Genomic DNA, 144,179 nt, shown 5'->3' with positions numbered 1-144,179 from the left:
GAGATTACACCCCACCGTTTTCGAACCACTGTTGTTATTTATCGATTCACAGACATGCAATTCACGTTCACTTGTTATTAGGCGTGTGCGTTCGGGAAGGGGTGTGTGCATCTTTTATACACCATTACACAAGGAGCAGGACCCTAAGGTTAACCCGGGTTGAAAATACGTTTACTCTATGATACTATTAACCAACAAGTTGATTATATACCTTTCATTTGTCATAGGGAATTTCCTATTAAGTTCGTTAAATCTACGTTTTGTAATTAGAGACATTTATGTAGTTTCTACCTCTTATCTGTTTAAGTTTATACTGTTATAAGCTAAATTGCATTTATACTTATGAAGCCAATGGCAGTGGATATACAACAAGATCATCTTCCTCACTATCATCACTGTCACTGCTGTCATCAAAGAAGACTGATAAAAAAGCCACTTGTGCTATATATTTTCTGTTTTCCATTTCTCAACCGGAAGTGATTTTATTTCGTTCTCATTTCATTCGCCCGGTACTTTAACGTAATTTTTACGCATTTCTCATATAATACATTCGACTGGCACTAGACTGATGAGAAAATTCTGATCGCTGCGCATGTGGGCGGAGCCTATTTTTACTCATCAAAAAGTTACCAGTCGAATACGCCAAATATTACAACAGGAAAGTAATCAAAAAAGTTAATTTTAAAAGCATATTTAATCACAATGTGTTTACATTTCATTTCTCCGTTTCGTACTTTATTAAGCAATGATTTAGTTGATAGACATTCGTAGAAATGTTATCAAATAATTACGCAACCTTTTGAAAATAATCATTTATAAAATATGAATAAATGTTATACTGTAAAAGTTTTTGTCCAATCTATACAATATTTAGGCGATAAATGTCATAATATTTTTCCGTTTTTCGTTCCGTTCCGTTCGGCGTTTTAGCAACACCCTTAATTTTCCTGACATAAAAACTAAAATACATGTATTTAGCGGGGTCAAGTTTACTATATTGCTATTTAAACAGAAACATATTTTGTGTTGTGACTTTCATGATAAGATAGATGATTTAATTAATCTTATTTTTATTGAATGAATCAATTTCTCTTTGTCTTTTAAAGAAATGAAGACCTGAAAATAACTTCAGCCTGTTATAAATCAATAATTATGATGACAAAGTAATAAATAATTGCTGTAAGCATGAAGAACTCCATCCATAGATTGATTATAAAGTGCTTAATGTATCGCATATCTTGAGCAGTTCATTTATGAGAAAATTAAATGCACGACCATAAAAGAAATATTAAACAGTAAGATTTGATGACTTATATGAAACGTTTTTCAACAACACAGTCAGCAAGTACTGTAAACGGGAATCAATTGTTGTTCTTCGACCTCAGTGCCTGGCGTAGACTGTCTCTCTTGTTTACTGGTCCTTCCACCAAGGTTGTTGCGGGGAACTCTTTGCAGTGGCCAACCCCTACAAAAATACACAAATTTGATGTATGTACTCTAACAGTGAGTGGCAGTCTATCTTAATTTTCTATCAAACAGTTGCTGCGTATAATGATTCACCTTAAAAGACACCATCATGGACTCCTTAACTTTGCAACGTACAACGACTCGCACTGCATGTGGTATAGTTCGGAGTTCTTCAGATGATGATTTCCAGCTCCCGCGTCAGCTAATATAAATTGTCAGTATCATAAGGCCTCTCTGTTGTTCTTCAACCAAGCGTCAAACTTTTCCACAAAACTTGAATTCTATGTTTTGCAAGACAGTTTTTTCAACAACGCTGAAGTCATTCGCAGGTACCAGGTCCTTTTCTGCAGATTGGCCACAATGAATCCGAAGATATATAAGAACATTTGCAGGCTAGGTTCGATATCTGGTCAGCATGTGTCTTGGATGTTGTCCTATTTATTTGTAAAGGATAAGAAGATGTCCAAGATTTTAAGTCGGTTACTTAAGGTTATACTCCTGCAGGAAGTGGATTTTGTCTTCTCTCTTCTCCAATCCATTCAAAAAACAATAATACACACTCTGTCTCTACACATTCGGATAATCTCAAGGAATGAGACTTGGTTTAAATCAGTTTCCTTGCATGAGCATCAAACAAATAAAAGCTGAAGATGTCTTTTAGCTGTCTCACCAAAGGTTGCCTCAAGAACTGGGTTTTGCTACAAAACCTGGGCAACCTTACAATCACACTTTCCGCGAATAAGTTCCGCATTGGACTTTCTTCTACTCTTTACAGTGTTTGGGAACCTGCATTGTTGAGAACGAAGGAAATCTGTTGTTTTCTGCCCTGGTACATAGAGTTGCTTGCTCTCTGACTCTGTGGTCACTCGCAACGAAACAATGAATTAAATGTGTAATAAATGTAATAAATAATCATATCCCGCTAAAATATTACAAATTAAACAAACGTTGTCGAATCTCGGGGTCATATAAAAATCGTTTTTTTAAGTTTGGTGATAATACCTTTTATTTCACTTTTCGTATGCCGCTTGGTCTTCGAAAACCAGAAATTTATTTAAGGATCTTCTTGCAGTCGGGGAAATGGTGCTTTTCTTTGGATAGCTAAACACCAGATATTTCGTCATGGTCTGTGTACTCCCATAAATGTTCATTCAAATCAATACCATTATCCCAACACAAGAATTCTTTCTTACACATTGCACCAATAAATCTTAACCAGGGGTTGTCAGGTTTAGTGGTGATTGTAAAATGGTGTATTATACTGTATTTCATTAGGGATGGCCTATAACACCTCATTTTCCCCCTTTTTTAATAAAAATAAGGACGTCTCATTATACCAGTACCCTCATTTTTTTCGGGGTGTATCATTGTATACCCCAATTCCTTCGCATCTCTATGTGCTCATCCTTAACTGCTATTAAAACAAAGGAAAGGCTTGAAACGATGTACAGTATCTGGATTCCTTGCTACATTGTAACAAACATCAGTAGTAGGTTTGATATGATGTTCATTAATTTTGTCTTTGTATAAGCACAATAAAAACTTGAAGTATGCTATCATGAGTGGATTGGGTATTTTATTTAATTATCAATTTAAATGGTTCGTAAGATTTTATGCGACTATGTTTAGTTTCCTGATTAATTTTACAGCGTCGAGCGATATGCAGAAAGTCACTTGTCTGTTCTTCATGAGATGGTGTCGTAAACAACTTTGACGTCACTAACTGCATTCCATTAGCAAGTTTTCGGGGAATGCATCGTACATTTAAAAGTGATTTATAGTGAAACAGTATTAAGACAGCTTGTTTTCTATACAAAAATGCTTCTGGTAATGCTAGACATACAGAATATTTGCGTGGACCCTGAGGTCCACGCAGAAAATATATAAGCGAGGTTAAACCGGATGCTATGGGGAAAATTCAGCCTGCGCATGAGCTAGTCTGGTTCCCGTGGGTAATGGGTAGCTCAGGGAACCAGGCTAGCACACGTTTATCTGAATCGGGATCGGGATTCCGTGCCATATGCACACAAAAGTTCAGAGGCGCTGAAATTGTAAAGTTGTCGGTAAACAAAATATTCCTTTTAAAGAAATGATTGGCATGTGATATGAACAATCAGTATTATGAAATAAGTTAATGTTATGCCGAAACTACAACATGCATCAAATAGCATAATTTGCAATGTTTTGTTGTTTTCCGAATACACATGTAACTTTACTTTACATTTATAGTAGGCGAGGCTAGAGAACTTCCCGATTAATTTTTTTAAGCATTTAAGTATGATTGAATAATTATGTCACTATAAAAGTTTAAATCTCAAGAAAAATGCATCAAAATATGAAATTTTTAATTTACACAAAGCTGTCACTGCATAGTTAACAAAGTAGTGCGAATCGTAATGTGTGCGCAAATAGTAGAATTCACCAAATGCCTGATACTACACATGCAAACTTCATTCATAGATAGATCATAATTATTTCAGAAGTATGAATCCTTGAGATAAAAAGGCAGGGCTATACATACATGTATACGTAATTATTTTATACAACGTACAAATTTAGTGGTTAAAAGCAGAGGGCTAGAGTCAGTGGAATCTCTGATAATCTTAAGGCTTTCACGTTTTCGTTGGAAACACATGCAAATGGTCCACGTATTGTAGTCCTTTTTTAAAGGACAGCAACTTGTTATTCATATTAATCAGAATAAAAAAGTTAACGGATTAAAAGCTTCGTTTAAAGTAGGTGATATTTATAAATCATTTGTTTGGAGACTCTCCCTGCTACGCATAAACAACTGAGTTAGTTATTTTCAATTCATGTAAAACAACAGCTTGGCCAAGGTGAAAGATCAAATCAATTTTAGAATAATTTACGTAAAAATTGGTAAAGAATATAATTACCGATTTTAATTATGCATGGAAAACTTACGGATTTACCCCAATGTTATGTAAATTGTTTTTAATTTTTAAAATGCCTGTGTTGTCCGACCATGAAACTGTTGCTCAACGTGTGTCATGGAATCTTGCAACTTTTAACTATCATTAGAAACTTTTAACTATCATTAGCAACGTTTAACTATCATTAGCAACGTTTAACTATCATTGCAAGATTTATCGGTTTCAGTTTCCATGCTTGCCACTATTACATGTACATAGGCTACTAAATACAGGGTTATTTTCGATATTTCGCTTCTAAATACGGTTTTGCCTCGTCTTGAATTCGCACGAGCAATGTGGTGGTAAAAGAGAGATAATGTTAGACATTGGAATTCGCCAAGTCAAATTAGCGAAAATAAAACGGGGTGAATAGTTCCCTTATACAGTAAATTGATATCAGCATGGAGAGCCTCCAAACGAGTTATAACACCTTAGGGTAATTAGAAATTTGATGAGACACTTAACTATGATTGCTTGATCTAGATGTTTTGCAGCTTTTAATTATGTGGTAACAGTAAATTGATGTTAACATGGAGAGCCTCCAAATAAGTTTTAACACCATTGGCTAATTAAATTAGTCTAATATATAATTATTTATACATATATATATTTTAACATCGGATTATATATATAGTTATAAATTTTTATATGATGAATTACGATACATCACATCACACGAATCCCTCAAACATCGAACACACCAGCGTAGATAGATCCGCAGACATTGAGGAAATGGGACGCTGTGATGTTGTCCTCCATGTACCTGGCTGCAGCTTCTTCAATCTTCCTCTGCGTGGTGGTCACTTGCTGTCTCACGTTCCTCTTCAGGTCACATGCGGCGATCCTCGTTTTCACTAATTCTACTTCCCTCAGCAGCAGAGGGTTGATCTGGTATAAAGGAAGAGAGAGTCCAACATGTACTACAAAGATTGAAACAAGGAGGTATAATAATTTAACGGGAGATTTGTAACTTAAATGGGATTGAAAATGAATTCCATTTTTTAATAATTTGTCCATCACCTCGTAGTTTAAGAGAAAAGTATATTAAAAAATACTACTCCCGAAAACCAATTGTCTATTAGTTATACATTTACTATCTTCGACGAATACAAATAACAATAATTTTTGAATAAAAATATTAATTCACTAACACTGAAATATCTACAAGAATTGTTACTCTCAATATTTTAAGCTTTGTTTTAAAGATTGGAAATAAAGGAGACTTTAGAACATTTTCATTTAGATTATTTCAAAGTAAAAAACTTGAAGGGAAAATTATAAGTCACAATTTTTTGAATCATGATTGATTTACGTGTACATTGCAAACAAAATTGCAAAACAAAATGCAAACAAACAGAACGCAAAACCATAACTTTCCGCAAACTCCGTAAGATCGATATATCAAAATTTAGAAATGACTTAACATCATTGGACAAAATGTCGAGCAGAGAGACTCAAGCGAGAAACTGGACTTGTTTTTTCAAAAGAAATCTTCAAGAGCAAATCTTTAGAATCGTGCAGATTGCTACTGTCGGCCAAAGAGAAATACTTCTCTGAAAAGATCGCAGAGATCGGTACTGACCAGAAACAACTTTATAAAATAACAAACAATCTCTAAGACAAAGACTGTGGTCCAATTTTCCCCACACGTGACAACAAGGAGGAAATGGCAAACGAATTTGGAAGATTTTTCATCGGGAAAATATCAACCATCCGTGACACAATAACACGTAGACTTCAGGCATGCCTTTCAGATATCAGTGATTGGGTGAAGACCAATATGCTTAAATTAAATCAAGACAAAACAGAACTTATTATTTTTTCTCCTAAAAACAGACTTGGTGCATTTGAAAACTGCAAAATAAACTCTGACGGTCAGATTATTGATGCAACTTCCTGCGTTAGAAACCTTGGGGTGCTCTTTGACCGGACGCTGACTTTAGATGACCAAATAAGTTCTATTTCTAAACAGTGTTTCTACCAACTTCGAAATATTGGTCGAATTCGTAAACTCATTTCGGAAAATGTTTGCAAAACGTTGGTGTGCTCCCTTGCCACATCAAGGCTTGATTATGGAAATGCATTGCTGTATGGGTTGAGCTCCAGCGCCTTGTCAAAGCTACAGAGAATTCAAAATACAGCTGTCAGAATAATAGCAAGAACAAAGAAGCATAATCATATTTCAATAAATTTTAAAGTTAATTCAATAAAGTCAAATTTAATTAAATTATAATAAATAATAAAGGTGCGAAACGTCTCAGCGCGAAAGGTATTTAGGAGCGAAACGTCCATAGGAGCGAAACGTCCAGTTACCCCTTATACAGTGAACTAATAAGAATATTTGTTTCAGATTTCAAAATTGGCCTTGCTTTTGGCTGTTGCTTTTGTCATCTTCTTGGATGATATCTTCTCTTGCATTCTGCTACGGATACCGTCGCGGAAACGGGCGGTATTAATACTCCCTCTGATTTGTACGATTAAACGCACAAGCGCCCTTGTCCCATCGCATAGGCACACATTCAATCGTCCGACCATTTTGTCTTTCGTGCGATCCTATCACATATCTTACAACACTCGCTTTCATTGTACAAAAGTCGCATATAGACGCAAGGTATATCGCATATTCAATGCATTTACATCGCACATGTACAACGGTCGCTCTGAATCTTGCGAGTTTCGTATGAGTACCAGTACTTTACATAGTTGATTTTTTTGACAACAGAGCCTTATCTAAAACAAAATTAGTCGTTTATTCAGTGTTTTCCTATAATGAAGACATGCGCCTGCGTCTTGCATTCGGTGATTTTATTATTATTATTTTGAATAAATACTGGTTTATATTTTGTTTAAAACGCTGTTTGTTTGTTTTATTTAATTGTTATTCTTTAATATGGATGATACTGGATAAGATAGGATATAACTTTTTTGCAGGATAGATGATTAAAAATCGTCTTCCTTGTGTTTCGGGGAACATAGAACATATTTTTTCATGTTGTAAATCTTTATAAGTCGTGTATTCATTTGAAATATTCATGCATGAATTACTATTTGAAATGTAGTTTCGTAACATTGCATATAGCGAATTAGACAGTTTGTAATGTACCTATTTGCAGTACAACAAACAAAATCACAGTGTTGTTAAAGTTATGTAACTTCAGTCAAATTGCCATATTTGGCGCATACATTCTTAAAGCAGTCGCCTGGCTTATAGAGTAATAATGTCTGGTATCGAAACATTAAAGTTATATTGTATTTCATATAATTGGTTTTTCTTTCAGTGATACATAAACACGTTAACAGGGTCTGTGGCCAACTGCTTTTCGTGACTGTCTATGATGTTGGAATGAACGGGATGAGAAGTATTCACAGTTACACCTGTAGGCATGCTTATGAAAATTTCTATTCGTACGTCCTAAGATATATGTTAGGGTATATCTTACGACATTCTAAGGACATTCTTATAACATCTTATAGGATGTTAAACGAAAACGTCTTAGAAATATCTTAGATTTAGATGTCCTAAGATTCATCTTAATTTTTTTCATGTACAAAACAAACGAGTTTGCCGCCGTGTTACGTGTACAATTTTAATTGATAATGGAGAAACAAGACCTTAATGATTAAGCGGTCAATACCAATAGCTAAAGACTTGTTTTCTTATAATCTGAAAAAGAATAAAAAAAAAAAACAATTGATGACATAACTAATTTTCAGCAAAACTTCATCGTTTCAGAACATATCTCTCCTTGCTCTCTCTCTCTCTCTCTCTCTCAAATAAAACAAAATTTTGATCCACTCCTTGTAATAAAAAGTACTCAGTAGACCTAACATCAAGGAACCCGTGCACCAATTCCATTGTTTAGAAACCTGTTCAGTCGGTGGTAAAGTAAATGTAGTATGGGCGGAACACGAAACCAAAACTTCTCAGAGACCGAAATTCAAATATCATTAGACGAAGTTGAGAAAAATAGGACCGGGATTTTTTTAGAAATTGTCTAATATCGTCGTCAACAACCAGAAAAAAGAGTGTGATAAAGTAAACTCTGTGAACACTAGGCGTAATGTCAGGACCGTGGAAGAGGTTCGAAAGAAATTCTCAATATATACAAGAGAGACAAAAAAGAAAATCGCGGACAGCAGAAGAGAAGCTGCAAGGACAGGGGGAGGGATGGCACCCCCATCAGAGCTGACACCCCTCCAGGGAAAAGTTTCGGGGATTTTGGGGAACACTCCAATTGACAGGATAGAAGGTAGTCAGAAACTTACGGGGATAATCTTCATCCTCTAAGTCGTCTTCATTGTCCTCGTGCAGATATACAGACAATACAGAGCACCCCCGTATTTTAATTTATCAAAATAATGCGTTGTTTTAAAGTGTTCAATTTTAGTTATAGCATTTTTAAGTGTTGTATTCGAATTTAAGTGTACTTCTCTCTCTCTCTCTCTAAAACTTTGTTCTTAGGTCAATTTTCAATATAATTTCTAATACTGTCCCAAATAGGAATTTCAGATAAGAAAAATTGTTTTGGAAAACAATCTGGAGGGAAGGGGGCATTCCTCTTTAAACTTCTCCGTTTTATACATACATCATTTATCCATATAGACGTAGAATACAATAATCTGTTCATTAATCATTAATGTTTACAAATTAATGTCTAAGGTTTACAACCTATTTTAAAACAAAGGTCACAGATTGAATGTATCTTCCCGATGATTCATTCGCCCTACACTTTCCGCCATGATGTCAAAATGTCAATCCGTGTCTGGGTACCCCGTTCTGGATTGTTCTTTCCATTAATACTAAATTAGCATTAATTGTTTCAATTTATTTATTAACTTTTTGTATTAATCAAATTCCGATTCACGGTATTTGCCCCCCATAAACGGTGAACTCGGCCTATACTCTTCTATTGGATAAAAACAGTCGGGCGTGGGTTTGTTTATATATTTGTATGATGAAATTTAAAAAATATACTGTGTAAAATAATTCGTTAAGTATGTAAATAAAAATCGTTCGAGAAACCCGCAATATCCTCGAAAAATATGATTGTGAATTTAATAATTCAAGAGTATTCCCGTTTATTTAAATTAAAGTCAGATTAACATCAAAATTGAGCGCGTTTAATTTTGCTGTCAATGTCATGAGCAGGACTTGCTTTTGCATGACTATTAACATGTATAGCTATTCTGGCAAAATACTTGCAGTAAACACACGGATTTATGATCAATATAATCATTTTCTCCTTCTAAAAACATTGCTTTAATACAGGCCCGAGTCTCTGGTGGGAATAAGATTAAACGACATTTTTATCTGTAGTATGTTATCATGCATGCGTGTTATTCATTTCATCTTGAAAAGGGTTCGTTTTCCTTTATCTAAGACATATACATCTTTTAACTACATGCATCAAAGACCTTATATCAAAACAAATTATTTATGAGTACTTTCTATTCAAATTTATCTTCGATTTCAAGACCTATTTGATCTTAGGTGATAATTAATTGACATTTGAACAAACAATAAGGATTTGTTTTTATCTCGAACTATCCTGTTCCTAATTTTCTTTAAGACATAGTTCTAATTTTGGCTTAGTTTTAATCGTTTCAAAATTATACAGTACCCATAATCTTATATTTTACAGCCCTTTATCCTATAAGGTTTATCGCTAATTTCACAGTTTTTTTCGCTTATCCTGTTGTGTTAATCGTATCGTGCATTTTTTTTAAAAACACGCAATTTTATTTTGAAGTTACACGTCGCTCATTGCGCCGTATACGATTATTTGTCAACTGAAAAATGAACAAATCTATACAGCAGCCTATAATACCAAATTCTTTGGTCATAGAAAATCAATAAATTATATAAGCATCATATCTGAAAGTGATGTTTTATATGAACAATCGATATTCTTAGGAACGTCATGCTTTAGGTAACATATTTACATGTAACTGTACATCTAATATACTTAATCGTAGCGGAGTGATTCCTTTGTAAACATTAATGTGTATATAATTCGACATATGCGTTATTTTTTCCCCAAAACATATGCATGTATATTTATGGTAGATGTGTTTTGTGTTTACAACGTTAATTGACCATGCTATGTTGATGTCAGACTGAGAAGTTTGTGGCAATGGACAGGAGTGTTCATTAATGAATACAATGTTTACAATACTGATAACTTATAAATGATATAAGCTCATAGTTTTAGTTAAAAAAATATTAACTGGTAATTTTTGGATATTTCATAAAAGACCTAGCTAAGAAGCCTAAGATTAATTATATACCTCTGTATTTGTAAATAAAACAGACGGGCATATATCTTGATTCATACTTGTTCTGCAATGATCAGTTTAATTGTGAATATCGTTTAACGTGATTGTAAGTTTATCATGAACATCCTTTCCTTTGCTATTGTGAATCAATCCTATCGTGTATGCATTACTCCTACCATATTGTGTATTTTAAAAAAAAGTCGCAAGTAATGTAAGTACATGATCATTCATAAAAAATTTACATAAGAGTATCTAAATCAATTTAAATCTAAAATATTATTTGCATAGAAGTCAACTCAAATAATTTAATTCCTTAATACTATGACATGTAAATATTGAAATAAAAATTCTTTAGTTTAGCTGAGAAACATTTGAAAAAAAATTCTGAATCTTGCTCTTCTATTCAACTCTCTTACGGTCATTTTTAGTTGAACAGATTCGACGATACCTTTTTAAAGTTTTGGAAAAAAAAATTAAAAGCCCAATTTCATAACGGCCGACCGAACTCTTCTTTAATTATTATACTCCTATTTAATACATGTAAATGCCTAGCGCACTTACGTTCTAGGAATATTTTATTTATGCATTTTATGGACTAGGATTAAACTAGGACAACGCAACGCAGAGCATCCCCTTGCGACATGGAACATTGTGGCGGGGAGGGGAGGGGTGCATCACGTAATTGAAAAAAAACAAATATGTATCTTTTTTAACCCACTTTGCATTAAATTTCGTTTATTCCTTTCCCCACGCTTTAGGGTGCATACATTGCTAAGGGAATCGGAATGGGGGCGATGCATTTACGTGGTTGTACAATTCCCCGTACTCCTACTGGAAACACACCACATATGTTTTTAAGTTTATATATATAGTTATTTAGTTTTATTTGTTTAATTCAATGACATTCGGACTGTAAGTGTATGCAAATACCGGTATATCTTTCATAAAGAACAAGAGGCCAGTTGGCCACATCGGTTACCGGAACAACAGTTCCGTGTAATATTATATAAATAGTGCCTGTTTGGGAGGGTAACAGTTGAAATTGACACCCCGAGAAAAGAGCTGCAAACATACATAAAATACAGTTCGACCTGTTAATTCATTCAGAAATGCAGCTGACCTCGATGAACTGACCTCAATCATAAGAAGCTGCTACAAGAACTGACCTCGATATATTGATGTTGCATAATAGTAGCTAAGAAGATGGTTTGATTTATAAACAAGGTTACGTTATAATGCGACCTCAATAGCAAGTTATGATGACATTCAGTGTTTTTCAGTCGCATTAAATTATTTTAATACAACTCTTTCTTTGTATACGTGTTAATGCTCTTTGAAGATCCCTACTCAGTATTCTGAAGAAGAAGAAGAAGAAGAAGAAGATACATTAACATTTTAATAATTAAAAATATAAAACTAGACAATTAAGGAGTTTTCGAACGGCTTTCCCCAAATTTATTTCAAAATTAAATTTGTTGACGGTTTATAATGATGAAATTATGGTGTTCATATTCAAAATATTCTATATTCTGTTAAAATACAGTACTTTTTTAATTATTTTACATCAAACTGATCATGTTGATTGCTTCTAGCTATCAATATATCATTATTGCCGATCATTCCTTTAAAAGGAATACTTGTTTTCCTCTCCATCTGTTCAATTGTGCATATCAAACCAATTATCTATTAAACTGTGTAAGATAAAAAAAAAACCAAGTATTTGTTGTCATTGTTTAATTTTGTCTGTCCAAGAAATTACATTATTTACTTTCACCCTGAATCTTAACTAAAGTTTGTCCCAAGATATTTATGCAGCAAATTTGGACTATTTTTGATATTTAAAAATACACATAAATCTCAAACTTTTGGCTCCTATAGAAGAGATCGTACCAATCAAGTCGCCGACTGATAGCATTCCATCAACTTCGAATTCCTCAAAGTGAACAGAACCCTAATTCGGTACCTTTACTACAGGAATGATTTCCGTGGATGTCATCATATATTTGACTTAATGAAAGCCCAGAGGAAAATTTTTCCCGGCTGGTGGGAACATTTCTCGAGCTCAACTGGTACGACATGTGCTGCCATTTGTAAATAACAAACATCTACACAACACTGATAACATCTAAATAAGTTCTATTAGCGTTTTTACGGCTAAAATTTTGAGGACACAATAAATTTTTTAATCGGATAAAAACGAAATTTTAACAAAAAACGGATAAAAACGGAAATTTACGAAAAAACTCGGAATTTTTTTTTTTGGGATCGGCAGGTTTAAGTTAGAGTCGGTCTGGGAAGCGGAAACAAACCTATTTTTTGTTAGGCCTTATTAGTTGTTAGAAAACAAAGAAAAGATGTAAAAACATCGGAACCAAATTACATGAGTTTAATCTATATCCTTTGATAGGTCCTAAAATATTAGAAAATGCCACTTTTTACATAGTCATCCATATCCAGTTTGATAATTACTACATCGCTTGCTACTGTACAACAGCCATTGTTCGAGTTTTCGTGGTCTTGATGACAACGCACTATAGAGACGCCGTGGGAGCGCGATACAAACGCTAATAAACGCAGAAGAAACGTAAAGAGAGCGCGATAAACGCAGTAACAGCTTTTTGGGGTCGCTGTGTGAACGCAATCAAATGAAAAACAATTTGTTAAAACGTTGTTGACGCGCAATGAGAACATAATATGCCTTGGTGACTAGCAGTTGTACCAGTGTAGGAGCCACAGTGTCCCATATCCATGAACGAATGGCCACACAACCAAGCAATGATTTCAGTGGGTGCCACCTTGTCGGCACTTATTCATGATTTAAATGATTGCGATGCGATTCTTTGAGTGCTCGTACAAAGATATTCCAGAAACAGGAATTCCAGAAAGTGCTGATTACAGTATTTACTATGGAAAAGTACACGGGATAGTAACAGATAGTTTTACAAGCTTCTATTGAAATTAGACATTGTGCAGAGAATGAAAGCATTCTCAGAGAAGTAATTAAGTCCTCTAGACCTCTTCTTTTTTTATTCCCAGACGAAGGCCCAGGCCATAGATCTGCCAATTGAACTGTCATCATAGATGTATCTTGCCATGGTAGGATTTGTTAGTAGCAGCGGGAACATCCTCAAGTTAGAATTACAATAACCCAGCAGAATGATGCATGAGTTTGTTAAACATACATGTACCGTTACAGAATACAGCTTATCAAAGAGAGCGAACGGAGTGTCAGTTTGATATAATGTATCCGATCTATATTTTTGTGATAATTGAAGTCCTAAATGGCGATAAGTCGAAACAAACTCCAGACTATCACTAATAAAAATTAATAGGAAAACAGAGTTACTTGGTAAAGAAAACAACCTTTGTTCAACTAATTGAACAGTAGCTAACTTATGAAGATTGCGTAAACAAATATAAAGACAAATTCTTGGAAATGAGAAAGTAAATAGTAAAAAATATCAATAAATGTTTTGGTGGAAAGATATATTTAATTATCAGGAGTATTAAAAGTATTGAATTTTATACTAAATATATTCGTTTTAAAAGCGATCTTTATATATTAAAAGCAAAGTGCCCCACAAGTTAAGGGCATATTTTAGGACAATTCCGCTCTTACATACTAATACTGGGTGAATTCTTCATAAAGATTCGAGATGCTGCTAAAAAAAACTGCATTAGTTAAATCCATTGAACCTGTTCATGTGATGTTTAAATTGAAATTCTCAAAACTCAAGTTACATGGTAAACCAGTTGCCATGTTTTGAACATATTTTATTGATTAAACAAAAAGATTAGAAACAAGTTCTAACAACTTACAAGTTCCTCTTCTTAAATATAACAATAATTGTCATTCATGAATTTAGAACAAAAGAAAATATAATATTGATATACACAAAGAAATATTATTTAAATCTCAAGGATTCGTCTATAAACGTTTGTACAGAGGCAAAAATGCTTTTCTTGCTATGTAAAGGTAGGTTGTTTTTGCCATATAAAAGTAAATTAGTATCAATATTGACAAAATCTAACATAAACAATTGATCAAACATGTTGATTCTCGCTCTATAGTATTTTTTACAAGAAAAAAAGAAATGATACACATCTTCTGTTTGACCCTAAAACACAATGGATTATCTATAATATAACGTTTACATATATCACAGTTTAATACGCAGCTAGTGTCCTTGACGCTTCAAAGATGAAGGTGATAGTCCTCCCATTTTTTGCATCCAAGAAAATGAATCAATTCAAAGATATGCCAATCAGTAGTAAATTGCATATAAAATTTTATGGTGCTATTTTTCGTATTTTTTTTATTATGGGACGCACTGTTGCTCCGAATTTTACACACAAGGAGCTACATACCTGCTGCTAATGATATTTAAAAGACTTGTCATAACTTGTTTAGCTGTTTTCGATTATCATTCTCTTAACTAACGTTCGGGAACTAGCACTTATAATTGTCTTTCAGTATCGGAATCATTAACAAGACCAAACATTTTGCAGCCACGTTAGTCGAAGAGGAAACCATGGCTAAATTTTCAATCGGTCCAGGTATTATTCCGCTGTTCTGTTTTTTCATCTTATTTGGTGGTCTAAATTCAGCGTGCAAGGATCTAATATTTGTAAAGGATTTGGAATTCAGTAACCATTTGCCAACCAATGGCGGTTTATACTACATAAACACAAAAGGCACAGCAAGCAGATCACATTGTGCTGTGTTATGCACTCTTGCAACCCGGTGCTGTGCTGGAGTGCTATTTCACATAAATACAGGAACGTGCCATATTCTTAGATCTCGACTGTACGAAAGTTCTGTAGACTTTAGTCGCATTGATGCCGGATGGGAATATTTAGCTGTCAGCCCTAGTTGTAAGTCCAATTGTAGTCGATAGTTTGAAAACATTTTCATGACTTCCTCTGATTGAATATGTTGAGCAATCTGTCTCTCTGTCCCAACCTTAAATCTTCCTAATAACCTTTAAAGGAAAGAACGATGTAATTTAATTTTTAGTGAAATTTAAAAGGTTTAAGTTATAAAAAAGCTTTATTTATGGTGTATTAAAAGAAAATAATTCCCACTGCAATTAAACGTAATAATTATCTTTTGTGTCAACTAGCAATTTCTATTACATCTTAGCATTCGAACATAAAGTTTGCTATTTTACTCAATATTTATCATTTGATCACAAAATACATTGCAATTAATCGCAAACGCATGACTGGGGACAACGTGATGTGCGTAAAAATGCGTGATTGTTGGTCATAATAAATGAAACGTAAGGATATAAATGTCACCGATGTGAAATTGAAGCAGGTAAGAAGAAAGATGTGATCAACTAGAGACGAGCTCTGATAAGGTGTTCCGTCGTAGCTGCGTCATACTTGTGACGTAATACAAAAATTGATACATGACTATGGTACAATATTAGATTTATAAACACTGAGTAAAAGAAACAAAGTACTACACTACATATATATAAGCAAATACAGATCTTAAAAAGTTGTCTATAGTTTGATTCGCCGCATGTTGTTTTTGCATGTGCATTTTATTTTATTTTGAGAAACTTGTTTATTCATCATAATTGACTCAATATAGACAGAATATGGACGACGATTATATTCACACAGTGGGTATGCCCAGTATGAAGATAAAAAGACCAAACATTTTACACGCATTTTTTATCGAACGCAAGCGCCAATGAATCTTTTAGTATAAATGCGAAGAACCTGGAAATTTTACAGAAGGTTTTGAAGAATTAATTTGTTTTTTGAGGAGGGGGTGCATGCGCAGATCAGAAATATTTTCCGGGGGTGGGGCCGGGTTGAGTGTCTGACGGTTATTTGAGTTTGCCAGCTGATGTCCGGGGCAATTTTGTTGTAATTTTATAATGTACATGTAACTGAAAGAAATTTTGCAGGAGTGGGAAAGGGGTGGGGTCTGGAACCCTCCCCCTTCTCTTCTAGATGCGCGCATGGGTAAGACCGATGCCGACAAAATTTACGGTAATTTTAACCATTTTAATTAATTAATCATTTTCAAAATTATCGGACTTCCAATATTACCTTTAAACGCAGTTAAAACTTAAAATACGAACCATTTTTTCTCAGTTATTATTCGGCCAACATGCGTCCGCGTACAAAAGAAATGGCAATATTCAAGAATTTTGGATGGACGATCTGGGTCCTAGGTCGTCCATCCGATTCTTTTCCAGACTAAGTGCTACAGACCTGCAGTTAGAAATTGTCAAACTCTTACTGATTTAGGTCTTTCCACCTTTCAGGTGAAAGACCTTTGTATTTCTTATGTTTTTTATTTTTTTTTTCTTCTTTTTTTTTCAGGGACAGCTTTTTTGTATCAAGAGATATTGAAATATTTTTTTCTTTATGTTATTGAGCAATAAAAGTTATGGTACCAAATGACCCTTTGCTTGATACCTCCCAGGACTTACAAAGTTATTGCCCTTGTGTAAAAAAAAAAAAGCTTGTTATCGCTACTCCTCTGAAACCATAAGAGATAGACCTGATACTTTTACCAATGTCTTCATTACAGTTAGAGGGTTCTTCAATCTATTCATACCAAAAGGATCTGAGGGCCCTTCTGGTAGTTATTGGCCCTGAAAGTATTTACATATCTATAAAATCACTTCAAACTTTTTTATTATTTGTCATAGAGACTTCGGACTACTTGGGATGGAAGCGTCTACCTTGGCCAAACAAAATGACATAAAGGTCAAAGGTCAAGGTCATCTGAAAATCTGTTAATTTATGAGTGTTTAGATCTCTTTTGTTTAGTGTAGTAAAGAAAAAAACTTTTTCATGGATGTAATAGGACATCTTAAAACATTTTAGAATACATCCCCTTGGCTCCTTCCTTTAAATAGTTGCCTTTAAGGAAAATTTTAAAAAATCAGTTTCTGAAAATATGTATGGTAAACTATGAATAATTGTTAGCATATTTGAAGAAAGGGAAAGTTTTTGCAACTTTTTACCAAGAGAAATGTTAGAAAATAACTTGTACTAAAGAAATGTATTTAAAAATGCATTTTCCCCAGAGACTCTAATGTTAACTTCAACATATGATTAATTTATTAATATTGAATTTTTTGAAAGATTTCAAAGGTGAATCTTTATTATCTAATAAACTCCTGAAAATCACACTAAAATTTTAGTGATCAGACCTCCTATCTGTTAGATATGAAATATGATAGTTATGGTACTATGACTACCTTGCTCTAAGAGTCTTAATTATCTTACACGACATCATTAAAATATTCAGTTTTTGTTAGGAATATATAGGAAAGTAGTTAGTATTAGATAAAAAAATATGGATATTTGACTATTTGAACCACTCAAAACCAAAGACATTTGATTAATATTATGTTCTACAGGTATTGTAGTACAAGTTTACATTGAATTAGTTTTGTTTTAACGTGGTCTTCGTACTGAAAATTAGACAAATATTTCAGTTAGTGTCTTTTCTTATACAATCATGTATATAGCCATATTGAAAATGCATCTGCTAAAAATGTTAGATGCGTGGCCTAGTGGTAACGCCGAGGTCTTTTTGATTTTGTGGTCGTTGGATCGAATCAACTAAGAAGTAATTATTTTTTCACTTAAATTGAAATATGAACAGAATAGAGAGGTTAAGTTACATGTATCTATTCTCTTTTTTTTTTTTTTAGAATTATCTTGTTTGATTCTAAACAGATCTCTTCATTAACACTATACATGTACTCTTTTTACACTAAGATCCATTGCATTCTGCTTGAACTTCACGGTTCAGAATATCAACTACTGATATACACAGAGTTTCCCGAATTTATGACAAATCAGTTCTTACAGACACTATTATAAAAGCAGTACAGTGTATCCAGGTTTCGAAAATCATATTGCGACAGCTATAGGTACCTGAAGCTATTTTTAGTAACAGGTACTTTCCGTCCAAACAGGTTTGAGTGACTTTGATCTGGACACTCTAAATTGACACTCAGTTTATTTAAGTAATCCGGTAATTGAAGTAACTCTGTACATTCACTTTTCCATTATTCTCTATTGTTTTTGTTATCTAGATGTACTTGTTGCCATGTTTAATTATTCGGCAGTTGGAGAGCGACGGTCAAGGCGCTCGTACCACCGACTCCCGACCTCGCAGAATATTGTAATAAGTTTGTGAAGTTTAAATAAATCTTGTAAAACGAATACCGATCGACTTTTACAATTTCCGTGGGTCAGAAATGGTGTTAGAATCTGGGTTATCAATTTTTTAGCTTGATACAATATCCCATGAAGTACCTCCCACCTAAATCCCCCCTAATGGACTCGTACCAGTGCTCGTATGGACCAGCGTGGACTACGCCTGTAAGTTACCCGACGCAGTATTTCGTGCATAAAGAGAATCCTGCTTGTAGAAGGTGTGGACTTGCTCATCACGTATGGAATTGTGTTGCACGGTTTGCTGTGTGTTTTAAATGTGGTAAGAATGGACATTTTGCACAGATGTGCAAGACACAGAAAATTTACCGCCGAAGTGACGTTCACGCCATTAAAGTCGTAGAGACCCAGAGAAAAGATTGCGCGACACAAACAGAAAAAAGAAAACCTGAGAAGAAAATTCAACGCGTCAGAGAAAGGAACAAAGTTCTCAACGAAAAACGCTTACTACTGGCAGAACTTCCTTTTTCCAAGATTCAAGATTCTCAATTCTGTGAAGACACCCCTTCGAATGTTATTGTCATTTAAATTTTAGACCACGTGGTTTTATTTGACCCTTTCAGTTTCGCAGTAAAAATCGTACCTCGTGTATAAAGTCTATTTCACAGTAACTAGGTTCTTGTAGTCAAATATAAAATCTAGAGGTTTATTGATTTTAAACCTTATCTTCATTAATTGGTGAATTTAATGTGTTCTAGAAATAAATGTGACTATCCAAAATTAGTTTTTATCTGCTGTTGCAACAACTAACATGCTTAAAAGAGATCCCTCCTGAGGATTAATTTTCGATCCGCGCCTGACCTAGTAATAACATCAATAGTGAAACAGACTTTACCATTTTATGCAGAATGTTCCTTGAAAATGGCTCGATATACTAAGTTTAAATGCAAAACAGACAACCATTATTTTTGTAAAACATGGTATTTCACACCACAAGCATCAAACATGGCTATGATTTTATGAAGCAACCCAATGTTTATATTTTCAACCACTCTACACGTGGTTGAACACGAACGATAACTCTGTTCTGAATATTATCGTTTAATATAAATAACTGCTAGATGGTGAAATAAGACATACATCTTGAAAGCTTTTCCCGTTTTAACATAAATCAAAGTAGGATATGATATGAAAAACGACCAGTACTTACGTATTTTAAGAATATTATCCGAACACTTACACTTCCGCTCGAAATTTCACAGGAAATGAACAAATCCCGGTGAAGTCTCGTGAACTTTCATTCGAGCACCTCAGGATTTATTACTTTTTAAGCAACGATAAAGAAAACATTCCGAACACATTCGCAGGGGTGGAAGAGCTTATTAAGAATCAGCTGGATGAGGCGAAGCGGAAAATAAACATTTTGCGTGAAGTTTATGACCACCAAACTCCAAAAGCAAAGTTCTTCGAAAATCGCCATTTTGTAGTGCTGGTTGAGTTACAGAAAGGAGACAAAGAAATTCAGCAGCTGGAAGAACAAATACAACATCTAAGTAGAACAGCACGTGACAAAGAGGAAGAACTAACGGAAAAGGCAAAGACAAGTGATTCAAGGGAACACTTTCGTAAGGCTGCGGTGAATTAGACCCATGTTCACAGAGGGTACGATTCTACTATTAATTGGAAGCGCAATCTACCAAATTCCAGAATGGGCCGAGGAGGAACAAGTACCAGGTTCCACAGCAGTACGTTTCTTCGGAACATGGGGACATGTTTATCGGGAGGAAGTGACAAATATCACCGTATGAAATGATGATACCCTTTGCCCTGTCACTAGCTTTGAGTGACTTTGATCTGGACACTCTAAATTGACACTCAGTTAATTTAAGTAATCCGGTAATTGAAGTAACTCTGTACATTCACTTTTCCATTATTCTCTATTGTTAGAAATGTTTTGTTATCTGTAACGTGTAATTGTTTATATTGTAAATAAAGTATTCAAATTGAAATAAAATATTTTGGTGTATCAGTATCTGTAATGTAGCGCCTAAGAGAAGAGCGTGACTTAACTTTTGAATAAACCTTTTGTAATATTGATGAATTTCCAAATAATCATGCAAATGAAATACCTTTAAAAAACTTGCCAATTAACGTTTAAATAACGACGTTGTTATTATGTAATCCCTGGTGAGTATCAGCGACTTGAAAATACGTCATTTCATTTAAATTTTAATAAGCATGTGCAAGAGCAAACAAAAGGTAGTCAATCTTATTCATCCGTGAATGTAATTGAAATATGAATATCAACCATAAAAAGAAAAAATACAAAGTCTGAAACTTTATTACTTTGATTATACATTCACAAACTGGCTATATCAACCAGAAAAAGAAAAAAATACAAAGTCTGAAACTTTATTACTTTGATTATACATTCACAAACTGGCTATATATACCAGAAAAAGAAAAAAATACAAAGTCTGAAACTTTATTACTTTGATTATTCATTCACAAACTCGCTATATATACGTTAATTCTTTTAATTGTCGTCTGCTGAGTCATTTTAAAATACCTTTAAGCTCAATTCAACGATACTATTAAAAGGGCTCATTGAGTGCTTTGTTTCAACACACTTTGAGAAATTACGTACTTTGAAAAAAAAATTTAAAGTGCATTAATTTTGAGACCAAGTAAAAAATCTTTTTCAAAGTGCGTTGATATGGTCAATATTAACGCACTTTGAAAAAAAAATATGTTCAGGATTTAGTCAAAATTATGTATAATTTTATATACAATAAATGATTGTTTTAACCTTGTTTAGCTAAATGGGATATATTTAAAATCGAAACCATTGCATTCTCAGCAAACTTGATAAACAGTTTTTCGATTAGAATCGTTTTCTTATCTTATAAGCTTACGTAGTTTGACAATTTACATAAAGAACAACTTAGGTGATTTGAATTATCCAAATATGACAAACTGTATTTCTAAGCAACTGTGTTTTCCCTTTTTGTGTATGCAATAAATTCACTTCTTATCTGGTTATTAGGGTATGCCAGAGACGAAAATGATTTAATTTATTTACTGATAATGAAGATGATGAATTTTTAAATAATCATGCAAATGAAATACCTTTTAAAAAATTTGCCAATAAACGTTTAAAAAACGACTTTGTTATTGCGTAATCGCTGGTGAGTATCAGCGACTTGAAAATACGTCATTTCATTTAAATTTTAATAAGCATGTGCAAGAGCAAACAAAAGGTAGTCAATCTTATTCATCCGTGAATGAAAATCAATAAAGTATTAAAGTGAATAAAACATGAATGTCAAGAAGAAAAAAATACAAAGTCTGAAACTATCACTTTATCAGTTTTTCGATTAGAATCGTTTTCTTATCTTATAAGCTTACGTAGTTTGACAATTTACATAGAGAACAACTTAGGTGATTTGAATTATCCAAATATGACAAACTGTATTTCTAAGCAACTGTGTTTTCCCTTTTTGTGTATGCAATAAATTCGCTTCTTATCTGGTTATTAGGGTATGCCAGAGACGAAAATGATTTAATTTATTTATTGATAATGGAGATGATGAATTTTATTTATTGATAATGGAGATACAGTAATGTTTATCATATTTTAACTGGCTTCAATTGCATGTGTTTTTATAAACAATCATGATGTAATAAAAGGATACGTTGCAATGTAGTTATGGTTATCAAAAACAATATCATCTTTTAGAGGACCAATGCGAGAGAACAAAACACAACACCCAAATGCTTATTTTGAAATGTATAATAATTTAATGTTTGTCAATGTACATATATTTTTTAAATAATGAAATGATTTATTTGATTAGAATTTGAAAAGATGGTTTATGTTGAAACACTCATATATTCTTTAATGAACCATTGGAGAAATTATTGTTTGAACAGCTCGTTTTTCCAGTATTACTGTAATTATTTTACAACAAAGCGTATTTCTTTTTCCGATCTTAAACATTTACTCCATGTTGCTGATTTTCATACATGTACATGTTTTGATAGGAAAAAGAAGGAGTATGAGACACTCTTCCTATAATCAATTAAATGATACACTGGTAATTGACCGGTATCTTTGGTTAACCCCCCCCCCCCCCGATCCCCGTTCTGAAAGATGGTAAATTAAGACTCATAAGTATCAACAAATCATCCTGCTATCAACACATATTTTTTTCAAAGTGCATTAAGTGTCTCGATACTGAAAAATGGTGATATAGCTTCCTAACGCACTTTGAATTTTTTTTTTCAAAGTGGGTTAACTTGGTCCAAAATTTAACGCACTTAGAAATTTTTTTTCAAAGTGGGTTAATTTGGTCCCAAATTTAACGCACTTTGAAATTTTTTTTCAAAGTGCTTTCCCACAGTGCTTTGTATTTTTCTCCACAATATCTCAGTCGGGTGAAAAAGTTAATTACTTTTGAAATTAAAAATTCCATCGGCATAATAGCAACAATACTATTAAACAAAATGACATATTGCTTCATTTCAGTTGACTAACAGAACGATAAGATATCCAGCAACATTAAAATTTACTTGTCACTTTTCTGTAAAGCGATTAATATTTTAGACAACAAAAATATACTAGTAATCCATTCATTGTAAAAGTATAACATTACATACTGATGGATTTATATGTTCACAGTTTGTGATTATACTATTGTTTCAACAGGTTGTGACCAAAGATGGCACCTTTTTGATGGCCACTGTTATCGTTATGTGCAGACATTCGCTAATTGGAATGAGGCAAAGGTAGTAAATTTACAATTAAAGGTTTACAAATCGCTTATATTTTTTCTTAAGTTGATTTTGTTTTTAGAACTGATGCAGGTTTTTGGCTTTGCTCGATGTTTATTTATTTGAAAACCAAATAACATTTTTAAGGTGTCACCTTAGTCACTTAAGTGACGTATCGCTATTGGTCTTCGTCCGTCGTCGTGCATTGTCTGCATTGTCTGTTAACAATTTTACACTTTTGAATTTCTTGACAAATACTTAGTCAATTGCATTTTTTAATTTGAAGCATATATATGTAGGGTAAATGAAGATAAATGTAAATTGTGAAATTTATGACCTACCAACAATAAGATGCCTCATAACCGGGGCAGTATATGTTTATTTTCATAAAAAAAACCCAGACACTTTTTCTCTTCTTCCACACAAGTGAAAACAAAACTGAATGAATTGTTATGATGTACAAAAGGTCCTCTACAATAGTAGAGTCATTCATGGCCTCCGAGTCAGAGGTTCAGGCCCTAGGGTGAAATTGTATTAATTCTTAGAAAATGTTCTTCTCTATTCCCATATCTGTATATGATATTACATGCAACTAGTCCAAATGTATGAATGTGATGTTCATAATGCTTTTTTAAAATTATCAAATTCATTGCTCCTGGGTCTGGTGTTCAGCCCCTAGAGTGGGGTTTCAATATGGCCATAGACTGAAATTGATTAAATCTTGGAAAATAATTATCTCTCCTTGCATAGTTTTAAAAAAGAGAAAAACTAAATGAGTGGCTATGAATACCTCTACCATAATATTGAAGTTCAGCACCCCACTGGGTCAGGGGTTTAGGCCGTAGGGTGGGTTAATATAGCCATACTATGAAAATTTATGAAATCTAAGAAAGCTTCCTCTTTATTTCAACAGTTGTGGGAGGTAAACTGAATGCATGATTATGATTTTAAAATGTAAAATGTATGGTTCCTAGGCAAAGGTTCAGGCTCTATGGCGGGACCAATTTAGGTCAAATAAGAAAAAAGTGTTTTTATCTTTTTTACCTCCACATCAGGGATAATAAAATAAATGTATTTTTATAATATTTTAAATTCCTAATTAAACGCGAGGAATTAATATCCGCGTAAAATCGCGAGAGGCATCTTTCGCGGATTTTAAAATCTCGCCATTATTTTCTGAAAGTTGAAAACTAAAAGAAATAAGGAGAAAAGTTCAGCGTTCGCGATTTTATATTTTTGCGATTCAGTACTCGCGTAATATAAGGAATTTACAGTATCCAAAACGCCCTTTATTTAAATTAGGAAATTCATACGTAAGGATTCATATTGAAAATGTACCAAATTTTATATTGAGTTCTTTTTGACTTCTACGGTCTTTAGAGGTAAACTTAATTCATTGTGCAGTTCACTGCCCAATGGACTCACGGGTTGAGGCCCTCTGCTAAGGGAAAGCATTGGCAAAAATGGTCATGTAGTGCACTTGTATCTATATGTTACCTGGGTAACCTATTGCCGTTGCCCATGCGTCTGCCGTTAACAATTTTACTTTTTAACTTCATCTAGAAAACTAAATGGTAAATTGTCACTACAGCTGTATGCTTTATTAAATTAGGAATGTGATCTCTTTTGGAAAATCTACTTTAATTTTTTTTGCATTATATCTTTGTGTACATTTAATCAAATCTGTAAATATTTAATAAAGAAGACCATTAACGGTTTATCTGTAAGTCTATTTTACCCCTGGAGCTATTGTATAAATAACTAGAGATACCTCACATACACAACTGTTCCCCCTCCTTTCCTTTTATGAAATTCTCAACCATCAAATAATAAAAAGCGGGAGTTAGAGTTAAAGGGATCACCGAATGGAGTTAAAATGAAGCTTAAAATCCAAACACGAGACTCCCCAGCATTTCCTAACAAGAGCCAAAGTACTCAGGTGACCGTCAATGCCTCTTTTTATACTTTTTTTTTTTTTTTTAAATTAACAAACGTAGTTGTTATTTTATGACCCAAAACATACATAAGGTTACCTTTAAATATTAGTTTTAAAAAAATCGCTATAACTTAATTTGAGCTCATTTACCTTTTTTTTTTTATAATTTAAACAAAAATGAAAAAAATCTACAGGACGACTGCAAAAATCAAGGCGGATATTTAGCTATCATTGAGACAGAGATGGAAAATACTTGGGTCAAAGAAACATTTTTACCTGCATGGAATCCAGGTAAACTGCCATCATTATCAGCATCATTTATCTTATTATCACAATCATCATTAATGTTTGACAGAAAGAGAAAATCAGGTAAATGATGTAGATATTCAAATCCTTATATCAGACGTTTTATATGAATTATTCATGAATTGTTTGCACTTAATTCGGGTGTTCCTTAAAATATTTTTAGAAATAAACATTTTGATGATTTGATCACAGAGAAACAAAGAATCAACAAAAACCAATAACACTTACCTTTGATTTAGATACCCTTATGTATTAGCCAATAGATATCTTTTGAAAATTATGGTATCTACTGCACTCTATTCAACATATCACATTAGCAATGGTAATTTAATAAACGTGTGCATTATTTACATTGAGATTCAGTTGATTCTGCAACATTTGTACATGACGTATCAGTTTTCGAATATATTTTTTAGATTCACTGTTTCTTTTAAAGATGAGATATTTCTTATTCTCTAAGGCTTTGAATCATTTTAGATACATGTGTGTCGAACGGTGATCTTTGCTGTAATTTGTGGGTTGGAGCCAGTGACCTGGATAGAGAGGGCATGTTTCAATGGATAAACAACAACTCCTTGACCTTTACCCATTGGTTTCCCGGTGAGCCGAACGGTGGAGGCAACGAGGACTGTTTGCAATTGTGTAACAATGGTCAATGGAATGATGAGAGCTGCTCTAATAACGAAAATGCTCTCTGTGAAAAGGAATTATAAGCTTTGCACAAGTAATAGCTTTCAATAAAGCTTGCCTGACAACACAAAAATTATTCAATGGAAGCATGCATGTTCATGTATCAATTATACTATCTTGTAAGAAATGAATTTTAATTTTCGCTGATGATTATAAATTCAAAAACGAAACGTGCATTTTTAAGAAGAAATTCAAGTCTTATCTTCGATCTTTTGCATGTTCATGTGTATCACTTGAAATTAAATTATTTCATAAATTCAAAATATATTTGGAATGAACATATTATATCAGGATTTACTTGTAAGCTTGACAGCGGAAGATAAAACAGTTAAATGTTTAAATTGTGTTTCTTTTAAAATTTCCAACTTTAGAAAATATGAAAGGATATTCAATCATGTAGCATTGTTTTTGAAAGTGTGTGGGGGCAGCTTCATTCAAAACATCTTGACAATCAATCAAGACAAAATCAGGAGAGAAAATCCTAATTGTAACTTCATTTCAATTCAATTAGAATTCCTTATTTCCAGTTTAAATTACTACATGCTCCGACAAAAGTAGAAAGGGGGGGGGGTATATCCATGATATTTCAATTTTTTTTTAATATGTAAAGTTATAAAAAGTGTCTGCTGCAATAAAATTGGGGAGAGGCAGCCCCCTCCCCCCATGCTACGTGGCTGTAATGTGTACACACGGTGGGCTCTGGAGTATTCTCATGATCCCAATTTGGACCCGTCCACAAATCGGCGCGCAAAAACTATGAATGAGAGATATTATGGCACGAAGTCCTGCTTTACCATTCACGCAACGGCTGAGATCTTGATCCGATAGGGAGGAGGTCATATGAATTTTTTGACATTTTTTTGTAACAACTACATATAATATACTTTGGATCGAATGTTTTGGAAGAAATCTAATAACACACACACTTGTTTTAACTACATTTAGTAGAAACCGGTGAGTTATGTACCATTTTCAAGATGAATGAAATCGCCCAAGTGTTTGAAAATTACGTCACACCCCGCTTCGGCGATTTAGTTCCTCTAGTAAATATTCCAGCTATATGAATATATATTTGTTTTAATCTAAACTGATGATTCTTTGGTAATGATGATAATCCAATACCAATTATTACTCACATTACCGTTATAGACAATGAACCAACTTGTTGCGATGACCCCCCCCCCCCCCCCCCCCATCCACCGTTCAAATATGGAAATCTATTATTAAATCAGGAATACACACGTGCATAGTGTACATTCCTTTTACTTGAAAACTCGTGCTCACTGTTGCTTATTACATCCCATATAACATTTTCATCAAATTTGAATGTAAATGCTGACACATTAACCATGCATCAGTTAATCTTTTTTATGAAAAATCTTGATATTGCTTGCTCCCATTGTGTGCACTGTTTCGGAGAAGGCAACTTTTAAACCTTTTAAACGCCATGACGTCAGACAATTTATTATGCACTAATTATGATTTTAAATTTGGTTTTCAAGCCATGAACTATTATTAAGTAAAAAAAAAGGCCACATATTTTAGGTTTAAAAAGTGAATACATTTAATTTACATTTAAAGACAACTTTTCTTTATGTAATATAGAAGTTCACCTAATAATGATTCTCCAAATATGTCTGCGTTTTCGCACCCATACCTTATATCACACCGGGCACACCCAGCCAATACATAACAATTCCATCTAAATCGTGCCAGCACCTACAGTCTCATACACTTGTAACATGGGTCTTTAATCTGTGCTTTTAAAAAGGTTGCTTATATATTTTTTTTTGTGGGGGGGGGGAGGTATTTGTTGTCTTTTTAGTACATTTAGTACATGTATGCAGTTGAATATGGTGTGACTCTATAAATAAACAACACCATATGTATTTACTTTGAAAACTATAATATTTTAAATTACTGGAACGATAAATAACTCAAAAATGCTAATATATTTTCTAAGTTGTTTTATATGGTAAAAATTTTTATTATTTTCACAATTACGATAATTTAGATTATATATATCAATAAATAACATATGAATGGTCATTTGAAAACACATGAATGAAATGATATTCTCTCTATAATAATATAAGGCAATACTATGCAAGCTACACATGAACATGAGCAAAGTGAGACACGGTATGAACGTTTTGGATAACAGAGTCATGCAAAAAGTATTCGTAAAAATGGCGTCACGTTTCGAAAAACGCAGAAAAAACCAATTTGCAGCATTGGTCACGCCGTGCAAGCTGTGACAAACCATGCAATTAAAAGTAACATAAACACATCAGAAAACTTACACAAACTCACCTAATAGTTTTAGAGATGGCCTTTTTATCCGATGATCTGCATAATTCGTCTAGTAAAGAAGTATAAACTTTGTCCAAATTGGGGGTTATATCAAACCAAATGTTATGAATTTCCTGGAATGAGTTTGCAAATAAATTTGGTTTAGTTTTCTTTTAATTCAAAGCCAAAAATATTATATTATGTTGAGATCTAGTGTATTCGACCGTCGGTTTAGTGCAATGGACTGGGCCATTATCGTACTGGAAAATATAACCCCATTCAGAAAAACGCTGTTCTTTAAGGTCCGAACCAAACAATGCACCCCTGCATATCATGCCCTCGAAATTCGAACAGGGAATTTGTGAAATAAAATCTGGCCGCCAAATTTCTCCCATTTTTTCTTTCATCGTGGCCAATCATTATTATATTTTCATCAGAAAAAGGATCGTTTTCGTGTATCGGAACTGTAAAGTTCGTTTGGTAACTGTATTTTTATTATTTTGGTTAAATTTTACAGTATTATCAGACAAAATTTCTTTTCTATTGGCTAACTAACTTCTATAATTTTCTGTAATCGCAGGGCGTAAGTATACCCCCGCTCCGAAGAAAAAGGGGATATACTGCTTTACTCTTGTGTGTCTGTCTGTTCTTCGGTCTATCTGTCTGTCTGTGCGTAACGAAAATTTCTGTCGCATTTTTCTCAGTAACTACATATCACAGATATTGAACCAGCTAAATGGCCCCTCTTCATTAGACGTCTAATTTGGACACAGAATTTGAAACACTTTCAGAGGATATTGATTGCAACATTTGTCTACATCAAAGGATTATATCCTACGACTTTCATGAAGTGGGTTCAAACAATGCATATAGCTCGGGACAGCGCTGCTCAGAACCATTTTTCAGCCTTGTTCAGGTAAATTAACGATTTAAAGGCAGGCGTTAAAGTAAATTAATCTTTAATAAATTGGTACAGTATTAGCAAATTTAAATTTTCAGACTCTTCGAAAGTGGTAGGAATTACAAACTGTACGGTTGGAATGTTGCAATGGGACAGTATCAATTCCTGGATGGCAGGCCCAGGCATTATGTTTCAAAGCAAAAAAGAATTTAAAATATGTCAAACCATATATTTTCTTTGTTTTCCCCATTTCCTATCTATCTATCTATCTATCTATCTATCTATCTATCTATCTATCTATCTATCTATCTATCTATCTATCTATGGTAGTTTTGTTTTGATTATGATGCTATCAGATGATGAAGTATACCAGTGGTTCAGAATGCATGGTCCCCTGGCGACGACAAATTCATGCAACACAGAGGGGTGTCAAGGGAGAATGGTTCTGAAATCATCATCAAGAGGCGCAGGTGGATGTACGGTGAATCGCCTACACACCAGGGCTTGTAGAGACAACTCCATCTTCGAAAAAAAGCAACTTGACATTTCAAGGCATCACCCTGTTCATAAAGAATTACTTGGATGGTTCTTCTCTCAGTCAATGTGCCAGATTTTCAGGGGTTGCCTACAAATCTATAGATGTTAACAGGGGATCATTATCAGGGAACTCCAAGAAAATATTTGAACTACACATTAAGACCATGAGGCTTACTGGGACAGTAGAGATCAACGAGTCCCTATTTTGGAGACGCGTAAAACACCAAGAAGTGACCCTAATCGAGGTTAAAAGGTAACTTAAAACAAATGTTATTGTTTTAAACTCTATGTTAATATAAAAAAAACTTGTCTTAGTACACATACTTAAATGCAACTTGGAACAAAAAAATGTGTTAAAAGAATTGGTATTTAAAGTACGAAACTATGTACATGACAGTATAATAACAATAAATGACAGTAAATATGCATAGATTTAAGAATTAATACAGTAAAATTCTTTTCACACATATATGGATATTTGGAATGGTGGAGAGAGAGCAACACGCTTATATTGTATCCAGTTGGAGATCGCACAGAGGATACACTCCTTCGAATAATACGAAGACATGTGGAAGTTGGAAGCACCATATACAGCGATGGATGGTTATCTTAATTTTCTAGACATAGGGTATGAACATTTCACAGTTACACCCAAGTACACTTTCAAGAAAACATACATTAACATGAAGACACGTCAGAAGGAAGAAGTACATATACACGTAAATATCGAGGGAGCATGGAAACATGCGAAGGGCCATTTCAAGAGGATGTCTAAAACAAAGATCAACCATTTTGAGGGACACCTTGCAGAGATAATGTGGAGGTCAGCAGTGAAGTGGGACGTCTATACATCATTCTTCGACCTTGTTAAGTCTGTTTACCCCTAGACAAGCCTTCGACATACAAGTACATGACCCCACACTTCGGCCTGCCTTCCAGACTCCCAGTTATCTGACTGGGATATTACACCAGGTAAGTTATTATAATTGAAATTTGTTTTTGGAAAACAACTAAAAGGTGGAAAAACATTTAAATATCTTTACAATAACAATAGCACAAAAATTAGTGTTAAACAAATATTTAGGAAACACTGTTGGGAAATCCTAATCAGATGTAGACCGCCTGAGCGATGGAAGCCGTTTCAATTGTCTGAGCGATGGAGGCACTTCTATTGGTTGCAAAATCATTTTAGACAGTGAGGACTTTGAATTTCCCAGAAACCAAATAGCCAGTGACAACTTTTTGCGCATTGGCAAGGAACAGCACCTGCAGGCACGCAGTCTTGATAGTGTTTACAGACTGTTAATGGAGTGGGATCCAGACAAACTCTTCACTTACAGGTATATTACATATTAGGAATGGACATGAAAACATTCTTTACAACAGCATACTAAGAAATGGAATTGGATTTCAATGAAATTAAAAAGAAATGTTGCAAAAAGTTTATACATATATATAATAAAAAAAATAACAGCCGATTCAAAACTTCACCAGTTTCATTGTAATCTTTAGGAGTTTTTAGCAATCACCATAGGTACATGCATTTCAAGTGATCATTGTGAAGTCAAATGACAAATGGACAGGAAGGATAAACCACAGCTTCAGGTCAGGCCCTTCCCATCCAAAATTCGTTCTTCTTTCAAGGAAAAAAGGTACTACCTGTGAAATGTACATTATTTCATTAACTTTAGGAGACGTAATATGTTATTACCGAGTAACAAGTTCTCCTATAAATGTTAAGGTTAAATAAAGTTATTACCTACATAGTTTTATTTGATGTCTTTCTCAGGTTCCTCTAGCCAACACGATCCTCTTACAGAGAAGAAAAGGAAACCTTTCACATCATCTGATAAAGGTAAAAAAAAATTAATACTCATTTAAATTAAATTCTTACGTAATAAATTAAATAACATATATAATTGAAATTTCAACAGTTATCATTGAATACGTGTTTAAATACATGTACATTTAAATTGATATTCCTGCACTTAAGGTTCTATCCAAAGGAGGAGGATCTCCGGAATGACGGTGTGTGTTATCCTCCGTTATACGTAGAGAAGAACGTCGTTCCTGCCTCCAGAAAGAGGGTAACATCATCTACGACCAATCCATACTACAAAGATGCATTCTTCTGGTCTGACGATGACGATTTTCAATTCTGATGGATGGCGTATTGAATGGCTCCATTTGACAACGCATTTTTGTTTTTTCTTCGTTTTTTAATTACTATATATGTTAAGATTTAAAAGATATTTCATTTCTCTTCTGTTGATAGTATGTTTAATATATTTGAAATAAAAATTCATTCTTATGCATTATTTGCTTACCAATGAAGATGATGAACAGGTTTTGTCAGAGATAAAAAACAATCCTCTTACCTGCTTCCTCGTTTTCTTCAACCCGAAGAATTAGGGATCGTTAATGCTCGACAATACCCGTATCCAGATATTGTTAAGGGTTACGAAGAATTTAAGTGAATATCATCTTTAAAAGAAGGATTACGATCATACTTTGATGCTGTGATAATAACGTGTTGGCCTAAAAGTCGATTTTAAAAATTATTAATCCAACCGGAAATTGTATAAGGAGAGGATAACTCGTTCAATAACGATAACTCTAGTTTATGAAAAGGGAAGCGGATCGAGTTTTATACAATTACTATGATAATTGAGATAAAAAGGAAACCAATTACTTACACTAAATCAAAATAAGCAAAATCTTATGGAAGGTTACGGAGATCGTGTTGTATCCCCTCACCCCTAGCAAATGTGAATGTGTGATACTGGAAAGACGTGGTCAATAACGGTTGGTTTCTTATGAACTAAATTTGTGAAAATGAACTTTAAGGTTCGTTATTCATGTACTATAACAACGTTACTGTTACGAGAAAGTTGTTGTTGAGCTCTGTATTGTTGTATTTTTCTTCCCTTCTAATAGCAAATGTGAATTCAAGCAACGCAATAAAAAATAATCACCTTTCAGCTTTGATACATTTTTCTTTTACATTTACATTTATTGATATAAAAAAGTATTAATCAGATATAATACAGCAAGTAGTTATCAACTTAAAGCAATATGAGCTGTATTTTCAGGATTCTATTTTGCTGCTAAAACCTGCTAGAATGATACGACTGCCTGTAACTTAAACTTTTATGATATTTAAGATTTGAAAAAAAAATCAATAATTTTTATCAGAGGAAGGATTTATATTTGTACAGGACGACAACAATTCAATTTTGCTTCAATAAAGGCTTCTTTAATAGCTTTTCCAACAAAAATAGGTCTAACAGAAATTTTGAAAACCATTATATTTTTGTCATTTCTGCAGAAAATAGCACTTTCAAAAAAAGAATTAGCATGAAAATACAGTTCATATTGCTTTAACAAATATGCTATAAAATATGTTCGTTAGAAAAAATATTTCACAAAGCCATAAATTCTTGTCTTAATCCATCTTTTATGTTGATTAACACTATTTTTCAGCAACAATGCAGATATTAGTTTTTACATGTTATCGAAATCAACGCTTAATATCTCTGACACAGTGTTTTATTTTAACGTTCTATGTACAGATTGACAGTAAAAACGCCTATCAGTTCAATGATATTCAAAATGTTCAATACCGACCATGAATCTAAGGTTCATTTATCATCATAACATATTTACGAACAAGTGAAATACACTTCAATAAAAATATACACTAGTAAAAAACATTTTGGGTGTTTTATATATAAATATACATTTTATTTACACTTTCAACACAAAATAATTCAAGGAAAAGTTATTCAATAAGTAGAAAATCGGACAGTGTAGTCAACAAAATACATTATTCCACATTTTGTGCTAAATGTAATAATTCTTTAATAGTTGTCTTTCATGAATATTTTTCCCAAGAAGGCGCTCGTGAATTAGGAGTTACTGTATCAATTATCTTTCTTGACACTACTGGCGTTTTATTCGGAATATTGTTATGTAACATGGAATATTGCTGTGTACTTGGCTGCAGTGAATATAGGGATATCAAATTCCAAAGCAAAATATTTCAAACTTTAATAGGCGGTAGAAATAAGGCTCCAACGCCAGAAAACCAAGTCTTATTCATTGTGGACCCCATAAAAAATATTTGTCTGGTCTGTTGTCGTCACTTTCAAAATACCGGTACTTTTTTGGTACTTTTCCATCATTAAGATTTTATTAAACAATTGTTTTTATGATTTCTTATTTAAACTAGAGGTACTGTGAGCAAGCTCACAACTGATACCCCCCGCTAAGATCATTATGCGTGTATTTTTCCAATTATACAAAATATTGGATGAATCTATTTCACCGTCCATTTTCTATAAATAACAACTGCTCTATTTTTTTTTTTAAACTGTTGTTCATAAGCAATATTTGTGTAAAGTAAGAAAATACAATGCTTCTCAATAAGAAAGATAATGAACGGACACGAATTTTGCACTTTTTCTGCCAGTGACCTTGACCTTGCCAAAATGACCTTGGGTCAAGGTCATGACACACCCTTTGGTCTTAAGCAATATTTGTGCAAAGTTAGAACATTCAATACTTCTCCATAAGAAAGATAATGACCGGACACGAATTTTGCACTATTTTACCCAACGACCTTGCCCAAATGACCTTGGATCAAGGTCATGACACACCCTTAGGTTATAAGCAATCTTTGTGTGAATAAAGAACTTCCAATAATTCTCCATAAGAAAGATATGGACCGGACACGATTGCACAGTCAGACGGACAGACGGATGAACAGACGGACGGACAGACGGACAAGGTGATTCCTATATACCCCCCCCCCCCAAACTTCGTTTGCGGGGGCTGTAAGTAAAGCATTTTCACTTTAAAAACATAGCTAAATATAGTACAGGAAACAACAATGTCTGGGAGGGGAGTCTCTCACTCAAATATCAATTTACATAATAGCTGTTTCATTGGCGAGAGGAATTTAGGTTATGGTTTAATCAATCATTTGTGCCTATCAATTCTACGTTAAGGATAAATAGGTAAAGATCATTTTGAAATAATTTTAGTTGCTTATTTTCTTAACTACTGATTAATGATAAAAATATAAAAGTACTAGTATACAGTTTAATAAAGTTCTAGTTGGAAAATTGGACAAAATTGTAAAAGAAAGAATTAACATAAAAATATAAAGAAAAAAAGACCAATCATAGTTTTAAATGCTACATGATGGAAACGATATAACTGAAAAATGATAACGCACAGCTCTAAGACTCTAAAGTTCCATCTACTTTTCATTTCCGAAAATCTTAACGAAGATCCACTTCAAGATGTGAAAAAGTTCAAATGAGGTTATAAAAGAAAAAAAAAACATACTTATCATGAACATTAATTCCTTCTGATAAAACAATGTGGAGAATAATGAAATTGATAATGTTGATAATTGTGATGTATGCGTAGAGAGCAATTAAGTTCAGTGTAACTTATCATGCTCAAATAATACAGCATTGAAAATTTTCTAAAAAAAAAAAAAAAAAAAAAAGAGTTGCACTAGCGAGGTTTTGATACATATCAACACTTTATGATATTCTGTTTAAGGCCAGCTGCATTTTAACTAGAATTTTATTGTGCATCATTGCACCCAAACGTTTAATAATTCCTTTTCATGATAAAACAGCGTGAAAAAAAATTAGATCTACAGTTGAACTTCGGTATTTCGTACACCGATATTTCGAATACAATGGATATGTCAAAGTGATTTTAAGGGTCCCAAACACTTAAACTTTTAGTATTTTACCCTTGATATCTCGAATACTCGGACATCTCAAAGTTATAACGAGGTTTGACTGTATTTTTTTAAAATTAATATCAAAATAAAAAGTCCAAAGATAGCCATGTATGTTTCCAATTAACGAATTGAATATTTGGTAATGTAAATATAGAGTTCATATCTGACGCTACAAAAATTTCCGTCCAAAAAACACCCAATATTGAGAGCCAATCTGCTGTATCGGTATATTAGAAACATAAGAGTATATAGCAGACGGGATATGTTACAATTATTTCACGTTTTTTATACGGGTTTGTACGTTATCAAATCAATCATCAAAGCCTTCGGGCTTTATAGGATTTAATGACATGACCAAACCGTACTTATATCCTCCTATCCATCACCAATTATTCCTTAATTCTTATATTTACATTTGTTGCAAATTATGGAAATAGCATTGCTCCATACTTTAATTTTCACTTTTGATCTTTCGATCAGCAGAACGTAACAAAAAATATTTTAACATTGTTGCGGGTATTTGATAAAAAAAATCGAACCAAATAAAATTATTATAAAATATTAAACACATTCTCTGTTTAATATTTTATAAAATAAAATAGTCGGGAAAATTGGTCATACTTTAAAGGAAAAAAATACTACTTCCGTTGAAGTTTAAAGAGACTATACAGCTGAAAACAGATGTGTGAATAACTTCAGATTTACCTATTCTATCGTTAGGAAATAAGAAATAACGTTCATTGTAATAGTTAAAATACATAAAAATCCCTTTCACATACTTAATTAACGTAATTTAGAGCTTCCAGAACTTAAAGGGTCGTACAAACCGGAAACCGGAATAACCTTATATCGTTTATTTGTACCACGTGGACTTTGATTGACAGTTATTGACACGTGCTGAACACTACAAGATGTTCATCCGACTACGATCATCATGGTAAACGAAGTTAAAGAGGCTCTCTAAACGGAACACATCATCACTTTCTCGATAATTTATTAATGGTTTACCAATTTTGGTTCATTCTAAAATGAACACACATAAATATGTCAAATAACCCCGCAAGGGGAGTCATTTACAAATATGAATTTAGGTTGCAGCAACTCCTATGACAAACACGCAAAATACATGCTTACAAAATAATAATTGTTGTTATTTTAAAAACTTTAAACAGTAATTACCTGGGAGAAGTAGAAAAGACATATTTTTATATACAAACATGTCCAGGAGAATCTTTGCGAGCCCTGCATGTGTTTTGCTTACAGTAAATACGCATGCGTAATAGTATAGAATACTGAACCCCGTAACACGTTGCGATGTAAATATATGATAGGTTTTACGTAATTATTAATTGTAATGAAATAATTAGGTTTATTTCATGGAGAACTTTGCAATTTTCTGAACGTTTATACATTCATGATTAGTACAAAAATACCGAACCCGATCGGAAAAAAATTTCAGGTCTTTTATTTATAAGATGCGCCGTACTGTCTCTTTAAGTAACAAAGCGATTGAAAATTTGGAAACAGAGCGTTTGAGAACAGACATACAGAGAAATTTTTAGAAAAAATCGTAGTACAGGCAGAAGAATTAGAACACATTCCTTTTTCCTTAGTTCTAGAGGTCTACACGCTAATTAATTTGTTGATGGAACGAAACGGACAGAGTGGGGAAAAGTGTTGGATTTGACGTGGTAGACGTGCACTGTGACAGGGTTATACACGAAAGGTCGGTGATAATGCGATTGCAGTTTTTTTTTTATATGTGGTAAGACTTACATTGACAATGAGTTTAAGTTTTATTTTTTTTTTGTGACGCGTTATTGTGATGTCGACCTATAAATATGATCCTACGTGAATTAAAAATATCCATAATAACTAATTTTAATTGTGAAAAAAATGAATTGATGAAATTTTTACAAACAAGAGGCCAGTAGACATAAATGGTCACCTGAGAACCATAGCCCATAATAAACGCGTCGAGGAGTTTCATTCTTTCATCCTAAAATCTTTTATAAAGAACTATTAAACCTATAATTTAGCTAAAAACTTGATTATCGTAATAAAATGTAATACCTAATATTGAAAAGGTGCAACATTCATGTAGAAAATAATTTTCTAACATTTGTTAACTTTCAAGGAAGGTTTTATATTTATATGTTTTCATACATAAACTAAATAATGTGCCTAGCATACAAGTTATCACAATTACTATAAAGTCTACTTGCTTATTAAAAAAATAAAAATCTGTTTTTGTTTCAAATAATAAAAATACGTGCTTCACTCTTTTGATCATACAACTTCTCAAATTACAATATATTCAATAATTAATTACTGAATATGAACTAGCAAAAGAAGATAATTCCATTACACAGAAACAAGACAAGATAAATCCATGAAGAATTATAATCCTCGTCCCTGAATTCTTTTCAAATGCTTTCAAAATATCTTATCAATAACTTTGATAGACAGATTCATCCTTTTTATCTTCTAAATATGTGAATTAACTCATTTGAAATGCTGTCAATGAGCAGAATGAAATAAGAAGACAAATACATACACCCCCTCTTCCCAGCCATAAACCTTTCCTTGCATGCAGGTGACATAAAATATTAAAGATGACCGCTTTTCCCCCTAAATACGCTGTTAGTTTATAATGCCTGTCATAATGCGTTTTTAAAAAAGTTATATATATTAAGATTTAATGGTCATTTTGGCCACACGCTGCTCTAAGAACCTCTACCCTATTTGAGTGTTCTTGCCCCTCCCTAGATTATAATCCCAAAATTGGCAGGCATGAAATTTAGTAAATTTTTATAAATGGCTTTATTTTCTTTCATTATATGCTGTCAGTTTTCATTCAGTATCAGAAGTTAAGAAGATAATTTCTTAAAACATTTAATGCATTAATACTATATGACTTTTTTTGTCCCCGCACTAAAGTCAGAACCCCTACCTCTGGGGACATAAACTTTATAATTTTGTTAGAGGGGGTTTTTATCTACAAAATTGTGACTTCTGTTTTCTTTAGTCAGGTCAGTTGGAATAGAGAAGATCATTTTCAAATATTATATGCATTAACACTGTACATCCATTCAGACTCCACTCTATAATCAAAACCCATAGTAAAGGTGACATGAAATTTTAGTACAAAACTCCTGGTTAACATAATTATTTAGTCAGTTTTTTTAACAGGTGTGTAATAGAAGAGAAGAAGTTTTTTTAAATACAATATATGCATTAACACTATATGGCCATACCCCCCCCCCCAACCTGAACCCCTGACCCAGAGGCGTGAATTTCACAATTTAGGAAGAAGAGTTAACTCCAAGGACATCATAACCGTGCATTCATTTCTTTTCCAACATGTGTGGGAGTTAAAAGATTTCCCTAAGATTTAATACATTTTCACAACATGGCTAAATTGGCCCCGCCCTAAGGCCTAAACCCCTGTCCCAGGGTTCATGAATTTCACAATTTAGGTACTAGTAAAGTCCATGGACATCATAACAATCAATTCAGTTTTATCCAAGTATACATGAGAGCAGAGAAAAGTATTTTCTAAGATTTAATACATTTTACCATATGGCCTAACTGGCCCCACCCTTGAGCCTGAACTCCTGACCCAGTGGCCTTGGACATCATAACCATTCATTTAGGTTTTCCTCACATGTGTGGGAGTAGAGAAGAAGGTGTTTGAAAATGTGTCCTTTTTGCATATTTTGCCCCACCTGTGGTCCCTGTGGGATGGTAGAGCCATGAATTGCACAATATAGATTCCTCTTACCATAGAGATTATTCAAACAAAAATTGGTAACAATTGGCATTGTAGTTTTAAAGAAGAAGTTAAAAATATTAAATTGTTCTAAAATGCACTAGGCACGACGACGGACGAATACCATTAGCAATAGGTCACCTGAGTTATTTGCCATTGTTATGGACATACCAATCCCCCCCCCCACCCCCCGATGTGCCTGCGTTTTTTCATGCGTACACTCTTTCATCGTGGCCAATCATTATTGTATTTTTATCAGAAAAATGACTATTTTCGTGCATTGGAACCGTAGAGTTCGTTTGGCAACTGCTTTTTTATTATTTGATTTTTCACAGTATTATCGGACAAAGTGTCTCTTAAACAAACTTCTCTTATTTTCTGTAATCGCGGGGCGTATTTTTTTTTGGTCTGCCACTTCTATTCTATTTTCTATTACAGTGCGTAATATATAAATAATGTGAAATAAAGTTTCTCACAATGGGGTGTTGCTAAAACGCGGAACGGAAAACGGAACGGAAAGCGGAACGGAAGGGAAAACGGAAAATCTTATCTAATGTTATTTACCTCATAGATTTGTTAATCATGCTAAAACGATATACTTTATGTACCTTTTTATATTTTTTTTGGAAAGATTAGCAATATTAGATTATTTATTCAAGAATATTTATTACCTCAAAATTAACAGTACATGCATTGACCACTATATTCTGTCCCAAAATATCCTCGATTCACTTTTTGCTGTATATTTATATATACCTCAGGGTTTAAGCGATTCTCTTTTAGAAGCATTACACATTCTCATTATTCTTTCTTTAAAACGTCCTCTCTAGCTTATCAGCTGGTATAAATACACGGCTAAAAACAAAGAAGTCTACGGGGTTTTGCATTTCAACAGACCCGGATTATAGTGTTGAAAAATTGTGCAAGGTCTTCTGAGTGACTTCCAAATGGAGAAAAGATGTCAACATTTTCCATTATAAATCGTCCAAATGTGCTGCATGAATGTTTTGGGATGGACATACAATAGTCCCAATATATAATCTTAAAATCAAATTAGGCAACGTCTAGAGCTCTCTATTCGGATCATATGTTTATAGCTGCTGGAATAAACAACTGCTTAGTAATGCAAACGTAAACAAAATTGCATTGCTAAAAATACTAGTTTCACAAATTACTAGTTTCACAAATTACCGGGTATATTTTAATGTTTTCTGTATTTTAATTTTTAATGTCGTCAGTCCTACGGTTTTTTTTTCTTCCATCTCAATGATACTGTATCGTCTGTATGATAAAAGATCGTCTAGAACACCGACAATTCAATTTTGATGTAAGTATATACATGTACATCATCATATTTGAAATATAAAAATGTATACATTTGATTTTTCCGTTTCGTACTCAACTAAAGCCGAATGAATACAATGCTATAATTGATAGACATTCATATGAATATTAATAAGATAACAACATGTTGATAATCATTCATTAGATATAAATAAAAGATACAAAGTAAATCGTTTCTGGCCAGTCTATAACCTTTTTAAGGTCAGACGACACGTTCCTCGAGAATCTTTTTTGTATCTCCTCGTAATAAAGAGTTCCAATAAAAATATTAATTTTATAATTATTTTAAAAATGATTAAAATTTGATTGAAAGTGGTTATGTGTCTATATGGCTGAGTGGTTAGAACCGTGGCCGCTCACTGCCAGAAGCATATATAGATTCTAGAGGTCGTGAGTTCAAAGCCCCGACCCCGCCGAGATAGAGTTCCATTATAGTGAATTTTACTGTGCTGTATATGAATTTATTTTTATATCAGCAATTCAAGTGTATTTTCAAGAAGGTTATATAGGAAATTGCATACTCTAGTATTTTGCAGAAATGCCTGGTAAGGTACCCTAATTTTTTGCAAGAAAGCTTGTCAAAGTAGTAGTAAACCATTAACAAATTCCTGGAAAAAGTTATCTAAAATTGAGGAACGTGTCGTCTGACCTTAAGCGATAAACGTGATGCTATATTTTCCATTCCGATCCGCTTTCCGTTCCGCTTTTCGTTCCGCGTTTTAGCAACACCCCTCACAATGATATGGGCGGCGGATATGATAATAAGACGTTAAAACAAATCGAACAACAACTATTTTAAAAACATGTTAAAATACCAAACAGACCAGATTAAAACAAAATCAACAGTCTCATTTGCAGAATCAACAGACACCGGTGCAGAACAAACGATCGTCGATGAAAAACTAACAATTATGCGCTGAATTAACGCTAGATGGCGTGCAAAAAGGTCTCAGGAGAAATTGTACCCTGAAAAAATGCAACCTGGAAGAAGCGTACCCTTGACGAATAGTAAACGTTTCAATGCGAAGATTCAGAATAAATTTTTCTCCAGAATTAGGGGGAGGGGGGGGGGTGTATTTAGATTTGCCAAGGCCTGGTTTGTCAGGATCCACATACCCACACAGAAGGGTGCGTTTTCTGTGTTTTCTATGCATGACAGTTGGTTTGGCATCGGTATTCGTTTGATTCATAAATTATGATTGGTATGTCCATAACAATGGCAAATAACTCAGGTGACCTATTGCTAATGGTATTCGTCCGTCGTCGTGCCTAGTGCATTTAAGAACAATTTAATATTTTTAACTTCTTCTTTAAAACTACAATGCCAATTGTTACCAATTTTTGTTTGAATAATCTCTATGGTAAGAGGAATCTATATTGTGCAATTCATGGCTCTACCATCCCACAGGGACCACAGGTGGGGCAAAATATGCAAAAAGGACACATTTTCAAACACCTTCTTCTCTACTCCCACACATGTGAGGAAAACCTAAATGAATGGTTATGATGTCCAAGGCCACTGGGTCAGGAGTTCAGGCTCAAGGGTGGGGCCAGTTAGGCCATGTTGTGAAAATGTATTAAATCTTAGAAAATACTTTTCTCTACTCTCATGTATACTTGGATAAAACTGAATTGATTGTTATGATGTCCATGGACTTTACTAGTACCTAAATTGTGAAATTCATGAACCCTGGGACAGGGGTTTAGGCCTTAGGGCGGGGCCAATTTAGCCATGTTGTGAAAATGTATTAAATCTTAGGGAAATCTTTGAACTCCCACACATGTGGAAAAAGAAATAAATGCACGGTTATGATGTCCTTGGAGTTAACTCTTCTTCCTAAATTGTGAAATTCACGCTCTGGGTCAGGGGTTCAGGTTGGGGGGGGGGGGATATGGCCATATAGTGTTAATGCATATATTGTATTTAAAAAAAACTTCTTCTCTTCTATTACACACCTGTTAAAAAAACTGACTAAATAATTATGTTAACCAGGAGTTTTGTACTAAAATTTCATGTCACCTTTACTATGGGTTTTGATTATAGAGTGGAGTCTGAATGGATGTACAGTGTTAATGCATATAATATTTGAAAATGATCTTCTCTATTCCAACTGACCTGACTAAAGAAAACAGAAGTCACAATTTTGTAGACAAAAACGCCCTCTAACAAAATTATAAAGTTTATGTCCCCAGAGGTAGGGGTTCTGACTTTAGTGCGGGGACAAAAAAATCATATAGTGTTAATGCATTAAATGTTTTAAGAAATTATCTTCTTAACTTCTGATACTGAATGAAAACTGACAGCATATAATGGAAGAAAATAAAGCCATTTATAAAAATTTACTAAATTTCATGCCTGCCAATTTTGGGATTATAATCTAGGGAGGGGCAAGAACACTCAAATAGGGTAGGGGTTCTTAGAGCAGCGTGTGGCCAAAATGACCATTAAATCTTATTAAATAACTTTTTTTAAAACGCATTATGACAGGCATTATAAACTAACAGCATATTTAGGGGGAAAAGCTGTCATCTTTAATATTTTATGTCACCTGCATGCAAGGAAAGGTTTATGGCTGGGAAGAGGGGGTGTATGTATTTGTCTTCTTATTTCATTCTGCTCATTGACAGCATTTCAAATGAGTTAATTCACATATTTAGAAGATAAAAAGGATGAATCTGTCTATCAAAGTTATTGATAAGATATTTTGAAAGCATTTGAAAAGAATTCAGGGACGAGGATTATAATTCTTCATGGATTTATCTTGTCTTGTTTCTGTATAATGGAATTATCTTCTTTTGCTAGTTCATATTCAGTAATTAATTATTGAATATATTGTAATTTGAGAAGTTGTATGATCAAAAGAGTGAAGCACGTATTTTTATTATTTGAAACAAAAACAGATTTTTATTTTTTTAATAAGCAAGTAGACTTTATAGTAATTGTGATAACTTGTATGCTAGGCACTTTATTTAGTTTATGTATGAAAACATATAAATATAAAACCTTCCTTGAAAGTTAACAAATGTTAGAAAATTATTTTCTACATGAATGTTGCACCTTTTCAATATCAGGTATTACATTTTATTACGATAATCAAGTTTTTAGCTAAATTATAGGTTTAATAGTCCTTTATAAAAGATTTTAGGATGAAAAAATGAAACTCCTCGACGCGTTTATTATGGGCTATGGTTCTCAGGTGACCATTTATGTCTACTGGCCTCTTGTTTGTAAAAATTTCATCAATTCATTTTTTTCACAATTAAAATTAGTTATTATGGATATTTTTAATTCACGTAGGATCATATTTATAGGTCGACATCACAATAACGCGTCACAAAAAAAAATAAAACTTAAACTCATTGTCAATGTAAGTCTTATCACATATATTAAAAAAAAACTGCAATCGCATTATCACCGACCTTTCGTGTATAACCCTGTCACAGTGCACGTCTACCACGTCAAATCCAACACTTTTCCCCACTCTGTCCGTTTCGTTCCATCAACAAATTAATTAGCGTGTAGACCTCTAGAACTAAGGAAAAAGGAATGTGTTCTAATTCTTCTGCCTGTACTACGATTTTTTCTAAAAATTTCTCTGTATGTCTGTTCTCAAACGCTCTGTTTCCAAATTTTCAATCGCTTTGTTACTTAAAGAGACAGTACGGCGCATCTTATAAATAAAAGACTTGAAATTTTTTTCCGATCGGGTTTGGTATTTTTGTACTAATCATGAATGTATAAACGTTCAGAAAATTACAAAGTTCTCCATGAAATAAACCTGATTATTTCATTACAATTAATAATTACGTAAAACCTATCATATATTTACATCGCAACGTCACTACTGGCTCTAAAAACCCCTGTCCGTATGAAAATCCCCTGTCTTCCCCTGTCGTCCCCTGTGTTTTCACTGTCATCCCCTGTACATCCCCTGTGTGCCACTGTACAGAGCCCCTGTATACCCTGTCATCCCCTGTGCGCCCTTGTACACATCCCCCTGTGTGCCACTGTAAGCCCCTGTCACCCCCTGTACGCCCCTGTCATCCCCTGTAAGCCACTGTATACCCCTGTGCATGCCCCTGACATCCCCTGTACGGCTTTTGACTGGGTTTTTTTTTTCAATATCATTTTCTTAATTCAGCTATTGAAATCACATGTGTTATATTTTGAGCTATATTTGCACTCAACAGCGCCGAATCACAAGACACACTGTTATCGTAATTTTAGAAATCACATGTTTTAGTTGATAATTTATTGATACTTTTATAATCCTGCTAACAACTAAAGTTTTGAGATTCACTGGATGGTAAACCTCAGGTGAAGGCGGGGATTATTTTTTATATTAGGTGTGCAAGCCCTCAGGGCATGTAGTCCTTTGGAGATCAGGAACATCGATACTCCCTAATGTTTGAAAAACAGACATAAAAATACAACAAAGAGTGAATTATCATTTTTTTTAAATTGTCTACAGATATATGTACACTTTTCTTATGAATATCTTAAGTCTATAAATCAGATGATTCTTGGTAATAAACAACACACTAGAGACTAGGATCAAGCGCGGCACATGGTTTTTAATTTTGTATATATCTAAACATATAGGAGCGAACTAAAACCAATCAATCAGTCAGAATATAGAGTTTATAATCAGCTATGTAACGATAGAGTACACCTTTCTTGGTTATACCTTTATTAATTTCCCGTCAATAGCAAAAAAAAGCTTCAATAGCTTATATAAATTGGCCTAAGAAATTATTTTATTATGTTTGTTCAATACGTTTCTGACCGGCTTATTGGACTCTTGAATTGAATTCAAACTGATGTTTTAATCTCATAATCAATTTCATTAATTTCGAAAATCTAATTGGCATACCTCTTTTTACTGCAAAGTGGAAGATATCAAAGATAATTTAATTAATTGCTCATGAATAGAAATCTGTCGCCAAGGTTAAAAAATGTAAATGTGTTTTCTATACATGTAGGGGGTTTTATAGATATTGAGAAATTAAAAAAAAAACTGATAAGGAGAGAGAGAGAGAGAGAGAGAGAGAGAGAGAGAGAGAGAGAGAGAGAGAGAGAGAGAGAGTGAGTGAGTGAGTTTGCATTGATTTTGAATTAAATTAATTAGTCATGTAGTTTACTCTGGAATTGATTTCCTAATAAGTAAACACGCAATCCTAATTTTTATTACCTATTCTTTATCATTTCGCAGCCCTGGTCAGAATATACATAACATACATGTAAATGTAGAACTAGTGTTTTCTATACATGTAGCCTTAGGAGTTTAATACAGAGAGAGAGAGAGAGAGAGAGAGAGAGAGAGAGAGAGAGAGAGAGAGAGAAAGAGAGAGAGAGAGAGAGATTGCATTGATTTTTAATGAAAAGTTACTTATAGTTTAACCGGGAATTAATTTCCTAATAAGTAAACATGCAATCCTAATTAATTTTCATAACCAATTTTCTATAATTATTTAGATTAACTTAAAGTTGTCAAATTGATTTTTAATACATCAATGTTTTATACTAGACCAGATCAATTGATCAAAAAACTTGAAGACATAATATGTCTTCAAGTTTTTTGATCAATTGATCTGGTCTAGTATAAAACATTGATGTATTAAAAATCAATATGACAACTTTAAGTTAATCTAAATAATTATAGAAAATTGGTTATGAAAATTAATTAGGATTGCATGTTTACTTATTAGGAAATTAATTCCCGGTTAAACTATAAGTAACTTTTCATTAAAAATCAATGCAATCTCTCTCTCTCTCTCTCTCTTTCTCTCTCTCTCTCTCTCTCTCTCTCTCTCTGTATTAAACTCCTCAGGCTACATGTATAGAAAACACTAGTTCTACATTTACATGTATGTTATGTATATTCTGACCAGGGCTGCGAAATGATAAAGAATAGGTAATAAAAATTAGGATTGCGTGTTTACTTATTAGGAAATCAATTCCAGAGTAAACTACATGACTAATTAATTTAATTCAAAATCAATGCAAACTCACTCACTCACTCTCTCTCTCTCTCTCTCTCTCTCTCTCTCTCTATCTCTCTCTCTCTCTCTCTCCTTATCAGTTTTTTTTTAATTTCTCAATATCTATAAAACCCCCTACATGTATAGAAAACACATTTACATTTTTTAACCTTGGCGACAGATTTCTATTCATGAGCAATTAATTAAATTATCTTTGATATCTTCCACTTTGCAGTAAAAAGAGGTATGCCAATTAGATTTTCGAAATTAATGAAATTGATTATGAGATTAAAACATCAGTTTGAATTCAATTCAAGAGTCCAATAAGCCGGTCAGAAACGTATTGAACAAACATAATACAATAATTTCTTAGGCCAATTTATATAAGCTATTGAAGCTTTTTTTTTGCTATTGACGGGAAATTAATAAAGGTATAACCAAGAAAGGTGTACTCTATCGTTACATAGCTGATTATAAACTCTATATTCTGACTGATTGATTGGTTTTAGTTCGCTCCTATATGTTTAGATATATACAAAATTAAAAACCATGTGCCGCGCTTGATCCTAGTCTCTAGTGTGTTGTTTATTACCAAGAATCATCTGATTTATAGACTTAAGATATTCATAAGAAAAGTGTACATATATCTGTAGACAATTTAAAAAAAATGATAATTCACTCTTTGTTGTATTTTTATGTCTGTTTTTCAAACATTAGGGAGTATCGATGTTCCTGATCTCCAAAGGACTACATGCCCTGAGGGCTTGCACACCTAATATAAAAAATAATCCCCGCCTTCACCTGAGGTTTACCATCCAGTGAATCTCAAAACTTTAGTTGTTAGCAGGATTATAAAAGTATCAATAAATTATCAACTAAAACATGTGATTTCTAAAATTACGATAACAGTGTGTCTTGTGATTCGGCGCTGTTGAGTGCAAATATAGCTCAAAATATAACACATGTGATTTCAATAGCTGAATTAAGAAAATGATATTGAAAAAAAAAACCCAGTCAAAAGCCGTACAGGGGATGTCAGGGGCATGCACAGGGGTATACAGTGGCTTACAGGGGATGACAGGGGCGTACAGGGGGTGACAGGGGCTTACAGTGGCACACAGGGGGATGTGTACAAGGGCGCACAGGGGATGACAGGGTATACAGGGGCTCTGTACAGTGGCACACAGGGGATGTACAGGGGATGACAGTGAAAACACAGGGGACGACAGGGGAAGACAGGGGATTTTCATACGGACAGGGGTTTTTAGAGCCAGTAGTGACGTTGCGATGTAAATATATGATAGGTTTTACGTAATTATTAATTGTAATGAAATAATTAGGTTTATTTCATGGAGAACTTTGTAATTTTCTGAACGTTTATACATTCATGATTAGTACAAAAATACCAAACCCGATCGGAAAAAAATTTCAAGTCTTTTATTTATAAGATGCGCCGTACTGTCTCTTTAAGTAACAAAGCGATTGAAAATTTGGAAACAGAGCGTTTGAGAACAGACATACAGAGAAATTTTTAGAAAAAATCGTAGTACAGGCAGAAGAATTAGAACACATTCCTTTTTCCTTAGTTCTAGAGGTCTACACGCTAATTAATTCGTTGATGGAACGAAACGGACAGAGTGGGGAAAAGTGTTGGATTTGACGTGGTAGACGTGCACTGTGACAGGGTTATACACGAAAGGTCGGTGATAATGCGATTGCAGTTTTTTTTTAATATATGTGATAAGACTTACATTGACAATGAGTTTAAGTTTTATTTTTTTTTGTGACGCGTTATTGTGATGTCGACCTATAAATATGATCCTACGTGAATTAAAAATATCCATAATAACTAATTTTAATTGTGAAAAAAATGAATTGATGAAATTTTTACAAACAAGAGGCCAGTAGACATAAATGGTCACCTGAGAACCATAGCCCATAATAAACGCGTCGAGGAGTTTCATTTTTTCATCCTAAAATCTTTTATAAAGGACTATTAAACCTATAATTTAGCTAAAAACTTGATTATCGTAATAAAATGTAATACCTGATATTGAAAAGGTGCAACATTCATGTAGAAAATAATTTTCTAACATTTGTTAACTTTCAAGGAAGGTTTTATATTTATATGTTTTCATACATAAACTAAATAAAGTGCCTAGCATACAAGTTATCACAATTACTATAAAGTCTACTTGCTTATTAAAAAAATAAAAATCTGTTTTTGTTTCAAATAATAAAAATACGTGCTTCACTCTTTTGATCATACAACTTCTCAAATTACAATATATTCAATAATTAATTACTGAATATGAACTAGCAAAAGAAGATAATTCCATTATACAGAAACAAGACAAGATAAATCCATGAAGAATTATAATCCTCGTCCCTGAATTCTTTTCAAATGCTTTCAAAATATCTTATCAATAACTTTGATAGACAGATTCATCCTTTTTATCTTCTAAATATGTGAATTAACTCATTTGAAATGCTGTCAATGAGCAGAATGAAATAAGAAGACAAATACATACACCCCCTCTTCCCAGCCATAAACCTTTCCTTGCATGCAGGTGACATAAAATATTAAAGATGACAGCTTTTCCCCCTAAATATGCTGTTAGTTTATAATGCCTGTCATAATGCGTTTTAAAAAAAGTTATTTAATAAGATTTAATGGTCATTTTGGCCACACGCTGCTCTAAGAACCCCTACCCTATTTGAGTGTTCTTGCCCCTCCCTAGATTATAATCCCAAAATTGGCAGGCATGAAATTTAGTAAATTTTTATAAATGGCTTTATTTTCTTCCATTATATGCTGTCAGTTTTCATTCAGTATCAGAAGTTAAGAAGATAATTTCTTAAAACATTTAATGCATTAACACTATATGATTTTTTTGTCCCCGCACTAAAGTCAGAACCCCTACCTCTGGGGACATAAACTTTATAATTTTGTTAGAGGGCGTTTTTGTCTACAAAATTGTGACTTCTGTTTTCTTTAGTCAGGTCAGTTGGAATAGAGAAGATCATTTTCAAATATTATATGCATTAACACTGTTCATCCATTCAGACTCCACTCTATAATCAAAACCCATAGTAAAGGTGACATGAAATTTTAGTACAAAACTCCTGGTTAACATAATTATTTAGTCAGTTTTTTTAACAGGTGTGTAATAGAAGAGAAGAAGTTTTTTTTAAATACAATATATGCATTAACACTATATGGCCATATCGCCCCCCCCCCCAACCTGAACCCCTGACCCAGAGCGTGAATTTCACAATTTAGGAAGAAGAGTTAACTCCAAGGACATCATAACCGTGCATTTATTTCTTTTTCCACATGTGTGGGAGTTAAAAGATTTCCCTAAGATTTAATACATTTTCACAACATGGCTAAATTGGCCCCGCCCTAAGGCCTAAACCCCTGTCCCAGGGTTCATGAATTTCACAATTTAGGTACTAGTAAAGTCCATGGACATCATAACAATCAATTCAGTTTTATCCAAGTATACATGAGAGTAGAGAAAAGTATTTTCTAAGATTTAATACATTTTCACAACATGGCCTAACTGGCCCCACCCTTGAGCCTGAACTCCTGACCCAGTGGCCTTGGACATCATAACCATTCATTTAGGTTTTCCTCACATGTGTGGGAGTAGAGAAGAAGGTGTTTGAAAATGTGTCCTTTTTGGATATTTTGCCCCACCTGTGGTCCCTGTGGGATGGTAGAGCCATGAATTGCACAATATAGATTCCTCTTACCATAGAGATTATTCAAACAAAAATTGGTAACAATTGGCATTGTAGTTTTAAAGAAGAAGTTAAAAATATTAAATTGTTCTAAAATGCACTAGGCACGACGACGGACGAATACCATTAGCAATAGGTCACCTGAGTTATTTGCTAGGCACTTTATTTAGTTTATGTATGAAAACATATAAATATAAAACCTTCCTTGAAAGTTAACAAATGTTAGAAAATTATTTTCTACATGAATGTTGCACCTTTTCAATATTAGGTATTACATTTTATTACGATAATCAAGTTTTTAGCTAAATTATAGGTTTAATAGTTCTTTATAAAAGATTTTAGGATGAAAGAATGAAACTCCTCGACGCGTTCATTATGGGCTATGGTTCTCAGGTGACCATTTATGTCTACTGGCCTCTTGTTTGTAAAAATTTCATCAATTCATTTTTTTCACAATTAAAATTAGTTATTATGGATATTTTTAATTCACGTAGGATCATATTTATAGGTCGACATCACAATAACGCGTCACAAAAAAAAAATAAAACTTAAACTCATTGTCAATGTAAGTCTTATCACATATAAAAAAAAAAACTGCAATCGCATTATCACCGACCTTTCGTGTATAACCCTGTCACAGTGCACGTCTACCACGTCAAATCCAACACTTTTCCCCACTCTGTCCGTTTCGTTCCATCAACAAATTAATTAGCGTGTAGACCTCTAGAACTAAGGAAAAAGGAATGTGTTCTAATTCTTCTGCCTGTACTACGATTTTTTCTAAAAATTTCTCTGTATGTCTGTTCTCAAACGCTCTGTTTCCAAATTTTCAATCGCTTTGTTACTTAAAGAGACAGTACGGCGCATCTTATAAATAAAAGACCTGAAATTTTTTTCCGATCGGGTTCGGTATTTTTGTACTAATCATGAATGTATAAACGTTCAGAAAATTGCAAAGTTCTCCATGAAATAAACCTAATTATTTCATTACAATTAATAATTACGTAAAACCTATCATATATTTACATCGCAACGTGTTACGGGGTTCAGTATTCTATACTATTACGCATGCGTATTTACTGTAAGCAAAACACATGCAGGGCTCGCAAAGATTCTCCTGGACATGTTTGTATATAAAAATATGTCTTTTCTACTTCTCCCAGGTAATTACTGTTTAAAGTTTTTAAAATAACAACAATTATTATTTTGTAAGCATGTATTTTGCGTGTTTGTCATAGGAGTTGCTGCAACCTAAATTCATATTTGTAAATGACTCCCCTTGCGGGGTTATTTGACATATTTATGTGTGTTCATTTTAGAATGAACCAAAATTGGTAAACCATTAATAAATTATCGAGAAAGTGATGATGTGTTCCGTTTAGAGAGCCTCTTTAACTTCGTTTACCATGATGATCGTAGTCGGATGAACATCTTGTAGTGTTCAGCACGTGTCATGATCAATAACTGTCAATCAAAGTCCACGTGGTACAAATAAACGATATAAGGTTATTCCGGTTTCCGGTTTGTACGACCCTTTAAGTTCTGGAAGCTCTAAATTACGTTAATTAAGTATGTGAAAGGGATTTTTATGTATTTTAACTATTACAATGAACGTTATTTCTTATTTCCTAACGATAGAATAGGTAAATCTGAAGTTATTCACACATCTGTTTTCAGCTGTATAGTCTCTTTAAACTTCAACGGAAGTAGTATTTTTTTCCTTTAAAGTATGACCAATTTTCCCGACTATTTTATTTTATAAAATATTAAACAGAGAATGTGTTTAATATTTTATAATAATTTTATTTGGTTCGATTTTTTTTATCAAATACCCGCAACAATGTTAAAATATTTTTTGTTACGTTCTGCTGATCGAAAGATCAAAAGTGAAAATTAAAGTATGGAGCAATGCTATTTCCATAATTTGCAACAAATGTAAATATAAGAATTAAGGAATAATTGGTGATGGATAGGAGGATATAAGTACGGTTTGGTCATGTCATTAAATCCTATAAAGCCCGAAGGCTTTGATGATTGATTTGATAACGTACAAACCCGTATAAAAAACGTGAAATAATTGTAACATATCCCGTCTGCTATATACTCTTATGTTTCTAATATACCGATACAGCAGATTGGCTCTCAATATTGGGTGTTTTTTGGACGGAAATTTTTGTAGCGTCAGATATGAACTCTATATTTACATTACCAAATATTCAATTCGTTAATTGGAAACATACATGGCTATCTTTGGACTTTTTATTTTGATATTAATTTTAAAAAAATACAGTCAAACCTCGTTATAACTTTGAGATGTCCGAGTATTCGAGATATCAAGGGTAAAATACTAAAAGTTTAAGTGTTTGGGACCCTTAAAATCACTTTGACATATCCATTTTATTCGAAATATCGGTGTACGAAATACCGAAGTTCAACTGTAGATCTAATTTTTTTTCACGCTGTTTTATCATGAAAAGGAATTATTAAACGTTTGGGTGCAATGATGCACAATAAAATTCTAGTTAAAATGCAGCTGGCCTTAAACAGAATATCATAAAGTGTTGATATGTATCAAAACCTCGCTAGTGCAACTCTTTTTTTTTTTTTTTTTTTTTTTAGAAAATTTTCAATGCTGTATTATTTGAGCATGATAAGTTACACTGAACTTAATTGCTCTCTACGCATACATCACAATTATCAACATTATCAATTTCATTATTCTCCACATTGTTTTATCAGAAGGAATTAATGTTCATGATAAGTATGTTTTTTTTTTCTTTTATAACCTCATTTGAACTTTTTCACATCTTGAAGTGGATCTTCGTTAAGATTTTCGGAAATGAAAAGTAGATGGAACTTTAGAGTCTTAGAGCTGTGCGTTATCATTTTTCAGTTATATCGTTTCCATCATGTAGCATTTAAAACTATGATTGGTCTTTTTAAGGTCTTCCGTTTCCAACGGAAGACCTTGTACTGATTCTGTTGGAAATTCTTCATTATTATTTTTCTTCTTCTTTTTCTTCTAGACGTTTCTTTAAACCTTAATATCTCGCTTGTTTGTTATCCGATTTTATTCAAATTTTCAGGGTACATTGGAAATGTCAATAGCTCACTATGACTAAAAGGATTTTGTGATCGGTACTTCCGGTTTTGAGTTATTCCCCTTTAAATATTTTTTTAATGGGTCTCGTGTACCTGCAAAGGCTCCGAGATGGTCGGTAGAAAGAAGTTTTAAATTATAAATCTTCAAAGTGGACACCTTGAACGTTGTCCTCTCAGTTTTATTTGTTTTATTAGCCTATGTATACTAATAACAAAATCAAAACGAAATTTATGTTTTAAAAAATGTTAAATTTTGCTCATGTTTTTCCACCATAACTTTTTAGCCCTAAATATTTCCTAAATACATATAGAACAAAAGTTATGCAAAATACCAAGGGCTTTCATTCGGTATTATGAAAAAGGGGCTGGCCCCTTAAATTAGGGATCTAGATCCCTTAAAATTCTTTGCTTTATAACTCTAAAACGGTAAATTTTTCAATAATGGTACCGCTAAGAAAAATGTTGTTTGTGATCTTATTAATCTCATAAAACTGTTTTTGTGTCCAGGTATTGCATAATAAGAGGGTAAAAAGTAATACATGTAGACCAGTACTCGTGGCAATCTGGCAAATAAACGGCACCTGCTTGTGCTTAAAAGTGAAACAAGACGCATAAACGTTGATTCTGACTAGTTGGAATGCTACACATTATCAGAAAAATGCGTTTACGTGTCCAATTTTTTTTTTCCAACACGTTTATGGATATTTGCAAATTTAAAAGTTCATTTATGAAAACAAACTTTAAAATTTAATTTAATCTTTTCACCTCCACCCCTTTTAATGTTTGGGCACATGGTATAAATGAAAACTATTGTCATATCATAAATGCAATTGCATTCTAAATCCATCCTTCCCGTAAGCTTTGTGTGTATGGTTACATAACTCATCCCTTACATGTGGTCGAGGAGGGGCGTGGATCCGCTAATGACACAAAAATTTTACATTTTACCTACCATTTTTTACGTGTGCAATGACAGGCAATGGCTATGAAATTTTAAAGAAATAGATTTTGTGGTCATCACAAATTCATTTATCGGTTTTTTGATTGTTTGTTTGGGTTTTTTTTTATGATAATAAGTCCGTATGTTACTTCTTTACATGCCATGTTATGAACTGCACCGAACTTAGTGCACGCAGCAGTGATCGATGATCGATAACCAACCACATGTTAAAGATAATTCTTAAAATTGTATTGACATAATTTAATATGTTCTATGCTATAAATTAGAACAGCGTTCAATAAAACGCTCCTCGTAATCAATGAAATTAATATAAATAAGGTTTTCGTGTTATTCACGTTACTAGCAGCACCTCAATTTTTAAAAAAGCGCCATCTAGTGAGACTGAGAGTTTGTCAGTCTTATGAACTCGTTTTGTAATTTACTTTGAACATGTTGATGCTTTCTCTGTGGTAGCCTATACTTAATACGAAGAAAGGAGATAGGGAGAATCATCTGTGCGAAGTTGAATATCACCAGCTGTAAGTGTTTTATGAGTAAATGGGTAGCAAATATTGGAACAAAATGTTGCTTTGAGTGTTTTGACTTTTCACGTTCTGTTTTGGCGGTTACGCATTGTTGACTGTGTGTTTTCCTCGGGCACGTATCTTGAAAACTACGTCGACAATATTAGGTTTACACGTTGTACAATGATGCAGTTAAAATTTTGACTTTTTGTCCGTTTACCCCGAAAAATTGTAAAATGGCCTTGTAACCCTTTATTCAGCGATAAACTCGTCCATTACTCGGATAACATACTGCAAAATTTATTTCGTTGTGGTTGAATCTGGGTGTCAATACATTTTTTTAAACTGAAGATGTTTATTGACATTGATTAATATATATATCCTGTTATTTTATATAACATATAATGAATATATTCTAAATATGCATTTTTGAAAACGTGCACCATGAACAGGTCCTGTGCAATCACATGATTTAGCTAAGTAGCTTGATTTACCTATATGGCTCTTGTTACCTACCTTAAAAGCCGAGAAAATAAGCAACACCTTCAAATTTACCTGGTCAGTGTTCCCCTGTCAATCAACTGAGTTGAGGGGGCCCAGATTGGATGTTAGAAAATGATTGACACTCATTTACTTGTCCTGTGTATACCATGTCTAGCGCTTGCGACGATCGTGCAATTAACTTTTGTCCTTTGATGGATACCGTGACCATGAAACGCTATGTCTTTATAATCAAAAGAAACTACTGTGGACATCGATAAAACTAAATTAAATTTTCTGCTCTTGAAAATTGTGAAAGATATGAATTAAAAAATTACTCGTACTTGGTTTATGTACCACACAAAACGCGCTGATCACCTGCAGTCTTTCAAAATCACGTGGTGCCAATCATTTATGAGAACTTTCTTTTATTAATAAAGATGTTTGTGAATAATTGAGAATACAGATTTAAATTAAATCAAATATTGGGCCCACGATCTATAACTTTAGTTATCATATTTCTTTGAGAATTTTCACGAGCCGAAACCGGAAAAGAAAAAGTACTGACAACTCTGGAACATGCGCAGCAGGTAGAATCGTGCACTTTAGCAGCTGTTCGGAGAGGTAATACAAACGTATATTGTATAAATGTTGCATTAGTATTTGAGTACAGTATGATGATAACATTGCATAAAACATTGCGATAAACTCTCACTAGATCCCGTCAGAAACTTATTTAAACAAATGAAAGATTTCGGCCATGTCGCACATGGTTATTTCATGCCTTTATATTCATCTCAACAATCGACAATTTGCTTTTTGAAGTACATATATAAATACGATATTTTTCTAGATCATCGAAAAAACTCTGTTGAGAGCATTTTAACACCCTGTGTATATAGACATGTATAAACAAGCGAGTGAGTTTCCCTAGGGGCTTCACATCTATATTGATATAGACTCCACCCCTACCTTAACTTACCTGAGGTAAACCACCCGGTTTAAAACCTTTGGCGTAATGGCCTTGAAGTAGGTTTTTTAAGGTACTTTTATGCAATTTTTCTTTTTTTGTCAAACAGACAAAAAGTTTCATGGTACTGTCAACCTTTATAATATTTCTACTGTGTTGTAGCTGACATGAATTTATAAAAAGTTTGGTTGCCATATAAGTTTTACTTACTTCTCAACTGCTACTGGTGTAAATATACAGACCAAGAAAGTTACAGTCAATAGCTTTCCGATTAAGGCATTTATGTTGCACCGACATCTTAATGTATTGACTACACACACTATATATTAATATGTTTGTAAAAAAGAATTAACTACTATCAATAAAACATAAATGATTGTTTTTTTTCTGTGAAAGAATTTCCAATGTATTCACATTATCTTGCACAGATAGAGCAGTGCTGCTTAACTTCGCATGCATATCAAATGCGTGTGTCGTTCCTACTGAATGTATAAGTATAACGTCTTCATTTTTTTCGTAGACCTTGGCTGCAGTACACTAGAGACAGTATATAAGTGATAGTAAATTTAAGAGAGTAACAACATAACATTGATTTTATCAGTTTCAACATGAACTCTTTATTTTCAAAAGTCCATGCTGCCCCTGCACGATCCTCTACAGTGTGTGGTTTGCGCATGTTCGATGAATGGTATGACACAGGAAAGTGCTTACAATGATCAAAGATTTTTGAAATATGTATGCTTGGGGTTTTTTTCTATTTTGTTTCGTCTTTTGTTGGATATTCCTTACCAGTGCAGGTTGCAGGTTGTCTGTTTATTTATGTTCAAAAAAAATTTCTTCAAATTTTTACCTCCATTGTAACGTGTTCGGGTCAATGAAATACCTGAAAGCATGTAAATATGAGTAGTGCACTTGGTCTTATATAGGGGTTGTGTAGTGATGAGCAGAACAGAAGAATTTGACAAATAATATGGTGGTAGTTGAGATAAAAGGGAAATAATGGGTATTTATGAATTCATGTCAGCTTTAATAGAAGCAACCCAGAGCAGAAAAAGTTGCTGCTTTTTAGCAATTTTAAGGAAAATATGCATTTCTATTGTTTGAGTAACTGTATGACACCTTGTGTGTAATGGGACAGGTATAATTATACCCCCGCAAACGAAGTTTAGGGGGGTATATTGGTTTCACCCTGTCCGTCTGTCTGTCTGTCCGCCTGTCCGTTTGTCTGTAGACGCAACTTTGTCCCCCTATAGAATTTTTTATTACTGCATGGAACAGTTTGAAAATTTGTACATATGTTGAACACCATCTGAAGATGTGCACCTGCAATTTTTTTTAAGATCAGACAAGAATTAATGATTTTATGACAGTTTTTATTTTCCTTATTCTATATATTGTACACTAATGTTGAAAAGTAAGGGAGGTAATCCTAACAGATTTTATTAATTAATTAATAGTATTAAAACACTCTAAAATATATTTATATAATACATCCAGATGGAGGTTTTTTGTCTTTATGTCTTAATTAATAAAAAAAATTATTTTTTATAAGTATTCTATCAACTGACAATGCAAAGTTTTTGTTTGTCAATGATAAATTCTTAGGAGCTAATAAGAACATCAAAAACAAGTGTGGCTGAATTCATTTGTCCCAAGGGAGCCATTATCTGAGCCATGGTTCAGATAGAGCATGTGTTTAGGGGAAATTGTAAATCTGTAAAGTGGGTGATGGTTTTGGGCCATTTTAAATCTGTTTCATGTAAACCAAAAGTTCTATCATAAGGAAATAAATAATATCATTATTATTAAGGAAGTTAAACTATTTTTAGAGGTTGTTTAAATTTATTTGTCAAGTAAATTGATGAAGTGACCCTATTGGGCATTAATTTAAATGAAATTCAAAATTACTGATATGATTGTAGTGTTTTGGCAATTTTAAAATTGTTTGTAATATTAAATTTTCTTTTTTACATATTTTTACATAGTATGGTAATTATGGTAAGGCCTAAAAAAAAAATAGGTTTGTTTCCGCTTTCAGGCTGAAAAAAATTAGGGTCGGTCGGTCGGCTTTTTTTTTTTTTTTTAATCTTTTTTTTCCCCTCTCCATCTGTTCAATTGTGCATATTAAGCCATTTATCTATTAAACTGGATAAGATAGAAAAAAAAACAAGTATTTGTTGTCATTATTTAAATGATGTGATGAACTTTTTCCCCGGCTGGTGGGAACATTTCTCGAGCTCAACTGGCACGACATGTGCTGCCATTTGTAAATAACAAACATCTACACAACACTGATGACATCTCAATAAGTTCTATAAGCGTTTTTATGACTTAAATTTGGAGGACACAATAAATTTTTAAATCAGATAAAAACGAAATTTTAACAAAAAACGGATAAAAACGGAAATTTACGAACAAACTCGAAAAAAAAAATTGGGTCGGCGGGTTTAAGTTAGGGTCGGTCGGGAAAGCGGAAACAAACCTATTTTTTTTTAGGCCTAATGTTTTGGGAGTTTATTAAATTTAGCAAGCTCATCAAAGAAAATCAAAGTCCTATGGGATCAATTTTCTGATATGGAGTTCCATTGTGCCATAGGAGAAAGTGAGGAAAATTTGAAACAACTAATTGCATCTGTCAAGACTCTTATTAGAAAGATATTGAAAGTTTTATCAACAGAAGAGCATTGCTTGGCTACCAGTATTTCCATTTACTGCAAAGGGAGGGGTTATTGTCATTTTGTTGGTTTCTCTTTAAATCAATTAAATTAAAAAAAAAATATATCATTAGATACATACATTTGTAAATGTATTACTGTTATAGATATGTATTTACAGTGAAATTCTGACAATTTTGATTTTAAATTTTCTTTAACTAATTTTTTTTTTTTACAATTCTAGAATTTTTTTTTTGTATGTGTTCCAAACCTTTATTATTCAATTCAATAATTTGTCCCATTTGAAATTAGCCTTGCGGGGGTATTAGTCCCATTAGGACAGTTCTAGTTGTGATTACTTCACATTGTGCTGAATTATTACCAATCAATCATCATGTTGACCAGATCTGTTCTTCTTCGCACATTCCATTTAAGAGGTAGCTGTTTGGTAACACATAAAAAGTTATACATAGCCTCAAAACTTTTAGAACTTTGACTGCATTTGCCCTAAAAGAGCAACATTTTTAAAGCTGCAGTTCAGTATCAAATAATTTTTCAAACTAATTTTCTTAGAAAGTTGTAGATTTTCATTCATTTACACTAGCAGAATTGTTCTCCTTTCAAAGTTAGAAATATTCATAGTAAATTAAAAAAATTCTTTATGGCTATACAAAAAGAAACCAAAATGTAGCACAGGAATGTGTAGAAATGTGAACTGTTGGGTGTTGTCCCGCTAATAATTGGGTGAAATCAATCCGCATGTTATGCATAGATTGTAAATAAAACAAACTAAAGAAATATTTGTGAACAAAACATACATGTCTTTAAAAAAAATTTGATTGACCAAAATTAAACTTTATGATCTTTATTTATAGCAATGTCAAAGTCATAAAACAACAATACAATCATATCTGCCTTGATGTCAGGGGCATATTTAATGTGGGGGAATTAACACGATGCCCTTTTATGTAGTTTCTGTTGTAAACAAAATTTTGAACATAATTTTTTTCATTGAAATATAGCTTAATTGACTGAAGTAAATACTGCATTGCCTATTATTATACACATACTTACTAGCATAACCATTGTATAAGAGCTAACACAAAATTTGATAAAAAATTGGACCAAGCAGCATTAATACTGATTAGGCGAGAGAAATTTAATTTTTAGTTTTACGGATTTTGTTGTAAAAAATTTGGGTCGGAGGAGGGAAAATAAAAAAAAAAAAAAAAAAGTGAGCAAACTTTTATTAATCAAAATTACATATTATTTGCTTGAACTTATAATATTAAGTTTAATTTGTCCACTATCCACTGTGTACTTTGTGTTTGTTTCAAGATCATTGGTATTAACCTTAAAACTTGTTCAGGATAACATTTTCTTTGCTTTTCATAAAAACTTTTAAGCCAAACCATGCATGGCTGACCTCCATCTTAAATACTCCATGTTATAGAGACGCTTACACTTGATTTTAAAAGCTCCCTTTGTCAAACGTTTTGCAGATTTCAAATCAAATAAAGTAATTTTAAAACCAAGATCGGTCAAACTTGAAAATTCCGGAAAAATTTCCGAAGATACGAATTTTTTTTCATTATTTTTTTTTTTACAAAATCGGAAAAATTGGGTCGGCGGATCCCTAAAACTAAAAATTTAATTTCTCTCGCCTTAATTCCTGAATGTTTTTTATGAGTTTATTTTAATCAACTCTCCAATGCAGTTACTCTGGCAAAGTGAAACAGTGTTTGGGCCCATACCAATCATCACCGCTGACAAGACTTAAAACTTGAAAATAACAGATAAATTCGCTGTATTGTATGTTGAACCATTAATTTTCGGGGAAACATATTTATATATACCTTAAAAATAGTCAGATTTTACGAACAATTTAGATATTTTTGCAGTCGTATGTATTCCTTTGCCAGAGTTCAATTTAGTCTCGTTCAACCAGACGCTTGGCTGTATCCATAAATCTCCAACAAACGAAGAGTCTTTCTTGGTAGTCAGAGATTAACGGAAACTACCGAGCGTCTGGTTGAACAAGACTAGAGTTCAATATTGCTCGGATCCAGACATGTGTTCAATTTTTAGAAATATTTCGATTAATGATACATAGTTTGATGGAATTAATCATATGGGGTTTTCTTTAAATTCTTGTCAGAAAAGTTTGAGAATTCATATTATGAAAATGTGCGTCATTCAAATACATATTAGAAACTACTTGCCATGCAAAATAACATCTCGTTGATTTTAAAATTAATAATAATGAATAAAATCAACTCCCGTCAGTACTTTGGTACTTTTTAGATCACCTGAGCTCAAGTGATCTTTTCTGATCACAATTTGTCCGTTGTCTGTCGTTGTCGTCGTCGTTGTTGTAAACTTTTCACATTTTCATCTTCTTGTCAAGAACCACTGGGCCAATTTCAACCAAACTTGCCATAAAGTATCCTTAAGTGAAGGGGATTCAGGTTTGTTCAAATGAAGAGCCACACCCTCTTTCAAGGGGAAATAATTTGGAATTAGTGAAAAAGTAATGGTGTATTTTTAAAATCTTCTTCTCTAGAACCAATTGGCCAGAAAAGCTGTAACTTGCGTGGAAGCATCCTCAGGTGGTGTAGATTCAAGTTTGTTCAAATCATGATCCCCAGAGGTACGGTGGGGCCACAATTGGGGGTTGAATTTTTACATAGGAATAAATAGAGAAATACATGTACATGTAACTTTAAAAATCTTCTTCTCTAGAACCAATTGGCCAGAAAAGCTGTAACTTGCATGACAGAATACTCAGGTAGTGTAGATTCAAGTTTGTTCAAATCATGGTCCTCGGGGGTACGGTGGGGCCACAATTGGGGGTCGGAATTTTTACAAAGGAATATATAGAGAAATATCTTTAAAAATCTTCTTCTCTAGAACCAATTGGCCAGAAAAGCTGTAACTTGCGTGGAAGCATCCTCAGGTAATGTAGATTCATGTTTGTTCAAATCATGATCCCCGGGGGTACAAGGGGGGCACAATGGGGGGTCGAATTTTTACATAGGAATATATAAAAAATATCTTTAAAATTTTCTTCTCAAGAACCATCTGGCCAGAAAAGCTGCAACTTGCGTGGTAGAATCCTCAGGTATTGTAGATTCAAGTTGGTTCAAATCATGATCCCCGGGGGTACGATGAGACCACAATTGGGGGTCGGAATTTTTACAAAGGAATATATAGAGAAATATCTTTAAAAATTTTCTTCTCAAGAACCAATTGGCCAGAAAAGCTGTAACTTGCATGACAGAATACTCAGGTAGTGTATATTCAAGTTTGTTCAAATCATGATCCCCGGGGTTAGGTGGGGCCACAATTGGGGGTCAAACTTTTTGCATAGGAATATATAGAGAAATATCTTTAAAAATCTTCTTCTCTAGAACCAATTGCCCAGAAAAGCTGTAACTTGCTTGGAATCATCCTCAGGTAGTGTACAATGGGGCCACAATTGGGGGGTCAAGTTTTTACATAGGAATGTAAAGAGAAATATCTTAGTTTTGAAAATCAATTGAGCAGAAAAGCTGTTACTTGAGTGAAAGCATTCTCAGATAGTGTTATATATATAGGGAAAAATCTTTAACATTCAAATAAAAAAGGATAAATCTATTAAAAAAAAAAAGGGGGGGGGGGTCAAATTTTTACATTGGAAATAAATTTGATAATCCTCAAAAATATTTAGTTTATAGTATTACAGTTAATGGAGTGATCTTCATTTGCTTCTTCATAATGGAGTTATCTTCCTTTGTTTGTCATATTTAGGGATTATTCATTGATTATAATTTAATTAAGATGTTGTATGATCAAAGTTATGCAAGTATATTTATCATTCGAAACAAAAAAAGTTTTTAAACTTTCTGAATAAACAAATAGACTAGATAATAGTAAGGCCATTCCAAGTTTTTTCTATGTTTAGCGTCCGCGGTCAGATTGGTTTTGAAATAAAAACAAAAAAAAACACAACTGTTGTTCATAAAATTAGATCTCTTTTTCATATGTCGGGCTCAGGATCGCATTTTTAAATCCGGATCAGAAATCAAACATAACAACATTCAAAATGGAAATCATATAGTGGGTATTTGTTATTTTTGTTACAAAATGAAGAAAATACTTCAAAATATATAACAAATTTTATTTTGTTGAACCTTTGAAGTTGTGGATTTTTTTTCTAAGGTTTGGGGTTTTTTTCCTGATAGAAAGACAAGTTTTTGAGTTTTAGGTGGACGCTAAACAAAGAAAAAACTTTGCAATGGCCTAAAGTAGTATTTGGCCAACCAAAATCACTGATAAGCAGTACATGTAAAATGATTTTAGTATAAATGTAGATGTTGACAACATCTTCCAAGATGGAACAGGAGAAGTGTGTAATACAAGAGAAGCTTTCAATAGTTGGTTTTTTTTAAATGCCTACAGGGAGAGTTCAGAGTTTCCGAAAACTACCAGTCCTACCGGCAAAACTGATAGAAAATCAAAATGTCCAATAGCATTTCATATATTACTGGTCTGTGTGACCAGTATGTTCCATTTTCACAAGCATGTTTCTATGCTCCGTTCTTGTCTTTTAGTCGTAATCTTCAATACGCTTTAGGGAGTGTTTAAATTTAAGTTTCTTCTGAGCGCTTATCTTACAGTGATATAGAATCATGTCATGGTCGCTGTCCATCACTTTTCTGTTTGTACGAGGCTAAAAGCTATGTGAGGATTGAGAATAAAGAAAAGTATGAAGATATTTTAATCCACAACGGCACGAAATTGTTGAAATGTAGCAAGGTTAATGGTATGACTTGTTTCATATTATAGAGACGGGTCAATCATTGGCGTTTCATGAATCAACTCTCACTTTTGATTCCATTAATTTTCGATTGTATAAGATAATATGTTTGTTAAGATTTAATGAAAATTAACCAGTCCAGTACAGCAGCTAAAAATCGTGATTTTGTGGCACATACACTACTCAAACATCTGAAATGGAGCAGAATAGAAACGAGGAAAGAATAAGATAAATTGTAAAGAGTCATTAATAGAAACAGAACAGAAATTAATTAAAGATTGGCACTATTTATTTAGAAACAGAGTAATTACATAACACTGAACAACTACTGTAACATTAATATCTGTTTTATTTGGACTGATAAAATTTGTTTCGAACTGGTAGAACATGCTAAGTCATCAGTCCGAATGACTGATAGAATTTTTTGGTTTTCAGAAACTCTGAGAGTATCTGTCTGCCCCGGGGGATGGGTGGTTGTTTTAGATAATACCTGATATGAAAACTGTTGCAAACTGGTGGTTGTTTTTTTTTAATCTCAAAAGATATGTAACACTCTAAGACAACTTGATGGTTGTAGCCATCTTTAGACAGTACTGATCTCGTTTATTTACAAATTTAGAAAAATACCCAATTTTAAAAGATAAGTTTTACAGATTACTTCTTTACAAAATAATAGCTAAACAAATCATACCAAAAATTTTTACACACATCTGATGGTTAATTTGTCTACCAGCGTGCCTCCTTAATGGAAAACAATACAGCATACCTCTTATAAATTTCAAAGTAATTGCAAATACCATTTCTTAATTTTAAATTAAACCAAAGCATGAAATTTAGTGACCCTATTTTATAAATATAATACAATTCATTTCCGATTAGATTATTAGCTGATAATCAGTTGGTAATGGACTAATGGTCAACTGATTCTGCTGATTAATCGATTATGATTTCTAATTGATTTGACAACGCTAGTAGCTGCTATGATCTTGAATGCAGCCATGATCATAATTCTTAAAAATACAGCTGTAAAATATTTATTGGGGAATTTGTCATTTATGGATTGTTTAAAATTACTGGAGACTTTTATATTTATGTCCCTGGTTTTACTGATAATTTCTGAGATTTCAATTTGATAAGGATTGGATAACAATTATAAGTATATATTACCATAAATTGTTTAAACTATGGCCCCTGGATGATTATTGGGCCTTACAAGGGGTTCAGAGTTTAATGTAGGTTTACATCCTGTATATAGACAATTGTTAAGGGTCTTTTTGATAACTGCAATGCTGAATGTGATCTGACTACAAAATCATCCTGTTACAAAAGGGACTTCATTATAAATATAAGAATATCCAGTGGGAAACATATTTTTTTGTATAGGATCTACATGTATTGTACCACATTGTCCAGATGTTTTGTTTCATGACTCCACGAAGCTGATTTTATCATGCCTATTGTTGCTCAGGTGAGCGATGTGGCCTGTGGACCTCTTGTTCTTTAATTTTAATTCTGTTACATGAAATAGATACCTTCAGGGTGACTGTGGTAATGCTATTTTGCAGGTCAAAACGACGTAGGCAAAATATTAAGTAAAGTCAATAGTTTTATTTGTCATTAAATTATCTACCTAGTAAAACTAAGGCAAAATATATAAATTTGCCCTGCAAAAGAGCAGTACCATTGTAACCGTGTAGGGGTGTATGGGACACATAATCCAATTGGTTCATTTATTTGAATAAAAAGTGGCATCCATTTGCTGATGTAATAAAACGAGGGTCAGACCTGTACCACAAGTATAACCTTTGCTACTTTGAATTCAAGGCTGTATACATTGTTCTATTAGATATGAATGTATTTCCAGATGCCGAAGAAAAAGAAAACAAACCTGAAAGCCATCAAGCTTAAACAGAGAGAAAGAAAACGAGAGAAGAGGCTTCATGAGGTGTCCTGCACTACTGATGTAGAGAGTCTGACTACAGAATTGTTACAAAAGGATAAAAGATCCTTAGCCCAGAATCAGGCTTCTCTTAGAGAGAAAAAGATTCATTCAAATGCCCTGGGGGTTGCATCTCCCCAGGGAAGTCTGAGTACCGTATACGTGTGTACGACACCGATCTCTGATTCCGTTTCATTGAGTACTTCTGAGGAAGTATCTGTCTCTGATTCGGTCTGTACTCCTCTGAGGGTACCCTGGCACAATGATGGCTTAGCGCCATGCCTTGCAGATCAGACGCAACCATTTCTATCAATGCAAGATAGTATGGTTATGGAAAAAGATGCTCAAATGTCTAACTTGGTAACAAAAACAAAACAGTCTAACTGGGTAACAGAAAATGAGAAGTCTGACTTGGTAACAGAAACTGAAAAGTCTAACATGGTGATTGAAAATGAAACATCTGACAAGGTCACAGATTCAAAAAGTTACTGCAAAATTGCAAAGAAATCATCTGCAGTTGAATTGATGGAGTCAAATGATGAGATGCAAATGAATAACATGTATACCTCAGTTCAGGGAAACTTTCATCAGGCAAATGACTTGTTTGGATTAAATGCTGGATTACAATGTGTTCCAAATTGCTTATCAGCATTATCATACCATAAAAATAAACCAGCCCATTTATGGCAGTCATCAGACATGGACAAAATTTTGACAACTGGAAATGAACTGTATGATACATTGCAGAGATTCACAAATATTGGACATCATTACTTGCTTATATCAGACCTCCCAAGGAATCTTGATATCCATTCAGAATTGTTTTCGATGTCATTTGCTGAATCAATTGCCACTTTGATACCCATATCAATGGAGCAGGAAATGCCAGATTTAAGTCAGTTTAATGCTAAACCATTGAAAGAAGCAATACAAAGCAGTCTTGAAAACACAGATGGCTGTTTTATATGTTTTGGAGACAATACATTTTTGTGTGGTGTTTTAAACAACGGTTTCTTTCTGTTTGACTCTCATTCTAGAACATCATCAGGAAGAATGTCTGCAAATGGGAAAAGCACTTGTAAAATTGTTAAAACTGTTGATGAAGTTCATATGCACATTATTGAATTGGCACTTTCTATGGGTTTTTCTAATGCTATAGAATGTGAAATAACAGGAATGTGTTGCAAGAAAGATGGTATTGAAGAAAATGTTGAGAATGAACAAGTTCAAGCACATAATCTAATGTCTTGTGATGTTGTTTACATTCAACAAGAGAAAACTCCTAAAACAGAATTTCATCAGTTGTCAGAAAATGCCAAGCTAACGCTTTGTTCAAACCTGCAAATCCCGTTTCTAGCAAAGAAACTTTGTAGTGAAGGAAAAAAACCAGATACAGCCAGGTCACCTCTTCAATGCAAAATAGTTTTGGGTGATGGAAATTGCTTCTTTCGAGCTTTATCAGTATGCCTCTCAGGCTCTGAGGAATCGCATGAACTTTTAAGGTCAAAAATGTGTACACATGTCACACAAAACAAGGCTTTGTTCAAAGGACTTTTAAGATCACCCAGCCAATCATTAGAAGATTACTTAATGAGTATGAGTTGTGTTGGTACTTGGGCAACTGAATTTGAAATAATAGCCATGTCACACATGTTGAATGTCAACATTTTCACATATTCTGATTGCGCATGGAAAAAATATTCAGGCAGCCTTGTAGACAGATTATTCTCACCAATAGATGGAAGTATTTATCTTAATCATGTCAATGGAAATCATTACAATGTTGTAGAGTCTGTGTTAAACACAATGGTTTTACCAAATGGAAATGAAAGCAATTGTGACGAAGTCGTAAACGCCAATATCAAAACACAGAAAAGGATGCACACTAAAGAATCTGAAGATCATTCAAGTTGTGAACAGGATAAAAAACGAAGGAAATTGTGGTTCCAAAAGCAGTATCAAAACAATAATCAATTTAGGGAAAATATACTTCAAAAGAGGAAACTTGATTATCAAAGCCAAAGAGAGAGCAAATTAATGAAATTGAAAACAAAATACAAAGAGATGGAAGGCTTTAAAAGTAAACTGAAAAGGTACAGTAAGGACAAGTATGAAACAGATGAAAAACACAAAAGTCAGAAAAAGGATTACAGCAAACGAGAGTACAGCTCAAATGTAAAGCATAGAGAGAGGAAAAAGGAATTGAGCAAAGAAAAGTACAACACAGATAAAAAGCATCAAGAAGAGTTGAAAGAAAGAACTAAATCAAAGTACAAAAACAATCTAGTATTTCAGAAAAAAATGAGAGAGTACAGCAAAACTAAATACAAAACTGATGTTGTTTTTCAGAAGAAACTAAGGGAGTATAGTACAAAAAAGTACAATACTAATGACTCATTCAAAAGGAAATTGATTGAGTACAGCACAAAAAAATATAAAACTAATGAAGGTTTTAGACAAAAGGTTAGAAAGAACCTAAGACTGAAGTACCAAGACAAAGATTTTCAGCAGAGAAAGAAAGAATATGGAAAAGAAAGATATCACAAGAAACCAGAACTCAAAGAAAAAGTAATGCAAAGCAAAAAGAGACGAAGAAATATTAATGCATCAAAATGTGTTGATACAGATTATGTATTGGAGAATTTCCAGAAGAAAGCTTCAGAGGGGCCTTGTTATGCATGTTCTTCATGTCATCGACTTCTATTTAAAAATCAGGTGGAGAAATGTGATTTGGAATCATTTAAAGAAAAATCAGAGTCAATATGGAATGTTGCAAGACAATGCATATCTGACAAATATCTACACACTTGTTCAGCACATTGTCCTCTAAACTGTACTTTCTCCTCTCATTGGATATGCAAAACATGCCAACGAAAAATTATGAGTAGTCAAATTCCTGCCGAATGTGCTGCAAACAACATGCAACTGTTTGATGTACCAGTTGAGCTAGAGAATCTAAATACACTGGAAAAACATTTAATAGCACTGCACATTCCATTTATGAAAGTTGCTGCATTGCCAAGGGGAGGTCAGAATGCTATATATGGCCCAGTTGTATGTGTTCCATCAGACCCAAAGAAAGTCGAAGCTCTGCCAAGAAGAGCAGAAGAAGATATGGTAATAAAAGTCAAGCTTAAACGCAAACTTTCGTACAAGGGTCATTATGAATACCAATTTGTCAATCCACTACATGTTCAAGAAGCATTAAGGTATTTAAAAGAACACAATAGCTGGTATTCAGAAATAGACACTACAGAGGACTGCATTCGCAAAGATTTGGACAAGGAAGAAACTTCTTTGGATGCTGAAAATGAGGGAACAACAGAACAAAATGATTCAGAGCAAGATCTTCAGACTGGAGTTCAATATGACACTTGCCTACAACCAGTTGACATAGGTCAGGAGGTTCTTGATCATTATTTCAATGATATATACAACATAGCACCAGCAGAGGGAAAAAATCCAGTTCGAATGCTTCAAGAAGATGGAAATGAAGCAAAGTCTTTTCCACATTTATTCCCAAATGGGAAAAACACATGGACTGAGAGTAGAGAAAAGAGGATTACACTTGCTAAGTACTTTAACAACAGATTGATGAATGCTGATGGTAGGTTTGCGAAAGATATTGATTATATATTTTTCAGCCAATATCTATCAGAACTGAAGCAAGTTATTGATAAGACACAAATATCGATTCGAAAGTCTTCTGTGAAAACAAAACAAGGGACAAAAGTTACAGCGAATATGTTGCATGATCCAGAGATTTTGAAAGAAATGTTTAAATCTGATGAAGCTTTGCGCTTTCTTCAACCCATACGTGGAACACCATCATTTTGGCAAAGTGTACAAAAGGACTTGTTTGCAATGTTAAGGCAGCTAGGTATACCGACTTGGTTTTGCTCATTCTCTTCGGCTGAATTCAGATGGCATGACATTATTAATGTCTTATTGCATCAGCAAGGTGATGACAGAAAAGTGGATGAGCTAGACTGGACGGAAAAGAGTAAATTGTTGAAATCAAATCCCGTAATTGTTGCACGCATGTTTGAACGCAGATTTCATGTATTTCTTCATGAAGTTATATTAAGCCCAGCAGAACCCATTGGAAAAATTCAGGACTACTTTTACCGAGTAGAATTTCAGCAAAGGGGTTCACCACATGTGCATTGTATGTTCTGGGTTCAAAACGCCCCAAATTTAGTGCAAGACGGAAAGCAGACAGTGTGTGATTTTATTGACAAATATATCACCTGCTCCATTCCAAGCGAAGAGGAAGATTTTAAGTTGCACAATGCTGTTCTCCAAGTCCAGCAACACAGTAAAAACCATTCTAAGTCGTGTAGAAAAGGTGGGAAAGAATGTCGATTTAATTTCCCCAGACCGCCATCAAGCAAAACGTTCATTTCATCACCAACTGAGGAAACATCAAAAGCTGAAGTCGAAGTTGCAGATGATGAAATAAAGCTACAAAGATCAGAGGCAAGGAATGTTTTACAGAATGTTTGGGAAAAAATTCAAGCCGATGATTTTGATGTTGATAAAACAACAACAGACATTTTCAAAGATCTTAAAATCACACAAGAGCTCTATGAAGAAGCGTTTCAGTTGATGACGGCGAAACAAACTATTGTCCTTAAGAGAAACCCCAAAGAACAGTGGATTAATCAGTATAATCCATATTTACTTAAATGCTGGGATGCCAATATGGACATACAGTTTGTTCTTGATCCTTTCAGTTGTATTGTCTATGTAGTCTCCTATATATCAAAAGCTGAGAGAGAAATGGGCATGCTTTTGAAACAGACAAAGATAGAAGCTTCTGAAGGAAACATGAATGCAAAGGAAACTATGAAAAAAATTGGATCGGCATATTTATCTAATCGGGAGGTCAGTGCTCAAGAGGCTGTTTTTCGAATTTGCAATCTGAGAATGAGAGAATGCTCGAGAAAAGTGGTGTTCGTTCCAGTAGGAGAAAACCCGACAAGGTTGAGCAAACCACTTTCTGTATTGACTAAAAACAAAACACAGATCCCTGAACTGGAAGACGGTGATTCAGAGAACCAGAACGATGAAGATGACATTTGGATGACGAACATTGTTGATCGCTATCAACAAAGACCCGTTTGTGAACCTTTTCCAAATATGTGTCTAGCAACATTCTGTTCTGAATACAGAGTTCTGTCAAAGTCACAAATTCCCCAAAAGCAATGCGAGGGTGTTTATATGTTGCAGAATAACAAAGGGTTTGTTAAAAAAAGATGTAAAACTGATCCAGCTGTTATTCGGTATCCGAGGTTCAATACAGAAAAGAACTCTGAAAAACATTATCAATCTCTTCTTCAGTTGTATCTACCTTACAGGCAAGTAGTACATCTAAAGCCGCCAGGGTTTGACATGTATCAAACATTTTACGAAAGTGGTTATGTTTGTTTAGAAGGATCTAACAAATTAGAGCATGTGAAACAAATTGTAGATACAAATTGGACACGTTTTGCTTCCAACGAACAGATGTTAAATGAAGCTCAACAAGTGTACGAATTAGTTGGAGATGTTCAAGACGCATGGGCTTCATTATGTCCAGAAACCGAGAATGAGAGGGATTTATGTGAAATGCAAAAAAGAAAGACTCATGATAATGTCAATACTGATTCTATTCCAGAGCTTGAAACGCCTGATCATACTTTGAACATCGCATATACAGTGGCACATCAAAACACTTCAAGGGAAGAAATAATTCCCATGTTGAGGTCACTGAATTACAAGCAACGCAAAATGTTCTATCATTTGAGAGAGTGGTGTTTAAAGAAAGCTGCTGGATGCAACCCTACACCATTTTATTTGTTTGTGACAGGAGGTGCAGGAACTGGCAAAAGTCACCTTATCAAATCAATTAATTATGAGGCTTCTAGACTTTTGCAAAAAATTTGCTCTGAACCGGAAGAAACTACAATATTGTTGACAGCATTTACAGGAACAGCTGCATTCAATATAGGTGGTTGCACAATCCACCATGCATTCTCTTTGAATAAGTACATGCCAATTCCATACGAACCACTGAGAGAGCAAAGTTTAAGTCCACTACGTGCTAAGTTGGAAAATTTGCAAATACTTGTCATAGATGAAGTATCCATGGTTTACAAGAAACTGTTGTATTATATACACGAAAGGCTGATACAAATTAAAAGAAATAAGTGTCCTTTTGGTGGTGTATCAGTTCTTGCCGTTGGGGACTTTTATCAACTACCACCCGTGAAGCAAAGTAAAGCTGAAAGATTGTACAAAGAAAATGCTAGCTATCCTTGTGACTTTTGGAATGAGTATTTCAAACTTGTAGAGTTAGATGAAATAATGCGTCAAAGGGAAGATCTAGCCTTTGCAAACAACCTCAATTCGCTACGTACTAGAACTTTAAATCAGGAATTAAGAGAACAGGTTTTGCATATGCTGAAACGATGTATTCGAGTAGGAAATGAAAATGCTTTACATGTGTTTGCAACAAACGATGAGGTGAATGAACATAATTTGAAGATGATTAAGGGTACTTGCACAGATTTACGAGAAATATTGGCAAAAGATTTCGAAAGGGACAAAACAAGTGGGAAAATGTCTTTGAGGGAAAAGCCGTTTGTACGACACAAAAGCGATGGTATGTCCAGCTTGCTAGTATTATCTGTTAATGCAAGAGTCATGTTAATTCGAAATATTGATGTATCAGATGGACTTGTAAATGGGGTTATTGGAACAATCACTGAATTTCAAGAAGAATCAAATGGAGACCTTAAATCAATTAATGTTTTGTTTGACAACCAAATTGTTGGCAAAAAAAGCGGAATAAGAAAAGATGAAAGTTTTGTCGTTCAGATTCATAGAAGTGAAGAAGAAATGAAAACAGCAACAAATAAAACTTTCATCAGACATCAGTTTCCGCTTCGATTAGCATGGGCTTGTACTGCACACAAAGTGCAAGGACTTACAACTTCTGAAATAGTTGTTGATTTAAACAGAGTTTTCTCTCCTGGTCAGGCATATGTTGCTCTAAGTAGGGTTACGTCTGAGCTAGGTTTAAATATATCAGTTTCCAGTGACAATGTACTAAAAAACAAAATTTATGCCGATAAAGAGGTGTCCGAAGCACTGTCTAAAATGCCGCATCTCTTCAGAGACAATGATTGTACAAGGGATCACACAGTGGACAGAACTATCGTTCTTCACAATGTTCAAAGCCTCCGCAAGCATTTTGATGAGATGGTACACGATTCCAGAATTTTAGATGCAGATATGATATGCTTGACTGAAACATGGTTGACAAATTTTGACGACATAGAAAAATTCTATATCGAGAATTTCAAATTTCACCAGCTTACAAGATATCAAGCCTACGACGACGTGGATGACATTTACAAAAAGTTAAAAACATCAAAAGGCGGTGGCATAGCAATATATATTAAAAATACCTGCAATATTATAAGAAAACAGCTTCCTGTAAACAACATTGAGGGTATTCTTTTGGAAGATCCAATGAATCAAGTTATCTATGTTGTTCTTTACAGACCAAACGTTTACACCTCCCAGAAATTTTTAATGAATTTAGAAATGCTTTTACAGGAGTTGGACAACAAAACAGACGACAAGGTTGTTATGGGAGACTTTAATGAAAATTTATTTGCATCGGATGTTTCAGTTTTCAAACTCATGGAACAATATGGATATCACCAGTCTGTAGATTTCCCAACTACAGAAAATGCTACACTTATTGACCATGTGTATTCAAAACTACATCGATCAAAAATTCAAGCAAAGCCGATGCCAATTTATTATAGCTACCATGAGGCTATTTCATTAAATATTTCACAGATAAGCTACTAGGCTAAAAACGATATTTGACGAGATGAGAGATAATCGGGTATCCATTTTCCGTTGGTTATACTGATTTTTTGAATTGCGACCAATGTTGTTACAACTTACAAATAGATATCCACCAGAGAAATTGGTTCTTTGGCCTGTTTAGTGGGATGTTATTATGATAGTTGTGTTTTCAATAAATCGAGATGACAAAATTTATGTATAGAAAGTCTTTGCTTTGTTTTTGTTGGGTTGATTTAAACTGTGCTTTCTTTAAAAAACAAGTTTTCAGATTCTGCTTTCCCATGGAGGTATAGCTAAATATCGCTTGAAAGTATACCCTGCGGTCGATACAGCATTGCGTTGAGTAATTATATCTTCTAATAGGTGTGTATTACACTTGCGATTTGGAGCAAACATTTTGATTCGCGTATATTTTATAAACCCTTCCGTCTATTAAATACATATCACGTACTAACAAACATCAGGAAAAAAACTAATAATAAAATTAAATTTGCTAGTTAAAAATAAAAGGCATTTAAGAACAAACAGGGTGATGTTAACGTACATGTGTATGTGTAAACAATGTTGGTGCATTTATAGTTTAAACAAATACGAATTGTTTTTCGTTCATCGAATGACCGTATTCAGTTTATGTCAATAAAAAAAATCTCGAGAAACTCTGAACAAATATATGTTACGTTACCGTTCACAATGGACTAAATTTGGAATATTACATGAGTGAATAGCTTGTTCCAAATTTGTACCAAAATTGATCCACGGGAAAATTCGAGTTGATACATTGTAAATCCATTAGACGTGTTTCAGTAAATGTCTGCACTCATTTACTTCCAATAAATCTGCACTAAAATTTTTGAAACATCGTTACCATCTACGTTAAATAAAAAAGTCTAAAACTGTAAAATGGCGACACGACCTGCTAGTATATTTAACACTTCGTCATCGGTTAGCGAGGTTTAGAGAGTCTGCGGAAAATAAAGCGTCAACATTTATAGTAATTGATGAATTTTGAGGTAACTACAGACTGAGTTACAAAATAGGATCAATCACAGATCAATCTACAATAATGTACTAGTTTGCACCGTAAAAAGATTTGTGTACTAGTATGTTTGAAGGCACATGTCAGTTGTGCCATTGATCGATTTATGTTCTATAAAATGTAATATCTGTAATATCTATTGTGAATTCTTTGATTTAAGCTCCACAAAATAAATAATGCCACAAATTATATTGATGCGTTATTACAAAGAATGATTGAATTTATCTACAAAGCACTATGCTGATAAATGAATTTGGTAACCTGTTTAAAACATCAATCTTTACGCCATAGAAACAAAAAGTGATTATTGAAAGAACAACCCCTGGTCAACTTTTTCGGTATTAATATTTGATTCATTTTTGTAGTCTTCATACAAAGTAAAACGTCATAGCTCGCATTAAGGAATGAAATATCAATATAGTGTAGGGGTGGGCGGGACATCAAATCGGACAATAAAACGCTTCATTAATAAGCTGCAACCCGTGATTCGACCTGTTCAACTGTAACCTCAAATAGTGTCGTCACTAAACGCATCGCTATATCGGCCAAAATGTATAATCGGGGGAGATTTTGGGATAACTTACTGGGAAAACTACTGCAATGCCCGTTATTATATACAATACATGCGATTCAAACTAATCGTTGAAATACGCACTTAAAAGATAATGTAGAAAAGTAATTTACCAGCTTCTGTGTTAAAGAAAACTTGTCTTTCAAGATTAAAATTATATCCATGCATGGAAAAACGAATGCATACACTTTAAAATTTCTTAAGTATAGTTATCATTTAAATGGTATATCCTGTCCACATACATTCGTAAATATCAATACGATACAAAATTACTTCGTTTTACAAAGTAAATTATTTTCATTTAGCCGAATTAAAAAAAATTAAAAAATGAAACTCTTGGTAAAACCCTAATTCAGATGACATGAAGAAATACTTTCTTCAGCCAAATTTAAGATATAACCAAATGAAATAAAATACTAGAACGCATTAAAAAAGCTTATCAATATTTGATATTATTTATAACTTAATTTCAAATATCCCTAATGTCCCTTTCAGTACAATTTAAAGACAAAGTTCAACTTATTAGGATCATCATTCATACGGGGCTTCTTCGAAGCAACCATTCAAATAGCCAATGAAATCGCTATAGTCGAAATCGTGGCTTATAGCTCGAATATTTATTTCAACATTACTGATGAACCTAAAATACCACTCGTGTACTAAACAGTCATCGTGAAGAGCATGTGTCTATAGACGATCGAGTATTAGCTAGATTTATAAAAAATAAAGCCATCAAACTATCAAATGGAAAGCATAACGGAAAGATATTATTTACAATTTGGGTTGGCAAAACTTATCTTGGTTGAAATAGACGAATGAGAATTCGATTTATAAGAGATAATGCTATCACATTATTTTGAAACTTGTTTATTAAAACCTACGTTTATTCATACTTTAAAGGTCACATCTTCGAGTGGGATGTTATTAAATAAGTTATAGAGAACATGGATCGTAGAGCACGGTTTTACAAGTATATGTTTCATTACATTGACGATTGTATTCTTTTTATTTCAACTCACGCAGCTTCGACGGAAGACCTACTCGTTGCTTTGCAACGAGCTCTGCTCTAGTTTTCTTTATATTTTTATGTTAATTCTTTCTTTTACAATTTTGTCCAATTTTCCAACTAGAACTTTATTATACTGTATACTAGTACTTTTATATTTTTATCATTAATCAGTAGTTAAGAAAATAAGCAACTAAAATTATTTCAAAATGATCTTTACCTATTTATCCTTAACGTAGAATTGATAGGCACAAATGATTGATTAAACCATAACCTAAATTCCTCTCGCCAATGAAACAGCTATTATGTAAATTGATATTTGAGTGAGAGACTCCCCTCCCAGACATTGTTGTTTCCTGTACTATATTTAGCTATGTTTTTAAAGTGAAAATGCTTTACTTACAGCCCCCGCAAACGAAGTTTGGGGGGGGGGGGGGGTATATAGGAATCACCTTGTCCGTCTGTCCGTCCGTCTGTTCATCCGTCTGTCCGTCTGACTGTGCAATCGTGTCCGGTCCATATCTTTCTTATGGAGAATTATTGGAAGTTCTTTATTCACACAAAGATTGCTTATAACCTAAGGGTGTGTCATGACCTTGATCCAAGGTCATTTGGGCAAGGTCGTTGGGTAAAATAGTGCAAAATTCGTGTCCGGTCATTATCTTTCTTATGGAGAAGTATTGAATGTTCTAACTTTGCACAAATATTGCTTAAGACCAAAGGGTGTGTCATGACCTTGACCCAAGGTCATTTTGGCAAGGTCAAGGTCACTGGCAGAAAAAGTGCAAAATTCGTGTCCGTTCATTATCTTTCTTATTGAGAAGCATTGTATTTTCTTACTTTACACAAATATTGCTTATGAACAACAGTTTAAAAAAAAAATAGAGCAGTTGTTATTTATAGAAAATGGACGGTGAAATAGATTCATCCAATATTTTGTATAATTGGAAAAATACACGCATAATGATCTTAGCGGGGGGTATCAGTTGTGAGCTTGCTCACAGTACCTCTAGTTTAAATAAGAAATCATAAAAACAATTGTTTAATAAAATCTTAATGATGGAAAAGTACCAAAAAAGTACCGGTATTTTGAAAGTGACGACAACAGACCAGACAAATATTTTTTATGGGGTCCACAATGAATAAGACTTGGTTTTCTGGCGTTGGAGCCTTATTTCTACCGCCTATTAAAGTTTGAAATATTTTGCTTTGGAATTTGATATCCCTATATTCACTGCAGCCAAGTACACAGCAATATTCCATGTTACATAACAATATTCCGAATAAAACGCCAGTAGTGTCAAGAAAGATAATTGATACAGTAACTCCTAATTCACGAGCGCCTTCTTGGGAAAAATATTCATGAAAGACAACTATTAAAGAATTATTACATTTAGCACAAAATGTGGAATAATGTATTTTGTTGACTACACTGTCCGATTTTCTACTTATTGAATAACTTTTCCTTGAATTATTTTGTGTTGAAAGTGTAAATAAAATGTATATTTATATATAAAACACCCAAAATGTTTTTTACTAGTGTATATTTTTATTGAAGTGTATTTCACTTGTTCGTAAATATGTTATGATGATAAATGAACCTTAGATTCATGGTCGGTATTGAACATTTTGAATATCATTGAACTGATAGGCGTTTTTACTGTCAATCTGTACATAGAACGTTAAAATAAAACACTGTGTCAGAGATATTAAGCGTTGATTTCGATAACATGTAAAAACTAATATCTGCATTGTTGCTGAAAAATAGTGTTAATCAACATAAAAGATGGATTAAGACAAGAATTTATGGCTTTGTGAAATATTTTTTCTAACGAACATATTTTATAGCATATTTGTTAAAGCAATATGAACTGTATTTTCATGCTAATTCTTTTTTTGAAAGTGCTATTTTCTGCAGAAATGACAAAAATATAATGGTTTTCAAAATTTCTGTTAGACCTATTTTTGTTGGAAAAGCTATTAAAGAAGCCTTTATTGAAGCAAAATTGAATTGTTGTCGTCCTGTACAAATATAAATCCTTCCTCTGATAAAAATTATTGATTTTTTTTTCAAATCTTAAATATCATAAAAGTTTAAGTTACAGGCAGTCGTATCATTCTAGCAGGTTTTAGCAGCAAAATAGAATCCTGAAAATACAGCTCATATTGCTTTAAGTTGATAACTACTTGCTGTATTATATCTGATTAATACTTTTTTATATCAATAAATGTAAATGTAAAAGAAAAATGTATCAAAGCTGAAAGGTGATTATTTTTTATTGCGTTGCTTGAATTCACATTTGCTATTAGAAGGGAAGAAAAATACAACAATACAGAGCTCAACAACAACTTTCTCGTAACAGTAACGTTGTTATAGTACATGAATAACGAACCTTAAAGTTCATTTTCACAAATTTAGTTCATAAGAAACCAACCGTTATTGACCACGTCTTTCCAGTATCACACATTCACATTTGCTAGGGGTGAGGGGATACAACACGATCTCCGTAACCTTCCATAAGATTTTGCTTATTTTGATTTAGTGTAAGTAATTGGTTTCCTTTTTATCTCAATTATCATAGTAATTGTATAAAACTCGATCCGCTTCCCTTTTCATAAACTAGAGGTATCGTTATTGAACGAGTTATCCTCTCCTTATACAATTTCCGGTTGGATTAATAATTTTTAAAATCGACTTTTAGGCCAACACGTTATTATCACAGCATCAAAGTATGATCGTAATCCTTCTTTTAAAGATGATATTCACTTAAATTCTTCGTAACCCTTAACAATATCTGGATACGGGTATTGTCGAGCATTAACGATCCCTAATTCTTCGGGTTGAAGAAAACGAGGAAGCAGGTAAGAGGATTGTTTTTTATCTCTGACAAAACCTGTTCATCATCTTCATTGGTAAGCAAATAATGCATAAGAATGAATTTTTATTTCAAATATATTAAACATACTATCAACAGAAGAGAAATGAAATATCTTTTAAATCTTAACATATATAGTAATTAAAAAACGAAGAAAAAACAAAAATGCGTTGTCAAATGGAGCCATTCAATACGCCATCCATCAGAATTGAAAATCGTCATCGTCAGACCAGAAGAATGCATCTTTGTAGTATGGATTGGTCGTAGATGATGTTACCCTCTTTCTGGAGGCAGGAACGACGTTCTTCTCTACGTATAACGGAGGATAACACACACCGTCATTCCGGAGATCCTCCTCCTTTGGATAGAACCTTAAGTGCAGGAATATCAATTTAAATGTACATGTATTTAAACACGTATTCAATGATAACTGTTGAAATTTCAATTATATATGTTATTTAATTTATTACGTAAGAATTTAATTTAAATGAGTATTAATTTTTTTTTACCTTTATCAGATGATGTGAAAGGTTTCCTTTTCTTCTCTGTAAGAGGATCGTGTTGGCTAGAGGAACCTGAGAAAGACATCAAATAAAACTATGTAGGTAATAACTTTATTTAACCTTAACATTTATAGGAGAACTTGTTACTCGGTAATAACATATTACGTCTCCTAAAGTTAATGAAATAATGTACATTTCACAGGTAGTACCTTTTTTCCTTGAAAGAAGAACGAATTTTGGATGGGAAGGGCCTGACCTGAAGCTGTGGTTTATCCTTCCTGTCCATTTGTCATTTGACTTCACAATGATCACTTGAAATGCATGTACCTATGGTGATTGCTAAAAACTCCTAAAGATTACAATGAAACTGGTGAAGTTTTGAATCGGCTGTTATTTTTTTTATTATATATATGTATAAACTTTTTGCAACATTTCTTTTTAATTTCATTGAAATCCAATTCCATTTCTTAGTATGCTGTTGTAAAGAATGTTTTCATGTCCATTCCTAATATGTAATATACCTGTAAGTGAAGAGTTTGTCTGGATCCCACTCCATTAACAGTCTGTAAACACTATCAAGACTGCGTGCCTGCAGGTGCTGTTCCTTGCCAATGCGCAAAAAGTTGTCACTGGCTATTTGGTTTCTGGGAAATTCAAAGTCCTCACTGTCTAAAATGATTTTGCAACCAATAGAAGTGCCTCCATCGCTCAGACAATTGAAACGGCTTCCATCGCTCAGGCGGTCTACATCTGATTAGGATTTCCCAACAGTGTTTCCTAAATATTTGTTCAACACTAATTTTTGTGCTATTGTTATTGTAAAGATATTTAAATGTTTTTCCACCTTTTAGTTGTTTTCCAAAAACAAATTTCAATTATAATAACTTACCTGGTGTAATATCCCAGTCAGATAACTGGGAGTCTGGAAGGCAGGCCGAAGTGTGGGGTCATGTACTTGTATGTCGAAGGCTTGTCTAGGGGTAAACAGACTTAACAAGGTCGAAGAATGATGTATAGACGTCCCACTTCACTGCTGACCTCCACATTATCTCTGCAAGGTGTCCCTCAAAATGGTTGATCTTTGTTTTAGACATCCTCTTGAAATGGCCCTTCGCATGTTTCCATGCTCCCTCGATATTTACGTGTATATGTACTTCTTCCTTCTGACGTGTCTTCATGTTAATGTATGTTTTCTTGAAAGTGTACTTGGGTGTAACTGTGAAATGTTCATACCCTATGTCTAGAAAATTAAGATAACCATCCATCGCTGTATATGGTGCTTCCAACTTCCACATGTCTTCGTATTATTCGAAGGAGTGTATCCTCTGTGCGATCTCCAACTGGATACAATATAAGCGTGTTGCTCTCTCTCCACCATTCCAAATATCCATATATGTGTGAAAAGAATTTTACTGTATTAATTCTTAAATCTATGCATATTTACTGTCATTTATTGTTATTATACTGTCATGTACATAGTTTCGTACTTTAAATACCAATTCTTTTAACACATTTTTTTGTTCCAAGTTGCATTTAAGTATGTGTACTAAGACAAGTTTTTTTTATATTAACATAGAGTTTAAAACAATAACATTTGTTTTAAGTTACCTTTTAACCTCGATTAGGGTCACTTCTTGGTGTTTTACGCGTCTCCAAAATAGGGACTCGTTGATCTCTACTGTCCCAGTAAGCCTCATGGTCTTAATGTGTAGTTCAAATATTTTCTTGGAGTTCCCTGATAATGATCCCCTGTTAACATCTATAGATTTGTAGGCAACCCCTGAAAATCTGGCACATTGACTGAGAGAAGAACCATCCAAGTAATTCTTTATGAACAGGGTGATGTCTTGAAATGTCAAGTTGCTTTTTTTCGAAGATGGAGTTGTCTCTACAAGCCCTGGTGTGTAGGCGATTCACCGTACATCCACCTGCGCCTCTTGATGATGATTTCAGAACCATTCTCCCTTGACACCCCTCTGTGTTGCATGAATTTGTCGTCGCCAGGGGACCATGCATTCTGAACCACTGGTATACTTCATCATCTGATAGCATCATAATCAAAACAAAACTACCATAGATAGATAGATAGATAGATAGATAGATAGATAGATAGATAGATAGATAGATAGATAGATAGATAGATAGATAGGAAATGGGGAAAACAAAGAAAATATATGGTTTGACATATTTTAAATTCTTTTTTGCTTTGAAACATAATGCCTGGGCCTGCCATCCAGGAATTGATACTGTCCCATTGCAACATTCCAACCGTACAGTTTGTAATTCCTACCACTTTCGAAGAGTCTGAAAATTTAAATTTGCTAATACTGTACCAATTTATTAAAGATTAATTTACTTTAACGCCTGCCTTTAAATCGTTAATTTACCTGAACAAGGCTGAAAAATGGTTCTGAGCAGCGCTGTCCCGAGCTATATGCATTGTTTGAACCCACTTCATGAAAGTCGTAGGATATAATCCTTTGATGTAGACAAATGTTGCAATCAATATCCTCTGAAAGTGTTTCAAATTCTGTGTCCAAATTAGACGTCTAATGAAGAGGGGCCATTTAGCTGGTTCAATATCTGTGATATGTAGTTACTGAGAAAAATGCGACAGAAATTTTCGTTACGCACAGACAGACAGATAGACCGAAGAACAGACAGACACACAAGAGTAAAGCAGTATATCCCCTTTTTCTTCGGAGCGGGGGTATACTTACGCCCTGCGATTACAGAAAATTATAGAAGTTAGTTAGCCAATAGAAAAGACATTTTGTCTGATAATACTGTAAAATTTAACCAAAATAATAAAAATACAGTTACCAAACGAACTTTACAGTTCCGATACACGAAAACGATCCTTTTTCTGATGAAAATATAATAATGATTGGCCACGATGAAAGAAAAAATGGGAGAAATTTGGCGGCCAGATTTTATTTCACAAATTCCCTGTTCGAATTTCGAGGGCATGATATGCAGGGGTGCATTGTTTGGTTCGGACCTTAAAGAACAGCGTTTTTCTGAATGGGGTTATATTTTCCAGTACGATAATGGCCCAGTCCATTGCACTAAACCGACGGTCGAATACACTAGATCTCAACATAATATAATATTTTTGGCTTTGAATTAAAAGAAAACTAAACCAAATTTATTTGCAAACTCATTCCAGGAAATTCATAACATTTGGTTTGATATAACCCCCAATTTGGACAAAGTTTATACTTCTTTACTAGACGAATTATGCAGATCATCGGATAAAAAGGCCATCTCTAAAACTATTAGGTGAGTTTGTGTAAGTTTTCTGATGTGTTTATGTTACTTTTAATTGCATGGTTTGTCACAGCTTGCACGGCGTGACCAATGCTGCAAATTGGTTTTTTCTGCGTTTTTCGAAACGTGACGCCATTTTTACGAATACTTTTTGCATGACTCTGTTATCCAAAACGTTCATACCGTGTCTCACTTTGCTCATGTTCATGTGTAGCTTGCATAGTATTGCCTTATATTATTATAGAGAGAATATCATTTCATTCATGTGTTTTCAAATGACCATTCATATGTTATTTATTAGGGTCTTCCGTTTCCAACGGAAGACCCTTTTGTTTTTCTACGGTTTCTTTTTTTTCTTATTCTTATTATTAGGGTCTTCCGTTTTCAACGGAAGACCCTCTTGTTATTCTATTGTTTTTTTTTATTATTATTATTCTTCTTGTTTTTCCTTCTGACTTCTTTTCTGCTTTATATCTCAAAAACTATTCAACCAATTTGCAAGAAATTTTCAGGGATTATTTTAATTTCTTGTCCCTTGAAGCCTTCAAACTTTTAGTCATTAAGTCACTTCCGGTTTCTAGTTACGTCATTTTAAAAATTTTCAAAAAATGATTTTGTCCAGCATTTTTCTCGTAAACGGTTTATTATAAAGACTTGAAATTTTCTGTGATTGTAAATCTGCGGATTGACTTATGGCAAATGTACAGAAAAAAATATTTTTTCACTTCCGGTCGAAACCGGAAGTGAAACAAATTTTTCGAAAAAATGAATTTTCTGATCAAATCAAAAACGAATATGTGTTTTGTAGAACTTATTAAGCTGAATCTAACACTGAAAGCCGTTTCAAAATCGGACGATGCATAACTGAGATATCGGGGTTTAAAAATTGATTTTTCCGGAAATTTTGATTCCGCTTCCTTGGTTTAAAAAATAGCGTAATATTCAAAGTAAAATTAACTCGTACCAAAAATAATTGTTAAGTCGTACTTCAACACATTCGGATTTTTTTTGTTAAGTCGTTCTTGAAATCGGAAATGTTTTTGTTAAGTCGTACTTAAAATCATTCGTATTTTGTTAAGTCGTACCAGGAATAATTCGATTTTTTCATCTTTTTATTTTCGTTACTCTTGTTGTTGGTTTAAGAGCTCTGCTTATGACAGGAACTTCCAGCTTTACTTCTGACATTAACGGAAGACCCACTCGTTGCTTTGCAACGAGCTTTGCTCTAGTTATTATTCTTTTTATTTTTTTTCCAACTCAATTATTTCAAAAACGCTTGCATCGATTGCTTTGATATTTTCAGGATATATGTGTTTTTGAAAGATCTCTATGATATGAAAAAAATATTTGATGACGTCATCACATTCGTCAGATATTGACGTTTTTCACGTTTTAAAAAGTGATTTTGTCCGGAGCTTTTCTCCTTTTTGATTCAAGATAAAGCCACGAGTTTTACAGGGAAGGAAGAACTACCATTTTACTTATGACATAAGGCTGGAAACTCAATTCGGACACTTCCGGTCGAAACCGGAAGCAAAACCATTTTTTTTTTCAATTTTCATGTTTTTTGATTTTAAAGATTTAACGTACGTATCTTACAGTAATTTTCATGCTGAGTACGAAACTGAAATCCGTTTAAAAATCGTACGATGCATTACAGAGATATCGGGGTTTAAAAATTGATTTTTCCGGAAATTTTGTTTCCGCGTCCTTGGTTTGAAAAAATAGCGTAATGTTTATAGTAAAATTAACTCGTACCAAAAATTATTGTTAAGTCGTACTTGAACATATTCGGATTTTTTTTGTTAAGTCGTTCTTGAAATCAAAAAGGTTTTTGTTAATTCGTACTTAAAATCATTCGGATTTTGTTAAATCGTACCAGGAATAATTCGATTTTTTTCATCTTTTTATTTGAGTTACTCTTGTTATCGGTTTAAGAGCTCTGCTTCTGAAAGGAACTTCGAGCTTTACTTCCGACATTAACGGAAGACCCACTCGTTGCTTTGCAACGAGCTTTGCTCTAGTTGATATATATAATCTAAATTATCGTAATTGTGAAAATAATAAAAATGTTTACCATATAAAACAACTTAGAAAATATATTAGCATTTTTGAGTTATTTATCGTTCCAGTAATTTAAAATATTATAGTTTTCAAAGTAAATACATATGGTGTTGTTTATTTATAGAGTCACACCATATTCAACTGCATACATGTACTAAATGTACTAAAAAGACAACAAATACCTCCCCCCCCCACAAAAAAAAAATATATAAGCAACCTTTTTAAAAGCACAGATTAAAGACCCATGTTACAAGTGTATGAGACTGTAGGTGCTGGCACGATTTAGATGGAATTGTTATGTATTGGCTGGGTGTGCCCGGTGTGATATAAGGTATGGGTGCGAAAACGCAGACATATTTGGAGAATCATTATTAGGTGAACTTCTATATTACATAAAGAAAAGTTGTCTTTAAATGTAAATTAAATGTATTCACTTTTTAAACCTAAAATATGTGGCCTTTTTTTTTTTACTTAATAATAGTTCATGGCTTGAAAACCAAATTTAAAATCATAATTAGTGCATAATAAATTGTCTGACGTCATGGCGTTTAAAAGGTTTAAAAGTTGCCTTCTCCGAAACAGTGCACACAATGGGAGCAAGCAATATCAAGATTTTTCATAAAAAAGATTAACTGATGCATGGTTAATGTGTCAGCATTTACATTCAAATTTGATGAAAATGTTATATGGGATGTAATAAGCAACAGTGAGCACGAGTTTTCAAGTAAAAGGAATGTACACTATGCACGTGTGTATTCCTGATTTAATAATAGATTTCCATATTTGAACGGTGGATGGGGGGGGGGGGGGGGTCATCGCAACAAGTTGGTTCATTGTCTATAACGGTAATGTGAGTAATAATTGGTATTGGATTATCATCATTACCAAAGAATCATCAGTTTAGATTAAAACAAATATATATTCATATAGCTGGAATATTTACTAGAGGAACTAAATCGCCGAAGCGGGGTGTAACGTAATTTTCGAACACTTGGGCGATTTCATTCATCTTGAAAATGGTACATAACTCACCGGTTTCTACTAAATGTAGTTAAAACAAGTGTGTGTGTTATTAGATTTCTTTCAAAACATTCGATCCAAAGTATATTATATGTAGTTGTTACAAAAAAATGTCAAAAAATTCATATGACCTCCTCCCTATCGGATCAAGATCTCAGCCGTTGCGTGAATGGTAAAGAAGGACTTCGTGCCATAATATCTCTCATTCATAGTTTTTGCGCGCCGATTTGTGGACGGGTCCAAATTGGGATCATGAGAATACTCCAGAGCCCACCGTGTGTACACATTACAGCCACGTAGCATGGGGGGAGGGGGCTGCCTCTCCCCAATTTTATTGCAGCAGACACTTTTTATAACTTTACATATTAAAAAAAAATTGAAATATCATGGATATACCCCCCCCCCCTTTCTACTTTTGTCGGAGCATGTAGTAATTTAAACTGGAAATAAGGAATTCTAATTGAATTGAAATGAAGTTACAATTAGGATTTTCTCTCCTGATTTTGTCTTGATTGATTGTCAAGATGTTTTGAATGAAGCTGCCCCCACACACTTTCAAAAACAATGCTACATGATTGAATATCCTTTCATATTTTCTAAAGTTGGAAATTTTAAAAGAAACACAATTTAAACATTTAACTGTTTTATCTTCCGCTGTCAAGCTTACAAGTAAATCCTGATATAATATGTTCATTCCAAATATATTTTGAATTTATGAAATAATTTAATTTCAAGTGATACACATGAACATGCAAAAGATCGAAGATAAGACTTGAATTTCTTCTTAAAAATGCACGTTTCGTTTTTGAATTTATAATCATCAGCGAAAATTAAAATTCATTTCTTACAAGATAGTATAATTGATACATGAACATGCATGCTTCCATTGAATAATTTTTGTGTTGTCAGGCAAGCTTTATTGAAAGCTATTACTTGTGCAAAGCTTATAATTCCTTTTCACAGAGAGCATTTTCGTTATTAGAGCAGCTCTCATCATTCCATTGACCATTGTTACACAATTGCAAACAGTCCTCGTTGCCTCCACCGTTCGGCTCACCGGGAAACCAATGGGTAAAGGTCAAGGAGTTGTTGTTTATCCATTGAAACATGCCCTCTCTATCCAGGTCACTGGCTCCAACCCACAAATTACAGCAAAGATCACCGTTCGACACACATGTATCTAAAATGATTCAAAGCCTTAGAGAATAAGAAATATCTCATCTTTAAAAGAAACAGTGAATCTAAAAAATATATTCGAAAACTGATACGTCATGTACAAATATTGCAGAATCAACTGAATCTCAATGTAAATAATGCACACGTTTATTAAATTGCCATTGCTAATGTGATATGTTGAATAGAGTGCAGTAGATACCATAATTTTCAAAAGATATCTATTGGCTAATACATAAGGGTATCTAAATCAAAGGTAAGTGTTATTGGTTTTTGTTGATTCTTTGTTTCTCTGTGATCAAATCATTAAAATGTTTATTTCTAAAAATATTTTAAGGAACACCCGAATTAAGTGCAAACAATTCATGAATAATTCACATAAAACGTCTGATATAAGGATTTGAATATCTATATCATTTACCTGATTTTCTCTTTCTGTCAAACATTAATTATGATTGTGATAATAAGATAAATGATGCTGATAATGATGATGATGGCAGTTTACCTGGATTCCATGCAGGTAAAAATGTTTCTTTGATCCAAGTATTTTCCATCTCTGTCTCAATGATAGCTAAATATCCGCCTTGATTTTTGCAGTCGTCCTGTAGTTTTTTGTCATTTTTGATTAAATTGTAAAAAAAAAAAAAAAAAAAAAAAAAAAAAGGTAAATGAGCTCAAATTAAGTTATAGCGATTTTTTTTACCTACATATTTAAAGGTAACCTTATGTATGTTTTGGGTCATAAAATAACAACTACGTTTGTAAATTTTTAAAAAAAAATATATAAAAAGAGGCATTGACGGTCACCTGAGTACTTTGGCTCTTGTTAGGAAATGCTGGGGAGTCTCAATTTTGGATTTTAAGCTTCATTTTAAAGTTTTAACACCATTCGGTGATCCCTTTAACTCTAACTCCCGCTTTTTATTATTTGATAGTTGAGAATTTCATAAAAAGGAAAGGAGGGGGAACAGTTGTGTATGTGAGGTATCTCTAGTTATTTATAGCTCCAGGGGTAAAATAGGCTTACAGATAAACCGTTAATGGTCTTCTTTATTAAATATTTACAGTTTCGATTAAATGTACACAAAGATATAATGCAAAGAAAATTAAAGTAGATTTTCCAAAAGAGATCACATTCCTACTTTAATAAAGCATACAGCTGCAGTGACAATTTACCATTTAGTTTTCTAGATGAAGTTAAAAAGTAAAATTGTTAACGGCAGACGCATGGGCAACGGCAATAGGTTACCCAGGTAACATATAGATACAAGTGCACTATATGACCATTTTTGCCAACGCTTTCCCTTAGCAGAGGGCCTCAACCCGTGAGTCCATTGGGCAGTGAACTGCACAATGAATTAAGTTTACCTCTGAAGACCGTAGAAGTAAAAAAGAACTCAATATAAAAATTGGTACATTTTCAATATGAATCCTTACGTATGAATTTCCTAATTTAAATAAAGGGCGTTTTGGATACTGTAAATTCCTTATATTACTCGAGTACTTAATTCCGCGATCCCGCTGGTTTGTATCAAATCGCGAGAATATAAAATCGCGAACGCTGAACTTTTCTCCTTATTAGTCCCCTACCGGTTTCACCGGAGGGGACTATAGCTTTCCTCTGCGTCCGTCAGTCCGTCTGTCCGTCCGTCCGTCCGTCCGTCTGTCTGTCCCACTTCAGTTTTCCACACTTTTTTTTTTATGCGTTTGAGGAATAATATGAAACTTGCTGAACAGATTACCTCCCACAACTGTTGAAATAAAGAGGAAGCTTTCTTAGATTTCATAAATTTTCATAGTATGGCTATATAAACCCACCCTACGGCCTAAACCCCTGACCAAGTGGGGTGCTGAACTTCAATATTATGGTAGAGGTATTCATAGCCACTCATTTAGTTTTTTTTCTTTTTTAAAACTATGCAAGGAGAGATAATTATTTTCCAAGATTTAATCAATTTCAGTCTATGACCATATTGAAACCCCACTCTAGGGGCTGAGCACCAGACCCAGAAGCCATGAATATCATAACTTTTAAAAGGCATTATGAACATCACATTCATACATTTAGACTAGTTGCATGTAATATCATATATAGATATGGGAACAGAGAAGAACATTTTCTAAGATTTAATACAATTTCACCCTGGGGCTGACCCTCTGACTCAGAGGCCTTGAATGAAACTACTATGGTAGAGGGCCTTTTGTACATCATGCATTTAGTTTTGTTTCCACTTGTATGGAAGAAGAGAAAAAATGTCTGGGTTTTTTTTTTAAATTAAAATAAACATATATTGCCCCGCTTATGAATCATCTTGTTGTTGGTAGGTCATAAATTTCACAATTTACATTTATCTTTATTTACCCTACATATATATGCTTCAAATAAAAAAATGCTATTGACTAAGTATTTTTCAAGAAATTCAAAAGTGTAAAATTGTTAACAGACAACGCACGACGACGGGCGAACACCAATAGCGATACGTCACTTAAGTGATTAAGGTGAATCCTCAAATGTTAATTGGTTTTTAAAACATATAAACATCGAGCAAAACCAAAAATCTGCATCAGTTCTAAAAACAAAATCAACTTAAGAAAAATATAAGCGATTTGTTAACCTTTAATTGTAAATTTACTACCTTTGCTTCATTCCAATTAGCGAATGTCTGCACATAACGATAACAGTGGCCATCAAAAAGGTGCCATCTTTGGTCACAACCTGTTGAAACAATAGTATAGTCACAAACTGTGAACATATATAAATCCATCAGTATGTAATGTTATACTGTTACAGTGAATGGATTACTAGTATATATTTGTTGTCTAAAATATTAATCGCTTTACAGGAAAGTGACAAGTAAATTTTTTAATGTTGTTGGATATCTTATCGTTTTGTTAGTCAACTGAAATGAAGCAATATGTCATTTTGTTTAATAGTATTGTTGCTATAATGCCGATGGAATTTTTAGTTTCAAAAGTAATTAACTTTTTCACCCGACTGAGATATTGTGGAAAAAAAATACAAAGCACTGTGGCAAAGCAATTTTAAAAATAATTTCAAAGTGCGTTAAATTTGGGACCAAATTAACCCACTTTGAAAAAAAAATTCTAAGTGCGTTAAATTTGGGACCAAGTTAACCCACTTTGAAAACAAAATTTCAAAGTGCGTTAGGAAGCTACATCACCATTTTTTAGTATCGAGACACTTAACGCACTTTGAAAAAATATGTATAAATCATAAGTTCTGGAATTTAAATCCTAATTTGGTGATAGCAGGATGATTTGTTTACACTTATGAGTCTTAATTTACCATCTTTCAGAACGGGGATGGGTGGGGGTTACCAAAGATACCGGTCAATTACCAGTGTATCATTTAATTGATTATAGGAAGAGTGTCTCCTACTTCTTCTTTTTCCTATCAAAACATGTACATGTATGAAAATCAGCAACTTGGAGTAAATGTTTATGATCGGAAAAATAAATACGCTTTGTTGTAAAATAAGTACAGTAATACTGAAAAAACAATAATTTCTCCAATGGTATATTAAAGAATATATGAGTGTTTCAACATAAACCCTCTTTCAAATTCTAATCAAATATATCATTTCATTATTTAAAAAATACATGTACATTGACAAACATTAAATTATTATACATTTCAAAATAAGCATTTGGGTGTTGTGTTATTTTCTCTCGCATTGGTCCTCTAAAAGATCATATTGTTTTTGATAACCATAACTACATTGTAACGTATCCTTTTATTAAATCATGATTGTTTATAGAAACACATGCAATTGAAGCCAGTTAAAATATGATAACATTAATGTATCTCCATTATCAATAAATAAAATTCATCATCTCCATTATCAATAAATAAATTAAATCATTTTCGTCTCTGGCATACCCTAATAACCAGAAGTGAATTTATTGCATACACAAAAAGGGAAAACACAGTTGCTTAGAAATACAGTTTGTCATATTTGGATAATTCAGATCACCTAAGTTGTTCTTTATGTAAATTGTCAAACTACGTAAGCTTATAAGATAAGAAAACGATTCTAATCGAAAAACTGTTTATCAAGTTTGCTGAGAATGCAATGATTTCGATTTCAAATGTATTCCATTTAGCTAAACAAGGTTAAAACAATCATTTATTGTATATAAAATTATACATCATTTTGACTAAATCCTGAACATATTTTTTTTTCAAAGTGCGTTAATATTGACCATATCAACGCACTTTGAAAAAAAAATTTTACTTGGTCCCAAAATTAATGCACTTTAAAAAAAAATTTCAAAGTACGTAATTTTTCAAAGTGTGTTGAAACAAAGCACTCAGTTAGCCCTTTTAATAGTATCGTTGAATTGAGCTTAAAGGTATTTTAAAATGACTCAGCAGACGACAATTAAAAGAATTAACGTATATATAGCGAGTTTGTGAATGAATAATCAAAGTAATAAAGTTTAAGACTTGGTATTTTTTTCTTTTTCTGGTATATATAGCCAGTTTGTGAATGTATAATCAAAGTAATAAAGTTTCAGACTTTGTATTTTTTCTTTTTCTGGTTGATATAGCCAGTTTGTGAATGTATAATCAAAGTAATAAAGTTTCAGACTTTGTATTTTTTCTTTTTATGGTTGACATTCATATTTCAATTGCATTCACGGATGAATAAGATTGACTACCTTTTGTTTGCTCTTGCACATGCTTATTAAAATTTAAATGAAATGACGTATTTTCAAGTCGCTGATACTCACCAGGGATTACATAATAGCAACGTCGTTATTTAAACGTTAATTGGCAAGTTTTTTAAAGGTATTTCATTTGCATGATTATTTGGAAATTCATCAATATTACAAAAGGTTTATTCAAAAGTTAAGTCACGCTCTTCTCTTAGGCGCTACATTACAGATACTGATACACCAAAATATTTTATTTCAATTTGAATACTTTATTGATTTTCATTATAAACAATTACACGTTACAGATAACAAAACATTTCTAAAAATAGAGAATAATGGAAAAGTGAATGTACAGAGGTACTTCAATTACCGGATTACTTAAATTAACTGAGTGTCAATTTAGAGTGTCCAGATCAAAGTCACTCAAAGCTAGTGACAGGGCAAAGGGTGTCATGTCCAAGGGGAACATTTCATACGGTGATATTTGTCACTTCCTCCCGATAAACATGCCCCCATGTTCCGAAGAAACGTACTGCTGTGGAACCTGGTACTTGTTCCTCCTCGGCCCATTTTGGAATTTGGTAGATTGCGCTTCCAATTACTAGTAGACTCGAACCGTTCCCTTGAATCACTTGTCTTTGCCTTTTCCGGTAGTTCTTCCTCTTTGTCACGTACTGTTCTACTTAGATGTTGTATTTGTTCTTCCAGCTGCTGAATTTCTTTGTCTCCTTTCTGTAACTCAACCAGCACTACAAAATGGCGATATTCGAAGAACTTTGCTTTTGGAGTTTGGTGGTCATAAACTTCACGCAATATGTTTATTTTCCGCTTCGCATCATCCAGCTGATTCTTAATAAGCTCTTCACAGAATTGAGAATCTTGAATCTTGGAAAAAGTAAGTTCTGCCAGTAGTAAGCGTTTTTCGTTGAGAACTTTGATCCTTTCTCTGTCGCGTTGAATTTTCTTCTCAGGTTTTCTTTTTTCTGTTTGTGTCGCGCAATCTTTTCTCTGGGTCTCTACGACTTTAATGGCGTGAACGTCACTTCGGCGGTAAATTTTCTGTGTCTTGCACATCCGTGCAAAATGTCCATTCTTACCACATTTAAAACACACAGCAAACCGTGCAACACAATTCCATACGTGATGAGCAAGTCCACACCTTCTACAAGCAGGATTCTCTTTATGTACGAAATACTGCGTCGGGTAACTTACAGGCGTAGTCCACGCTGGTCCATACGAGCACTGGTACGAGTCCATTAGGGGGGATTTAGGTGGGAGGTACTTCATGGGATAGTGTATCAAGCTAAAAAATTGATAACCCAGATTCTAACACCATTTCTGACCCACGGAAAACGTAAAAGTCGATCGGTATTCGTTTTACAAGATTTATTAAAACTTCACAAACTTATTACAATATTCTGCGAGGTCGGGAGTCGGTGGTACGAGCGCCTTGACCGTCGCTCTCCAACTGCCGAATAATTAAACATGGCAACAAGTACATCTAGATAACAAAACAATAGAGAATACTGGAAAAGTGAATGTACACTCTGTACATTCAATTACCGGATTACTTGAATAAACTGAGTGTCAATTTAGAGTGTCCAGATCAAAGTCACTCAAACCTGTTTGGACGGAAAGTACCTGTTACTAAAAATAGCTTCAGGTACCTATAGCTATCGCAATATGATTTTCGAAGCCTGGATACACTGTACTGCTTTTATAATAGTGTCTGTAAGAACTGATTTGTCATAAATTCGGGAAACTCTGTGTATATCAGTAGTTGATATTCTGAACCGTGAAGTTCAAGCAGAATGCAATGGATCTTAGTGTAAAAAGAGTACATGTATAGTGTTAATGAAGAGATCTGTTTAGAATCAAACAAGATAATTCTAAAAAAAAAAAAAAAAAAGAATAGATACATGTTACTAAACCTCTCTATTCTGTTCATGTTTCAATTTAAGTGAAAAAAATTACTTCTTAGTTGATTCGATCCAGCGACCACAAAATCAAAAAGACCTCCGCGTTACCACTAGGCCACGCATCTAACATTTTTAGCAGATGCATTTTCAATATGGCTATATACATGATTGTATAAGAAAAGACACTAATTGAAATATTTGTCTAATTTTCAGTACGAAGACCACGTTAAAACAAAACTAATTCAATGTAAACTTGTACAACAATACCTGTAGAACATAATATTAATCAGATGTCTTTGGTTTTGAGTGGTTCAAATAGTCAAATATCCATATTTCTTTTTATCTTATACTAACTACTTTCCTATATATTCCTAACAAAAACTGAATATTTTAATGATGTCGTGTAAGATAATTAAGACTCTTAGAGCAAGGTAGTCCACCATAACTACCATATTTCATATCTAACAGATTGGAGGTTTGATCACTGAAATTTTAGTGTGATTTTAAGGAGTTTATTAAATAATAAAGATTCACCTTTGAAATCTTTCAAAAAAATTCAATATTCATAAAGTTATCATATGTTGAAGTTAACATTAGAGTCTATGGGGAAAATGCATTTTTAAATATATTTCTTTAGTACAAGTTATCTTCTAACATTTCTCTTGGTTGCAAAAACTTTCCCTTTCTTCAAATATGCTAAAAATTATTCATAGATTACCATACATATTTTCAGAAAATGATTTTTTTAAATTTTCCTAAAGGGCAGACAACTTTTCCAAAAAAATTTCACTGCAAAAGGTTCCTTTAATTGAATACAAACATACACCCAAGTTTGGTTTATGTCAGCCTCACAATAGCTTTGAAATATGTATTTGATGTAGTATAGATCATTCAAAATTGTTAAATTTGCCTTAGTTATGGATGGACTACCTTAAACTAAATAGTGTATAATATTTAAAATGTCTAAGCAAAAGGCTATATTTGAGGCCAAATCGTATATTATTAAGTGCACTATACCTCTTTCATATCATGCTACAAAATTGAAGACCGTGTGTAGCGGACATAATATGTAATTATCATATCTATTCTTCTAACCTGCTTCAAAATCACATTGATGAAATTTATATTCTAACGTTGATTTATTATAATCAACAATCACGCACATTTACGCACATACCGTTGGCCCCAGTCATGATTATGCGTTTGCGTTTAATTGCAATGTATTTTGTGATTAAATTATAAATATTAAGTAAAATAGCAAACTTTATGTTTAAATGCTAAGACGTAATACAAATTGCTGTTTGACTCAAATGATTGCATTGAAATGCAATTCAAATTGCGTTTCATTGCAGAGAAAACTATTTTCTTTTAAAATAGAATGAATAAGCTTCTTTATAACTTACGCCTTTTAAATTTCACTAAAAATAAATGTCATTATTCTTTCATTAAATTGTTATGAGAAAGATTGAAAGTTGGGACAGAATGACAGATATGCACAACATATTCAATCAAAGAAAGTCAGAAGTATGTTTTAAACTATTGACTACAAATGGACTTACAACTTGAGCTGACAGCAAAATATTCCCATCCGGCATCTATGCGACTAAAGTTTACAGAACTTTCGTACAGTCGAGATCTAAGAATATGGCACGTCCCCGTATTTATGTGAAATAGCACCCCAGCACAGTACGGGGTTGCAAGAGTGCATAACATAGCACAATGTGATATGCTTACTGTGCCTTTTGTGTCTATGTAGTATAAACCGCCATTGGTTGGCAAATGGTTACTGAATGCCAAATCCTTTACAAATGTTTGATCCTTGTACGCTGAATTTAGACCACCAAACAAGATGAAAAAACAGAACAGCGGAATAATACTTGGACCGTTTGAAAATGCAGCCATGGTTTCCTCTCCGACTAACGTGGCTGCAACTAATGGTTTTGTCTTGTTTATGATTCTAATACTGAAAGACAATTATAGGTGCTTGTTCCCGAACGATAGTTAAGAGAAAGATAATCGAAAACAAGCTAAACAAGTTACGACAAGTCTTTTAAATATCTCTGCGTTTGCTAAACATACTCAAAGTTAACAGCAGGTCTGTAGCTCCTTGTGCGTATAAGAATCGGATGGACGACTTCGGAACTACAATGCCTTCCATAATAAAAAAAAAACACACTGCAATTTACAGCGCATAACATTCTTTGGACAGATTAACCTTATTTACACGCAATTCTGTGAAAAATAGCACCATAAAATTTATATGCAATTTACTACTGATTGGGATTATCTATGAACTGATTCAAGAAATGGGAGGACTATCACCCTCATCCTTAGAGCTGTCAAGGACACTGAAGGTGTCTTGAATTTTATCCTCCTTCTATGCGTCATGAGTGGCAACTGGTTTACCATGTAACTTGAGTTTTGAGAATTTTAATTTAAACATGACCTGAACAGGTTAAATGGATTAAACTAATGCAGTTTTTTAGCAGCATCTCGAATTTTTTCATGAAGAAATCACTTAGTATTAGTATGTAAGAGCGGAATGTGTCCTAAAATATGACCTTAACATGTTGGCCTTTTTGCTTTTTATATATAAAAATCACTTTTAAAACAAATATATTCAGTATAAAATTCAATAGTTTTAATACTCCTGATAATTAAATATATCTTTCCACCAAAGCATTTATTAATAGTTTTCAATATTTACTGTATCATTTTCAAGAATTTGTCTTTATATTCGTTTATGCAATCTTCATAAATTAGCTACTGTTTAGTTGGTTGAACAAAGGTTTTTTTTTTTTTTTACCAAGAAACTCTGTTTTACCTAATTATTTTTTTTTTAGTGATAGTCTGGAGTTTGTTTCTATGAAAGCCCATTGAGCTCATTTTCGAAGGTAAAAAAAATATTTTTTTCGCAAATAACCGCGAAACTTCCGCGATATAACGCGTTACTTTCGCGAAAAACGCAAAACATTCGCAATATAACGCGTTTCTTTAGCGAATTATTTCGAAACTTAAATATAAATATTGTTATTTCATACAAGAACCCCTATGAAGAACAACTATTAAAAACAAAGATATTGATATAAAATAAAACAGACAAATAATATTATATAAAGATGTTAATGAATCCGATTTAACCTTATACAAAATGATTTAAATTCAAACGTAGGAAATCTTTAAATCTTTGTACTGTTTTTTAAAAGACATTATGCAATGCGCTTTTCAAATTCTAATGGGTGCTGTATTATTGAAAATGAGGCAGCAACATATTTTAATTATAACAATTTTAATTCGAACTAAAAGTTTTATTAAGTATCATTTTAGAATTTAAAGGATATCATTGTTCAAAACGTTATAATATACGTTATATCGCCGCTACATAGATTAACGTCTAGTTTAAAAGAGATAAGTCAAACTGTGAATTGAAATTTTTAAGCTATTGTTCAAATCTAGATGAGGTAAATTCTTCCTCTAAGTTATCACATATGTCATATGAAAATCAATACTAAGATTTTAAAGGTTTCCGACGGTTGAATTTATATCAATTCTATAAGAAAAATATAATTAATGAATGCCTGTTCGAACACAGGGTCGGCGAACAAATGAAAATCAAAATATGATGCTCAAACTTATTATCTACTTTGGACACATAACATATAAAAATGTTATAAAAATTTATCAGATTTATTAATATCTATATGTAAATAAGATAATATTGTCTTCATGAATCAACGTAACACGGATATTAAAATAATAATGAATAATAAGTATTTTATGATTTAAAACTTAGAATTCTAAGTTTTAAATCATAAAATACTTATTATTCATTATTATTTTAATAAATGTGTTTGTTTTCAATCTTTTTTCTTTAGAAGGGTTCTTGCATGAAATGACAATATTTATATAATGGTTTCGGGCTAATTCGCGAAAGTAACGCGTTTATTCACGAAAGTTTCGCGTTTATTCGCGTAAGATACGCGTTTATTCGCGAAGGTTACGCGTGATATCGCGAAAGCTACGCGGTTTTTTTTTTTGCGAACGTTTCGCGTTTATTCGCGAAAGTTTCGCGTTTACTCGCGAAATTTGCGCGTTATATCGCGAAAGTTTCGCGTTGATTTGCCAAAGTAACGCGTTATATCGCAAAGTTTTGCGTTTTTTCGCGAAAAAAAATATTAAATTTTTTACCTACGAAAATGAGCTTAATGGGCTTTCGTATGTTTCGACCTATCGCCATTTAGGACTTCTTTTATCACAAAAATATAGATCGGATACATTATATCAAACTGACACTCCGTTCGCTCTCTTTGACAAACTGTATTCTGTAAAGGTACATGTATGTTCAGCAAACTCGTGCATCATTCTGCGTGATAAACACGCCGTAGAAGCGTAGTGCGGTCGCAGTGATAACGCCGTAAGGTCTCCAACAGCGCCACGACAGCTCCGTTCGCGCGCTCAAGGAACGCAGCTAATCGAAGTGTAAACGCAGTGATAAGTTAAGTGCGCTTGCACTTACCTAGTGTGTTATTGAAAAATTAATTCCTAATTAAGAAAACAAATTTTCGTTTCCAACAACTTTCAACAGTTGCATTAGATCCGATCAAATGAATTTCAGGACATCTGATTGGATAAAAAACGTGTTTCAATAAATAGTGAAGCAGTTTTATTTCATTGTTATTTAAAAAACATCATGTATTTTAATTGAATTTGCTTTCTGATTACTTTTCGAAAACACTAAAGACGTTTTTCCTCCTATTTTCAATTTGAAATTTCGTTTTTTAGATTTCTTCTCAAATCGTAGCCTGACATACTCATACCCAGGTCATTTCGTACCCAGAATTCAAATTAATTATCAAAATCCAAAAAAATTAAATTGAGTTACCACCAACAACTAATTCAATAAAAACAAAGGATAATAAAAACTCAATTTTGTGGACATCATAAACTTTGACAGACTTATTGTAAATTATTTCCCCATTCTAACCCCCCCCCCCCCCCCCCCCCCAATAAAAACAAAAATGTGTACACCATTCGTATATGATTAAAAATACAATAAATGTTCAAATTCCTCCCAATCTGCCATGAAAATTAAAGCAAATAGGTAAATTATTTGGAGCAATATGCATTATAAATACTTAAAAATTATGCATAGTATGAAGTACTGATTAGCATTCACAATCATGAATTTTAATATGCATCGCACACAAAATGTAAGACATTTGTCGGACAAACTCAGATTAAATCATATACCCAGTATGTACATTATACATTAAAGACATAATGGCACCTTATGATGTGAATTAGCTAAGGTTTATCTCAATTTTTAAGTTTTAATGCACAAATCAATCCTTGAATAATTCAGTGTTTGGATGACAAATTTTAGTGAATTTAGGGACTAAAAATAATCTCAATATCTGTTCATACAAGTGAAGTATTCTCGAGATAAATTGATTTTCCTATTTTAAAAAAAATATACATTAATCTTTAATTCATGTTTTATGCATACATTTAAAATAAGGCAGTAAAAAGTTAATATACTTTATGCTGGGAAATTATCCAGAGATCTGCGATGTAGATACTACATGTAGCTGCAGCCAGGTATTGTCCAATATATGTATAAATTACTTCAGACTAGACAATAAGACATTAAAATAATATACATGCATACTGAAAGAATCAAAATACATGTAACAACAACAACAAAAATGCAGCTAAAATCTGTCTTAAGATTTTTTGCTTCATTATAAGACCCCTACCTCCGTTAGCCAAGGGTTTGTGATATACAGGAGCTTCACGGATCAGAAACCCTTGGCTTACGAAGATGAAATATTTCAGCGTTTAAACAATATTTAATTACATACCAGAATGGAAATTTGTTTACAGTTTTTGTATTTGAATCCCCCCCTCTCTCTCTCTCTCTCTCTCTCTCTCTCTCTCTCTCTCTCTCTCTCTCTCTCTCTCTCTCTCTCTCTCTCTCTCTCGTTTGGCTAAAACAGCGGCTGTTAAATCAAAGTCTATTGAAATTTGTATAATAGCAAATAATATAAACTAAGATCTGGATGATAGCATTTGAAAATTGTGTGAGGTGTTCCAAGAGACTTCCGAATAGAAAAAAAGATAAATGTGTTTTTCGTTCCTCTGAAAATCTCTGAGTGAAAAAAAAAGGATAAAGTTTTAATGAAGGATTTCAATTGTATTTCTTTTAGATGTGTATGTTTCTATAAAAATCGTCAAACTGTGATGAAAATAGTAGCATATCAGGGCTTGGATAAATTTAACAAGCAATAAGATTAGAGTCCAAACAAAACAATATATCTAGCCCCATTTATACCGAGCGCGGCGAGAGGCGGGCGAATATAAGAAAATCAGTGAAAAATGAGAGTTGAATCAGGGGTACTAAGGGCTAAAAAAAAATTCTTCCAGCCCTGGGCGCCCCCCACATTGGCAGCCATTTTGTTTTTAAAAAGTTAGTTCGATCATTGATTGACTGGTACTTATCGATGTTAATTGCCCCTAAACTCGATTAAATAAGTTCCAGTGTTTCAATAGAAGTTAATTTGAATTAAAAGAAATTGAAAAAGAAACCAGATAAGTTTCAATAGTGCTTCAATCAAGAAACACGACTTGTTCTATGTATGTCTAATTAAATTATCAGATGGAAAATAAAAACATTTACGTTAAGGAACTGATCTTTTAGATACTGAATTAAGTATTCAATTTTATTACCGCGGCATTTATATGTTTTAAATTGATAAACAATGAAAGAAGAAATAAAAAAAAGTTCGGAATAACGTAACTCTCTTCGGCTATTTCCGAGACAAAACTTGAACGTTTTACGTCTGAAATATGAAGTCATAATGTAGACGGAGCACGCGACGTTTAGTTTAACTTTGACGAATGGTATGAGTAGGCAACCATACAGGCGGATCCTACTGTGTGCGTTTTAAATACATTGTAGATTTTATCAAACAAAAACCAAACTGCATTGTGTTAAATCTGCGCTCGGTCCAACGGTCCCACCGTTTACATATTACCGAGCGCAGCGAGAGGCGGGCGAAGCCCGCCTCGCGAAGCGAGGATTAATGGTAACACGTATATATAAGAAAATCAGTGATAATTGAAAGTTGAATCAGGGGTACTAAGGCCAAAAAAAGTTTCTTCCAGCCCTGGGCGCCGCCATATTGGCAGCCATTTTGTTTTCTAAAAAAGTGAGTTCGATCATTGATTGACTAGCTGGTACTTATCGATGTTTATTGTCCCTAAACTCGATTAAAATGTTCCAGTGTTTCAACAGAAGGTAATTTGAATTAAAAGAAATAAAAAAAGACACAAGATAAGTTACAACAGTGCTTCAATCTAGAAACACGACTAGTTCTATGTATGTCTTATAAAATTATCAGATGTAAAATAAAAACATTAACATCCAGGAACTGATCTCTTAGATACTGAATTAAGTATTCAATTTTATTACCGAGGCAGTTATAAGAATTAAATTGATAAACAATGAATGAAGAAATTTTAAAAAAATTTCGGACAAACGTAACTCTCTTCGGCTATTTCCGAAGACAAAACGTGTACGTTTTACGTCTGAAACATGACGTCATAATGTAGACTGAGCACGCGACATTTAGTTAAACTTTGGCTAATGATTTGAGTTGGAAACGAGGCGGTAAAATGGGTAACCCGGGCCGGTGCAAAATAAAAGCCGGGGTATATCGGCAATCGGCAATTCCAAATAAAAAATCGTTTTGCAGCAATATTTACAGCGAATACAAATATACCGGTCCGTAAAATATCCTGAAAATTTTTATGAGATTGTCAGATTATTAACTGCCAATCTTTTGTTTTGCCCCGGCCCGGTTTTGCCTACCCTTTTTACCAAGACTCATGGATAAAGAACCCGAAGCTATAAACTGATTGAAACACGACTTTCTTTTATTATTATTTTCGTAATAACTCAGATTTGAAACAGAACTACCCCATATTTTTGCAGTTTATATTTTCCTTTTCATAAGGATTATTAATGCTCAATTACATTGAATTTGACTCAGTTGTTCTTGAGAAGATTTTTAAAAATTCACCCCCCTTTTCCTACAGTTTCGAGGTTTTCTCCGCTTTGAATAAAGAACGGTCTTTCATTTTTGCAATTTATATTTGCCTTCCCATAAGAATACTTTGTGCCAAATTTGGTTGAAATAGGCCAAGCGGTTTTAGAGAAAAAGTTCAAAATGTAAAAAGTTTACAGACGGACAGACAGACGGACGACGGACAAAATGTGATTAGAATACCTCACTTGAGCTTTCAGCTCAGGTAAGCTAAAACGCATTTTATAGTTTATATCAATTAATATTTACATCTCTCTGGGTTTTAACAAAAAAGATTAATACCTTTTTATTTTTTATCGAAACGTGAATCGATTGATACCCGTCAGCATAAACTGTGCTCAACCGGTTTATCTGTGTGATTGGGTGACTATAGATTTCCTACCTTAAATCAACTATTGGAAAAACTTTTCATTTTTTATACTCTTCAATTTCGATCTCCAACACAAGGAAAATAAAATATTAAGATATAACTTCTGTTTGAAATAGTTTATTTTGTCTATCAAAAAAATCAAAACTTTGACAAAACGGTACAGTGTTGACTAGTAAAGCAAAACTCTTAGTCATACAAATAATTTTGAATTTGTTTTCTTTATCTCATTTCTATATATGGTATTAAATTTGAAGAAAAAAAATAGTCAAAATGGTCTATCAAAATGAAAACAGTTGCCATATGAGGAAAACTAATGGAATTAAACAATGAATTTAAAGTTGAAATGAATGCATTTCGGGTCTGGAATTAAATGCATGAAAGGGAGAGAACTAGATAGATGAATCAATTTGACAACGGTTCCATATACGGATTTTTTCCCATCAACTTTACACAACCTGTGCATCTCAATACAAAGTTTTGAATGTTAAAATTTTTAAGCAATAAATAAATTTGATAATTCATCATGTTTTCCCCTGAGATTTACAGGAATAAGGAAAGAAACAACTACATGCATCATTTCTTTTTTTTTTCCAGAAACAGAATGAAATATTTTTTGCTCCTGAGATAATGGCAGACCATGTTGGAAATTTACCAAAAAAAAAAAAAAAAGAAAAAAAAGAAAAATAACGAAATAAAACAACCCTTCTTTAGATTATCAGTATCAAATATTTGTAGATGTTATGGGAATGTATGATGAATAAGCTCTCCTATAATAAAACTAAAGTGTCATATGACCTAAATCTCAAAATATGTTGATACATGATAACATCACAAACTGATTACTAATGCTTTGAGGGGTGGATCCATATTTTTTAAGGAATTAAAAATCATCCTTTTCTTTATTTTCCTTTGCTTGAGTTCTTATTTCTGTCATTATAATTCGCTTTCTTTTAAATTGTTGTTCAGTTCTTCAAGTATCAATCTCTTCTTTATTATTGCTGATTTCAACTCCACTCCTTTGAGTAATGGATCCACTCCTGATAATTCAATAACATATTCCATTACACCTTTTTTCTGATTAACATGATAACATATGACACACACACACACTGACTAACAAACATACACACTGATCGTACATGATCCTCTCTTTCTAACAGTGAAAAACTAACTCTCTCTTTCTTTCTCTCAAACAAGTTGCCATGTTTGTAAATATTGCAAAGCCTCTTTTCTGTATTTAAAAAAGAGTCCTATAAAGAGTAATATATTTTTTTGAAAAAAACGCCTTCTAATCTTTTTGTAATTTTTCCTCACAAAATCAAAAAATCTTTTTTTTTTGAGTTGTTGTTCCATGGACAAGAAATATAAGTCTACTTTCAGAAGCTACCGATAACATTTGGCACAAAATAAAAATATTTGTTGTCAGTAATATGAAAACTTGCATTTTCTTTACATATGTTAAACATTCATACAAGTGAATTTTTCATACAAGTAATTCCATTTAAATGGGGAATATTAAAAAAAATGTCACTAATGCTTAAAGTTAAAAACATCGGACATTAGATTTGATAATCAGTCTTCAAAATCAACAAAACCATCACAGTACAAAAAGTATTCAATATCACAAGATACAGTGCTTGAAGTACCAAACAATAGTTCAACTAACAGGGAAATCCCCTGGTGGAAAGTCGACCAATCAAAATGCGCCTAAAACAACGTAAAGCTCTGAGTCTGCAACAGACTTCTATAAATAGATCTCACTCTTGAAGGAGGGTGACATTATAGTGACACTGGTGTGATGTTTAAAACTTCTAATGATGGGTGTTTCATTAATATCTGAAAATAAAACATACACAGGTATTAACTACCATATCATAATCATTTCTGGCTAATGCCATAAAAATACAGTTGAACATCGATATCTCGAACACTGATGAATCAAAAACAATAGATTTGTTGAAGTGATTTGTAAGACCCATCCAATTATTTTTAAGTATTATACCCTCAATATCTCGAATATTCAGGTATTTCAAAGTCTTTAAACAGTCCCATCTAGTTCGTGATAACAAAGTTTGACTGTATATGATTTTATCTTTTTCCAAAGAAACTTAAAGAATTTTTTTTATTTCAAATCATATTTCTAAAATCTTTCATAAAGAATTACACAGACTCTGATACTTTTATGCTTACAAAATCAAGCAATGAAAGAACTCTACACAAAATCTGATAATAAACCAAATTTTGAGAATTACATCAAGCTACAGTACTTTTTTAATTTCATTATTTTGTAAAACACAAACTATTTAAACATATTTTTTTCCATTTTTTTTTTCATTTGACATTATCAAATGTGTGAAATGGGAAAATTTTATATCCCTTTCAAACAGTTTGCTTTAAAAATCATCTATGGAAATAAAAAGTAGAAAAAACAAGAGGCCCATGGGCCACATCGCTCACCTGAAGAGCAGTTCCTTGTAACATTACATTCATAGCATATGCTTTTTCTATTTTAAACATTGAACCCCTTTCTGGGGACCCAGTAATGGTCCGAGGTTTATGGTTGGCTTGAACAACATAAATAGTAACATAGGAATGAAAATGTGTAGCACTGCGGTGGGACCGCACGTACACAACCTGAAAAACTGAACGTAGAAGAGTTCCACTTCAAGAGGAATAACTCTCAGACTCTACAGAACATTTAGAAAGATAACTCTTGGTTCCACTACATTAGAGTTTACACAATTTGAGGATCCTTGCATAGTAATCTCACAAACTGTAGCATTATAGTTCTCGAGAAGAACTTTTTAAAAACATTTTCAATATATCTTTCTATGTTAAACTTTGAACCCCTTTTGGGGCCACAGTATTAGTCCAGTGCTAAAGTTTTAATTATTTGGAATCTACATTATTTAAGGATGCTTGCATAGTTATCTCACAAGCTGAAGCATTATAGTTCCCTAGAAAAAGATTTTTCAACATTTTCCCTCTATATTTCTATGCTAAACTTTGAACACCTCTTGGGGCCCCAGTATTAGATTGAGGTCACGGCTTTTATAATTTCGAATCTACACTATTTGAGGGTGCTTACGTAGTTATCTGACAAATTGATGCATTGTAGTTCTCGAAAAGAAGATTTTTAAACATTTTCCATATATACCGGTACTTCTACATTTAACTTTAAACCCATCTTGGGTCCCTAGTATTAGTCCAGGGGTCACTATTTTAAAACTGTCGAACCTTCATTATCCAAGGTTGTATGCATGATAGTAATCTTACAAATTGATGCATTGTAGTTCTCGAGAAGAAGATTTTTTAACCTGTTACCTTTATATTTCTATAATAAACTTTGACCCCATTATTGGTCCGGGGGTCACGATTTTACGAATTAGGAATCTACATAAGCGAAGGATGCATGCAAAGATATTCCACTAACTAAAACATTGTAGTTCTTGAGAAGAAAATTTTTAAACTTTTCCTTTGTTTTTTAAAATGTTTAAATTTTGAACCCCTCTTGGTGCCCATCAATTGTCCGGGAGTTACAATTTTTTGAATCTACATTATTTAAGGATGTACATGTATGCATAGTAATATCCCAAACAGTTGCACGATGGTTCTTGAGAAGATTTTAAAACATTTTCCTATATATGTTAAAATCTAAACCCCTCCTGGGGCCCCAGTTTTGTTCGGGGGTCACGATTTTTACAATCTTCACTATATATACAACCTTTTGTGTATGTATTGGCATTTTTGGTGCAGTGGTTCTTGAGAAGAAAATTTTTAAACATTTTTCATATGTAGTTCTATGTTAAATTTTGATCCCCGCCTGGGGCCCCAGTTTTGGTCCGAGGGTCACGATTTTTACAATTTAGAATCTTCATTATACATACAAGCTTTTGTGTAAATATTGGCATTTCTGGTGCAGTGGTTCTTGAGAAGAAGATTTTTTAAACATTTTCCTATGTATTTCTATGTTAAACTTTGAACCCCGCCTGGGGCCCCAGTTTTGGTCCGAGGGTCACGATTTTTACAATTTAGAATCTTCACTTTATATACATGCTTTTGTGTATGTATTGGCATTTCTGGTGCAGTGGTTCTTGAGAAGAAGATTTTTTAAACATTTTCCTATGTATTTCTATGTTAAACTTTGAACCCCGCCTGGGGCCCAAGTTTTGGTCCGAGGGTCACGATTTTTACAATTTAGAATCTTCATTATACATACAAGCTTTTGTGTATGTATTGGCATTTCTGGTGCAGTGGTTCTTGAGAAGAAGATTTTTTAAACATTTTCCTATGTATTTCTATGTTAAAATTTGAACCCCGCCTGGGGCCCCAGTTTTGGTCCGAGGGTCATGATTTTTACAATATAGAATCTTCACTTTGTATACAAGCTTTTGTGTATGTATTGGCATTTCTGGTGCAGTGGTTCTTGAGAAGAAGATTTTTTAAAAATTTTCCTATGTATTTCTATGTTAAACTTTGAACCCCGCCTGGGGCCCCAGTTTTGGTCCGAGGGTCACGATTTTTACAATTTAGAATCTTCACTATGTATACAAGCTTTTGTGTAAATATTGGCATTTCTGGTGCAGTGGTTCTTGAGAAGAAGATTTTTTAAACATTTTCCTATGTATTTCTATGTTAAACTTTGAACCCCGCCTGGGGCCCCAGTTTTGGTCCGAGGGTCACGATTTTTACAATTTAGAATCTTCACTATATATACAAGCTTTTGTGTAAATATTGGCATTTCTGGTGCAGTGGTTCTTGAGAAGAAGATTTTTAAAGACATGCACCCTATACTCACTGTTTCGCAATTATCTCCCTTTTGAAAAGGGCTGTGCCCTTTATTTTAACAATTTATAATCCCCTTTCAATAAGGATGCTTTGTACCAAATTTGGTTAAATTTGGCCCAGTGGTTTTTGAGAAGAAGTTGAAAATGTGAAAAGTTTACAGACGGACGGACAGACGGACGGACGGACGGACGGACAACGGGTGATCAGAAAAGCTCACTTGAACCTTCGGTTCAGGTGAGCTAAAAAAATAAACCATAAAAATTCCTGTAACACACTCCTTACCTATAGTAGTTTGGCTTGAATGGACCAGTTTTATTCAGACCTAAGTATTTTGCCTGTTCATCAGTTAATTCTGTTAAGTGGGCATCAAATGTAGGCAAATGCAAACTAGCTACATATTCATCTGAAAAACAAAACAATCATGTTGTATACAATTTGTGTTTAGAGGGGGAAGGTTTCTGGTCTTTTAATTTGGGGTTCTGATTTATTTTGAGGTCTTTCCAACAATGTTTTTTTCTTTTTTTTTAACTTAGAGATTTAACTTTTATTTCATTATTCACAATCATGAACAATTTCAATTCTTGCTGATTGGAACTTTGAACAAAATCTATGAAAACACTGTTATAATCTAAAATATATCACTAAAATGTCATTAAATTAAGGATTTTAATACAACTACTCTTTTAATATACTACAACAGCATTAAATATTGCACTTCATGATAATCTGTTTTTGTTTATCCCTACAACTGCACTGAATTGTACATTTAATGCCCCAGTCACACATTCACGGATTAAATGCCGGATTAGCTACGGAAGCGATCCGGAATCATTCTTGGCGATATGTATTGACCCGTGGCTTTTCTGTCTGTTATCGTATCCAAGCGTAGCAATACTTGTATAGCTGCGACAATTTTTGAACATGTTCAAAATTCCACTACGGATGAAACCACCGTAGTACTTCCTTAGAAAAACTTACTAAACCGTTTTAGAACGTAGAAGTCCGTTTTAACTCCGTATAAATCTGTAGTAAGTCGTATGTATCAATTTGTATCCATTCCGTAGTGCATCTGTACTAACTCCGTATCATTAGATTTTCCGGTGTCAACCGTGGAAAATATTCCGTAGTAGAACCTAGGAGTTGATCTGTGAATGTGTGACTGGGGCATTAACAATTATTTGATTTTCCGGTGTGAACCGTGGAAAATATTCCGTAGTAGAACCGTGGAGTTGATCCGTGAATGTGTGACTGGGGCACAAAAACAAGTTGTCATGAAATGCAATATTTAATGCAGCTGTAGGATATTAAAAGAGTAGTTGTATTAAAATGCAAAATACAATGACATTTATGGTTTTTTCCTTAGTCTATAATAGCTTTTAAAGTAAACAAATCACATTGTTCATTTTTAGGTGCAAAATTTACGATATGATTTGTGTGCTTAAAAACTAAGCAAACAACCATTAATTTTTACTTCAAAATTTCAGTATTTTCCTTTATTTTTATAAAGAACTCTTCTTCTAAAAAAAGTAAATACAGTCTAAAAATGGCAACAACCATCGAGCCCTCATAATCACAATTGAAGCACAACGTACCCATTTTCTTTGGCAGTAGGTAGACATCTTGCTTGTATCGCCCCTGGGGTGCGTTGTACAATTCAATCAGGGCCAGGGCCTGTGTAGCTGAGGTGATGGACACCACAAAGGAAGGGACACTGGAGCAGCTCAAGTTCACCAGACGACCCTGAAAGGTCATTTATAAAGGTCATTTGTGAAGGTCATTTCAAGGTCCAGTCTTAACTATAAATAGTTCAACCATAGGTAAATGGAATCAAAATGCATTTACAGCTATGCACAATATTTAACAATGATATGAATATTGTTAACATTGAACATATATTAAAATCATGTGCAAATTTTTGTTTTTCTCTGGCCATTCTTTGATAAAGAATCAATTGACAGATATTTAAACAATGAACACTTTTTACACAATCACAGTGTTTATGGCCGTCATATCTAGTCTCAAATTTTTTATTCTATACCTAATTGATGGATACAACTTGAATAAGTGTATTTCCTTTACAGAATCATTTTTGATAAAAATAAAAAAGTCTCAATTTAGATGCCTATAAAACACTTGACATTTATCAAACAAAACTGGTGCAAAGTAGAGATACATAAAATCTGGAATTCTTAAAAGAGTTATTTTTCAACCAATGTAGATGCTTATAACAAGTATGTATACATTATATAAATAGTGCCTGTTTGGGAGGGTAACAGTTGAAATTCGAGAAAACCATTGTCAACCGACGCGAAGCGCAGGTTGACAATGGTTTTCAAGGGGTGTCAATTTCAACTGTTATCCTCCCAAACAGGCACTATTTATTTTGTTATACTGAATGTCTTAAATTTTAAGAAAATTTTAAGCGCATAATTTTCACGCATGTAACAATTTGTAATGTTACCCGTTGCTAAGTGCGTTGCTAACGCTGAGGGTAATAGAACTGATTATGAACTGCGTCTTAACCAATCAGATTTCAGTATTTAACATGAAAGTATAACAAAATAAAATATTCAACATTACATGTATTAAATATTAGTACTTTATGCAATTAATGATACATGAGAAATTCCACAATGTAGTATCAGTAACATTCATAGAAGGATAAAGCTTTCCACACACCTCGGCTAACAGGATGATCCTCTTGCCGTCCGGCCAGATGATGTGATCTACCTGTGATCTCACCTTCTCCCACGTCAGGTCCGGGGTACGCAGCGAGCCCTGGATAAAGCATGACATCACAGTTATAGGAGGAAGTCATCAAGTTAAAGAAGCAAAAAAAATCACACAGAATTGACTTGTCAGAGGATAAAATCTTTGAAGTTTCTTTTTTTCCACCCTTTTGATAGAAGATTAAACAACTGAGACAAAAAAAATTCTCAAAGAGGAAATTTTTAAAAGGTTTCTATTCCTTTTCTTCCAACTTGTAATTTTCTTCTATCTATTTTTGGTTGTTTAAGCTAAGTATAACAATAGAAAAGATAACAAATTAAGTGAGACATAAAATAGTAAATAGCTTTACGTTATTGTATTCAAATCAAAATCAATATGCTGAGTATTTCCTTAACCACACTGAGAAATTAATGCGTATCTACATGAAACTTGGGTCTCCCTTCCTGTGTTTCTTTACAAGTGCATATGAACAGTAGATTTCTTATTAATGTGAGTAATTAATATTCATGTAGATTCCTAATTAAATGTGAATAATTCATATTCATTTAGATTCCTAATTAAATCCAAGAAATCAATATTTCACAGATTTTAAAAATCTCAATAGCCTTTATTGGACAATTGTAACTAAATAAAATTTTATTAAAAATTTGGTGTTCACTATTTTTATATTTGCACAATTTGAGGCAAAACGGTCGAAAAAACACGGAATCAAGTACTTGCGTAAAATAAGGAATCTACAGTAGTGACACAGACAGTGACATAGACGGTGACAGAGACAGTGAGTTACTGACCACATCAATCTCTGTGTTGGAGTGGCCCATGTTACACACAATACAGCCCGTCTTCATCTTGTCCATGTGGTTCCTGGTCACCACATTCTTGTTTCCTGCAAACAAAATAAAAACCAATTCTTACGGAATCTTTCACCAAAATGTCATACTTTAAAAGACTCATTGTAAGCATTAAATATGAAAAAAATTGCAATATCAGCTTGGTTTTCAACTACCGTATATAAATTTAACATTTCGTAAAAAACTTTATCAGCTAATTGCCATGCTGGTACAAACAATCTTTAATTGTTATTGTGTCTTTATATTGATGAGTTTAAGAAATAAATCAAGACTATGAGACTAAAACTAATGGTAAGCAAATTCGCAATAACTGTCTTTTGCTGTATTATATATTGGATATATAATAAATCATTGAATTGTATTTCTTAGTTCAGTTTCGGTGACAGGGGATAGAAATTTTTCAGACTTTACCTGTACAGGTAATAAGGATATCAATATTTTTGACAACCTCCTCTAGTCTGGTAACACGGAATCCATCCATACTAGAAAAAAAAGGGAATTTAATTGTAAAATCTTGTGACAAAATATTATTTGCCTATTAATCATTACCAGAAAAAGATATTCATACATGCAAGTAGAAAGTTTCCAATATTTTTATATTATCAAGGAAATTTACTTTGAAAAAAAAAGAGAAAATTCTTTAACTGAAAATCCAAAATTTCAATACACATCTTCAATAAGAAATACAAACATTTAATGACAAAGAGAAAAACTGCTGACATATTCAATATCAATCGACTCACCAAGCTTGGAGGGCACAGATTGGATCAATTTCAGCGACCAGCACATTACAACCAAGTCCCTTCAGGGCCGACGCACAACCTTTTCCAACCTGGTCACAAAATGTTGCAAAAATAAATATTAAGCAAATGAAGGAATAGCAATTCTGAACAATTTTATTATTGAATGCTTTTCTAAAACTTTTCAAGAAAAAAAAAGAAGAAATGAATTAAAAGAAAAAAGCCCACTTCAAATAATTATATCATTGAAAGTTGTGAATTTTATAAAAGAATAATTTTATTATTGAAAGTTTCTTCATTTTGGTCAAATTTTTACCAAAAGTTGTAAGAGTTATTCCCCTTTGACTAACCTCGCCATATCCACAGATGATGATCTGTTTGCCTCCAAACATCACATCCGTTGTGCGTTTCAATCTGAAAAACAAGAGTTCATTCATATCAATCACCAAGATTATAACAATGTTATATGTTACAATTTACTACAAAGTGAAAGATATTTGTATCGGGAAACAGTTGAACATTTTCATTGTAATATTGAGTAAAATGCTAAGCTTTAATAAAATTGTAAAATTTAATATGCTGCATTCTCACAAGAACTACATGTAGGTATTTCAAACATTTTTATCAAAAAATTAGTTGAAATAAATGAATTTTAAGTCGGAAAATCTGTAAACAAACTTACGCATCCAGGATGGATTCACGGCAACTGTACAGGTTATCAAACTTTGTCTGGAGATAAAAAATAATAGGATGAAAACCTTATAATACAAATGTTCTTAAATATACAAAAAATATAAAAATAACTTTCAATGTAAAAAATAATAATAATAATAATTGTTTCCATTTCCCATGTTGAACAGTACTGAAAAATATCATTTTGAAAGCGTAACACCTGGTACTATGACTTTTGCTGATTATCTTAAGTTGTAAATTACGTAGTGTTTTTATACCTCAATGAAAAAGGAAGATAAATGAACTTCAGGTACCCAGGTACATTCAATCAATAATGCAAGCCAAAGATGACAATTGCGATTATTTAAGTGAATTTAATTCGTTGGAAGACATCGGTTTCTGGACTAATCATATAACACCAAGCCTTCAGTATATTGACCAAGAGTTACCTACCTTGGTGACAGAGTCATTGACGTTCATGGCAGGCACGGTAAGTTTTCCGGACTTTGAGAGCTGATACAGACGATGGACACCAGTTACGCTCTCCTCCACAATCCCCTTGATCATGTTAAACATGGCGGGGTAGCGCTTCAACATCAGGTGGGTGGCATCCCCTCCATCATCCAGGATCTAAAAGATTTGTCAAACACACAAGAAGGTAAAACATGTGGTCAGAGTATTAACATTTAACAAAATCATAAAAAAATTAATTATAAATTTTTTATTCATTCTCTTTTTATTTTGCAGGCATTCTGGACATATTTCATAAGTCTGGATATGGAAAAACCTCCAAAATATAGATTATTTTTTTTGGAAAATGACAATTTTGAACACTTTTTCACCTTGTTTACTTAAAAATTAAGCACGGATTTCATTAATATCATTTATAGGCCATTTTAAGAATCCTCACAATATTATTTCATAAATATGTAAGCCTATTTCACTACCTAGATCTTCACTTTAATAGTTAAACCAGATGATGAGTTATTACCATGTTTGGCTGCCAGCCCTCCGAGTTGATACATTTGTCAATGCACCACCAGAAATCCTCCTCAGTCTCGCCCTTCCAGGCGTAGATTGAAAATCCCGCCTCTGCGAGCGCAGCAGCCACCTCATTCTGTAATCAGAGAATATGACAGTAATTCCAACTACAAATTGTGTAAAAAATAAAAAATAATACTTATACTACATATCCCTAAATTGGTATAATCAATTTGAAACTAAATAGTTCCTTTTCATACAATAATATGCTCAACAGAAATTCAAATTCATCACTCTTCAGCATCACTATATAATAATGACAACTTATGCTCAAACCTAAAGTCTCAAATATGACATTTTAATTAAAAATTATTATACAAAAATTTTTGTAGTGGACCAAATTAATATTCATAAAAATCTTTTTGAGGGCACCTCTCACTAACATGTCACACACATATTGACCACAATTTCCTTCTACTGAATGATTTACTCAAGAATATCATCAAATAAATAAATCATATCCCCATAAACCATTAAGTGGGCTGGATGATTGTGACCATTTTATGACTTTTTAAAAGAGAGATAATATGAGACATTAGAATTCGCCCAGTCTTAAATTTGCCCACTGACAATGAAGGCAAAAGAGGTCCGAAACCCCCCCCCCCCCCCCCCCCCCCCAAAAAAAAAAAATATGGGTATACTTCCCTGTATACAGTGGATGAATTCAGTTACACTGACATATTGCAAGAGACCTGAGCAAGCTGACAATTTGATGACCAGTAAAAGCAATGAATAACAATAAGTAGAGCCAAGGTCATAGGCAGCATACTATTGCCCTGCTCCCCCTCCCTCCCATTGAATATTAGCTGTAACCGGGGAACAATGTCAGAGGATTTTCCTTTGTGATCTGAGAATTCAGTATCAGCAGCAAACTCCTACAGGGCTGATAATTCCAGGAAAACCTTCCAGACCTTTTGATTGTTTGGTTCCAGAGAGATTTGTGACTGTGTTCATCCTTTGTGTTGGTACTTGGTCAGAATCTATGACTTGTGGGCTTTTCATAGAAAGGAAATTCAATGGGTTTTTTTTTTTCATTTTGCGGATAAAGGATATCCTGAGGGTTATTGTTTTAACAATGTTGTTTCTATATTTGTTGAAATGTTACCAACAAAATACTTTTTCAATTAAACAATAATAATTTAATACAAGCCTTTCCATAGATTTCAAAACTAAATCAACTATCCATTTCCAAGAAATGTACATCAAATTTTCAACAGCTGGCAATTAAAAGACAGGCCAATTAATTGTAGCAGTGCTCAGCCTTTTTCCTCTCCTGAACTCTATCCATTCTGTGATTGGAGCTAAAACTCGTCATTCCATTTACTCCCCAAGGATTGTCTGTTCAAGCAATGGACTGATAATTTCTAACACTATTAGCAGTGGGACATGGAGAAAAATCAATGAAAGACAACGGACTTCCTGATTAGTGCTCGATCAGTCATCGCCAATGACAAACCAATACTTACAGTACGATTGTGTCAAACTCTTTAGCAATTGTGAAACGAAGGCCATCATTTTCCTTCAGCAAGAGATGATTATCTTGTACATAAAATGAGTTGTTTGAAGGAGTGATAGCAATTTATCCCAATGACTACGATATTGAGTCAAACGTCCATTTGTCAATTCAAAAAAGAATTAGATCAAAGCCACAATCATATAACTTGGTGTCTAAGACTGATGAGGATGAGGTAGTCTCCAGAAGTTAATTATTTTTTTCAGTGATATATTTTTCAATAATAACTTGACAATATCACAGTTGATGGAGTGCAGCATCAAAGGAGAAACTAATTTCATGTGTGGCTCATTCAATAATTAAAGGCACTCTACCGATATTGTAACATGTATTAATGAGGCACTCTACCGATATTGTAACATGTATTAATGATGTTTATATATGAGAGAGAGAGAGAGAGAGAGAGAGAGAGAGAGAGAGAGAGAGAGAGAGAGAGAGAGAGAGCATTAATGTGTACTAAAGGAACTTTTTCACATGAACTTTCACCAAAATTTGAATCATGACAATGGGGAAGGAAATTCCTCTACATATAATGAACATCCATCCTATACTGGTTCACCAGTCTTTACATCCTATACTGGTTCACCAGCCTTTACAACTAGCTTCTAGACCTTTGGTATGTACCACACAAGCCCTAAAAATTAATCATTCCTAAATGAGTTGAGGGTGAGGGGGCAAGGCAATACCAATACGGTATGCAGGAAAATATTTGCCCCATTTTATTTTCGGCCCTTTTGCCCTCATTGTTAGCAGGCAAATTTAATAAGACTGGGCGAATTCCAATGTTTCAAATTATCTTTCTTAAAGCACAACTGTGTCTGGGTAAATTCAAGATGAGCAGAAACTTCTTGCAAATTTTAAAGGGCTAAAAACCATTTAACAGCATTCTATTGCACAGAGTCTGATTATCTTTTGTGTTGCCCAAACCAACATAGCATTGTCCAAGTGATCTATTATGGGAAAGGGGCAATACTTTAACACTACTGCCCAAATAATTTGTTGTGGGGGGCAAAACTAACAAGCTATTGCCCTGCTGATGACTTACTTGTGTAGAGTAGATATTGCAAGCTGCCCATCGCACTGAGGCTCCAAGAGCTGCCAAAGTTTCCACCAGCACCTGAAAAGATCAAACAGAGGTAATACAAAAAGCTTTATACTTAAATTATTAATTTTCTTTAAAAATAAAATTTTGTGCCTTAAGACTTAATGCTTTAGAATCCATTATCAAAGAGAAATTTGTGGCAAATTAAACAGGAGATTATTATTCAATTATCATAGTCAAATACAACATGTTTACAAGAATTTTGGATATTTTCTATTATATTTATCAATCATATTTGTATTAATATTAAATAATAGATCAATGAGAAAGGGTTAGAGTCTAATGCCATACTAACCGCGGTCTGTGCAGTGATGTGGGTACAACCAATGATTTTGGCCCCGCTGAGCGGCTTGTCATTTTCTGCACGTCTTCTGAGAGCAATAAGACCTGGCATTTCTAAAAAAAAAAAACAAATGAAACAAAATTAACTCAATTGAAATATGACAAAATTTGTTTACTAAATTCATTTAGAACAAACTTAAAGAACAATCAGACATTGCCAGTCATGTTTGCAGCATTATGAATTCCAAAAATTTTGTTCATTTTCTTGAAAATATTTAAAGTTTTCTTAGACCTGTATTAAACAAGCTTTGTAAAGATGCTTGATGTGCTTAAAATACATATTCCCATTACAATCTGGCATGTCAACTGTGTCATGCATGTTCATATTTTAGTACAATTTGTAAATGTATGACTTTAATGCTTATGGAAAACTCAAACCAAATCTAGACTTCATTCAAGATTTTGTTACAGCGAAATGAAACACTGAGCATCTGAACTTTTCAGTGTTCAGGCATCTAAACCAAAACTCCAAAAGACTGATGCAGAAAATGTACAATGGTGGCATGACTGGAGCTTCCCAGACGAGCATTATGGCTTTCCAATGTTACCACTTCACTCCTAAATTGTTTTGTACTGTTGCCTGAAGTATCCACTTGTTGCAACAGAATGAAAGAAAATACTCCCAAATGTCAACATTACAGGCATTGATTCCTACCGAAGTCCTAATTACCCTTTCACAGAGCTGATGTTGTTTGCTCAAGGCTTTTAAACTTTACAAGGAACAAGACAAGAGATTTTTGCATTTCTCAAAGAAGAAAAAAAATCTTGAGCATCTTCTGCGTCAACTATTTCTGTTGCTTTTCAGAGCAAAGGCTGAAAAAACACTCAATCTCTTAGTAATTATCTTTTTTTAATTAAAAAAAAATATAAAGATTACTATTGATTTTTTAAAATATGAATTATAAGTCAAGTAGCCCATATTTCTTTTTCGAAATTCTGAAAAGAAGGTCTCAGGAGATATCTCTGGTAAGAAAATCATTTTTCTAAAGCCTCAAAGAAGTTTCAATCCCTTGAATTACAAAATTGTTTAAATGAATGAGATTCAAATGGTACACATTCTACAATTTCAGAGAACATCTGAAATAAAGTCTAACATATTACAATCTATAATTCCAAAAGTCTCTAAAAGATTGCAAATGGATGCATTTAAAGGGGCCGACAGCCTGACAAAGCATTTTACTTTGTATTCAGCCATAAAGAAAGCCTGTCGACAGAACCCTCTCCCCTCCCCCTACAAACAATGCAGACACCTACATCACATGGCCATTCACTTAAGATTCCTCTGGCGAAAATTCAATCCCACATTGATTATTACTATTACAGGGCTTCTATACCTTGCTCAGCAATCTCAATCTCACGTCTTCCGAAAGCGGCATTGTCAATATTCTTCACGCAAAAGTCGGTGCTGCCTTTAGAGTTTCTCTGAAAGACAAAAAAATTATAGTAACTGTTCAATAGAGATACATAGACTCAATTTACATAAATTTATGCCTTTCTTGTTTACCGTATTTACTGCGGAATCATTTTAAGTGGGAGCTTATTTTCTTAGCTTGTTTTTTTTTTGCTTTTTTTTTTACTGTTTGTTGGGATATAATTTCTTTGGCTGTTAATTCGTAGGCAAACTGATGGGTACCAACAAAATCCATGATAATTTAGTCTAAAGAATATCAACGATTCCACGGTATACAATGATTAAGGGCACTTGCGTATAACATGCAACTGTAGATGATGAATTGACGTAATCATCTAAATAAAATATTTTTTCATTGTACATTAAAATATTTCAAAATATTCATCATATGATTTTGCAATATTGTAATTAAAATGCTGATTAAAATTAAACAGGGAACATGTCTAAAACACCTTAAAAGTCACAGGTACTCGACATTTTCTTGATATTTGAAAGCAGCATTAAATTGCTCATATAATTTAAAATCCATTGAACACTTCAAGAAAAAAAAAATGATCACTCTGTTGCATTGATTTTTCTGTTTGCACCAAACGTCCTCAAATTTTTTTCTGTCGGAGAGTGTACAGATGTCAATCTAAGTTTTAAATTAAACTTCTACAAGGAAGCTACCATAGCCAATGGAAAAACAAAACACTGCAGGAATTAATTTGTCTAAACAGATCAACTTGACAAATGAAAATAAACAAAAAAGAAAACTTGTGTACAGAAAACAGACTTGTTCTATCCACCACCCCCTCCCTTTCCAGTCTATCATAAAGGTTTTTTAAACAGTCCTCATTTAGATGTATTGAACTCCCTGTAAGTATTCATATTTCTTAGAGGCCAAATTTTCTGTCACACTTTCTCTCTAGCTGCACCCCCCTCCCCTTCTTTCAAGGTTCAATCTTTAGATGTTCTAGATCAAAGTCTCACATAGAGCACTAGATCCCCGAAGTCAATGTGAGTAGTATAGAGTTCAATATAGAACCATTTTAACAAGAGCTTGGACTTTGGGTAGCTGAGTCAAACGGCAATGTGACGTAGGCCTGTCTATTTCATTATAAGCCACTCGGGCATGGCTCTTTGAAATCAACAAGATTTTCTGGATTTTGAGCGAAGACTACACAATCGATGTATATTTCGTTTGAAACCAGTGTCATTTTAACTTGTTTTGACACAAGAAATAGATCCTTACATCCTACTGAAAGTCCAAGGTCTTGTTAAAATGGTTCTATCTGTAGGAAGTTCAGCCCATCTAATATCAAACAGAAATTCTTCTGTAATAAAATACTGAGACTGTCAGGAGATTAAATTAACTGTGTTAATTATTGCTTCATCAATATCTCCTCTGGCAAAGTTAGAAAAAATAAAGAAAAACAAAGAATAATTGCTCTGATGATATATAAACCAAATTAACCCCCCCCCCCCTCCCCTTCCCACTGTTATACAAGAAATTGTATAACAGTGGGGATTTTACTGGGATTTTTCCATTATGTTAATTTCCTTAAAATTTGACATGAAATATGTAATCTGAACTACAATATAAATCTACAGTAACATCTCTCTCAGCTATTAATGATTTCTACACTAAACTTCTCTAAGCTGAATACTGTCTCCACTAAAACCTCTCTAAGCTGAATACTGTCTTCACTAAAACCTCTCTAAGCTGAATACTGTCTTCACTAAAACCTCTCTAAGCTGAATACTGTCTTCACTAAAACCTCTCTAAGCTGAATACCGTCTTCACTAAAACCTCTCTAAGCTGAATACTGTCTTCACTAAAACCTCTCTAAGCTGAATACTGTCTTCACTAAAACCTCTCTAATCTGAATGCTTGTCTAAACTGTTCAGCCTCTCCTAGAAGCTAATTTATGTCTACACTAATACCTCTCAAAGCTGAATGACATTGGCATTTACACCTCTCTAAGCCGAATAATTTCGACACCTACCGGTACACCCCTCTAACCTACAGTAAATTCTGTCTACACTTAGTTTAACACCTCTCTAAGCTGAATTCTGTCTACACTTAATCTAACACCTCTCTAAGCTGAAATCTGTCTACACTTAGTCTAACACCTCTCTAAGCTGAATTATGTCTACACTAAGTCTAACACCTCTCTAAGCTGAATTCTGTCTACAATAACACAACTTTAAGCTGACTATTGTCTACTTTAACACTGCTTAAAGCTGAATGCTGTCTACACTTAGTCTAACACCTCTCTAAGCTGAATTCTGTCTACAATAACACAACTTTAAGCTGACTATTGTCTACTTTAACACTGCTTAAAGCTGAATGCTGTCTACACTTAGTCTAACATCTCTCTTAGCTGATTTCTGCCTAATCTAGCCCCTCTTCAGGCTGAAATCTGATTACAGCAAGTTCTTCTAATCTTAGTCTTGTCCCTTGCAGTATCTTATATAATTGTATGTTTGTCTAATCTCTGGAAGGTTCTGAATAAGTTTAAATCTCTTCCTATTGTGCAAGTACATGTAACGTATTATCTGCCCATCTTTTTTTTATCTCCCTTTCATTAATCAATCCGAGTGCTGTCTAGACAGACAGTTGGTCACCTGTTCAAATTGATTTCTTTATAAGTCAAAACCTGTTGAATCAGGAAAGTCAAACTATGTTTATTCTGATTCATAAAATTATTAAATATGTTTACGGTGAATCATTCTGAACATAGAAGATTAAACTCCCCAGATCCCTAATTTTTGTGTACTTATTAAATTTGTAGTTATAGTGTATGTTTTTTTTAATCTAATAACACTGCTCCTTTTGGTACCTATTGTTACCTATCAATGCATGTAAACACTTGCTCATCTCTTACAAATCATGCTGCACTGTGGTACTGTTGCTTTGTCATAGAAATGTCTAATCATTAGAAAATGAATCATACACTGCAAACCAACTTCTATTTGTGTGCATGAAATTTTCAAAAGGTTCTCAAGAGCTTCATCATTGCAAATAATTCTAATCGCAAGCCTGTCCTCAAATGTCTCTTGTATCTTACTGTAAATTCTGTATTTTACACATTGCCAAGTACTTAATTCTGTAATTCTGCTGTTTTTGTATCAAAGCGCAAGAATATAAAATCGCGATTACCAATTTTGGTTATAATTTCCTATAGTTCAAAACTGTCTAAAAAAAAATTAAAGCGAGATTTAAAAATCTGCGAGGGTTGCTTCTCACAATTTTACGCGGAAATTAATTCCTCGGTTTTAATTTAAGGAATCTAACAGTATTTTTCTGGTCGACTTTATCTTGATAATGAAAATCACTGTATACCAGGTCTTTACCTGCAAATCATGAAATAAAGTTGCCACAAATAATCGTTGGTTAACAGTATATAAAACAATCCTATAAGCATGTATCTGATTCAATAGAAATTCAAAGCTCTAAAATAAATATTGAACTAATTGATCCATCTATTACCCTAACGGATAATATACAATGGATTATCTTTAGTTAGCTGCAGAGCTTCTAGTTTAAGATTTTATCCAATTATATCTACTGAATCAGAGACCAATTGCATTAGATAATCCCACTAATCCTTTGATCTTAAAGATTTTTCAACATATTTAACACACCTGGTTCTTGTCCCGTGGGTTGACCTCGTCTTCATCAGATGAACTTCCAGTGTACGAGGCTACAAATAAAAAATAACACAATAAATACAACCTTTCCTTCTGTTTCCATGCTCATTTATACTCTGATGCCTTTCCACTATATTTTATTGTTCCCCATTATTTGCTTATTATTTGTTTACAAGGTGCTTGAACTGGATTTTTACTACCGGAATCTTACCAATGGTTAATGACCTTCCAAGTTTTGCCAAATATCATAAGTAACGTAAAGAGTCAACATTACCGGTATATATTTGGGCAAAAATATATACTTAATCTATGACATTTTGGTGTGCATTCTAATATAATATTTAATCTATTTACAAATGCAGCGATTCAGTCATAAAGCAGTGTTAATTTATCTACACCATATCGAAATGATTGCAAATGAATATAACAATGTATATCTGTGGGGATGGAGCCAGTGAGGAATAGGGGGGAATGGCAAATTTTTTATACTTTGTATTCTGTGACAATCTACATTAATAAATTAATTAATCAATCAATCAATCAATTAATCCTTCTTAGTTCACAAGTAAACAACTAAACGTAAATAAACTACGGTAAAAGCATAATTGGTCAGTTAAATAGACTAATTATCCTGTGGCTTGAGAAAGTATTGGAAATCTAGCAGGCCTTTAACAAGCTTGTCCATGTAAATTACAGTATTGGTACTAGTGGCAGACCACACAGTATTATTTGCCTTATAGGGGTACTGTTATTGGTATTACAAAATCAATAGGCTTCATAAGATACCTTATCCAGAGCAATTATATACCACACAGTTATTAATGACATAATACAGTCAACATAAGACATCACATTACAAGGAAAAATATGACCCAATTTCTGACACATTACCATCGCTACCGCCCGGCTTCTGAAAACTAAACTGAGGCGGAAAATCTGTGTCCAGGTCCACAAATCGGACATTCCTCGTTTTTTGAACAGGAACCTCCAAAAACTCCATCGCTGCTCAATCACAGTAAAAACAAAACAAAGAAAAAAACAACTGTCACAGTGTTCCAAAACAAAAAGTATGACAAGTATCCGAATATAACATGTATAAGGTATTTCTCACATAATTCTCATCCACATGGAAACCGAAAAAGCAAATTGGTTGTCAGTCAGCCTATGAAAAATTGTCGCATCTCGAAGCAGGTGCGAATCACAGGATAACAATGAAAAGTGCCTGCTGGATCAATGTTTCTGACCAAGTGTTTGCATGACAAATTGTAAGTATATATGGAGAACTGTTAATGCAGTCCCCCGGTGACAACTCACGGTTAGTTTGCCAGATAAGACCAAGAATCGGGTCGATCACTCAATATAGGTCTTCGGACAACAAACCAGACCAGCACATGTCCCAACAATAACAAACTGATCTGGAATTTCACGTCAGGTAGAATTTCACCTGTGGACAGTCTGTGTAGGCAGAATATATATCACTTCTAGTGGTACTGCTCTATATACACTCAGACTATCATTACAGGTAGGTCAAATGTAAGTTTTACTCAAACAGAGGTTTACAGTGTCGTGTGTACTTATGGCCACATTATAAACAACAAACATAAGAGTTTTAATTAAAAAGTCAACAAGCACCAATAAAAATATTTATGGTCCCCTGATCGCTAAAGTTTATCTACTTGATCTTATTTTTCCATTCCAAATTTTCAATATCCAGAGGATTACTATTAAATTACTAAAAGGGTAAGCAAAAGCCAAGCAAAAAATGTCAAAAAAAAAATATACATGTACTGTAACATATCTACTGTTTTTCATTAAGATACTTAATTGGTCTGATCCTAGAGAGATCTTTTTATAAATAATAATCATCATGCATAAAGCAATTTTTGTGACCATGGAGAGGGCATCATGAAAGAGGGTGAAAGAAGTAGTGTTGCTGAATTAACACTACGGCATTGAACAGGGCCTGAATACTTGGTGTTCCAGGGAAACAGCACTGCACCATGCCACCTGTAGGTAAAGGATCCCTCATCAGGCCAATAACAAAACAATTGATGGGTCAATTATCTATAATGGAAGCCTGGCTTCCAACTATAACAGAGTTTAACTGATTCTGCAAGCCAAACCCCGACACCTGTGTTAATTAAATACCACAAGTTTGAAGTTGTGTTAACGAATACTGAGCTTCTGTCACACAATTATTCAAGGTGTTAAAATTTTTGGTGTAATTCTAATGCATTTTCATGTGGCATTTGTCTTCAGGGAATGATTTTCATGCAGAAAATTGGTAGAATGAGATAGAGATTGCACAATGCCTTGATCTTAATTGCTTGATTATGTGAAGCACTGTATAGCTGTCAATTTGATAAACAGTTAGACTGTTTCTATACCTTTTTTTTCTATATTGTAAACTGTTCCAATCATTTAAGTTTGTTCACCTAGACACACCAGGTACAAATAGCTAGATCAACAGCCATTAAATCCCTTGATATAGCCTTTTATCTTTCCTTATTCCTTTGTGCAAATCAGTTGATTGTGCATTCAAACAGATAGCTACCCTGTACTCAATCAGTTAAAAAAATCTAAATTATATGCCTCCAAATTCATAACATCTTAGGTTTATAAGGGTAACTGTGATATCAAAAAGCAATTCAGTCTTGTGGGTTATTTTGCACTGGCATTAAAACCTAAATAAGAAAATGAACAGTTAAAATGGCTTCTAGAACACCGATTTAGAACAAGCAGGGAGAAGACACCCCATAAATGTTTGCCCTTATCTGACAACATACAAACATTGGCAGGTAAAAATACAGTTTTTATCTCTATAGTCTCAGTCCTGGTATATATATATAGATCAAGGGGGCACCATAAATTATTTGGTCAAGGAGCTTTCAGCAAAAGTCTCCCCCAGTTTCTTTGGAAACCCACGGAAAACGCACATTGTCGGTAAGCTATAAAATTATAAATCATGTACATTTCTCAATTCTACCCTGCAAGCTGTACTTGGTTCTGTCTAACAGTTCAAAAGATTTTTTTTTTCTTTTTGTATAAAAGAGCCTACAAATTAAAGTAGACCAGAAATGATGCACCTTGTTCTGAGCTAGTGTCTCCGGCTTTTATTCTTTTCATCAAATACCTGCTATTTACTGACAGTCAATACATATCATGTGAATGCAGCTGCCTCAAACTGAACTTAAATTAATATTTAGTATGAGCCTCAAGGTACACATATAATTATATAGTTCTCCCAAATTTTACATTTCATAACGCAGCTGTTCTTAAACTCCAGTAATTTTCGTCAATTCAATATTGCTTTTTAAATGATGGAGCTGATAAAAAAAAAACATAAAACATTTCTTTACATATTACCATTTTTCAGAGCCTTGTTTTATAATTTAAATGCCGTCAGACAGATATATACTAATGACTTCTTGCACCTCATTCTTGATAGCCAGAATCAGATTTTACTCCGACATCAGTGAACCGGCAATGTTGTATCTGGATATTGTCAGAGTTTGTGTTCATGTCTGGTTAACCCTCTCAACATTCTAGTACTTAAGTTGAAATATTCTTGAAATCGCCATATCTATCATGTCTGACACTTGAAGAACCTGGCTATCATCATTAAGGAAAAATTAATATAAAAAAATGCTGTTAGATTTCGAGGGAACTAAGTCTAACTCGGAGTGTGGTCCGATTCCAGTAATCATATAAATTACATGTAAGATTTACAGTGCAAAGGGATAAAAACAATGATGTGGTTAATAGTTATATGTATATAGAAAGACTTAAGTACATTTGTTTCATCATTCAAAGGTTCGATGAGGCAATGATTACAGGGGATTGAAGTGGGAGGGGGGCATCAAATAGGGGTTGCAAAGTTAAAAAGTTCACTCAGATATCTGTAATCAACTGCCCTGAAGCCTGGGGTCAAACTAATCAGGTGCTACTGTACACTTCATCAGTAGAACGCAACAGGTGTTGTATGAGTCGAAGTATACAGTAACAAAGCATCAGAGACGGGTGATTTTACTTCGTTTTAAGTGTAATTCATTACATCCGTCAATTTTACAACATGTAATTAAGTGACAGGGAATGAAAATCGCATCGCTGTAAGCGTCCATTCATCATAAGCGTGTTTGCTATGACCATGTTTTACTGTAGTAGGGATATAATGGTGTCCAGAACTGGTGTTCGATTAGTCTCACATTGACAGTCATTGGTGACAAATTACTAAGGTTTCACTGTACATGGGACATTTTTAGACAGGTTCCACTGTCCAATATGTCAGATTACAGAGTGATTAGATTAGATAGGCTTCTGACTGTACACCCACAAATGTGACTGTAAAAAGGAAACCAAGCTTGGTGTAGTAGATATTGGTTCTGCATTGAGAGTGTCAGATTAAGAAGGACTGACTGTAACTCGTGACACATTGAATAGATTTTATACTGTCTGTTGTGAAGGAGAAGACCGAGGCATTGCCTCAGCTCAGACAGCTTAATATTACAGCATCCCGACATGCAGACTCAGAGGTATATGGAATTACAGAGAGTGCTTCCTTCCTGCAACTATCTATGATACCCATTTTATGTCTACAATAACATTTTACTGGTACTAAACTATGCATGGAAATTCCCCAACATGAAATTTTCCAGACTCTTTCTCATCTGTACTATTAATTATGACTCCATTGCATGCAGATTTCCATGAACAGACATGGAGATCGGAATGAAAAATGCATGGATTTAGGAAGCGAGATTTACAGAAATAATTATGTTAACATTGATGGAAATGCTGAAATATTGGAGACCAAGTATACAGTCCCTCTCTCAATGGATTAGTGGCAAACCTTAATGTGCTACAAACAAGAAGCGTGGAACCTTTGCGGTATCAATTGATACGGCGCGTGCTACCAACAGGGCTTGTTCATTGAATTATTGCTTTTTTTTGCCACCTAAGACATTGCCATTGCCAGAGTAGAAGTTTCATATAGATTTCAGAGGGAAAAGCTTGGTGAGAGTGTAAACCATTTTTTTTTTATACGGAAGCCAATACCATAGCAAGTTTTCCTGACTGCCCCTTGCAGAATAAAATAAACAGTAAATGAGGTTGATTCCATATTGTAACACTTTGCTTATCATTTTATACTGTAACAGATCAACTGCAGATATTCTGATTTTATGAGCAGATAGAATTAAACGGTAGAGACACTGCATCCAAAAGCTAGAAGCCTCTGGGTTTCATCAAACTGCATTTCCCAACTGCCTGCATGAATTGCTTACATTTTATGTTCCTCTTCATACGGAGGATGACATAAAATAAACCACATCATTAGCCACAAATAACCTGGCACTTGCATGCTCAACAGTAAAATAAGACCTTGCTTTTGATGATTGTCTTTGAGTTCTATATTTGACCTTCATCATTCAAGTCCCTGCGTCTTGTGCATGCAATTCAAAGAGAGGCTCACCCAATCCTATGAATGAAATAAGTCTTACACGTAATTCTCCTGCTTCTAAAATTATGAAATGTAAATGTGTTTTGGGTGGCAACAATGATCGTACATAATCCTTTCAGCACATTGTTTCTAAGTCCACAAGGACTTGCTATTTTGTGTTATGTCAATAAATGTGCATCAATACCAGGTATTTCATACAATATACCCGTCGACAATACATATTATTAATAATATACCAGGTGACAGCAGCACGGTATAGAAATAATTTCGATAAACAAACACATCTATTGATGGCTTGTTCTTCTCTAAACACCAAGCTTCCTGCGAGTGAGGATGTCACATGTGACCAACTCGGACACACATATCCCCCCCCCCACCCCATTATGACACTGAATATGAAGATGACCAGCATTCAATTACAGGAAAGTGGTCAGGAAGGAATGTTACATCACCTATTGGAGAACAAGCTCAAACATGGACCCTTGAACAAAGTAGGAAAATCAGAGCCCCTCAAGCAATGACTATCAAAGATACAAAAGACTTCGTTCAGTGCTACAAAAGAATTTGTATAGTGCTGAAGAGGCTTCACAGATACAAAGGTCACATTTACATACAAAGGTTGCATGACGAGTTGACCTCTGAACTCTATATTCAGGGATACCCAACTTTGTACCTGTAATGCATGTCTTCACAGATAACACAGTTTTAGCCTAAGTACATATATGTACTGTAATGCACTTGTCTTTACAGATAACAAAATCCTAACAGACCAGGGTATTTTACCTACTTCTAGTGATCAGATTTTTTCGTTTTAGCTGTGTACTGTAACACTTACATACAGAGTCCGCAGTCTCACTGGTGGAGCTAGCATTGCTGGATCTCCGCTCCTGGAGCTGGATGCTGATCCGCTTATCCAGCTGGATGCTGTGCCGTTTTCGTGCGGATCGGGCCCGGAAAGCATCCTCCACCCCCATGGACTTGAGCTTCTCAGGGAGGTTCTCGTTCAGACTCACCTCCGAGAGGTTCTTCCCAATTATCTTCTTTGACATTGTTCCAGAAGCTGGTCCCCTCAGTCTCCTTCCTCTTTTCCTCAGAGAAGATTATGATCAGTATGACAGTTACTGTACTGAATGTTGCTAGTTGTTCACACTTGACTGATAAAAATCATTCCTTTACGCTTATATACTCTTAATGTCCACTCATCAGATAAGATTACAGTACATTTCTCAGAAGTTTGCAAGAAAATTCTGGAACAATTTTTTTATTCCTTCTTCTCAGCTGACGACACTGATGTCACCAAAAGCCACCTGACTTTCAGGATCTCTATCTGGAGTCAAGACGCTGCACTGTCTGCACAATTCCACCTGTCCCCTATCTGTCATTGACCTCTGATCTTCAAGTACTGACACAGTAGACCCGTCTCTGTTTAAACAGAGACCTGTGTATATCAATCAATTTGAAAAACCATATTGAAATTCACCAGTTTATGTACATACACTCTTACAGGGAAATGTAATAATAAATCGTTTCACAAAAGCAAGGAGAGCAAATAGTCACTCCCTTCCTTAAAAGGTGCACAAAAAAGTCAGAGAAGAATTGCATTCACCAGAATAATACCAGGTCACAATTGACAGAACACTTGCTCTTTCTTGACCCAGTTAACTGAGGAACATTACTTTTTCCCCGACACATGAAACCTCCTCCTCGTTTCCCCTCTTCAGTTAAAAAAAAATGTGTGTGATATACACAGTGAGTACAGCATAACACGTTGGATAGGTGCATCAAACAAATCATTCACACATATATAGATCTCCCCCAATCATATGCTCTCCACGGAATGTTTACATTTACATCACACTGATATATACAAGTATATAACCATTACTCCAGTGCAGCAAGTCATCAAAAACTCTTCCTAGTTATGCATGCAGTCACTCAAAATCTGATCTAGTTTCCGGATGATTGTTTACATGGGTCCTTAAGCAATAAAGTACCTCCAAAAATGTCTACAATCCGGCATTCTACTACTAACAGCTACCACCTCAGAAGCTCACTGACAGATCCTACAACTAAACAACAAGACCTGCACATCTCCCTGTGTTTTGTGTATTCACTCCCAAGGACGTTAGGGGTTACACTTTATCATTTATTTCCAATACACATAATCAACAACTACAATTGCTTTAAAGATCTCCGACGCAAAATAAAAAAAAAGAATATTAATGGAATAATCCAAAGTCGCTGGTCCACGGTAATCATGGGCGTTCTTATTGAATTCTAATCGAAGGGATCTCGAACCTGGAAATAAGCGCTGATTCGGAGTTATGACAATTAGTACCGTTATCACGAGGGATTACAAAAAAAAGTCATGCCTGGAAAAGCAACTTGCTTCACAGTTACTGGGAGGATGCCATAGAGAGACAGCTTGTCAGGTGAATGACTAGCTACTCTCCAACAGAGGTTAAAAATAAGATTAACTGAGGATTTAAGAGGATTAGTAGTTCATGGATTAGAGGGGTAATTCTTGCAAGATAATAGGGATTAATGATACAGACATAGAGATGGTAAGTACCCTGAAATAGAAAGGCAGGGATGCTCAAAACCAACATTTTTTTCTATTCATATTATTTTTTTTTTAATATTTTTGGAATATTTTTTTCCTCCTTTTTTTAAATAATGGGTTCTGGGCATTAAAGATAACAAAAAGTAAACACAACTAATTTCCTCCTGGATATTGAATTACGTGCAATCTTTTTATAGTGACTTCTTTGTTGGTAAACGAAAAAGATATGTTGGATAAAAGCAGATGATATGTTACATACAGGACATAAAACTGTGGATTACTGAAAGGATGCAATCGCTGAGGGACGTATTTGCCGAGGGCTGGGTGGCTGCTAAAAAAAGTACGTATAACTCAATGACATCATTTTAAGCTACTTGACGGGTCAGCATCCCACAGTTTAAAAATAGAAAATATTATGATGCGTGCCGTATTATACTGGGTGTGTCATTTGTAATCAGTGAAGGCATTTAGGCTCAAGTCAGAATGTTTATTACTATACGAGCCAACTTCAAATGCAAATTGACATTTTAAAACCTTTTTTCAAGTCGATTGAACATTACAATTATGATGCCTCCACACAATCAGATTTGGTCTTTATTTGCCATTCTGTAAATGTCTTTCACAATTGACATTTCATTTTTTTTTGCCTCCGCGAAGGGAAATTTTATACTGAAAACAAAGCACTCTCAAGACTTATACATGGGCCAGTAAATCAGTCAGGTATAGATTTATAGGCATTGATTTCATGTTACGAGCTCAGCTACTATTGATGAGTGAGGAGGAATATCTCACTAACACGTAATGATTGGTCATTTGGAAAGACTCGGCTGATGTGTGAAGGACCTGATCAAAACAAGCCAGGGTCTCATTCAGTCACTCCCAATCAATACACCACTGCACTGCCCATCTCTCTATGTATGTAAAGCTTAATAGCCTAGCAAGTCAGGTGCTTTTTTTTTTTAAACAAATTCATCAGTTTAGATCTTCTAGTGCATACAGACTGTGTTTAGACAATTCACTGTCAAACTGATATTCCAGAGTAAGTGATTACTGATTCAGATTAGAATGTAATAAGGAAATTCTGGTAATTAATACTTCATTTTTGGTAAAAATAACTAGAATTGCTTGAATTGAAGATTTAAATGAGTATAACTCTGAAAATCTCTACATTTCCTGCTTCTCTCTCTCTCTCTCTCTCTCTCTCTCCCTCTCTCTCATTCTCTCTCTCTCTAAAACATATAAAAGATGACTTGATATACTAGGAAAGATAACTCTGCTATAAATAAAGTTGCTCACTCAAGAAAGACAACTGTTTCAATCTCAGCCAACTAGAGCAATCAAATTGTGAATAATTTGCATCAAGGTGTACAAGCAAAGCACAATGACAGGCAGTAACCATTTATTTCTGTTCCACCTTGCTTGATGAAGGTCGAATTAACGGAAATGTTGGCATGTTTCACGCTTGGTTAAACTCATCAAGACAAATGTTGACACCTCTTTCTCTCCTGCCCAAGGGAATACGATAAAATTAAACAAGTTTTCCCTTTTACCTTACAAACTCCTATCGAGAATTCAAATATATTCAAGTTTTATAATGACAGAGAAATTCTTCCTTGGAAAAATTGTTTCGTTGTAAAAAGGGATGAATATTCTGAATTTCTGATGAAAGTGGGCACTGTATGTACTAAAGTCCTTCTCTTAATACTGAAATTCATAAAACTAAGAAATTAAAAAAAATTAAACATTATAAGTTAACTTTACAAGTACTTGCATTTAACAAAAGACATCCTCCAAGGAATTCCAAAAGAATTCCAACATCAATCACAAATCTCAGGATATTTTAAGAACATTCTAAACTTAGGTAAACCTAAATGACCCCAAAGCCCTCTATAATAAAGTAGTTCAGTAAAAAAAGACATGAAACTGACTTTCATAATTATGTGTATCATCAAAAATAGAAAACAAAACACTACCAATAAAAATTTCAATTTCTGGAATTCATGAAAATTATTTCCACTTTCGGAATTCATGAAAAATTGTCCATCGGATACCTTAATTCTTGCTCATGAATCAGGTCATAAAAAGACAACTGACATATAACACTGACAACTTACAGAGTGTGTGAGCACGTGGTCGCTTCTCGATTCGATTTTCACCGGCTTCTTTCTCGTCCCTCTCGGCCTGTTCCTTCAGGTTGGTAGCGGCGTCAACAGAACTCTCCTCCATGTCTCGGACTTCAGTGACTGGCTCAAGATCGGTCATCGGTCGCATTTCAGTCCAGCTCTCTTTCTCTCTAAGTAGGTCAGTGACCACTTTCAGACAATGTGATGCCAAAGAAGTGACACTGAGAATGATTAGTGACCTGGTTTGGTCAAGTCAATCAAAAATTTTTTTTCCCCTTGCCAAAAAGTTCCAACTGAAGGGAGAAACACTTTTTCCAACTCCAATTTTGCTTTGAACAAGTAACCAAAAAAAGTTACTTTAGATATCAAGTTCAATAGCCACTGAATGTTAATAAACTTTTTTTCTTTAGACTGTATGTCAGCCTCCTTCTCTGTTGCTGGTTATATCCCTCACTGACTCCTAGCCGGCTCTCAGTCACATAGTGAAAGACACCTTGAAATTGTCATCAAAGGTTACAAGCCACAAGTTACCGTATATGTCCCTAAAAATAACTTCCCAAAATCTTCTAGCAATAAAAATTTCACTACTTGATGCAGTGAACTTTTCCCTTTAATTGACTGGAGAACACAGGTTTTCTTGCAGTCAAGATAAAAAGGAGAAAAGAAAAAAGTCAGCCTCTCCAAAATGAGAAATTTTTGCTGGCCGGCTTACTGTCTTCACGTCCTCTATGATAAAACCCCCAGAAGGTGATAAATTTAAAATTCATATTAATTAGAAGGAAATGTAGACGTCAGCACAGCACTAGAGTCACCTGTATATGACAAGCACTGAAATATCTGCTATGCCAGCTTATATTAAGGTTGTCAAATATGACCTGAGAACTCATTATATTGAAGATCAGCCTTTTTAATACATGTAAAACATATCTTTGAAGGTAATATAATTCCTCTGGACCACAAATCTATACATCAACAAGGCCAGGAAAAAGACTGAAATGACCATACAGCAACCATGTAAGTTATTTTCTTATGATCTTTTTTTGTGGTGATTTTAATGTATGATTTTCCTTTTTCATACATATAGAATTCAATTTTTTTTCCTTTCACTTCATGAGTTAATGAATGCACATAAACTTCATATATAATAAACTTTGATCATAATATCTAGCCACCTTTTATTAGTTTTCTTTTTCTATCTTCCAGAAATAACATTATTATTCTAACCCGTTGACATTTTCTAAACCATAAAACAAACTGTATAGCTGAACTAGAAGTCATGAAGTACCTCAAGGCAAGTGATATTTTTCACTCTTACCATAAAGCATTCAACCCTTCAATCTTGAGACACACATAGAAAGGTTTACACTCCAAAACAGAGTTAACTGCCCTTTGTCTATCTAAACCAAAATTATCTCCCTTTCTTTTCTCTAAAATAGAGTAATCTGCCCTTTTTTTTCAATTCATTAGTATTTATCCGAAAAAAGGGCCAGGTTAAAGGATTTGGAGGGAGGGGTGCAGGGGGAAAAGTGGGAGAGAGTATAGATAATTAAAAAACTCACGTGAACTGTAGCTATCTGTTGATGACTGGGAGATGGATCTTGTGTGCAGTTTGTTTCGACCAGGATTGAGGTTGAATTTGATCTCCTGCAAGTTCAAATGGAAACGAATTACACTCAGTCTGATTCAATTGTATATAAAACACACTTATAAAATTCTTCCATTTAAAAATTCAATGAAAAATATCATATCAGCAAGCATCTTTTAAAATCAATTATAAATGTCATTAATTCATGCATATATCCGATTAGAAATTATTTTCAAATTACTTGTGTAAGCAACCTGATCCAGACTAATCCTGCAGCAAATTTCAAGCTATGAAGTATTACCCATCAAGAGGCATAAATTGTTGACCAATATCATGAGAGAAGCCAAAAGCAAAGCAAAAAGCAAAGTTATATTTTTGCAATCTTCTCATTATCAAAATATATATGGAAATCTGTGTAGTACTATATGTATTTTTAAGACATGTGTATCATTAAAACATTAAACTTCAATACCATAAATCTGCCATTGTTTATTGAAGAGGGTGAAACAACCCTCCACGCTGGCACATTCATTACCCACTTCACATAGTTATTCTAATCTTTTATAGTATATAAATTACATAACAGGTGAAACCAAACTAAAAACTATTTTCTTTACATAGGTTACAGTATTTTATTTACATCAATCAATTTACTCTACTCAGGGCTTTTAAATCTACTGGTATATAAAAAGGGGGTATTGTTCTTTTCCTAACAGAAACATATGTGTATTACAAATAGCTGTGTTTTGCATTTTGTGGGGTTTTTTGTTTTGTTTTCTTTTGTTTTTGTGGATTTAGCAACTTCCACTTAATCAAGTTCATCACAAAATTTCAGGCATATACATGTACATAATATAATTATGTAGAAACATTCAGAAATGCACTGAATTAACTCAATAGTAACTTAATTAATGAAAAATCAGTATCAAAAAAGCAAATACCATATACACTAGATAAAATATGTCTAAATTACAGTATATCTTATATCTATATTCATTACATACTGGTAACTAAAAATCTGACATCTGCTAAACATATATATTTACTTTCTTCATATTTCAGAGACATGAAGTACAGATGATTGGATATGGCATAATTATCAATATGCTACGCAAGATCCCTCAGGCTGATGGAAAGCATGAACAACAGCCATACTTATTAATATATGCTACACAAGTTCCTTGCTGAAAAACTGATGTAATTGCTTGATGCAGAGAAATATGATGTTATGCAAGATGTTGATTGAATTTCCTTTGTTCTTGACTATAAAAGGAGCTAAAGGAAACTTAAAGAATTTTTTTTTTGAGAATTGAAAGCAATGATGAGGTACAAGAATCTACATAACTCTCTTAAAATTCAATAATATTTATAATAAAGATGTGACCCTCTATCCAAGATTTTATCTCATTTCATTAATTTTCACTGAAAAGTAAAATCTGATAAATCTGAAATCAATAAATAGTTCATCACTGACCGACACATCTTTCTCTTCTATTGCAGCCGAGGGTCTTCTAGCTCGACTCAGTAATGGCAGAGATGTTGTCATGGCGATTAAAAAATCAAGGTCAAACTCAAGGTCAGCCCTCACTTAATGCACTAACAGATAGACACACAGACCAGAAATCTAGAAGTCCCAAGAATCTCCCCTATAACATCTACTTCCTTCCGTCTCCTGACCGCTGATACATGCAGACAGTGGGTTTCAAAAGTAATTGTCACATGGCTTATACATACGTATTAGGTTTTCTGTGCGATAATTAATATTTCTTCTCTCTGTCAAGCCCAGCCTTCCAACATTACAGAAATGTCACAAGCATACACACATAAAACCTGATGGAAACCCCCCGACTCTTACCTCTGATAAATGTTTTTTCACACAAAAGGGAAAGGGTTTGGGCCTTGATAAATACACCATTAAACTGATTACCCCCAGAAAACATCGGTCCATTAGATAACAGTCTTCCCTTCAGGGGTTGCAGTGGTGCACACATACGTGCAGAGAAATACCCAGGACTGTGCATTAAGACACATGTTGACAGTTTTGTCATGCTGTTGTCTAATGATTATGGATTTCCTAATTCACCATTATCATTTTACTTTCCTTGACAGACATACAAGGTAAATATTAACTTACATCTGTTTCTGAACATGTATATAACCTCATATGTGTACACAGGCAAAGAATCTAGCTCCATGTTAAAATAATTTCCTATTTTCTATGGATAATGCCTCCATGTTACTATGAAGAGTTTCAAGATTGACTAAGTTATGATATCTAAATAATGTTGAATCTGCACTTAACTGATTTAATATTGACATAATCATGTTAATGCGTTAAGATTTGTTTGGATTGAGTCTCTTCTGTCTTAATAGCATTCACAGGATTATCACCTTCAGTTCTGTTTCAGGGTGGCAGAAAAACTAACTGAAGATGACATGGTAAGTGATAATGAAGGAGTGGCCAGTTATTAATATAAAAATTTTCACTTGAGACTAATTGTCCATACGAAAGTACAGTGCATTGTATAATAATGCTTTTAATCATTGACAAAGTTTTCAGTTTAATAGTAATATATGTAGGCTGTATAAGGAGTTTTAGAAAGAAAAATGTTTATTAAATGAAGACTATTTTAATAAGTATCAATAATTCTCACTAACAGAAAAAGTTACTAATACATTGGTAGGACTTCATTTGTCAATCCGGCATTCACTGAATGCACCAGTTGATTTTTCGATATGGCGTATGCCGATCTCGCCGGTCTGAAGAGTCGTATATAGAATTCGCCACTTTTTTAAGTGTGGAGTAATCATACAGTTTCATAAAAAATGTACATATTTCTTAATAAGTCAGCAAAGCCATTGATTGAATGCATTAATTCAACAATTTTTGAAATTTTGCAATAAACCACTAAAAAATATCTAGCTGTATTTCCTGGTACTTTTGGTGAAATTGTGTTGCTACATATTTAACATTTCTTTTTTTTTTATTTCTATCTATAAAAATTCTAGCAAAGCCAATATAGAAAGGTGTCTTTTGGAATTTTATGCATATGTTACCATGGTCACACCATCAGCTGTGACAATGATATGTTCCATTTTTGTTCATTTATTTTAATTCAATATCTTTATAGGTCAACCAAAAATTTTGAAAATTGTGGTCATTAGCAAAGATAGGCAGCACCCAGGAACAACAATTACAACTGACAACAGTAAACAGCCCATTAGGAGGGACACAGTCCTGTGATGTGGCAATTATAGGACCAGGTGACAGGTATAATTTATTGGGGATTTCACTGACCAATGACTAAGGTCACGACCCCTGTCAGTTATCTGACAGTTTCCTGACATCCATCAACATGACCTGGTTGTGATAACATAAACTTTACTTACTAAAACACTGAAGTGACACTGATCAAAATCTCTCTCTCTCTCCTCTCTCTCTCTCTCTCTCTCTGAGACCATGCACAGATAATAAAATCTCTCTCTTTTCTCTTTTGGGCCACAAATAACATGTTCAACTGAATATGCCTCATTCATGCCTTGCTGATAAATCTTGATTCTGAAATAATATGCTCTTATCTAATGCAAACATCTATAACTACTTTAAATTAAAAGTTTTTAAATTACTGGAATACATGTATATTTATTGACAACAGGAAAGAAGGACAACTCTTCACTTTCATCAATAACACAAAGAATAGAAGAGGAAGATATTCCATATATCCTAAAAGGTAAGGTTGAAAAAAAATTCTTTGACCAAAAAAAAAAAAAAATATTGATAGATATATCATTCAACTTTCTTTTATAAATATGTACGATGAAGTTCAAAATAACATTTTAATTTTTATTTCATGTTTTGTAAACCATAGTTTTCTGGCAATGAGCATAATGCATCATGATGATAAATGAAGTTATTTTGCATTACAAAATGAATTAATTTTAAAACAATAAAATGCAATTTTAAATACATGCATATCATCAAGAAATTAAGAAATTTTACATTCAATAATAAAATGTCTGGATAAGATAAACTTTATTACTTACACCTTGTGCTAAAATCTGTTATCAAATTGCAATGAACAGATAATTGATCAAAATCTTGTGTAACTTTGTTAATCCCAAACATGCTTATAAAAACAAAAACAAATAAGTTACTGGATAGAATAGTAATAAAAAAAGTTTTAAGTACTAAAATAAATTTTGTTTTCTTTCATTGAAAATTTTCATTTGTTAAATTATTCTATCTTATTTCCATATTTCCACAATAATGATTTTAACAGCATCTACATAAATAAAAAGTTCTTTATTCATGCTTCTGTTGAATATAAATATATGAAGCTTCAATTAACATTAACACGTTGTCATGTGGCTGTGTAATCCAGCCAGTTGGGACACACTGATGTCATTAATCATTATGTACAAAAAATACAATATTTAATTATTCTTGTTTTACTAATTTTGACATATAATGACAAAAGACCTTTATTACTGAAAAACATTGTGTTTTTCCTAACTTTTTTCTACTGTCTCTAGTCTAAGGTATGGGCACCATGGGGCTTTTGATGCCAGTACATCAAATATTCCGGTTCAGAAATTTTAATATCTAATAAGAGTTTTGTGCATACAAATTTTTTTTTCTTATGCATTTTTTAATAGAAATTTGATTGGGAAAATTAAGCAGATCATCATGCCAATGGAAAAAATAGCTGGTTTTCGAACTGAAAATCATGGTCCAATAACTTTACCATAGAATAACTATGTAAGACATTTTTCACTGACATTTGATATCCATGTTTTGATAAAATTGTTTAGATCGCACACAGTAAAAACATTTATATAGAAGTCTTAAATATTCTTCAGAAATCAAACACCCAGTAAACTTCCTTGAAATCTTAGTCTTTCCAATGTTATAACTTACAAGAGACAATGAGATTATAAATCTATTAGTATTACCAATTACCATTCAAAAGTGAGATATTAAGTAAACCTCGATGATAAAAGCATTAAGATAAAGCTGTTGATGTGATTGCAAAACATCATTCAATGACATGCATCTTCCATCTTCAGATTTTTTTTTTCAAAACATGAAAAACAAATGTTTTAATTTCTTCAAAATACAGTATTTTCTGTGTATAGATGCTTTTTTAAATCTTAAAATATATAATTTTATTAAGAAAGAAACATACAAGTTCTAGCTACCTAATATTGTGCTTTAGAAACTTACTTTTCTTTGATTAGCAAACGCTACAGTACGTATCTCCTGTGAATGTAAAATGTAACATTCTATACAGTGTAGAAAAGAGGCTTCTTTTGTTATTCATCCCCATTGACCCTTGTCTAAGATAAAATCATTTTCTTTCGCAATAATTTTTGTGTAACATGTTAAATAGAAACAAAAAGCAAGCAGCAGAAATGGGTTCTTTTAAATGCTTTAAGCAATATCAATTTCATGTTCATAAAAATATATTTATTTTTGTTTAGATCTGTTTATGCCAGGAGTGCTCATTATTTATCACGTTTCTTTGAAAGTTTAATTGGTCATTTAGTTGAGTCAATATCATTCCATTGTTTCTGATTTCATGTATTTCAAACCCATATTAAGGTAATTAAAACAAAAATTGTGTACCTTTCATATTGCATTGTCATATAAACAATCTCAACCATTTTTTAAACTGAAATAATATAGGAGACAGGGCCTTTTCATTGGAGTGTGACACTCAGGTTGTCACGAAGACCCGGGGGCGGGGAATTTCCGCCTATAATGCCTTAATTACCTGGCTATTATTGCATTTCAAACACAATGTAGCTATAAGCTAGAGCCACAGACCCCTCTTCTACTTTTTTATTTCTTCCCTCTACTTCAATTTTTAGAGACAAACCTGAAGTCATCATCGAAAACCCACGGTCGGTCTCCCTTCTCTTACCTCAGGTCTCGCTTCTCTTACCTGAGGTAAGAGAAGCGAGACCGACCGTGGGTTTCCGACGTGAGATTGACCATGGGTTTCCGACAATGCCCTGAAGTGTGAGAGGATGAGAATGAATATTGAAATAATAGGGGATAATATTAATCAAAGGTCAATTTTTGTTATAACACACCCCCCTCCTTCCTCCCCTGTATTCTGGAATAGACTCTCTGCCTTCTGTAGAATTTGTCTTGTTTACACGAGATAACATCCCAATCTTTTAACTACCACTGTTGTCAAATACAGCTATAAAATCCTACAACAAATGATTTACTGCAAGGCAATAAAATGAATTGCCTTGATGTAAAACTATCCCTATGTTCTGTTCTTGACTGAACTTATTTAAAGTTACAAGTATTATGTAAAAAAAAGTTTTTTTGGTTTTTTTTTTTACAAAGTAATAAGATCTCAATTCATATTTACATACATGTATTATTCCTAACTTATGTTTCAGTTGAATTCATTTCAGAATTCAGACATTTGGATCGACAAATAAACACATGTGAGAGTGTTCCCCAGCTGATGGTGGTGAATTCATGCCATTGGCGTCGGAAGCAAATTGAAAGTGGGGGGGCTAGACTAATCCACGGAAATATTGAGAAAAAAGTAATTCCCAAAATCATGGAAATCCTAATCCGTGGGGAGGGGGGGGGGGGGGGGGGAGTATACCTATACTTTCAAAAAAAAATTTCTTACCCAAGTTTTCTTTTTTCCAAAATCATGAAATTCCTAATCCGTGGGGGGGTGGGGGGGCGGGGGGGGGGGGGGGGGGGGGGGGGGCTAGTATGCTTCTGAAACTAACTTCTCAATCTTTCAAGGTAAATTTAGGAACAATAATCTTTCCTGCGAGAAAAAGTGGGGGGGCTGAACCCTCTATCATGCTATGTTTCTAATGGTAAGGTATAACTTTGCAAAAAAAGTGGGGGGGCTAAGCCCCCCCTAGCCCCCCCGGTTCCGACGCCTATGCATGCAGCGGTCAAGGCAATGTCATGATCATCTGATTCGACAATGATGGAAACAGAAGAGTTTGTCTGACACATTACAGAATAACAGACATTTCATCAAAAGCTGAATATTTCCCTATTTCCCAAAAGAAACGTGACATTTTTTAGATTTACTTTTACTAATCCCTACATAACACAAGGTCAAGATTGGACATTAAACAATATCATACACCATACAAAAAATATAAACAAACATATTCTCCGACGGAATTCGGAAGACGATACGGTAGTAACATTTACGAGTTTTTAGCGTTTACTATAAGGATCCCCCTCGCCTAGGGTGCTGATCGTATCTTACCCGGGTGGATCTCTCAGTTTCTGAGAGCTTCTTGTCGAATTTGAGGCCCGGGTTGGGCTTCTGGGCCAAAAGTCCCACATGGTCTCCATTCTCCACGTCTGCCTCCGACATTTTGCTTTCTGTACATTAACATGTGATACAAACTTCCGGTTTGGTTACATTTACGCGCGAAATACGAAATCAAGTCTGACTGAAAACTATTCGTACCACAAATCTGCCTTTTATATACAGACGATTTCATTTTGAATTAGCTCTGTAGTTTTAATATTACGTGCAGTTATTTATAGAAATTCTTTGCTATGTGCTTTTACGGAGAAATACTACATACTGGGAGAGAGGTTCGAACCTCCTCACTGAGTAAATTTCTTCTTATTTCATTTTATTTTAATAAAGTTCAGTGAAGGACTATATAACATATTTATGATAGCAAAAATACTTTGAGACTGGGGTGTTAAAAAAACCGCGTACTTATTTTTAAACCAAGTTTAAACATCTGAAATGTTTAACTCTCAAATGTTTATTTCACACTTGTTTGCAGATATTATTAAATCAACATTTGTAAGTAAATTAAAATGCTATAGTAAATCATTTCTTGTGATGAACAACTATATATGTTTTTCATGCTACATGTAAATCAATGTATATGTCATATTAAACTTTTTGTTATTCACTTCTTTGAATAAAATACTATTTTTCATTAATATACTTGCCAACTGACCCGATTTCGTCGGGTCACACCCGATTTTTCAACCCTTCACCCGATTATTTTTTATGACCCGGCGGGTCATGCTTTTCACCCGATTTTTGTCGAACAACCCGAAAATCACCCGATTTCCGGATTTGGTTTGTAAATTACGTTGCGCCTTTGACTTCCAGTTATGAACTCAAGCTGAGCTTGGATTTACGTAACGCGTAAACAATGCCGATGGCTATAACAGACACATAAGTGTAATTATCATCGTGAGTTGTTTTGACTAAGCGAAGGTTTAAATCATTAAGTGTGATGGCTTCCAATAAGAAAAGGTCTTCATCGGGGCCAGGCCCGGCCAGCGGAATCAAAACCAACAAAAAGAAAACGATATTTTTGTACCTATCAACATATCTGGGAAAATGAATTCCCATAGGTAAAACAAAGTAATCGAGTACAAAACGAGGCTTCTTGTGTTCTATGTAACGCACATTTGAATATTGGATTTTGTGCTCAAAATGATCTGACTAAACATTCAAAAACGCTAAGTCATGTATAGAATGCTTTTTAATACACAAAAGTCTTCCAAGTCACTTACAACTTTCATGCCATCATTATTCAGAGTTTAAAAACAAGGTTAATATAGCAGAAACTCTTTTTGCTTTTTTTTTTTTCCAGCTGAACACAACCTACCGTTTTCTGTGTCAGATCACTTTACAAAATTAAAAATCAGCAACTGTTAGTTAAAATGCTTCTTTGCAATAAAGTATTACACACAAGTTTTAACACATATTTCTATTGTATATACCTATGAAATGCATGGTAAATATGTCGTGAATGTCGTTACGCGCTATGACCAGATTTTTTACTTTCCAAATCTGGTCATGACCAGATTTTCACATGTTGGAGGTTGGCAAGTATGCTATACACACTTCTTCAGTATTTCTTTCAGTTTTGAATTTATTGGGGGGGAGGGGGGGGGGGAATGTTATCTTAACTTTCACATAAAGATCTCGAGTGTTAAACTCGCTTTGGTTGAAATTTTGCCATGCAGTGCATTCGCTGGAGCGCCACGGTTTGCAAATATATATATATATATATATATATATATATATATATATATATATATATATATATATATATATATATATATATACATATATATATATATATATATATATATATATATAGGAGATCGAAGCTTACAGATATTAACCAGTATATGCCACTGTTATACTGTAACAGTTTCTGTGTAGTCCATCATTATCATTTTGTATGCAATCCCCTGTCTAGCTTAGCATTTTGAACGCATTGTTGCTCCTATATTATTGCACAGAGCCGTAATGTTTTTCAATGTTAATCGAAAATTGTAAAATGCACCAACGTCAAAACCGTACTTATCTGCTTGAATTTACGTTTGAATTTTGAACAGATAATATCATTATTGAAAGTTATACTAGTATAACTTGTATACTGAGTTCATTTCTTAAATTCATTTCAATTCATTTATTCTCTCAAAACCATGTAAATGGTACAAGTGGTGCGTTATGTATAAAATAAATACATGTATATACAAAGTCTGAATGAGCAGAGCTGGCTAATTTTGCCCATGGATAACAGTTCTCATAAATTTTTGACATGAAAATACATATTTTTTTTTTTAAACAAAGAATTGGTAATCGTCGATAGATAACTGAACTTGATAATGTTTGGTTGGACATATGGCATTTTCTTACTAAATAATCTTTTCTTATTGAAGCTAATTCATTGCATTCTAACAGATAGTGAAATTCGTCCCCAATTTGATAATTGTTACACAGGTTGCAGATTCTTTCATAGGGTTATAAATTATTCCAGCTTTCGGAAGATGATGATTACTTTTACTAAAAGAAATATGTCTTTTCTAGATATAATTTATTTAATTATTTTTCACGGCTTTTTGTGCCTGGTCACACAGATGGTTTTTTTTTTTTTGCCTTGCAGAATGATCCCGATCTTGAAAATAAAATACCCAAATAGTTATTCTTTGACAATTTCTATAACTTCGTCTTTAAATTTAAATGTTTGTTTAGGAACTGGTCCTTTGGAAAATATGACAATTTTAGTTTTTTTAACATTAACATGGTGTTTCCATGTTTCACAATACACAAGAAATTCGTTAAGAGCATGTTAAAGATCGCTTGCGGTTTCAGATAAAATTATACAGTATCGTCTACAGAAACAGTATAAGAAACTGTGTCGGATAATTATGCCATTGCCAAGGTGGCATTTTTGGACCCGCGTCTAAGCTGCAGATATCGAAAAATTCAAATAAGCCACATCATAGATTATTGCTTAGATAGAGAGCTTACAACCTCCTTTGTTATCATTGTATCTCACCTGTCACGTGAGATATTTACCTTTCAAAAACAATCCTACTGGAAACAAACATTTCCCATGGGAAAAACAATATTCCTACAGGAAATTTGAAATTTCCTATCGGAATATACAAGAATTTCTACAGGAATTTCAATTCCGACAGGACTTGATAAAATCCGATAGGAGATATTAGTTTCCTGTAGGAAAACTGCCTGTCTGTAGGATTAATTGTCAGTATTTCCTTTAGGAGAATCATTTCTCCTATGGGAATTATCATTTTCCTATGGGATATTAATTTTTAAAGGTAAATATCTCACCTGTCAGGTGAAACACACTAAAAACAAAGTGGTTATATACTTTCTATACAATGGTCTAACATATTTTATGTATGAATTTTTCCGAAACTGCCTCTTAAGCGGGTGCAAAAATGCCACCTTGGCACTGGCATAATTATCCGGCACATTGTTATAAACAGTTTCATAACAATGCATAAATCATCTTTAATATCTTTAGAAAAATTCTCTAAACCATTTATTCCCTTTTCAATAATATAGGATATTTCTCTAG

General features: G+C 33.6%; 3 protein-coding genes, 5 long non-coding RNA genes and 1 pseudogene across 22 annotated transcripts; 4 read left to right on the top strand and 5 right to left on the bottom strand.

Moving 5' to 3' along the window:
- Positions 1-1,938: 1,938 nt before the first annotated feature.
- Positions 1,939-2,664, bottom strand: LOC128158310 (uncharacterized; annotated as a pseudogene).
- A 17,407-nt stretch (positions 2,665-20,071) lies between these two features.
- On the top strand, positions 20,072-27,065 carry LOC128161230 (alpha-N-acetylgalactosamine-specific lectin-like). Its single transcript, XM_052824456.1, has 4 exons — positions 20,072-20,638; positions 23,545-23,624; positions 23,692-23,702; positions 26,329-27,065. Exons 1-4 carry the CDS (start codon positions 20,486-20,488, stop codon positions 26,562-26,564), a joined length of 480 nt encoding a protein of 159 aa, XP_052680416.1. The 5' UTR covers positions 20,072-20,485; the 3' UTR covers positions 26,565-27,065.
- Positions 27,066-31,154: 4,089 nt separating this feature from the next.
- Positions 31,155-32,351, top strand: LOC128161391 (uncharacterized). The gene is made up of 5 exons (XR_008240363.1): positions 31,155-31,243; positions 31,356-31,611; positions 31,784-31,923; positions 32,061-32,126; positions 32,265-32,351. It is a non-coding gene; the product is annotated as an uncharacterized LOC128161391 (long non-coding RNA).
- LOC128161392 (uncharacterized) lies at positions 31,854-32,340 on the bottom strand. Its single transcript, XR_008240364.1, has 3 exons — positions 32,238-32,340; positions 32,035-32,117; positions 31,854-31,930 (listed from the first exon to the last, which is right to left on the bottom strand). It is a non-coding gene; the product is annotated as an uncharacterized LOC128161392 (long non-coding RNA).
- Positions 32,352-79,926: 47,575 nt separating the features above from the next.
- LOC128161393 (uncharacterized) lies at positions 79,927-82,208 on the bottom strand. Its single transcript, XR_008240365.1, has 5 exons — positions 81,035-82,208; positions 80,667-80,922; positions 80,355-80,494; positions 80,152-80,217; positions 79,927-80,013 (listed from the first exon to the last, which is right to left on the bottom strand). It is a non-coding gene; the product is annotated as an uncharacterized LOC128161393 (long non-coding RNA).
- On the top strand, positions 79,938-80,424 carry LOC128161394 (uncharacterized). Its single transcript, XR_008240366.1, has 3 exons — positions 79,938-80,040; positions 80,161-80,247; positions 80,352-80,424. It is a non-coding gene; the product is annotated as an uncharacterized LOC128161394 (long non-coding RNA).
- Positions 82,209-86,938: 4,730 nt separating the features above from the next.
- On the bottom strand, positions 86,939-96,226 carry LOC128161523 (lectin BRA-3-like). The gene is made up of 4 exons (XM_052824819.1): positions 95,831-96,226; positions 90,309-90,388; positions 88,178-88,274; positions 86,939-87,679 (listed from the first exon to the last, which is right to left on the bottom strand). The coding sequence occupies exons 1-4, from the start codon at positions 96,171-96,173 to the stop codon at positions 87,444-87,446; spliced, it is 756 nt and encodes a 251-aa protein (XP_052680779.1). The 5' UTR covers positions 96,174-96,226; the 3' UTR covers positions 86,939-87,443.
- Positions 96,227-102,847: 6,621 nt separating this feature from the next.
- LOC128158025 (S-adenosylhomocysteine hydrolase-like protein 1) lies at positions 102,848-141,206 on the bottom strand. 8 transcript variants are annotated; one of them, XM_052820690.1, is made up of 18 exons: positions 140,567-141,204; positions 138,526-138,561; positions 133,276-133,360; positions 121,567-121,625; positions 117,860-117,947; positions 116,479-116,579; positions 116,127-116,198; positions 113,519-113,644; positions 112,981-113,157; positions 112,538-112,584; positions 112,206-112,269; positions 111,859-111,947; positions 111,527-111,597; positions 111,056-111,150; positions 110,214-110,312; positions 109,127-109,274; positions 107,817-107,937; positions 102,848-104,582 (listed from the first exon to the last, which is right to left on the bottom strand). In XM_052820690.1, exons 1-18 carry the CDS (start codon positions 140,675-140,677, stop codon positions 104,576-104,578), a joined length of 1,596 nt encoding a protein of 531 aa, XP_052676650.1. In that variant the 5' UTR covers positions 140,678-141,204; the 3' UTR covers positions 102,848-104,575. The 8 variants fall into 8 exon arrangements, with proteins under 8 accessions (XP_052676650.1, XP_052676655.1, XP_052676656.1 ...); XM_052820695.1 differs by lacking the exon at positions 138,526-138,561; XM_052820696.1 differs by lacking the exons at positions 138,526-138,561; positions 140,567-141,204 and adding an exon at positions 134,776-134,912.
- LOC128158027 (uncharacterized) lies at positions 123,489-139,808 on the top strand. 8 transcript variants are annotated; one of them, XR_008239911.1, is made up of 9 exons: positions 129,335-129,594; positions 129,791-129,933; positions 132,652-132,730; positions 134,364-134,627; positions 134,802-135,419; positions 135,710-135,740; positions 136,433-136,572; positions 136,958-137,032; positions 139,734-139,808. It is a non-coding gene; the product is annotated as an uncharacterized LOC128158027 (long non-coding RNA). The 8 variants fall into 8 exon arrangements; XR_008239914.1 differs by having other exon boundaries at positions 135,699-135,740; XR_008239910.1 differs by adding an exon at positions 137,958-138,060 and having other exon boundaries at positions 134,802-135,740; positions 139,734-139,804.
- Positions 141,207-144,179: the final 2,973 nt, after the last annotated feature.

The sequence above is a fragment of the Crassostrea angulata genome, chromosome 8, assembly GCF_025612915.1.
Source record: "Crassostrea angulata isolate pt1a10 chromosome 8, ASM2561291v2, whole genome shotgun sequence".
NCBI lineage: Eukaryota > Metazoa > Mollusca > Bivalvia > Ostreida > Ostreidae > Magallana > Magallana angulata.
This window is presented reverse-complemented; position numbering and strand designations above follow the sequence as displayed.

Bases quoted from the DNA above. Each gene is read 5' to 3' on its own strand.
- LOC128161230 (XM_052824456.1), top strand. From the start codon at position 20,486: ATGTTCACAGAGGGTACGATTCTACTATTAATTGGAAGCGCAATCTAC. The intron at 20,639-23,544 runs GTATGAAATGAT...TTGTTTCAACAG, and splicing joins AGGAAGTGACAAATATCACC to GTTGTGACCAAAGATGGCAC.
- LOC128161523 (XM_052824819.1), bottom strand. From the start codon at position 96,173: ATGGCTGCATTTTCAAACGGTCCAAGTATTATTCCGCTGTTCTGTTTT. The intron at 88,275-90,308 runs GTAGTAAATTTA...AAAAAACTACAG, and splicing joins CTAATTGGAATGAAGCAAAG to GACGACTGCAAAAATCAAGG. The intron at 87,680-88,177 runs GTAAACTGCCAT...GAATCATTTTAG, and splicing joins TTTACCTGCATGGAATCCAG to ATACATGTGTGTCGAACGGT.
- LOC128158025 (XM_052820690.1), bottom strand. From the start codon at position 140,677: ATGTCGGAGGCAGACGTGGAGAATGGAGACCATGTGGGACTTTTGGCC. The intron at 113,158-113,518 runs GTAATAACTCAT...CAAATCTTTTAG, and splicing joins AGGGCTGGCAGCCAAACATG to ATCCTGGATGATGGAGGGGA. The intron at 109,275-110,213 runs GTGTGTGGAAAG...ATGACCTTTCAG, and splicing joins GGATCATCCTGTTAGCCGAG to GGTCGTCTGGTGAACTTGAG.